Source organism: Populus alba, chromosome 17, assembly GCF_005239225.2.
Source record: "Populus alba chromosome 17, ASM523922v2, whole genome shotgun sequence".
NCBI lineage: Eukaryota > Viridiplantae > Streptophyta > Magnoliopsida > Malpighiales > Salicaceae > Populus > Populus alba.
In genome coordinates this window covers 5,567,357-5,681,631 of record NC_133300.1, presented here as the reverse complement: position 1 = coordinate 5,681,631, position 114,275 = coordinate 5,567,357, and the positions used below count along the sequence as shown (strand labels likewise).

At 34.3% G+C, this 114,275-nt stretch overlaps 13 protein-coding genes, 1 long non-coding RNA gene and 1 pseudogene across 19 annotated transcripts; 8 read left to right on the top strand and 7 right to left on the bottom strand.

Moving 5' to 3' along the window:
• The first annotated feature begins 21,186 nt into the window (after window positions 1–21,186).
• LOC118054991 (polyubiquitin) lies at window positions 21,187–21,945 on the top strand. The gene has a single exon (XM_035066770.1). It carries the CDS (start codon window positions 21,187–21,189, stop codon window positions 21,943–21,945), a length of 759 nt encoding a protein of 252 aa, XP_034922661.1.
• Window positions 21,946–25,090: 3,145 nt separating this feature from the next.
• Window positions 25,091–28,355, bottom strand: LOC118054992 (APO protein 4, mitochondrial). 4 transcript variants are annotated; one of them, XR_012168345.1, is made up of 4 exons: window positions 28,014–28,355; window positions 27,439–27,705; window positions 26,497–27,298; window positions 25,091–25,723 (listed from the first exon to the last, which is right to left on the bottom strand). XR_012168345.1 is itself a non-coding variant. In XM_073405654.1 (3 exons), exons 2-3 carry the CDS (start codon window positions 27,693–27,695, stop codon window positions 26,569–26,571), a joined length of 987 nt encoding a protein of 328 aa, XP_073261755.1. In that variant the 5' UTR covers window positions 27,696–27,705; window positions 27,918–27,938; the 3' UTR covers window positions 26,178–26,568. The 4 variants fall into 4 exon arrangements, 1 of the variants encoding a protein (XP_073261755.1); XR_004688585.2 differs by having other exon boundaries at window positions 27,439–27,702; window positions 28,014–28,354; XR_012168344.1 differs by lacking the exon at window positions 28,014–28,355 and adding an exon at window positions 27,918–27,937.
• Window positions 28,356–28,988: 633 nt separating this feature from the next.
• On the top strand, window positions 28,989–30,098 carry LOC118054948 (uncharacterized). Its single transcript, XR_012168337.1, has 3 exons — window positions 28,989–29,402; window positions 29,768–29,821; window positions 29,916–30,098. It is a non-coding gene; the product is annotated as an uncharacterized lncRNA (long non-coding RNA).
• Window positions 30,099–34,814: 4,716 nt separating this feature from the next.
• Window positions 34,815–35,910, top strand: LOC118054994 (transcription factor CPC). The gene is made up of 3 exons (XM_035066772.2): window positions 34,815–35,078; window positions 35,447–35,531; window positions 35,619–35,910. The coding sequence occupies exons 1-3, from the start codon at window positions 35,027–35,029 to the stop codon at window positions 35,704–35,706; spliced, it is 225 nt and encodes a 74-aa protein (XP_034922663.1). The 5' UTR covers window positions 34,815–35,026; the 3' UTR covers window positions 35,707–35,910.
• Window positions 35,911–39,134: 3,224 nt separating this feature from the next.
• Window positions 39,135–41,784, top strand: LOC118054995 (isocitrate lyase). The gene is made up of 3 exons (XM_035066773.2): window positions 39,135–39,295; window positions 39,734–41,336; window positions 41,425–41,784. The coding sequence occupies exons 1-3, from the start codon at window positions 39,266–39,268 to the stop codon at window positions 41,520–41,522; spliced, it is 1,731 nt and encodes a 576-aa protein (XP_034922664.1). The 5' UTR covers window positions 39,135–39,265; the 3' UTR covers window positions 41,523–41,784.
• Window positions 41,785–45,848: 4,064 nt separating this feature from the next.
• LOC118054996 (polyubiquitin) lies at window positions 45,849–48,047 on the top strand. The gene is made up of 2 exons (XM_035066775.2): window positions 45,849–46,007; window positions 46,712–48,047. Exon 2 carries the CDS (start codon window positions 46,712–46,714, stop codon window positions 47,855–47,857), a length of 1,146 nt encoding a protein of 381 aa, XP_034922666.1. The 5' UTR covers window positions 45,849–46,007; the 3' UTR covers window positions 47,858–48,047.
• Window positions 48,048–49,881: 1,834 nt separating this feature from the next.
• LOC118054997 (probable galactinol--sucrose galactosyltransferase 5) lies at window positions 49,882–54,808 on the bottom strand (annotated as a pseudogene).
• Window positions 54,809–60,265: 5,457 nt separating this feature from the next.
• On the bottom strand, window positions 60,266–64,380 carry LOC118054998 (plant UBX domain-containing protein 11). Its single transcript, XM_035066776.2, has 10 exons — window positions 64,288–64,380; window positions 64,046–64,145; window positions 63,622–63,674; window positions 63,445–63,526; window positions 63,282–63,347; window positions 63,110–63,177; window positions 62,580–62,801; window positions 62,001–62,493; window positions 61,462–61,731; window positions 60,266–60,717 (listed from the first exon to the last, which is right to left on the bottom strand). Exons 2-10 carry the CDS (start codon window positions 64,143–64,145, stop codon window positions 60,473–60,475), a joined length of 1,599 nt encoding a protein of 532 aa, XP_034922667.1. The 5' UTR covers window positions 64,288–64,380; the 3' UTR covers window positions 60,266–60,472.
• Window positions 64,381–67,672: 3,292 nt separating this feature from the next.
• On the bottom strand, window positions 67,673–73,172 carry LOC118054999 (pentatricopeptide repeat-containing protein At3g18110, chloroplastic). The gene is made up of 4 exons (XM_035066785.2): window positions 69,229–73,172; window positions 68,917–69,117; window positions 68,682–68,772; window positions 67,673–68,351 (listed from the first exon to the last, which is right to left on the bottom strand). Exons 1-4 carry the CDS (start codon window positions 72,837–72,839, stop codon window positions 67,806–67,808), a joined length of 4,449 nt encoding a protein of 1,482 aa, XP_034922676.1. The 5' UTR covers window positions 72,840–73,172; the 3' UTR covers window positions 67,673–67,805.
• An 814-nt stretch (window positions 73,173–73,986) lies between these two features.
• LOC118055001 (PTI1-like tyrosine-protein kinase 3) lies at window positions 73,987–78,150 on the bottom strand. Of its 2 annotated transcripts, none has more exons than XM_035066791.2 (8): window positions 77,956–78,150; window positions 77,163–77,358; window positions 76,125–76,378; window positions 75,868–75,994; window positions 75,517–75,790; window positions 74,803–74,935; window positions 74,599–74,685; window positions 73,987–74,438 (listed from the first exon to the last, which is right to left on the bottom strand). In XM_035066791.2, exons 2-8 carry the CDS (start codon window positions 77,254–77,256, stop codon window positions 74,316–74,318), a joined length of 1,092 nt encoding a protein of 363 aa, XP_034922682.1. In that variant the 5' UTR covers window positions 77,257–77,358; window positions 77,956–78,150; the 3' UTR covers window positions 73,987–74,315. The 2 variants fall into 2 exon arrangements, with proteins under 2 accessions (XP_034922682.1, XP_034922681.1); XM_035066790.2 differs by lacking the exon at window positions 77,956–78,150 and adding an exon at window positions 77,687–77,833.
• Window positions 78,151–85,562: 7,412 nt separating this feature from the next.
• On the top strand, window positions 85,563–90,559 carry LOC118055002 (uncharacterized). The gene is made up of 4 exons (XM_035066793.2): window positions 85,563–86,965; window positions 88,671–88,935; window positions 89,125–89,302; window positions 89,814–90,559. Exons 1-4 carry the CDS (start codon window positions 85,711–85,713, stop codon window positions 90,399–90,401), a joined length of 2,286 nt encoding a protein of 761 aa, XP_034922684.1. The 5' UTR covers window positions 85,563–85,710; the 3' UTR covers window positions 90,402–90,559.
• A 1,137-nt stretch (window positions 90,560–91,696) lies between these two features.
• LOC118055003 (uncharacterized) lies at window positions 91,697–94,117 on the top strand. The gene is made up of 4 exons (XM_035066794.2): window positions 91,697–91,975; window positions 92,113–92,186; window positions 92,487–92,631; window positions 92,913–94,117. The coding sequence occupies exons 1-4, from the start codon at window positions 91,829–91,831 to the stop codon at window positions 93,423–93,425; spliced, it is 879 nt and encodes a 292-aa protein (XP_034922685.1). The 5' UTR covers window positions 91,697–91,828; the 3' UTR covers window positions 93,426–94,117.
• Window positions 94,118–94,765: 648 nt separating this feature from the next.
• LOC118055004 (vesicle transport protein GOT1) lies at window positions 94,766–98,201 on the bottom strand. Of its 2 annotated transcripts, XM_035066795.2 has the most exons (8): window positions 98,104–98,201; window positions 97,835–97,895; window positions 97,625–97,698; window positions 96,869–96,960; window positions 96,686–96,766; window positions 96,489–96,586; window positions 96,324–96,405; window positions 94,766–95,071 (listed from the first exon to the last, which is right to left on the bottom strand). In XM_035066795.2, exons 3-8 carry the CDS (start codon window positions 97,653–97,655, stop codon window positions 95,033–95,035), a joined length of 423 nt encoding a protein of 140 aa, XP_034922686.1. In that variant the 5' UTR covers window positions 97,656–97,698; window positions 97,835–97,895; window positions 98,104–98,201; the 3' UTR covers window positions 94,766–95,032. The 2 variants fall into 2 exon arrangements, with proteins under 2 accessions (XP_034922686.1, XP_034922687.1); XM_035066796.2 differs by lacking the exon at window positions 98,104–98,201 and having other exon boundaries at window positions 97,835–98,093.
• A 3,352-nt stretch (window positions 98,202–101,553) lies between these two features.
• LOC118055006 (CMP-sialic acid transporter 3) lies at window positions 101,554–108,683 on the bottom strand. Its single transcript, XM_035066797.2, has 17 exons — window positions 108,523–108,683; window positions 108,283–108,439; window positions 107,600–107,814; window positions 107,115–107,231; window positions 106,541–106,597; window positions 106,364–106,441; window positions 105,316–105,360; window positions 104,551–104,610; window positions 104,340–104,462; window positions 104,093–104,170; window positions 103,687–103,756; window positions 103,067–103,174; window positions 102,770–102,903; window positions 102,587–102,666; window positions 102,259–102,304; window positions 102,103–102,184; window positions 101,554–102,016 (listed from the first exon to the last, which is right to left on the bottom strand). The coding sequence occupies exons 3-16, from the start codon at window positions 107,765–107,767 to the stop codon at window positions 102,134–102,136; spliced, it is 1,215 nt and encodes a 404-aa protein (XP_034922688.1). The 5' UTR covers window positions 107,768–107,814; window positions 108,283–108,439; window positions 108,523–108,683; the 3' UTR covers window positions 101,554–102,016; window positions 102,103–102,133.
• Window positions 108,684–111,307: 2,624 nt separating this feature from the next.
• On the top strand, window positions 111,308–113,874 carry LOC118055007 (uncharacterized). Its single transcript, XM_073405513.1, has 2 exons — window positions 111,308–111,493; window positions 111,756–113,874. The coding sequence occupies exon 2, from the start codon at window positions 111,801–111,803 to the stop codon at window positions 113,700–113,702; it is 1,902 nt and encodes a 633-aa protein (XP_073261614.1). The 5' UTR covers window positions 111,308–111,493; window positions 111,756–111,800; the 3' UTR covers window positions 113,703–113,874.
• Window positions 113,875–114,275: the final 401 nt, after the last annotated feature.

The window sequence follows — 114,275 nt, the reverse complement described above, 5'->3', positions numbered from 1 at the left end:
AGACTATCATGTAATCTCTTTAACTAGTACCCCTCGATTTCTACGACATTGGCATGTCCTAGGAGTTAGGTGACTCGAATCTACCAAATTAGCTTGTTGCCCCGAGAGTTAGGTCCCCTGATCCATTATACATCCATGGTACTTTCTGTAAGTAGGTTTTGCTCAATCGGTGGGCAACGCTGCTCTTTCGCTTTAAGAGATCTGTATCTATCCAGCGCCTGGGGAACAGCAAAGGATTGGTGTTTCATGTTCTTAGCACATATGGAACTCTGGCATCACTTTATGCTACGTAGGATTTACCCACAGAAGACATCCCAGGCAAATCTTGCACACAACAGACTCGCAATCCTTATTTACCATCCAAATCACAAAACTTACATACTAGGCAGAAGAATCAAAACGAAGAAGAGAATCATAGTCCTTGCAGAAGCTCCATGTAAAAAAAACTCCACGCAATTACAAATTTTGAGTGCTTTAGAAAGGAAGAATGGTTATTTATGTTGATTCTTCAATTCAGAAGGCTGAAGGCTTCATTTTGTGTTTCACAGTCTGACAATTGCTATGAACTGGCGAACTATTTAGACAAATTGACTGTGTTCCTCAGCATAGAAATGGGTACACACAAATTTGCTACATGAACTGGACTATATGACAATTCTACAGGATTGTAAAGACAAGGATTACGTGAATTTGCTTGGATGATTATATAGAAACGATCCTGTAATAAGGCGATAATGTTGCAATAAGTGGTCCTTGGATTCTCAAATAAACACAGACTACCATAATGCCTTTTCCTGGCAAAGTAGTTATGGACAAAAGAGGTATTTTCATAGCAGATGAACAAGTAGCCAAACTGGAATTTTTGTACCTCAATGGATGGATATTAGCTTATTTAAATCTATTTTTATTCTTGAACATGCCATCTCTTCGGCCATGCGGGACAGTGTGCTTTGTGATGTCTGTGAATTCACCCATCTCCAAGACTAATGAAGATGGAGCATGGTTGCATGCACCCAAACTGCAAAAATATGTTTACAATCAAAGATCCATCTAGTTCCTATCATTAATACACCAACTTAAACATATTTACTCGTTCCGCAGTTTTACGTTTCTTTGAGATTACAAGTCGTCAGATTTAGACCCTTGGGAGGGGCAGGTACCAACCAACTGAACATAAGGTAGTGGCATGTAATCCTTTCCCTGTCTTGATCAATGAAACTTTCATACGGCAAAACAGTACACAGATTGAGAAGAATGCAAATGCCAGCATCTGTTAATCATATAAATTTTGTATCAAAGTCAAAATACTATTGTTTTTCTTTTTGTAGCTAATCCATATGACAATTTCAAAGCCAGTGGATGACAAACAGAAAAGACGCAGGCAATTTCAGCTGAAGAAGATACTCAAAAGCATGAATTTTTTATGCTTGAACCACGGGTATGGCAGGGGGGCTAATTCAGGGACACCTAAACTATTATCAGGTCTTATTGGACGCTCAAGTCTAGGGCTGGGGATGAACTAATAATCAAGCCAAAGCCAGAGTCCCATTAAAACTGCCAAGATACCCATTCATCGGGTTGTTGCTCTGAGTTTAAGTCTGAGGGGTTGCCCTGATTGGTTTTCTGGAACATTCCCATTATCATTTGGCATCATCTTATAAATAACTGCCAAATCATGACCTTTGCTATACTAATTCAATAGACAGATAGTCTACATTTGAGTATGTAGAATTTACACGAGTACCAGACTGACCATTATTTTATTGAAAAATCAAGCTTGCTTGGATAATAAACTGATAAAGACTAGGAATAGTACGGAGAAAAACTTATTTTTCATAGTCATGTTGTTGCATAAAAGTTTATTTGTAAGAAGTGGAATGTTGCTGAGGACGACACCTAAGAAAGAGTCCAATTAAAACTGCAAGATAACCCCCCGCATCTCACTCGGGTTGTTAGCCTTACCTGAGTTTCAAGTCTGCAGGGGTTGCCCTGAATTGGTTTCTGGAACATCCATTCATCATTTGGCATCATCTTCATAAATAATGCCAAATACTGACCTTTTGCTATCTCACATTCATAGACGATAGTCTACATTTGAGTAGTAAGAATTTACACGCGAGTACCAGACTGACAGTTATTTATTGAACTCAGCTATGCTTGGAATATAATGAATAAGGACTAGAGAAATAGTAACGGAGAAACTTATTTCATAAAGTCAATGTTGTTGCATAAAGTTTCAAATTTGTAAAGAAGTGGAATGTGTGAGACCAACTAAGAAGAACTGAATATACATAGCACCTCAAACATTATAGCAACTCAAGGAAAGGGAAAACAAGCTACAGCCACATTCCACAGGGATAAGAAATTCCAATGCATGCAGTTGACTGCAAATTTAATAAGAAATCAAATAAGAGGGTCTTAAACTACCTAGCATGTAAAATGCAACCTAAAGTCAGGCTTCAGAACATTTTTTCCTTTCTTTGATACTGTGCTAAAGCATTGTACATCGGAACAGAAGGGACAAGTAATGAGATGATGCAGATACAATACAAAGCTTTAGCATTAAGGCTTGACAGAGAAACAATATTGATCCACTTATGCAAGAAATTACCATGAAAACGCAAAAGATTAAATGTTTTGGACAACACATGGAGTTTGCTAATATTGTTTAACTTACTAGTGGCGCTATTCATCCCAGGGAGTTTAACAATACGGCAGCAACCATCAAAGGCCATCCTACGCATATCCCACATGTTTCATCCTGAGCATCCCAAGTCTGAAGCAACAGCATGCACTAGTGAGTCAAAAAGATAGAAAATGTGCTTCTCACTAGATGAAAACAGAGAAAAAAAACAAGTGGCCAACATACAATTGAACTGTATTTGTATGATAATTAAGCTAACATGATTCAAACCAGCAGAAGTTTAGAATCCCTAAAACCATTTGAAAAACAAGAAAGAATAAAATAAACTTTTAAGTTACATAGCCTATATGATGAGTGATCATTATCAGCTTTAACAGAAAAAGATGGCAGGGAGATATAGAAAGCATACTCTTGTTAGAAAATCCAGTGCATTTCGAGAAAGACAAGGTCAAGAAATGCCATCTTCAAAAAATTTTTAAAGCACTAAATTTGCACAAACAATTTTCAACCAACAAAGATTAATTGCAGCAGAGCTTTTTTATCACCACATGTACCATGGAAGCATGAGGCTAGGAAACACAGTGAAATTGATTAATTATTGCAAAACCACAATCCCAATCTAAAGACCTCATTATCTAAAAGCCAGCCAGAAAAAAATCAGGGTAGGAAGTTATTCGTATGAATAAATTATTATTTTCCATCCCAATGCTAAGCAATAACACAGCAGATAAAACTACACCTTCACCAAAGATTTCTAAATTGATTCCCAAGATAACGTGTTTTTAGAATAATCAAGATTATTTTCAACGCATTAGAAACGCAATATTTCAGGCCGTTTACTGCTACAAATCCTTATAAGTTTTGGATTTGAGCGAAAGCTGCTATAAGATATAATAACGGGAATGGCAATTTCTGAGGCCATCAAACTTTGTCTTATAAATCTTAACACATAGTTTCACTAAACCCCAATAGCACCAAATCCCAAAGTTGTCATTCTAACAAACCCCATTAAAAAGTAGAACTCCAACTTCAAGATCTTAGTCAACATATTGACATATCAACCAAAAAAGAAGAAAGGATACGGTAGAGTTCACTTTCATGTCTTTCTCTGCAAAACCAAATTTTATGACATAAAAATTAACAAATTCCGGAAGAAGACAAATAATACTATGAAACGATAAATATTATTATCAAGAAAATAAACCAACAACAGCTATTCGAAATTCTTAAGAAAGAAAAACAAAACATTCTGAATCATGATATTATAGATCACAAGCTACTAACCATGTCCCAAAACATCAAAAGAGATGTAGATATGCTAAACCCAGTTGGAAACTGGAGACTGGCCCAAAAAGGTAACTGGGTTACCAAACTAGTTACTCATATAAGTTATTGCTAATAGATTCATACAAGAACAAAACTTTAAACATTTTTTTGTTAAAAAATTTGAATCTAAATCAACATGGAACCAAAAACAAAGAACTGAAAGACCGGTTTCCTGGATTACTGAAGTGGATATTGAGTGATAAAGGGAGAATTTGAAGATAATAAAGCACGCGTATTTTGGTTCAAATTTTGCAGGGTAAAGTGAGAGGGAGCGCAGAAACTCTGGTAGAGAGCGACTATGTGCTTATAAGTTTGTTTTTAAAATTAACGGCCAATTGTTGGGGCTTTCTTTACCACATATTCTTTTCAGTTTTAAAAAGCATGGCCTCATTATTTCATCAGGAGAAAAAAAAGAAAAAAGGAGAAAAAGTGGAATTATTAATGGTGAATTAACCTTTTTCTATATGTTTTAAATAGTTTTTTTTCCAGATTGAGAGGGGTAATGGAGTGAGAAATTGGAATTGTTATTCAAGAATTTGATAAGTTTATCGAATTAATTTTAGAAAAAAAAAGCATCACATGATATCTTTTACTGTCCTTTAAACTGTTAAATAAAATAAATGATGTGAAAATTCATAAAATAAATGATAAACTATAAGTAGTAAATTGAAACTTCTTAATCATAGTTAAGTGTTTGGAAGATTAATAATTTAGATTTAAAGGTGCATGATTTAATGGAAGTGGGTGCACGTTACATGCCAGGTTCTCTCTCTCTATTCAACAGTAAAACTTTTAACCAATTTGATCGAGTATATCGGTCAAGAAAAATTTCTAAAGGTGTCCGGCATATTATATTTGTTTGACTGCTAATCACTTTACTCATGCAACTTGCAGTTTTTAGAAATTTTGGAGATTTTTAGTTATTCGTTAAAAGCTTTAGTTTAATCCCTTTTAGATTATTAGAATTTTTCTCTCAATTTGGTTATAAAATATCACCCTAGAATTAGTGAAGCTCCAAAAGATTTTAACTTGTTTCTTTAATTAAAGACTTGAAAGATTGTTTAGTAGCGAAAAATCCAAAATTGAATTAATATATTTTTTTTTCCAACAAAAATGATTTCGTTGCTTATCTTTGATTCAAGGTAGAAGTATAAGTTTTTTACTTTTTTATTATTTCAGGATTTATGTTTTTTTTATTTTTTTTTTAAAAAGGTGAAGAGATAAAGGATAAAAAGTCTTTAAAAAGCCAAAAGAGAGAAAGCATCCGCGAATCAAAATAAGCATGCAATGCGTTATTAATTTAGTGGCCAACTTTGGCATATTGTCTGCTTGGTTCTAATTATTTTACTTCATTCTCTTTTTAATTTAGACTATTATTTCTAACGGATTCTATAATTTCTGGCATTAAATTAAAACTGGGAATCTCCAAATCTTTAGCTAAATGCTATTTGAGAAAATTGTTTGTCTTGAAAGACAACACATGCATGGTGCTCGCTATTAACCCAAAGGAAGAATGAGGAACATCTGTTTCAACCCAACATTTCCTACTATGATCAAAAACAAACATCAACACTGTATCATACATATATAATATAAAGAGAAAGCGAAGGATCCAATTGTAACAACAAATAATGATTTTCTTATTAACGTGATCAACAATATCGTTCTCAGATGTGAATAACCTGTGCAAGCTTTCCTAGATAATATTACAATCATTAATCGTAAACCTATCTAGATATACATGTACAGCCTTTTTCCAGCCGATGGAACAAAAAACAAATTAGAATAAACAAAGTTGCAGTTTCCATGCAAGCAAAGAACCTCATGGCTCAGTACCAGTGGAGGCTTTCTCTTCGCCCAACACCTGTTTGACTCTCGTCGCGGTCAGAGGCGCACTTTTGCAAATGCGCGATCTGGACTTTGTCGAGATCGCAAAGAGAGAGATAAAGTGCCGGGGTACGGGGCATTCCGATCTTATCAGCCAATAGAATCAAGGATAATGATCTTGGAGGATGGTTGAAAACGTGCAATTCAAATGATTCTGATATGATTATCTTCGTTAATGTGATAGTAGTATTGTAGATATGTGGAACGTCCGGCATCGAAGTTGCCTTCCTTGTGAGACATGCTGAAGGAAGCAATTCCATTCCCTGACTAAAACGTAGGCTTGACGGTACAAGAGTCCAATATCACCGCCTCAATCTGATTTCTTGGGTCGCACGGGTTAGTTGATTGCGAATTCTGTTGACCACGCTCTCCGAATCAGATTCCACGATAACCCTCTTGAGCCCCTTATCCCAAGCCAACTTCAATGCTTCTCGGACAGCCAGCACTCGGATTCAAAGGCAGATCCAGATTTGACTCTGGAAGAGAAACGAGCAGCCATATCCCATGTTCGTCTCTGCAGACCCAGCAACTGACGATCTTGAAACAGTTAATATTTATAACTTGCGTCAGTGTTGAGTTTGACAAACCTAGAGGGGGTTTTTTTTCCAGTGAATCCCAGTGTTTGTGACGGGAAAGAAGTGAGGAGGTGGATGGCAGTAGAGAGGAGGACGACGCACCAAGATAGGGTTTGGAGGGGGGGAATGGATGGATGAAATTGGCGACGGCGGGGGAAGAAAGAAGGGGTTCATACTCACGAACAAGATTGAAACAAGATGGGAGAAAGTCGCAGATTTACAAAGAAAAACTTAGGGTGAAGAAAGAAAATCAGAGTGGAGGTATTGTGGTAGTAATTAGAAACTGTAAGGATAGGAGTGAATATAGATATAAAGATTTTAGTTAATCCTTAACCAGTATGGATTAGGTTTGCATTTCAGAAAGCAAGATGGAGTTTTGTTTTTATATATATATATATATATATAACAAAAGGGAAGAGATATGTAAAGGAAAGTCCTTAAAAGCCAAAAGAGAGAAGCAGCCGCGACATCAAAATAAGCATGCAATGCGTTATTAATTAGTGGCCAACTTTGGCAATATTGCTGCTTGGTTCAATTATTTTACTTCATTCTCTTTTAAATTCTAACTATATTTGCTAACGAGATTCTATAATTTCTGGCATTAAATTAAACTGCGAATCTCCAAATCTTTAGCTAAACCTATTTGAGAAAAAATTGTTTGTCTTGAAGACAACACATGCATGGTGGCTCGCTATTAACCACAAGGAAGAATGAGGAACATCTGTTTCAACCCAACATTTCCCTACTATTCGATCAAACAAACATCAACACTGTATCATACATATATATATAAGAGAAAGCGAAGGAATCCATTGTAACAACAAATAATGATTTTCTTATTAACTGATCAACAATATTCGTCCAGATGTGAATAACCTGTGCAAGCTTCCTAGAATATCACAATCATAATCGTAAACCTATCTAGATATACATGTACAGCCGGCCCCGATGGAACAAAACACAAAATAAACAAAGTTGGCAGTTTCATGCAAGCACCAGAACCTCATGCTCAGTACCAGTGGAGCTTTCTCGCCAACAACTCTCGTCTGAGCACTTTCAAATGCGCGATCTGATTTCGATCCAAAGCACCATGCCGGGGCACGGCCATTCCGATCTTATCAAGCCAATAGAATCAAGGATAATGATCTTGGAGGATGGTTGAAAACGTGCAATTCAAATGATTCTGATATGATTATCTTCGTTAATGCGTCCGCATCGAAGTTGCCTTCCCTGTGAGCATGCTGAAGGAAGCAATTCCATTCCCGACTAACGTAGCTTTGACGTTCCAATATCACCGCCTCAATCTGATTCTTGGGTCGACGGGTTAGTTGATTGCGAATTCTGTTGACCACGCTCTCCGAATCAGATTCCACGATAACCCTCTTGAGCCCCTTATCCCAAGCCAACTTCAATGCTTCTCGGACAGCCAGCAACTCGGATTCAAAGGCAGATCCAGATTTGACTCTGGAAGAGAAACCGAGCAGCCATACTCCATGTTCGTCTCTGCAGACCCCAGCAACTGACGATCTTGAACAGTTATATTTATAACTTGCGTCAGTGTTGAGTTTGACAAACCCTAGAGGGGGTTTTTTTCCAGTGAATCCCAGTGTTTGTGACGGGAAAGAAGTGAGGAGGTGGATGGCAGTAAGAGAGGAGGACGACGCACCAAGATAGGGTTTGGAGGGGGGGAATGGATGAATGAAATTGGCGACGGCGGGGGAAGAAAGAAGGGGTTCATACTCACGAACAAGATTGAAACAAGATGGGAGAAAGTCGCAGATTTACAAAGAAAAACTTAGGGTGAAGAAAGAAAATCAGAGTGGAGGTATTGTGGTAGTAATTAGAAACTGTAAAGGATAGGAGTGAATATAGATATAAAGATTTTAGTTAATCCTTAACCAGTATGGATTAGGTTTGCATTTCAGAAAGCAAGATGGAGTTTTGTTTATATATATATATATATATATATAACAAAAGGGAAGAGATATGTAAAGGAAAGTTCCTTAAAAGCCAAAAGAGTAGAAGCAGCCGCGACATCAAAAATAAGCATGCAATGCGTTATTAATTAGTGGCCAACTTTGGCAATATTGCTGCTTGGTTCAATTATTTTACTTCATTCTCTTTTAATTCTAACTATATTTGCTAACGAGATTCTATAATTTCTGGCATTAAATTAAACTGCGAATCTCCAAATCTTTAGCTAAACCTATTTGAGAAAAATTGTTTGTCTTGAAGACAACACATGCATGGTGCTCCGCTATTAACCACAAGGAAGAATGAGGAACATCTGTTTCAACCCAACATTTCCCTACTATTCGATCAAACAAACATCAACACTGTATCATACATATATAATATAAGAGAAAGCGAAGGAATCCATTGTAACACAAATAATGATTTTCTTATTAACTGATCAACAATATTCGTCCAGATGTGAATAACCTGTGCAAGCTTCCTAGAATATCACAATCATAATCGTAAACCTATCTAGATATACATGTACAGCCGGCCCCGATGGAACAAAACACAAAATAAACAAAGTTGCAGTTTCATGCAAGCACCAGAACCTCATGCTCAGTACCAGTGGAGCTTTCTCGCCAACAACTCTCGTCTGAGCACTTTCAAATGCGCGATCTGATTTCGATCCAAAGCACCATGCCGGGGCACGGCCATTCCGATCTTATCAGCCAATAGAATCAAGGATAATGATCTTGGAGGATGGTTGAAAACGTGCAATTCAAATGATTCTGATATGATTATCTTCGTTAATGCGTCCGCATCGAAGTTGCCTTCCCTGTGAGCATGCTGAAGGAAGCAATTCCATTCCCGACTAACGTAGCTTTGACGTTCCAATATCACCGCCTCAATCTGATTCTTGGGTCGACGGGTTAGTTGATTGCGAATTCTGTTGACCACGCTCTCCGAATCAGATTCCACGATAACCCTCTTGAGCCCCTTATCCCAAGCCAACTTCAATGCTTCTCGGACAGCCAGCAACTCGGATTCAAAGGCAGATCCAGATTTGACTCTGGAAGAGAAACCGAGCAGCCATACTCCATGTTCGTCTCTGCAGACCCCAGCAACTGACGATCTTGAACAGTTATATTTATAACTTGCGTCAGTGTTGAGTTTGACAAACCCTAGAGGGGGTTTTTTTTCCAGTGAATCCCAGTGTTTGTGACGGGAAAGAAGTGAGGAGGTGGATGGCAGTAGAGAGGAGGACGACGCACCAAGATAGGGTTTGGAGGGGGGGAATGGAATGAATGAAATTGGCGACGGCGGGGGAAGAAAGAAGGGGTTCATACTCACGAACAAGATTGAAACAAGATGGGAGAAAGTCGCAGATTTACAAAGAAAAACTTAGGGTGAAGAAAGAAAAATCAGAGTGGAGGTATTGTGGTAGTAATTAGAAACTGTAAAGGATAGGAGTGAATATAGATATAAAGATTTTAGTTAATCCTTAACCAGTATGGATTAGGTTTGCATTTCAGAAAGCAAGATGGAGTTTTGTTTTTATATATATATATATATATATAACAAAAAGGGAAGAGATATGTAAAGGAAAGTCCTTAAAAGCCAAAAGAGAGAAGCAGCCGCGACATCAAAATAAGCATGCAATGCGTTATTAATTAGTGGCCAACTTTGGCAATATTGCTGCTTGGTTCAATTATTTTACTTCATTCTCTTTTAATTCTAACTATATTTGCTAACGAGATTCTATAATTTCTGGCATTAAATTAAACTGCGAATCTCCAAATCTTTAGCTAAACCTATTTGAGAAAAATTGTTTGTCTTGAAGACAACACATGCATGGTGCTCGCTATTAACCACAAGGAAGAATGAGGAACATCTGTTTCAACCCAACATTTCCTACTATTCGATCAAACAAACATCAACACTGTATCATACATATATAATATAAGAGAAAGCGAAGGAATCCATTGTAACAACAAATAATGATTTTCTTATTAACTGATCAACAATATTCGTCCAGATGTGAATAACCTGTGCAAGCTTCCTAGAATATCACAATCATAATCGTAAACCTATCTAGATATACATGTACAGCCGCCCCGATGGAACAAAACACAAAATAAACAAAGTTGCAGTTTCATGCAAGCACCAGAACCTCATGCTCAGTACCAGTGGAGCTTTCTCGCCAACAACTCTCGTCTGAGCACTTTCAAATGCGCGATCTGATTTCGATCCAAAGCACCATGCCGGGGCACGGCCATTCCGATCTTATCAGCCAATAGAATCAAGGATAATGATCTTGGAGGATGGTTGAAAACGTGCAATTCAAATGATTCTGATATGATTATCTTCGTTAATGCGTCCGCATCGAAGTTGCCTTCCCTGTGAGCATGCTGAAGGAAGCAATTCCATTCCCGACTAACGTAGCTTTGACGTTCCAATATCACCGCCTCAATCTGATTCTTGGGTCGACGGGTTAGTTGATTGCGAATTCTGTTGACCACGCTCTCCGAATCAGATTCCACGATAACCCTCTTGAGCCCCTTATCCCAAGCCAACTTCAATGCTTCTCGGACAGCCAGCAACTCGGATTCAAAGGCAGATCCAGATTTGACTCTGGAAGAGAAACCGAGCAGCCATACTCCATGTTCGTCTCTGCAGACCCCAGCAACTGACGATCTTGAACAGTTATATTTATAACTTGCGTCAGTGTTGAGTTTGACAAACCCTAGAGGGGGTTTTTTTCCAGTGAATCCCAGTGTTTGTGACGGGAAAGAAGTGAGGAGGTGGATGGCAGTAGAGAGGAGGACGACGCACCAAGATAGGGTTTGGAGGGGGGGAAATGGATGAATGAAATTGGCGACGGCGGGGGAAGAAAGAAGGGGTTCATACTCACGAACAAGATTGAAACAAGATGGGAGAAAGTCGCAGATTTACAAAGAAAAACTTAGGGTGAAGAAAGAAAATCAGAGTGGAGGTATTGTGGTAGTAATTAGAAACTGTAAAGGATAGGAGTGAATATAGATATAAAGATTTTTAGTTAATCCTTAACCAGTATGGATTAGGTTTGCATTTCAGAAAGCAAGATGGAGTTTTGTTTTTATATATATATATATATATATACAAAAGGGAAGAGATATGTAAAGGAAAGTCCTTAAAAGCCAAAAGAGAGAAGCAGCCGCGACATCAAAATAAGCATGCAATGCGTTATTAATTAGTGGCCAACTTTGGCAATATTGCTGCTTGGTTCAATTATTTTACTTCATTCTCTTTTAATTCTAACTATATTTGCTAACGAGATTCTATAATTTCTGGCATTAAATTAAACTGCGAATCTCCAAATCTTTAGCTAAACCTATTTGAGAAAAAATTGTTTGTCTTGAAGACAACACATGCATGGTGCTCGCTATTAACCACAAGGAAGAATGAGGAACATCTGTTTCAACCCAACATTTCCTACTATTCGATCAAACAAACATCAACACTGTATCATACATATATAATATAAGAGAAAGCGAAGGAATCCATTGTAACAACAAATAATGATTTTCTTATTAACTGATCAACAATATTCGTCCAGATGTGAATAACCTGTGCAAGCTTCCTAGAATAATCACAATCATAATCGTAAACCTATCTAGATATACATGTACAGCCGGCCCCGATGGAACAAACACAAAATAAACAAAGTTTGCAGTTTCATGCAAGCACCAGAACCTCATGCTCAGTACCAGTGGAGCTTTCTCGCCAACAACTCTCGTCTGAGCACTTTCAAATGCGCGATCTGATTTCGATCCAAAGCACCATGCCGGGGCACGGCCATTCCGATCTTATCAGCCAATAGAATCAAGGATAATGATCTTGGAGGATGGTTGAAAACGTGCAATTCAAATGATTCTGATATGATTATCTTCGTTAATGCGTCCGCATCGAAGTTGCCTTCCCTGTGAGCATGCTGAAGGAAGCAATTCCATTCCCGACTAACGTAGCTTTGACGTTCCAATATCACCGCCTCAATCTGATTCTTGGGTCGACGGGTTAGTTGATTGCGAATTCTGTTGACCACGCTCTCCGAATCAGATTCCACGATAACCCTCTTGAGCCCCTTATCCCAAGCCAACTTCAATGCTTCTCGGACAGCCAGCAACTCGGATTCAAAGGCAGATCCAGATTTGACTCTGGAAAAGAGAAACCGAGCAGCCATACTCCATGTTCGTCTCTGCAGACCCCAGCAACTGACGATCTTGAACAGTTATATTTATAACTTGCGTCAGTGTTGAGTTTGACAAACCCTAGAGGGGGTTTTTTTCCAGTGAATCCCAGTGTTTGTGACGGGAAAGAAGTGAGGAGGTGGATGGCAGTAGAGAGGAGGACGACGCACCAAGATAGGGTTTGGAGGGGGGGAATGGATGGATGAAATTGGCGACGGCGGGGGAAGAAAGAAGGGGTTCATACTCACGAACAAGATTGAAACAAGATGGGAGAAAGTCGCAGATTTACAAGAAAAAAACTTAGGGTGAAGAAAGAAAAATCAGAGTGGAGGTATTGTGGTAGTAATTAGAAACTGTAAAGGATAGGAGTGAATATAGATATAAAAGATTTTAGTTAATCCTTAACCAGTATGGATTAGGTTTGCATTTCAGAAAGCAAGATGGAGTTTTGTTTTATATATATATATATATATATAACAAAAGGGAAGAGATATGTAAAGGAAAGTCCTTAAAAGCCAAAAGAGAGAAGCAGCCGCGACATCAAAATAAGCATGCAATGCGTTATTAATTAGTGGCCAACTTTGCAATATTGCTGCTTGGTTCAATTATTTTACTTCATTCTCTTTTAATTTCTAACTATATTTGCTAACGAGATTCTATAATTTCTTGGCATTAAATTAAACTGCGAATCTCCAAATCTTTAGCTAAACCTATTTGAGAAAAAATTGTTTGTCTTGAAGACAACACATGCATGGTGCTCGCTATTAACCACAAGGAAGAATGAGGAACATCTGTTTCAACCCAACATTTCCTACTATTCGATCAAACAAACATCAACACTGTATCATACATATATAATATAAGAGAAAGCGAAGGAATCCATTGTAACAACAAATAATGATTTTCTTATTAACTGATCAAACAATATTCGTCCAGATGTGAATAACCTGTGCAAGCTTCCTAGAATATCACAATCATAATCGTAAACCTATCTAGATATACATGTACAGCCGGCCCCGATGGAACAAAACACAAATAAACAAAAGTTGCAGTTTCATGCAAGCACCAGAACCTCATGCTCAGTACCAGTGGAGCTTTCTCGCCAACAACTCTCGTCTGAGCACTTTCAAATGCGCGATCTGATTTCGATCCAAAGCACCATGCCGGGGCACGGCCATTCCGATCTTATCAGCCAATAGAATCAAGGATAATGATCTTGGAGGATGGTTGAAAACGTGCAATTCAAATGATTCTGATATGATTATCTTCGTTAATGCGTCCGCATCGAAGTTGCCTTCCCTGTGAGCATGCTGAAGGAAGCAATTCCATTCCCGACTAACGTAGCTTTGACGTTCCAATATCACCGCCTCAATCTGATTCTTGGGTCGACGGGTTAGTTGATTGCGAATTCTGTTGAACCACGCTCTCCGAATCAGATTCCACGATAACCCTCTTGAGCCCCTTATCCCAAGCCAACTTCAATGCTTCTCGGACAGCCAGCAACTCGGATTCAAAGGCAGATCCAGATTTGACTCTGGAAGAGAAACCGAGCAGCCATACTCCATGTTCGTCTCTGCAGACCCCAGCAACTGACGATCTTGAACAGTTATATTTATAACTTGCGTCAGTGTTGAGTTTGACAAACCCTAGAGGGGGTTTTTTTCCAGTGAATCCCAGTGTTTGTGACGGGAAAGAAGTGAGGAGGTGGATGGCAGTAGAGAGGAGGACGACGCACCAAGATAGGGTTTGGAGGGGGGGAATGGATGAATGAAATTGGCGACGGCGGGGGAAGAAAGAAGGGGTTCATACTCACGAACAAGATTGAAACAAGATGGGAGAAAGTCGCAGATTTACAAAGAAAAACTTAGGGTGAAGAAAGAAAATCAGAGTGGAGGTATTGTGGTAGTAATTAGAAACTGTAAAGGATAGGAGTGAATATAGATATAAAGATTTTAGTTAATCCTTAACCAGTATGGATTAGGTTTGCATTTCAGAAAGCAAGATGGAGTTTTGTTTTTATATATATATATATATATATATAACAAAAGGGAAGAGATATGTAAAGGAAAGTCCTTAAAAGCCAAAAGAGAGAAGCAGCCGCGACATCAAAATAAGCATGCAATGCGTTATTAATTAGTGGCCAACTTTGGCAATATTGCTGCTTGGTTCAATTATTTTACTTCATTCTCTTTTAATTCTAACTATATTTGCTAACGAGATTCTATAATTTCTGGCATTAAATTAAACTGCGAATCTCCAAATCTTTAGCTAAACCTATTTGAGAAAAATTGTTTGTCTTGAAGACAACACAATGCATGGTGCTCGCTATTAACCACAAGGAAGAATGAGGAACATCTGTTTCAACCCAACATTTCCTACTATTCGATCAAACAAACATCAACACTGTATCATACATATATAATATAAGAGAAAGCGAAGGAATCCATTGTAACAACAAATAATGATTTTCTTATTAACTGATCAACAATATTCGTCCAGATGTGAATAACCTGTGCAAGCTTCCTAGAATATCACAATCATAATCGTAAACCTATCTAGATATACATGTACAGCCGGCCCCGATGGAACAAAACACAAAATAAACAAAGTTGCAGTTTCATGCAAGCACCAGAACCTCATGCTCAGTACCAGTGGAGCTTTCTCGCCAACAACTCTCGTCTGAGCACTTTCAAATGCGCGATCTGATTTCGATCCAAAGCACCATGCCGGGGCACGGCCATTCCGATCTTATCAGCCAATAGAATCAAGGATAATGATCTTGGAGGATGGTTGAAAACGTGCAATTCAAATGATTCTGATATGATTATCTTCGTTAATGCGTCCGCATCGAAGTTGCCTTCCCTGTGAGCATGCTGAAGGAAGCAATTCCATTCCCGACTAACGTAGCTTTGACGTTCCAATATCACCGCCTCAATCTGATTCTTGGGTCGACGGGTTAGTTGATTGCGAATTCTGTTGACCACGCTCTCCCGAATCAGATTCCACGATAACCCTCTTGAGCCCCTTATCCCAAGCCAACTTCAATGCTTCTCGGACAGCCAGCAACTCGGATTCAAAGGCAGATCCAGATTTGACTCTGGAAGAGAAACCGAGCAGCCATACTCCATGTTCGTCTCTGCAGACACCCAGCAACTGACGATCTTGAACAGTTATATTTATAACTTGCGTCAGTGTTTGAGTTTGACAAACCCTAGAGGGGGTTTTTTTCCAGTGAATCCCAGTGTTTTGTGACGGGAAAGAAGTGAGGAGGTGGATGGCAGTAGAGAGGAGGACGACGCACCAAGATAGGGTTTGGAGGGGGGGAATGGATGAATGAAATTGGCGACGGCGGGGAAGAAAGAAGGGGTTCATACTCACGAACAAGATTGAAACAAGATGGGAGAAAGTCGCAGATTTACAAAGAAAAACTTAGGGTGAAGAAAGAAAATCAGAGTGGAGGTATTGTGGTAGTAATTAGAAACTGTAAAGGATAGGAGTGAATATAGATATAAAGATTTTAGTTAATCCTTAACCAGTATGGATTAGGTTTGCATTTCAGAAAGCAAGATGGAGTTTTGTTTTTATATATATATATATATATATAACAAAAGGGAAGAGATATGTAAAGGAAAGTCCTTAAAAGCCAAAAGAGAGAAGCAGCCGCGACATCAAAATAAGCATGCAATGCGTTATTAATTAGTGGCCAACTTTGGCAATATTGCTGCTTGGTTCAATTATTTTACTTCATTCTCTTTTAATTCTAACTATATTTGCTAACGAGATTCTATAATTTCTGGCATTAAATTAAACTGCGAATCTCCAAATCTTTAGCTAAACCTATTTGAGAAAAATTGTTTGTCTTGAAGACAACACATGCATGGTGCTCGCTATTAACCACAAGGAAGAATGAGGAACATCTGTTTCAACCCAACATTTCCTACTATTCGATCAAACAAACATCAACACTGTATCATACATATATAATATAAGAGAAAGCGAAGGAATCCATTGTAACAACAAATAATGATTTTCTTATTAACTGATCAACAATATTCGTCCAGATGTGAATAACCTGTGCAAGCTTCCTAGAATATCACAATCATAATCGTAAACCTATCTAGATATACATGTACAGCCGGCCCCGATGGAACAAAACACAAATAAACAAAGTTGCAGTTTCATGCAAGCACCAGAACCTCATGCTCAGTACCAGTGGAGCTTTCTCGCCAACAACTCTCGTCTGAGCACTTTCAAATGCGCGATCTGATTTCGATCCAAAGCACCATGCCGGGGCACGGCCATTCCGATCTTATCAGCCAATAGAATCAAGGATAATGATCTTGGAGGATGGTTGAAAAACGTGCAATTCAAATGATTCTGATATGATTATCTTCGTTAATGCGTCCGCATCGAAGTTGCCTTCCCTGTGAGCATGCTGAAGGAAGCAATTCCATTCCCGACTAACGTAGCTTTGACGTTCCAATATCACCGCCTCAATCTGATTCTTGGGTCGACGGGTTAGTTGATTGCGAATTCTGTTGACCACGCTCTCCGAATCAGATTCCACGATAACCCTCTTGAGCCCCTTATCCCAAGCCAACTTCAATGCTTCTCGGACAGCCAGCAACTCGGATTCAAAGGCAGATCCAGATTTGACTCTGGAAGAGAAACCGAGCAGCCATACTCCATGTTCGTCTCTGCAGACCCCAGCAACTGACGATCTTGAACAGTTATATTTATAAACTTGCGTCAGTGTTGAGTTTGACAAACCCTAGAGGGGGTTTTTTTCCAGTGAATCCCAGTGTTTGTGACGGGAAAGAAGTGAGGAGGTGGATGGCAGTAGAGAGGAGGACGACGCACCAAGATAGGGTTTGGAGGGGGGGAATGGATGAATGAAATTGGCGACGGCGGGGGAAGAAAGAAGGGGTTCATACTCACGAACAAGATTGAAACAAGATGGGAGAAAGTCGCAGATTTACAAAGAAAAACTTAGGGTGAAGAAAGAAAATCAGAGTGGAGGTATTGTGGTAGTAATTAGAAACTGTAAAGGATAGGAGTGAATATAGATATAAAGATTTTAGTTAATCCTTAACCAGTATGGATTAGGTTTGCATTTCAGAAAGCAAGATGGAGTTTTGTTTTTATATATATATATATATATAACAAAAGGGAAGAGATATGTAAAGGAAAGTCCTTAAAAAGCCAAAAGAGAGAAGCAGCCGCGACATCAAAATAAGCATGCAATGCGTTATTAATTAGTGGCCAACTTTGGCAATATTGCTGCTTGGTTCAATTATTTTACTTCATTCTCTTTTAATTCTAACTATATTTGCTAACGAGATTCTATAATTTCTGGCATTAAATTAAACTGCGTATCTCCAAATCTTTAGCTAAACCTATTTGAGAAAAATTGTTTGTCTTGAAGACAACACATGCATGGTGCTCGCTATTAACCACAAGGAAGAATGAGGAACATCTGTTTCAACCCAACATTTCCTACTATTCGATCAAACAAACATCAACACTGTATCATACATATATAATATAAGAGAAAGCGAAGGAATCCATTGTAACAACAAATAATGATTTTCTTATTAACTGATCAACAATATTCGTCCAGATGTGAATAACCTGTGCAAGCTTCCTAGAATATCACAATCATAATCGTAAACCTATCTAGATATACATGTACAGCCGGCCCCGATGGAACAAAACACAAAATAAACAAAGTTGCAGTTTCATGCAAGCACCAGAACCTCATGCTCAGTACCAGTGGAGCTTTCTCGCCAACAACTCTCGTCTGAGCACTTTCAAATGCGCGATCTGATTTCGATCCAAAGCACCATGCCGGGGCACGGCCATTCCGATCTTATCAGCCAATAGAATCAAGGATAATGATCTTGGAGGATGGTTGAAAACGTGCAATTCAAATGATTCTGATATGATTATCTTCGTTAATGCGTCCGCATCGAAGTTGCCTTCCCTGTGAGCATGCTGAAGGAAGCAATTCCATTCCTGACTAACGTAGCTTTGACGTTCCAATATCACCGCCTCAATCTGATTCTTGGGTCGACGGGTTAGTTTGTAGGGTTTAGGGTGACTTTCAGGCGCCAACTAATTATTGTTTCTTTACTACCTCTATAGAGACCACATTCTTGCAGTTCTTATTGTCTATGATCAAAGTGCATTCTTTGTCTTTAATGGTGCATGTAGAGCGGGAGATATTATTATGCCTCAAATCCTTATCTGAATCACCCTTGAAAGTTAACAAACTCTTTTTTATCATAAGGGTAATACTGTCATCTCCACGTAGAACACCCTTATCATTGTCTATATCATTTTCGTTGTAAATGAAATTTACGGGCTCTTCCTCTACTAGTAGATTCTTTCTTAAATGACTCTCTAGTTTGCTACATTTTCTAATATGAGAATACAGTGTCCCACTACACTAGTACATTTCAAACAACGAAGTATAAAGCTAGAACCTTGCCCTTTTGCCCATTGATTTTGTTGATTCGTCCTAGTCTGGTTGGTGGTATGTCTTGGATCACTATTGCATTCTTTATTATTATGTTCTCTCCTAAAATTTCTACTAACAGTCCTATCAACTTGCCTTTTCTCCACCGTTAGAGCTCTTTGATACGCTTATGAAAATATTCATAAGGCTTGAAGATGTAGTACATCCTAAATAGATTGACATAGACCACTAAGATATCTTGCCACTAGTTGCTCCTCTATTTCTGCCAGATTATTCATAAAAACTAGTTGGTAGAACTCATCAGTGTATAGTTGTTGATAGATTTACCTCTTTGTTTTAGTATGTGGAGCCTTTGCTATAGAGTTTGAGAGTAGCCAAAAGGAATAAATTTGCTCTCATGTTCTTCTTCTTCTTATCCTAATAATTGATTCTAGCTTTTCCTTGTCTCTCTCGTTTCTTCTTTAACTCCTTCCACCAAGAAGATGCCATGTCTTTTAATCTAACTGAAATCAATTTACATATGTTCAAGCACTTTCTTGTACTAAAAAATCCTCTCAATCTCGTTCAACTGATTTATGAATTATTTTGCCTATAAAGTTAATGAAAACTCAGGAGTTTTGACATGAAAGCCAAAATGCCAAGATTTGTTCTCTTCTCGCTCAAAGGGTTGTCTCCTCTAAATTCGCCTCTGATTTTTAGTATTGGCTAGGGACCTTCGGTCACTCTCCTATTCCTACTCATGCCGCTTATGAACTCATAGGTCCCTCTCCTCTAGCCTATGGGTTAATTTTGTGATCTGCTTTAGCATATCTTGGATGACGAGCTCCTAGACATTCCTCTCTCAAAGGGGGGCTCCTCATCCCCTTCTTGGCCACACCTTGTTCCATGACCTTTTCCCATGTTTTGTTAGTGCACATAATAGAAAACAAATTCTCTTCAATAGGATTACAACAATAGCAAGTAATAAATCTAGGATAGTTTGGGTTTGATACCAACTAATGTAGGTGAAAGTTAAATATAATAATTAAACAAAGAACACAATATTTTATTTTCTCTAAAATAATGATAATCAAATTTGTCTCTTTAGAAGGTTTACAAAGTCATAAATAAGCCAAAAACCCTACCTCAACTAGGAAACAAAAACAAATATTAGAACTTATAAATGAAAGAAGCATAAAATCTAAAATAAGAAGGAAATCTAAAAATAAGAAAGACCAAAAATAAAAAGAAAAATCACATAAACTACCAAAATCGAGGGGTCTCAACTAAATTTGTGATATCTAGAGATCTGATGGTCTATGTAATGATACAATAGCTACTATAGGGAAAACTGCTTTTTAAAACTCCTGTAAAAATATGAGCATGATCTAATAGTGGAATGAAAGGTTATGCTCCTTTTGAGTCGTTGTTTTGGTTTGGTGCAACAAGACCTCCTCTTAGGTTTTGATCTATCTCACTAGTCTATAAATATATCTTTTAAGTCATCCACATAATCTATTTAGGGTAGATTCTTATCTGATTATGACAAATTCATACTTAACTGCTTAGAACCACTTGTTTTCGCAAGCTTGACTACATGAGAAAGATTCTTTTCTTTTTTGATATTAAAGGCAGCTGTAATACGGCAGCAGGGGGATTTTTTTGTATATAAATATGGCCCATTAAGGACAACAGAAAAAATTTCAACCAGTACTTTTTGATGATCATCAGTTTGTTAATATGACAGTTAACATCTCTGAGGTCCTTTCAGGACCACCATTTAAAATCAACAAATAGTTTCAATCTGTTATTGGTTTGAGGCATGACTGAAAGACATGAAAAATACAACTAGAAGTTAAATTCTGTGTTTGTATGAGATAGGCATACATATTTGCCTGCTTGTTCTGTTTCAGGAATACATGTTGCATGAATTCTTGCTTGTGGACCATATACAAAATGCTTCCAGTGAGAATTTAACCATACAAATAGTTTTTCTCACTCTCTTAACATGAGTTTTATAGCTATTTACTCCTCATTTTTATGAACTTGAAACATCCAACGCTAATTATTGTCATTCTTATAATATCACTTCACATAAAAAGCTGGAACAAGATGAAGGTCATTATTGTTGCTGGTGCACGGGAATTTCTCTTAGAAATTGGCTTACAAGATCCTGTTCTTGATATCAAAAGAAGGATTCAACAACTCGTGGGTGTGCCTGTGGCTGCACAAATTCTTGCTGTATCAGGTTGGGAGTTGGTTGATGGACTAGACATGGAAGACTATCCCATTGTCAATGATGGGACAAGAATTGAACTCACCATCAAACCAATGATGCCAGCATTTAGCAGCTACTGTGGTAAGATTCAAATCATAGTGAAATTTTCAGCAAGACAGATCAATATAGAGGTTGACAGAACAGATACGGTGCGTAGCCTGAAGGAAAAAATCCACATTTTTGATGGCACGCCAATCAAAAGGATGTCTCTTTTCTTTTCTGGGGTGGAGCTCGATGAAGATTTTCGCAACCTCAGCGAGTATGGAATCCATGAATTCTCTGAGATCGTTGTGTTCCTCAAAACCATGACTCGTATAAGGGATGATCCTCCCTCAAGAAAGCTAAGTATAGTGGTGCAAACTTCATCTTGTTTGCTCAATGCAGCATGCATTCCTTTGGAAATGAAAGACTCAAGCACTGTTAATGATATGAGGCAACTTCTTTTGAGCAGAAAAATCCTCCCTCAAGACGATTATTTGTTTATACACAAGCAAAGGATCATGCGTGACAGTTGCAGCCTTAGGTGGCATGGTGTTGATAATGATGATTCTCTTTATGTGTTCAAGGGAACAGTTAGTGGTAGTGGATACTGAGTTGCTTGAAGTTCTGCAATTATGGTTGCAAAACTAAGTCCAAGTGGAGATTTTGTAGCTTCTTTTTTCTAATAAGTTTATTACAACATGAGGACTAGTGTCCCTTGCAATTGTCTCTTTATTAACATAAATCTTGACCATTGATAAGCATGTCAAGATTTGCTTGTGCTTTGATAACAATTGGATCATAGCCAATTAAGGATATTTAATATCAGGCCTGAGTAAAATAACAGCAAATTTTATGATATTCACGGAATAATTTCTCATAATTACTTCCAATAGAGAGATAAATACCAGATTTGATTTTCTTTGTCATCATTTATCTATATATTTTTAAAATGATACTATTCATATTTTATTATAAAATTTTCTGCAAAATAGCAGCAATTAAGGGGAGGGCGGGTTGGTGATTCTCAAGAACATCTCAGCTTATAAAATAAAATTAAGCACTGTAAATTTGAGATTGCTATCGGAAGTGAAACCCAAAGTGAAATTTTATTGCTTTATTGATAGAAATGGATAGCTATCATCTCAAATACAACATATTTTGGAAAGGAAAAAAAAGCTTATGATCCTACTAAGAACGTTTTGCTATCATTAGTTCATATAATAGTTTATCCTTCAACCTCTTATGCCATACTATTAAGTATTTTCTTCCATCTACTTGACCAAAAACATAAAGACTGTCAAATTCCTTCTCCTTTTATTCGCACCGATTCGAAAACTATGCCTGTTCTAAGTAAGAATTAATGAGGCTAGGAATGATCAGAAGAAGATTCATCCGTATCCAGCGGATCAAAGAAGAGGTAGATATGAGATCCATCTTGAACTCCACAATCAACTAAAGATGCCCCATCTCCTTCTTCATTTATCAAATGATTTTGTTTGTTATCGAGAAACAGGATCAAACGATCTTGAGGCAGCTTTTGCTGTGCTTCAATCTCTTTCTTGAGGTCAGCAACCGTAGCATCATCGTCCACTTGAATGTAGAAAAGGGTTCCTGTCAAAATCTCCACCGCCACTCTCATTTTAAAAGCCAAATCTTTTTGCTCATCTCTGACAACTACTTAATCTCATCCGAGAGGAGAGGATCGGGCAACCTTGTATGACATGAAGGTGTTCACGTTTGCTGCATTGTTCAAGTTAGTTTGTACTATGTAGCATGCTTATGCTATGAGTTAATTTGAATGAAATATCGCATGCCTACAAGTACGGGATTCTGCATATTGAATTAGGCATGCTACAAAGTGCAAGTTCAGTGAGTTTTATCACAAGGAAAATCTCGTGAAATCTATAATGGGATTTCTTATTAACTATGTATAGAAAACTATAAATGATAAATCTAAAAACTATGGGCATTCAATGCTCGGCATTGTATTCTATAAAAAGATGTGTGTTATTTATATATTTATTAACTTTAGAATCTGTAAAATTAGTTAAGATATATAAAAATTAGTCTAAATATCTATGTTAATAAAAAAAAAATAGTCTAGAGTTCAAATCTTACTTAATTACTGTTGTATCCAACAATTTATAAGCATGTTGTGGCAGGTGAGAGGCATGATGGCAGGTCATGAAAGCTGAACAAGGAAATATTATTACATTAATGCAGGTAAATAGGAGACATCGTATGATAATTAACAAAATCAAGCCTTCAATGGCAGTTATTGGTACCCAATCGATGTCTAGCGGTCTCTTAAGAGCTCTCAGGCTCTCAGCTCTGAGCCCTGGAGCTTCTCCAACGTCAAGATCGATGATAAGGATAGTTGGATTTGTTCAAGGGAACAGTGAGTCACATTTGGAGACTGGGTTGCTGGAAGTTCTAGGTCATTTTGTATTTTGTATTAGCCTTTGGTTTTTTTATTTTATTTTTGAATATGTGATTTTTAGTTCATGCACCTGGGCTTTATTATTATAGGCCCAGGATTCTTTTTAATTTTTTTTAATTTTATTTTTTAATATAAAATGTTTTTTAATTTTATCATTTAATATTAAATTTATAGTAAATCAGTTTTGTATTTTTTACCATATAATAAAATAAAAAATAATAATTAAATTCAGTAAAATTTATAATCCAGGTTGTGAGTTGATGAGGGTGGACATAGCTGGGTTTTTTTTTTTTTTTTTCTTTATTTGATTTTTTTAACCTACCCAATTGACAACGTTATAATAAAGAAATTTTCATGTAATTTAATTTTAAATCCAGGCTAATTATAAAGTCAGGTCAGAGTTTAATCCTAAAATGTTTTGGACAGTATAAATATTATTTTTTTACATTCCAAGAAATCTAGATCCAATCCGCAGCAAAAGCGCTGGCAATTCTAAACTAGTTTTCTTCTTCAGGGTATTCAGCTTTAACTTGTGGAGACCAATATTAACTTAAAAATCTTACTACTTCCTGAAGGTTAGGAGGACTATTAGCAGCTTTATCGTTCAAGAAAAGCTTTCATTTTCAATCTTCAATAGGCACATTTGTACGTGGTGAAGTATGAATCAAGGGGGAAATTATTAAAGAGCACATGTTTTCATTTATTTGATTTTCTGTCTATAAATATTCTTTCCTCTGTCATCATAATTTTGACATCATGAAATAATATTGTAAATGTGATGACTTGTATTGTTAAATCATTAGTAATAGTCAGGCATGAATATGATTAAAGACATTTAGAGTATAGCTTAAGTTATTTGATTGTTAGGAATGGAATTACAAGAATAGACAAATGAAAGGGGGAAACAGAATGATTCTGGAGAGATTTGTGTTCGCAGTTATGAAAAAAACAAGACAACGTGAAGCATTGCACCGTCCATGTTCGATCATAGTATCAAACTGGATTTGAAGACAAACTCGAGAAAAAACCAAAAGCATGGTCATTGGATCAACTAGGTTTTACTAAATCAGTATCTAATATGGTTCAATTAGAAACTCGACTCAAGTTAGACTCTAAGTCTCGAGATTTCAGGTTAACTCATACAGTCAAGCTGGGTTATATACGTACCTACCATGTATAAAAGGAATATCAAATTTTAATTTGTGAAATAATAATAATAAGAACAACAACAATAATTCATTTCTCTAATGATATATATATATAGCTACCCACACCCTTCATGTCTATTCTAAGTATTTTCTTTCATCCACTTAACCTAAAACATACAACAGTATGGCAAAGTTTAAACCTCTTTTCAACGTGGAATTTCGAAAAGAATGCCATGACTACTACAAGAGAGAATCAAGACATCACCGTAAAATTAATTGAGATACGTGCAAGTTAGTCTAAAAACTCATGTTAATAAAATAAAAAAAATAGAAGAAAATGATCAAGTGATGAGTCTCAAAAAAATAGAAGAAAATGATCAAGTGATGAGGAGACTCATCGTGAAGTGGATCGAAAGAAAAGGTAGATGTGAGATCCATCTTGAATCCCACAATCAACTAGGGACGTTCCATCTCCAATCCTGATAAATTATCAGATGGCTTTGATTGTTATCGAGAAACATGATCAATCGATCTTGAGGCAGCTCTTGCTGTGCCTCAATCTCTCGCTTGAGGTGCAGCACCTGTGGCATTATTATCCAGTTGAATGTAGAAGAGGATACCTGTCAAAATCTCCACCACCAACCTCATTGTATAAAGCATAAGGTTTTTGTTCATCCCTGATCAGTCCCATTCAGGAGAGAAAAAAGAAGAGAGAAAGACCCAGACAGCCATGTATTGCTTGAATTCTGTTCACCCAGACAGCCATGTTACGATTTTGAACTTTGACTGTATATGACATGCCTGTGTATATGTAAGCAAGCAAAAACAAAAACAAAAGAAATCAAATTTTAAGACATCGAAATCATATAGGAGATTCGGCATGCAGGCAAGATATTAATTAGTCAAGCAAGTAAATTTTATGATAGGGGAAATCTAGTATAATCCAAAGTGTAATTTAGTATTAATGATCATGAGTGGAACCAGTAATTTTCACCCATGGATGTTTCAACCAATGATACTCCATCGTAAAATGCAAAGAGGGATGATATGAGTTTGAGTCTTACCTTTTTCATATGCATTTTCTTAAGCATTAGATTAAAAAACAAAAAAATAAAAATAAAACGCAGATTCATATGCATTTTCTTAAGCAATTGATTTTAGACAAATTACTTGTGTGCTAGCATGATTTCCATTTACAAAATCTGAACATAGAAATATAACATCAATAATATAATAAAGAGAGAGCATGTATGTATAGTGTTGTTGTACATCTATTTGTATTTAAAAATGAATCTCTTGCATCTTTACACCAATCTTAAATTTCAGGGGATTGAATCAGCTAACTGCAAGCTAACTAGCCTCTTAACATATGTTCTAAGGACACGAGTTAGCCAAAGCCTTAATTTTAATAGAAAATCAAATGCTGTAACTGGTCCAGCAGCTATGTTCCTCACTCCATATTGTTTGTTATCCAATACTGAGATTTTTTAGTTACTAGCATTCCAATCCATTTTTGTATCACTCAAACCTATTTGTCACTACTATAAGCACAATATAAGCATCCAGATCCTTACATTTTTTAGGCTCATAAATCATCAGAACAAATATCTTGATGCCGGCTCAACTTTAGATTCAATCAAAAGACGTCATCTTGAAACGGGTGCTGATAAACCCTGAATTTTCATCATGCAAGAATACTTTGTTGGTACAATAATGCCAGTCTTCGTGCATAGATCCACCACTGCTGGTGCATGTCCGTAAAAATCTCGCCCTTCATTCACAAGAACAGGAGGATCTTGAGGCCGCCGCCGCCACACAATCTTTGGAGGCACTAAATCATCAACTTCTGCCTTCTTCCAGAAGTGCTTCCCATGCCAGCTCTCAAACTTAAATACCCCACAAAGCCGAGCCTTGTGTCCAGATGGCCCAATATGAACTTCAGAACAATGCTTGCAAACTTTGGATGGATAAACCAACAACAACCTTTGCACACCTGATCTAAGCTTCTCCCATGCATCGAGAATTTCTTTGGCTATATACATCAAATGGCTAGGTGAGAAAGGCTCACCTCCATCAATATGACCAATACCCCCGTCCAAATCCAACATGCCAGGGTGGAGATTCTCATCATCTATATTGGCACCTGCCTGCCTGCATAACTCCACAACTGCAGGAACACGATCAAAATCAAACCTTTGGTCATGTTCGATAACATCTTGGAACATGTTATCCAAGCGAAATGTCTCTACTGGCACCAGTATATCATTTAAACCCCCTGGGATCCATTCATGAACCCGCTTCCTACCACAACGCTTGTAACCATAGCAAGTCTGAATCAAATGACCCTTCTCACCAATATATACTTCAGGACAGAACCTACAAAACACAATTTTTTTCAATCATAATAACAAACCAATCAAACAAGAACATTTGGTGATTGAAAAAGACAACACTATCATTCTTTTTACCTTAAACACACTAAAATCCAAAATGTGCATCAAATGTTAGCAACTTACTTGCAGGCCAGGACCGGAAAAACTTCCATAAGAGTGGAAACACCTTGAATAAGAAGCTTTCTTTTTTCAAGAACCTCTCGGGCAACCGGGACCATTCCTTTCACCGGATAATCCTTGGCACGATTTTGAATCCTCTTTAATATCATGGGCCTTAGCTTCTTAAAGTCGACTCTTGAACTATAAAATCTCGAATGCATAAAATAGGTTTTACTGAATTCTTCCACAAGATTGTCCCATAGTTTCTTCCTCAAAGCCATTTCTAACCTGCTTCAGGAAAGGAAAAAAATGGAAAATAACATTTCATCAAACATTTGGTGAGCATAAACTAGAACCCACATAAAATCTACAAAACCTATCATACAGACATAACTGAAACACCCCAGATCACAAATCAATCCAAATAACCCAACAACAAAAAAAACCCAAAAAATCAATGAAAAGGAGAGAACTTTGATAAATAAATAAATAAACGGCAATACCCAGATGGACTTTTTGAATCGAATTTAGCATATTGTAATTGAAATTGTAAGAGAATATAACAAGACATATTGAAAGATGGGTTAGTGGGAACGCACCCTGGAGCAACAAAGGCAATGCTATGTTGATTACACCATGTGCCCTGCTAGTTCAAAAATCTGAAACGGCGTGTCATGCATTCTTTGCCCAGTTGTTTGAGGCCTATAGCCACTGAGGCTATAGCTTCTTGTTTTTCGTTTTGTTGGGGGTGCTATAGCCCCTGAAGGATTTCTAAAAAAAGTAACCTTTTATCATTTAAATTTATAAAAAAAAAATAAAAGAGTGAAAGGTATGTTATATTTTGAAATTTTATAATTATTTTAATCAATAGAATGCCAATAGAGAGTTAGAGACTTTTCTATTTGGAATCCTCTTATCTCTGATCGGGTTTAATAACAATCCTTTCTACTACTTACACTAGTTAAGAAATAATATATGTATGCTTGTCTTTTAAACCTTGATGTGATGTATACAAGTATATATGATAGTTCTCAAGGCAAGCTCTCTTTTCTTGATTTTTTTCTTTTGGCAGCATATGAATCTTTGTGTTCCATTTTTTAATTATTGAGAATTGTGGTGGTGATTAATAGCATGATTTTTTAGTAAATTTATGTGAAAACTCAACTATTTAAATGGTTTCTGTTAGAATTAAGATTGGATTTATGTCAAAATAGAATTTCTTTATATGTTTTTGCAAGGAAGAATAAACTGGTTATGTATGTATGAGTATCTTAATATAAAATGTATTTTTAGAAATATTAATATAATCATGTGCGTTGCATTTTCATAAGCTTGATGATAATGGCTGATGGCTCCGGCTCCACAATCTGAACCATAGAAAAAACCGACAACGACTAAAAGATAGAACGCCAACAAACGAGAGGTTGAACTCTTTAAACTGAAGACGTACGTACGGTATCAAGACAAGAAAGTCCCCCTGTAGTGTTTCCTTTTATACAGATACCGACCAAACTAGGTTTGTGTGGTCAACAAGTCTTGTCTCTCTCCTTTATATAATCACCAAACAAAGAAGAAGCTCAATGTTTATTTCTCCTGACGGGGTCTTCTTTTTATTGTTGTAGGGGTTGACTTTGGTCGATTTTTGAAGAGAAATGTATGATTTTTATTGTCTTTGGTAGATTTTTGTGCATGGTGTTGATTTATGATCTTCTTTCTTTCCTTTTCTTCATTGGATGGCATAGATCCCTTCGCTGTGGCAAATGCTGATGACTCTGGTGCTGGGCAAAGGATTATGTTCATGTGCGTGTACAGCAGCGAAATGGAAGGAAAAGCCTGACTACTGTTCTAGGGTTGAAGAAGGAATATAGCTACAGCAAGATACTAAAGGATCTCAAGAAAGAGTTCTGCTGCAATGGAACTGTTGTCCAGGACCCTGATTTAGGCCAGTTTTGTACTTATCCATGTGGTTTCAAGAATTTCCTTGAGAGGTATTATCATAAATTTGTGCATTTTCTGCTGTTGCAAACAAGAGTAGTTGGTTAGGTGCAGTCTTGAGCTGTTCTTTCGATTCTTAAAATGACTTGAAAAATTCAATCTTGGAATATCTTCTTTGAAAACGAAGCTCTTGTAAAGCTAGCTCGCTAGATATTGTGGATGAGTATTAAGACTCTCCTCTACTCCTTTCTTGCTTATAACCTCCATTCTTTTCCAAATCTTTCACTATTCCCTGTATTAATCTGTCTACTAGAGCATTCAGTGAGTATCTATGCAAGGATGTGTGCTCCTGTTAATGGGTTCCTCTTGTGCTTGCTCAATATCAGTGCATAAACACTGCTTTTGTCCATGGCTGCAGGTCATTCAACTTCTGGGTGATCAAAGGAAGAACGTTTCCACCTTCCTCGTTCAGGTAATAAACACACCCTGACCTTGTCTTTTACAGAGTTCTTGGTATATTTGGGAGCGCCATTAATGGAACATTTTCTCTCGCTCTCTGCGAACAGTCTGGCATTGCGAAGAAGGAAAACATCAAGATTCATGGTTTCTAAGTAGCAGCAAGCTAATTGCTAGACCTAGTCTACACGTCTCGCACAGTTGCGAGTTGGATATCATATAGAACTTGGCACTTTCATCCTGTGTTCTTTCCAGCTTTTTTTCAAGATGTTCTGTTCTCTGCATTTTAAAAAAATGGTCGATTCATTGCTTGGTGTGTGGTGTGGGTGTGATATGTTAATTCACTGCTAAAAGCACATTTTAAAAAAAAAATGCAAATCAGTCCTTCTAAAACATCCCATATCAATAAAACTTAAAAATTATATGATCCCTTCTTCCATATCTATAAATTCATGCTTCCATAGCCACGAAGCAGCAACCTTTTATTTTCTTCTCAGATTTCACCTTGGCTTCTTAATGGTGAGCAGGGCACGACTGTATCTGGACTGGCTCGAATTGAACTAGGGATGTGAAAGGGTTTGCTGAGGATTAAAAAAAGTGGACTGGCTTGAATTAAGCAGAGCACGAGTATGTCTGGTATTGTGATAGCTTTTATAGTTATAATTTTTTAAAAAAAAATTATTTTATAAAAAATCACTTTTAGTTGAGGTTGGTTTAATATTTATATCTGTTTGGTTGAAATTGAGGTTGAATAAAAAGTAATTTAATATGTTTTGGTTAAAAACTTTTTTTTAAATTGAGATTATAAAATAACTAAGAATGATATATATATATATATATATATATATTGATGGTTTTAAATTTAAATATTGAAGATTTAACTATTATATTACATCATGAAATAAATAATACTTTATATAAAATATTTCTTACTGTTTTATTAAACTATTTATAATTTCATCACGTACGAAATTCATCCGACAAGGATTACAGTTTTCATGATTTTTTTGAGCGTGCAACAAAATAAGGTAAAATATCATTAAGAATAAAATTGGGTTTACAATCAAATTCTATAAATGTTACGTTATCATGCGATCTTCTTCTAATTTATATATTATTATTAAATAATGTTAAAATTAATTTTTCAAATAAAACACAATTAAAAATTAAAAAATTGAATTTTTTACTGTTCATAAACAGTGTAGAATTGCACTATTCACTTTTATATATAGAGTAAACTAGTTACATGCCCCACGTGATGCCGCGGGTCAATTATTTTTTGCATTTTAAAAATAGCCAAGATCTAAAAAAGTTAGGTTTTTTTGTAAAGTTATACCCAAAAGTCTCAGTTTTAGTTGCATTGTTTGATCTAAGAGTAATGCTTATAATATTAATAATAACATTAAACTTGGGTTAACCCTTAGCATAAAAGTGTCTAGACTACAGTACCAGATCCAATAGCATTGGACGTGGGTCTGGCTGCAAGGTCGTGTCATAAAAGTGTGATAATTAAATAGATTAGTTAAAAAAAAAACCAACAGGAAGAAAAAAAACTAATGAAAAAAAGAAAAAAAATGAATTAATTGGGTTAACTCGTCATACCTTAAATTTCGCATCATGAAAGTTTGATAATTAAAAAAAAAAAAAATTAATGGGTTAACCCAGAATTAACTGGGCTAACTCGTCAAACCAGGTTCACCTGTCAAACCCGGAATCCGTGTAATGAAAGTTTGATAACTAAATAGAAAAAAAATTTAACATTAACAATTTAAATTAAACGAAAAAAATTAATTAAAAAAAAAAAAAAAAGGCATCAGCCTTTTCACTGTGGACTGCACTGTGCAGTCCACAGTCAAAGGCATAAAAAAAAAAAAACTAAAGGCATCAGCCAAAAACTACTTAGAAAAAAATTTAATATTAATAAACTAAATTAATTAAATAAAATTAATTAAAAATAAAAAATAAAAAAAAAAAAAACCTCTAAGAAGAAAAAAATACTAAATAGAAAGAAATTTAACATTAACAAACTAAACAAAACGAAAAAAAAAAATTAAAAAAAAAAATCCAGGTTAACTCGTCAAACCAAGTTAACCCGTTAAACCCGGGATCCGTGTCATGAATGTCTAGTAACTAAATAAAAAAAAAAGTGAACATTAACAAACTAAACTAAACAAAAAAAAATTAATTTAAAAAAATATATGGGTTAACTCATCAAACCATGCTAACCCGTTAAACCCAGGATTTGTGTCATTAAAGTCTGATAACTAAATAAAAAAAATTAACATTAACAAACTAAATTAAACAAAAACATTTATGAAAATAATAATAATAAAAAAATTGACGGGTCAACCCGGAATTAACTGGGTTCACCCGTAAAACCAGGTTAACCCGTGAAAACTCGAGATATGTGTCATGAAAGTCTAATAACTAAATAGAAAGAAATTTAACATTAACAAACTAAACTAAACGAAAAAAAATTAATTAAAAAGAATAAAAAGCAAAAAAAAAAAATTCTATTTTAACTTGTCGAACCAAGTTAACCCGTTAAATCTGGTAAACGTGTCATGAAAGTCCGACAACTAAATAAAAAAATTAAACATTAATAAACTAAATTAAACAAAAAAATTTTGTTAAAAAAAAACAAAGGAAGAAGCAAAAAAAAATCTCAAAAAACATAAAAAGAAACAGCTAAAAAAACTAAGACAACTTTTTAAAAAAAAAAAAACGCCTAAGGAATCAGTGTTTTACTGTGGAAATGAAAAAATTAATTAAAAAGAAAAACCAAAAAAAAAAATCTGAGTGAACCCATTAAACCTGGAATGCGTGTTATAAAAGTTTGAGATAGAAAAAAAAAATTAACATTAATAAAAAATTTTATTTTTAAAATATCCATTAAAAAAAACAAAGAAAAAATGAAGAAAAAGAAAAGCAAAATGTAAAAAAAAAAAAATCTGAATTAATTGGGTTAACCCTCAAACCAAGTTAACTCGTCAAACCAGGGATTCGCGTAATGAAAATTTGATAACTGCATAGAAAAAAAAATTGACAGGTTAACCCATAAATAATTTGGTTAACCTCTGAAACTAGAAAAAAAAAATTGGGTTAACCCGTTAAACCCGGAATGCGTGTTATAAAAGTTTGAGATACAAAAAAATTTAACATTAACAAATTTTTTTTTTAAAAAAATATCCATTAAACAAAAACAAAGAAAAAATAAAGAAAAAAAAGTAAAAAGTAAAAAAAAAAAAAAAAAAAAAAAAAAAAACAAACAAACAAACGTAGAACAGCAGGGATCAATGTGCAGTCCACAGTAAAACACTGATCCCTTTTAGCTATTTATAATAATTAATTAACTAATTATACACAGACAACATATAAAAAAAAGAAGAAGCTTGGAGCTACTTTTAATTAATCTATATTTTAAATGCAAAATATACTAAGTCCCACAAATAATAAATTATATTTTATATTTTATAAAATAGCTTTTTTATATATATAATTTGCTTTAAAAGCAACCACGAAAATAAACACCATCTACCAAATTGATTCAAATTAATGCTTTTCTTTCTGTCAAGGTGCTGTGAAAGTTACATCAAGATGACCGGTTTGGGCACAACAAGCTTTATTGGTTCATATGGGAGCATGAATAAAAATGCTCCACCCTATACAAAGGTGAGGGTGGAGTCAACTCGGTGATTTGTTCTTCTAAACCTGATTTGGGTTGGTTTTTATTTTAAATCAATGTTATTTTATTTTTTTTAAATCATAACTTGTGAGTTAACCCGTTCGATTCCAGACTGTGAACCATCGAGTTAAGTCTTGCAACTACAAATTTATAGGCAAGTAAAGATCTTAAAAACTATTGTATACTGGCTTGTCTTCTTCCTGAACTTGTCATTGTTGGGATCACTGCTGTGACATAACTTGTCTTTAGGGCTTCCATTAAAATTTCTACCAAACATTTTCCAATCATTCATGGCTTGTCTACACACGAGTCATGACCCAGTCCCACCAGGTCTGCTCCTGCTCTCAAACAAAGATTATTACAGAAGCAAGCTTATCCAGTTATACCTAACAATCCAACAAGCCCTCCAAACAGAGGATGCATATGCTTAATTGAAAAGTGTTCTTGTGTTGAAAATGTTATTGCTTCTATGCTGTACTTTCAACTGCAATTTCTAACGCATTTATACTTAGGTTTTCTCTGGAGCAAATCTTCTTAGACGGTTGGTGTTGGGTAATAAACACTCAAGTCATTGTCCCTAGTATTTGTATTAGCCTAAAAACGTACAAACACCTTTTAGACTTTTGTCCAAAGCTTAAGTAGCCTATAAATTAAAAAAAGATTCTGCTGCTAATCTTTTGACTTTTCTCACTGTGTTCTTGAAGTTAGTTCCCGTCCATGCCAACGATTTTCCACTTCAATTTCGGATCCCCGTTTCTCCGCTGCCATGTTTTTCTCTTGCATAAACAATGCTTGTTTAGTAATGCGCGACACGAGGAAAAAATAATTTGAAAAACTGGGTTGAACCACAATTCAAAACACATCATAAATCTTTAGGCTTGTTTCGAACCAAATTCTCTTTAAGTAGAATACCCTTTCTAACTTGAATGATTGCTGGAAAAAAAACCGTGAATCTTAGTTTTAGGCATGTTTTTGTAAGTGAAAATGACAACCTCAGATGGTAAAAAAAAACATGCAAAGTGACACCTAGTGGAGATATCTGATTGTGTTTTTGATAAACTCCCAGTAGACTCCAAGAAGTACAAGATACGGAACACTGATTTAGAAAACAACCCAGGCTTGATCAATGATTTCGAAGCCATGGGTTTAAGTTAATGGCTGGTCTGTTTATCATGGAATTTAAGAAAAAACCAAGGCAAGGGCACCATAAGAAAATATTATTCAAACTGTTTGTTATTTGAAAATCATTTAAGTTAAATAATTTAATATATTGCTTCAGGTACCAACCGACGGTTAAATGTTCAACTACCTATCAAAGTTGGACTAGGAACACATACTTCCCTTCAACTACCATTCTCCCACACCACCACCCATTCTTCTCCGTCCATTGATGACCACCTTTTGAGGTGAGGAATCTTTGTGGCCTCCCTCTATTAATACTCCACTTATCAAATCCCTTAAATTTCACACTCAGTCAGCTTCCATAGACTCAAGATTAGAAATATCTGTTCATCACAAGTTTCTTTCAACTTAATTATGGCTGACTTGGATCACTCCTCTAGTGATGACAACTCTGTTGATTCTAGAGGTATTTAGTTTTTAAAAACTCTTGCCTTGTTGACTGTTGGTTTTACCTCTTCTTTTTTTCTCAACTTGCTTGGAACATCTTTCCTCTGTTTTCTATGTTGATTTTGGAGGTACCCTTTTGACAGTAATGGTTTTTTTTTGTTTTGTTTTTTAATCATAGACCTATTAATATTTGAAAATTGGGCTCTTTTATGCTGCATTAATCTCTTGTTTGATGGCTAATTTCTGCTTTAATTGTGTTTTGCTTTCTGGGTTTTTTTGGTTGTCACTACAAGATTGAAAATTTCCAGTCCTTCTGCTTTATTCGGCATTTTTTTATTTGAAGCCACCAATTGAACACAAAAGATTGATTTTTCTTGTGTGTTGCAGAGGAAACCAGCCAAGATTCCAAGCTTGAATTCTCAGAAGATGAGGAAACTCTTATCACCAGGATGTACAATCTGGTTGGTGAGAGGTAGGCTTAAACTCTACTCCCCCTTGTCCTCTACTTGTCTAGTTACTACTGTTCTAGCTTTGATTGAGAAAGCCCTGATCGTTTTAGGTGGCCATTAATTGCTGGGAGGATTCCAGGAAGAACAGCAGAAGAAATTGAGAAGTACTGGACTTCAAGATACTCTACGAGTCAGTAAATCAGGGTTGTCCAAGATGATTGCCCTATCTAATGTACTAGAGTAGCAAAATTTTGGGTGGTTTTGCAGCGTTCTTCTAAGAGCCTGCAATATGGGTGGGTTTAGGTTGTGATCAAGATATTTGTACAATGGTTGCTTCTTCAATGTGTTAATGGTGAGTTAATTAATGCTTAAATTATATAATGAAGTTTGCTTATGGTAAAATTGGTGGGAAATTCTTACATCTATTAGATCAGACACGACACTGTACATGATTTCTGTGGCGGTGAAATGGAACATTCAATCTATGAGCTTGAGATTGTCTGCAGAACGATATTGCATCAAGAATTTCAAGAAACCTCTCATATGTTATCTATTCCTGGATCTATGAGATGGGATTGGCCATAAAGGTGTATTATGAGATCTTAAACTCTTAAATTTAGCCAACATTTTTGCCTTGGAACATCAATTTTGTTGCCACTTTAAACTCAGGGGATCTACTGCAACACAAAATATGAAAATGGAATGTGTTCTTGGTTAGAATGATTAAAAAAAGAAAAGAAAAAAAGAGCAGGGATGGCTCTGGCTCTGGCTCTGGCTCTGGCACAGGCACAGGGCAGAGCTGTAAGCCATTGATCCAGGAAGCAGATTTTATTATTCAATAATTGGTGTATTTGCTTTTTGTGGAAGTTTGGAGCTCAATGTTTCCTGTCAATTGTCAAATTCATTATTAACATTTGGCTTTATTATGCCTTGCAAAGAAATGAAGATCAATAAGCCCGAGAAATCACTTTATATTATATTATATTAAGCTCCAATTAAGGCTCCAATAGTTTAAAATAATGAAATATTGATTAGTTTGTGATTTGTATTGTGTTGCATAATATTTTTTAAAGTTTTTTTATTTTAAAATATTTTTTTCAAAATTTATTTATTTATTTTTTATATTAATATATTAAATTTATTAGAAAAGATTAAAAACATACCAAATTCATATTTTATTTAAACCTGACACACTTTTAAAATATTCTTGAATGGAATTCCAATAATAAAAACTTATGTTTGATAATAAGAGTCCACATATATGAAAAGCTGATTACTGGGCCAAGAAAAGCCCAATATATATCAAGTGGAAAAAACATTAACATATTTGTGCATTGACTTCTACAATTAAGTAATATTAATTTTTTTTATTTATTTACATGTCCAGTTAACTATCATGATAACTGAATTTTATATTTTCAAGTTCGATCAATATTGAATTAAGTTTAGTTTTGATTTGATTCTAATGTTTTTTTAATTTGATAACCGAATTTTATATTTTTAAGCTAGATTAATATCGGATTAAGTTTAGTTTTGAGTCGGTTCTAACTCCTCGTTTTTTTTTCTCTAATTTAATAATTGAATTTTATATTTTCGAGCTGGATTAATATCAAATTAAGTTTAGTTTTGAGTCAATTCTAACCTCCCTCTCTTGAACTAATTTGTGCTCTTCATAAAATTCTATGATCTCAATAAAACCTTACAAACCCTCTTCAAGTGAGTGATTAAGGGTGGGAAGACGAAGGCTGGTGTTTGTATCACAGAAGCAAAATTTGAAGGTCTGGCTTGCGAATGCAGCCCTAAAAGCCCAGCAATGTAGGAAGGAACGGAGTTTGGGCTATAATATTGGACTCTAGATGGAGGCGTGAATTGGGCTCGAATCAAGAGGCCCAAGAAGAATATTTCTTAATTACTAAGTATGGTTTTAGGTTGGACCAACCTGGGCCAGTTTGCATATAACCTAAAGAGAGTGTTTGGGATTTCTCAAAAGATAAATAAATAAATTCAAGATTTTCTGAAATGCAAATAATTTCTAAAATGAGAGGAATCGCAATAAGTAATATAATTTTTTTACTTGAAAACTAATATATATTTTTTTTATCGGATAGGCATATCCTTAATCTTACTAATAATAACTCTATTATTTTAAAATATCACTAGTTTGTTTATATGCAATATGCCGTAAATCGAATTAAAAATTAATTTTTTAATAAAAAAAGTGTAAATGTTGTCTAAACTACTAAAAGCAATGTCGACTTATAACCACTAAAAGCATACTTAGGGATGTGGTAAGGTTTATTTTTTAAAAATTTTTTTGCTTAAAAATATATCAAAATAATATTGTTTTTTAATTTTAAAATTTATTTTCAACACCAACCTAAAAAATGATAAAAATAATTTAAAAATAAAAACAAAAATTATTATCTTCAATCAATCTGGTAGCAATGGACAATTTCCTCCATTTCCCCCATGCCTACGTGACTCGTTGTCCCCCCCCTCCCCCAGATAATGTATAAATGCAAATATATAGATATGGATTACGTATGCAGCAATAATACTAGTGCCTTTACTATTCATAATATTCTAAAATGATTGCAACAAAATAATTTTTTAAAAAAATTATATATTTTTTTATATTAGTAAAAAATTGAAATAAATAATAAATAAATAAATTTTAATTTTTAAATGCTAGATGAGAATGAGAATTTATATCCAAGAAATGACAAAGATAAGAAGAATAAATTGTTTGCTTACCTGCCGTGTACGTAGCAAATAAAGCTTCAAGAAGATAAGATGAAAGTGGGTAATATCGGTTGTTTTTTAAATATATTTTATTTAAAAATATATTAAAATAATTTTTTATTTTAAAAAACATCAGCATATTAAAATAAAAAATTATTAAAAAAATTAATTATTTTTAAAAACAATTTTAAAATAACAAAATAAACTTTCTCCTGGCGGATAGAAGTCATGATTTTTGCATCTTGTGGAGAGCAGAGGGAGAGAGAAGGGTAAAGATAGGGTTATCTGAAGGTGTCCTCGGGACTCCCAATTCCAAACTCGTGGAAAAAAGTTCCTCAATCGTCACCTTTGAGGTCATTAGGCTTGTAAAATCCCAATGGATAAAGATTTGAAATTCAATGGCCTGGCCAATTATCTATGTACAAGTATACCAGAAAATTATTTTAATTCTTCAAAATAATGATATATTATTAAGAAAAATTATTCAGTATATGGAAAGTTGAGAGTTGTTGTTCTCTCTCGTGGATAAAAGTATAACTTATAAATAAAAACAATGATAATTTTAAATTTGATCATTGATTTTTTTTTTTCCAAGTGTAGTTTTGTTGTTCAAATGTGGAGGAGCATTGCAATGGATTGGCAACGACTAACGAGGATAAGACTCTTGTCATGTCCGAATACACATAATTAAGAGATTATCCAAATGCAGCTCCCAAGGGATAAGTTGCACCCATTTTCTCTGTCGATATAGCAACAGTGCAGAAGGGAGATAGATGAAGAGATAAGATTAAATGGGAAAAACTGATGCAAAGATAATAAATTTCATGATTTTGTTTTTGTTTTTTCCCTTATCTACAATGGAATAGTTTTTCTTTTTACTTCCTTTTGACGTAAGGATGCGAACCTCTTCTGCTATAAATTGAGGAGGTTATGGAGAAGCCCTTTGCAGTTGTTCTTACACACACAATACAAAGAAAAGAAATTGTTCTTGTTTTTTTAGGAGAAGAGTTCTGCCATGGCTGCATCTTTCTCAGTGCCTTCAATGGTGAGCTAGCCTTGACACCACCTTTTTCTTCGTTTCTCCTCCTGAAGCTGTATGCATAATATATGTATTGTTCTTTATCATTTGTCTTTGGATATGTTGTAATTTGAGCTAATTAAGTTACTGTCTCACTTCGTAGATGATGATTATATGCATGCATTTATCTCTTGCATGTTCTTGCTAGGCATCTTACAAGATCTTTAGAGTGTCTCGAATCCATTTTAGATGGACTATGTGCACCACACGGCAGTGAGAGGACACCCTCTGGAGAGGTGGAAAAATCGTCTATAAAAGCCATCTATGTAACTCAAGACCAAATGATGTCCTATCCTGGTGGCATTTTGTGATTAATAGATGATCATTTGCCTCTGTAATAATCCTAGTTATTGTGTGTGCATTTTCACGTGTCACAATGAGTGAGTATTTTCAACTTGTAAGCAGATAATGGAGGAAGAAAGGAGATTTGAAGCAGAAGTCGCAGAGGTGCGAGCATGGTGGAACTCAGAGAGGTTCAAGCTAACCCGCAGACCATACACAGAAAGAGATGTTGTGGCTTTACGAGGAAACTTGAAGCAAGGCTATGGCTCGAATGAGATGGCTAAGAAGCTGTGGAGAACTCTCAAGACTCACCAAGCCAATGGCACTGCCTCTAGGACTTTTGGTTCACTAGACCCTGTCCAAGTAGCCATGATGGCTAAGCACTTGGACAGCATCTATGTTTCTGGTTGGCAGTGCTCCTCAACACATACCAGCACCAATGAACCAGGTCCTGACCTTGCTGATTACCCCTATGACACAGTCCCTAACAAAGTAGAACACCTGTTCTTTGCGCAACAATATCATGACAGGAAGCAGAGAGAGGCAAGAATGAGCATGAGCCGCGAGGAGAGGGCTAGGACTCCATATGTTGATTACTTGAAGCCAATCATAGCTGATGGTGATACTGGTTTCGGTGGCACTACAGCAACTGTCAAGCTTTGCAAGCTCTTTGTGGAGCGTGGTGCTGCTGGTGTCCATATTGAGGACCAGTCCTCTATGACCAAAAAATGTGGTCATATGGCTGGTAAGGTGCTTGTTGCAATTAGTGAGCACATTAACAGGCTTGTAGCTGCAAGGCTGCAATTTGACGTCATGGGGGTGGAGACGGTGCTGGTGGCTAGGACTGATGCAGAAGCAGCAACTTTGATCCAAAGCAACGTGGACACTAGGGATCACCAGTTCATTTTGGGTGCCACTAATCCAAATCTCAGAGGGAAAAATTTAGCCAGTCTTTTGGCAGAAGCCATGGCCGCTGGTAAAACCGGAGCTGAACTTCAAGCCATTGAGGACAACTGGCTTGCCATGGCACAGCTAAAGACATTCTCTGAGTGCGTCATGGACACAGTCAAGAGTATGAAGATTGGAGAGTACGAGAAGAGGAGGAGATTGAACGAATGGACGAAGCATTCTAGCTATGACAAGTGCTTGTCCATTGAACAAGGCCGGGAGATTGCTGAAAGATTGGGTGTTAGCAATCTTTTCTGGGATTGGGACTTGCCTCGGACCAGAGAAGGGTTCTACAGGTTTAGAGGGTCTGTAGATGCGGCCATTGTTCGTGGCAGGGCGTTTGCTCCTCACGCTGATCTTATCTGGATGGAGACTGCTGGCCCAGACATGGCTGAGTGCACCAAGTTTGCAGAAGGTCTGAAATCAATCCACCCGGAGATCATGTTGGCCTATAATCTTTCCCCGTCTTTTAATTGGGATGCTTCCGGGATGACCGATGAACAGATGAGGGATTTCATCCCTGGGATTGCAAAGCTGGGGTTCTGCTGGCAGTTCATAACATTGGCAGGTTTCCATGCAGATGCTCTGGTCACTGACACTTTTGCAAGAGATTATGCTAAAAGGGGAATGCTGGCCTACGTGGAGAGGATCCAGAGGGAGGAAAGGAAAAATGGAGTCGACACCCTTGCTCATCAGAAATGGTCCGGTGCAAATTACTACGATCGCTATCTGAGGACTGTCCAGGGAGGCATTTCTTCCACTGCTGCCATGGGAAAAGGCAAGTCCCACAGGTTTTTTGTACACTAAAGAAGGAATTGAAGTGGCAACATCTTGACAATCTTGAATCATATGTTTCTGTTTTGCAGGAGTGACAGAGGAGCAATTCAAAGAGACATGGACGAGGTCAGGAGCTCTTGAAATGGGCGGTGCAGGATCTGAAGCGGTTGCTAAGTCAAGGATGTAAGAGCAGCTGGAGCTGCTTTTGAGCATGGTTTAAGGATCACTTAGAACATCGACCAGTTCCTATATATAGTGTGGAACTGGAAGTGAATAATTTCTGGGAATTACGCCATTCTTGGCTACTTCTTTTTACCAGCAACTTTGTGCTCGTCATCACTTATTCTAGCTCTCTCTGAAGCCATTGTAAGAACAGGAACTTGTTTATGGTTACTGTAATTCAGTTTCCTTCATATGTCTGCAATATATACTATATGATGTTTGTGCTCTACAGTTCTTGCATTTACCTTAGTTAAAATCACACTGCCCAGTTCCTGAGACTTACTAGCATGTCTCACACAGTTTTATTTTACTTATTCAATATTTGTCTGATTCAATCTGACAGAGTGTTGATTATTGTTTTAAAAGTTTAAAAAAAATATAACAAGGACAAAAACTTATCTGATCGAAAAACAAAAATATAAAATAAATTTATTTTTATAATAATTTTGGAGTAAATTTTTATATTTTTAAAACAAAAATATATGATAAACATGTCCCCTTTATCCATATATTTATGTTTCTTTTTGTTTCAAACTTTATCTTAGAATTTCATATTGAAACCTACTTTAAATCCAAAAAGAAAAGTATATAATTCAATTTTACCTTAGAGACTCTCACAACTTTGAACATTTTTTTTATTGGGAAGTTTCCATGACAATAAATATTTCAATAATTGAAGAAAATATATTAATTGTCTTAATTAATATAAATCCTTGGAACTTGACATTATATATGTGTATGGAATATTTCTCTTCATATACATAAGAAAGCAATAACAAAATTGATACAGAAGAAAATAGCTCAATTGGTGAGGTTAAAAGTTTGTTACCTAAAAATCACTTGTTCAAGTTTTATAAACTTCAGGGTTATTAAAAGCTTATATGGTCATTAACTTCAAGGCCTGTGGGATTAGTCGAGGTGCACATAAATTAACCTGCACACTCACATTAATAATAATAAATAATGGTAGTGAAGAAAATAAAAAACAAAAAGAACAAACTCTTTGTTTTCAAGAAGAAGATTATTTTTTTTAATGTGTTTTTGTTCTTTTTTCAACAAAATATAAGAGAAGATGAAATGTTAGATAAGTGGAAGAACATTACTATTACTATTACTATTATTATTATTATTAAATAATCTATATAGAAAATTAATGATGGCCGGTTCTCATGTAAGGTATAAAAAAAAATTGTATCCAATATATTTTCACTAAAACTTTTGTTGCTTAAGCTGATTTTCTTTAAAAAAAAAAAAACAATGACATTCCCTTCTTAGGGCACAGCCAATTCTAGTCATGCCCATGGTATTGTTAGAGATTAGGTTGCTATTTTTCTTTTCGTGGGCAATGTTAACACCTTATCTTGCTATATTTTCCCTTTTAATATTTTTTTTCTCAACAAAAAGGAAATTAAAGCTGTTTTTGGGAATAGGTTGTGTTGCTTTTCTTGAACTACTAAATAAACAGAGAAATTAATGTTTTATATGATGTGAAAAATAGGGAGAAAGGATTCCCATTAATGAAAGCTTTTATACACTCTAATATATGAGTTTCACACCCTTGATGCTAAGACCACACCAAAAACAAACCAAATTCACCCATTATAGGAAAGAAACAAATGAATTCTCAAAAGGAAAAGAGAAGATAGAGGGCAAGAAATATTGACACACACGAAATTGTGAACTCTTTCCAATAAGTTGTAGCTACCAACGCTATAACTGTTAAGTTTCCTGGATATTATATATGTAATAAAAAATAAAAATAAAAATTATTTAAGAATCTTTAAAATCTTGTTGAATAGATATAGAGTTATTTAAGAATTTATTACATGAAGATCTGATTTTTTTTCAACTTTGAATAATTCTTTCAATGTTGAGTTCACAAATCACAAGTCGTCTAATTGTCCAGCTTTCAACAATAATCCACATGAACTACCAATAAAAAATATTTTAAATTCCATATTTAGAAAAGGAGGGATTGTTATACCTAAAATGTTAACTCTCTATTCTATGATTTGTGTAGTGTTTCTGTTTAACAAACAACATCTTCTAAATAAGAAGCATAACTTGCTATTTATAGAAATATAATTTCTATATTAATTATATTCTAGTCTTTAATTTCTAAAATATATTTTAATCAAGTCATACTTAATTAAATAATCATATTTTAATTTCTGACTAATGGTTCTTAATGCGTGTTATATATTAGGTTCCTAACATGTGGCCCAAATATAAATTATATTTTTTGATTAAATAAATTAAATAATTTAATTTATCATTAATTCAATAATTGATTAATTTATATTTGAAAATCAGGTGCATTATCTAACAACGTCTCATAATCCCCCAATATATAAAAGTTATTAGTGGTTTTACTTAACTATTCAGTTACCAGTTCCAGTGTAATTAATATCATTTCATCAATAATGTTCTGACTTTACATTAAAACATAGAGTATATTTGCGCATGTTAAATCATGTTTATTTTCTACATAATAGTCATTGATTGTTTGAATAATATTTGAAATTTTTTTACACCCAAGTGTTTTGGGTTTAGTGTGGTTGCCAGACCCAAGGCCTATAGGGCTGGTAAGCTTGTCAGACTCAAAGCTCGTGGGTGCATACCCAAGTTTTTTTAGATTTGATAATCATGCGAGACCCAAGATGCATGGGTCTAGCAAGCTTGCCAGGCCCAAGGCTTGTGGGTGCAAACCCAAGTTTTTTGGGTCTAGCAAGCTTGCCATACCTATCGTGATTGGGTCGAGCAAATATGTCAAAGCCATATTTTTTTAGTCTAACAACCTAACATGTTTAGGATTAGTGTGTTTAAGATTAAAAAAAAAAAAAGCATGACTGCCCTAATCAATATCAGATGCAAAATTCATCCACGATCCCTTGAATCCATCAAAACCCAAAAGAAATAATTAAAATAAACAACTCATCGAAGTCCTAGAGTACTATACCAACCGATTGCAATAACAGGGTACTTATAGCTAACCAGAACAAAGAGAAACAACAAAGAAATCACTGTCATCCCGTGCAAAATCAACCAAAATCCCATCCAATTGCACAAGACTAGCACCATTTCAAGAACAATTATGCAATCAGATACATCGCTAGTAAGGCCTATATCTAACTTTCAGCCCCTTCACACTAAACAAATAAGAAGAATAATAACTCACCAAACACTCATTGACAACAAACAACCCAACAATCCACAACACGCCATAAAAAAATAGTAAAAAACAAATTACTCACAACTTATAACAAGAAGTAACTAACTTCTCCTTGATAAACACTGCTCCAATCCACAATAAAAACACTTATAATCTACAGTACATGACTGAGTTCTTTTAGTTTTGTTATAATAATTTACACTAGAGTTTTAATAAATTTTGAATTTTTTATAAAAATTATTTTTATATGTTTTTTAAATTAATTGATGTGTTTAACGTCAAAAATTATTTTTAAAAAATAAAAAAATATATATATATTTTAATGTATTTCCGAGAAAAAAAACATTAAAAAGAATCATTACCTTACTAAACCACAGAATTTGTCCAATTTTTGCAATGCTATTCCAGACCACAACACGTCAGGAAGGACCCACTCCATTTTCTTGAAGATAAGTATTCTTCTTCTTTAAGAAAATAAATAAAGAAAGAAAGATAAGGATGCCAATCATCAATGACAATGTAAATCATATGGCCACGAATTTGGCTTCTCGCCAACCACTTTAACTCATGTCACGGATGACGTCGGACAATGTAAATGCTAATATATATTTTTAGAATAAAGTCCTTCCTTCCCTTAAAATCAAAGTTTATATTCTTCTTAAAAAGCGACAAATTGATGCTTATAAAAATTAATAATCAACTAGATTACAGCATTATTCTAAGAAATTGTAAGAATTGTTGTAAGTTTATTGCCATTTTTTTTCTTTTTTATTTTAAAATGAAGATATTTTCAAATTAAATTGAGACTTAATTTTATTTTTTCATAATTTTAATGTATGTTTTTATATTAATTTGATGCGATTAAAAAAATTAAATAAATCACAATGTTTAAAATGAATTGAAATTTTACTATTTTAATTACTTTAATAATAACACTTTGGATTGTGATGTTTTTTAAATATATTAAAATAATTTTAATCTATATTTTTTTAATATAATACTTAAAATACTACCAATTTCCACATGAATTAGGGACCACTAGTTTTTTTCTTTAAAAAGATTCTCTGTGTCGGTAGGATGTGACGAGCGCGTGCAAACACACACGCCAGAAAAGAGCGCTTCACCTCTCTTTTTCTCCAGGGTATTCTCGTAACGTCCTCTATAATTTCTACTATAAAGTAGAACCTCCAGCCCCGAGTTCCTCACAATTCCGATTATAGCAATCAGCCAATACAAAAAATTCCCTAAAAAATCTCTTTCAATTCTCAATCACTCAATGTAAGTTTCATTCCTAAATTTCTTTTGAATATTGGTTGACTGCTTAATCTTTGGTGTGATTGGTTGATTGATTAATCTTTGGTGTGATTGATTGATTGATTGAATTGTGTTTTCGATTTGATTAGAAATCGTTTTCTTTTTGTTGATTTTGATATATTTTCAAGGGATCTGTCTTTTTTAAATAAATTTATATAACTATTCGGGATTTGTTTCTTTAGAGAGTTAATGATTGCTAACAATTTGGTTAAAACAAGATGACAGATAATTTTGTAGGTTATATCCTGTTCCTTGATTGAAAAAAAATTAATTATTATTTTGGAAGGCATGGTTTTTAGTGAATCTTATGATTTTGTGGGTTGGGTGTAGGCTTCCGTTTTGATTGATTTCTATTTTGAGGGTAGCTGAATTGATCGATATGTGAAAGATTTTATTAAGAACCTGAAAGTGTAACCCAACTAAAGCCTTAGTGTTGGTTATGTCTAGGGCTATTATTGATCTGTATCCTAGAGGGGTTGGTGGTGATGTTGTTGATTGATTTTATGAATTCTGCTTAATCTGCTTGGTGGATATGTTTATCTTTTTGATAATATTATAGGATCCATTGACGCATGATGAATTTGTGGGGCTGTGAAAAATAGCTTTTTATTTTTTTTCTGTAATTAAGGTTGGCTGATCTTGTCTTTGTGTGTGTTATATGTGACCAGATGCAGATTTTTGTGAAAACTCTCACTGGCAAGACCATCACCCTTGAGGTGGAAAGCTCGGACACAATCGACAATGTAAAAGCTAAGATCCAGGACAAGGAAGGGATTCCCCCAGATCAGCAAAGGTTGATCTTTGCTGGGAAGCAACTAGAGGATGGACGCACACTCGCTGACTACAACATCCAGAAGGAGTCCACCCTCCACTTGGTGCTTCGACTTAGAGGTGGTATGCAGATCTTTGTCAAGACTTTGACTGGGAAGACCATCACCTTGGAGGTGGAGAGCTCCGACACCATTGATAATGTCAAGGCCAAAATCCAGGATAAGGAGGGCATCCCTCCAGACCAACAGAGGCTCATCTTTGCTGGCAAGCAGCTCGAGGATGGACGTACTCTAGCTGACTACAACATCCAGAAGGAATCCACCCTTCACTTGGTGCTTCGCCTTCGTGGTGGTATGCAAATTTTTGTGAAGACTTTGACTGGGAAGACCATCACCTTGGAGGTGGAGAGCTCCGACACCATTGATAATGTCAAGGCCAAAATCCAGGATAAGGAGGGCATCCCTCCAGACCAACAGAGGCTCATCTTTGCTGGCAAGCAACTCGAGGATGGGCGCACTCTCGCTGATTACAACATCCAGAAGGAGTCCACCCTTCATTTGGTGCTTCGCCTCCGTGGTGGCATGCAGATCTTTGTCAAGACCCTCACTGGGAAGACTATAACCCTGGAAGTTGAGAGCTCGGACACCATTGACAATGTGAAGGCCAAAATCCAAGATAAGGAGGGGATCCCACCTGACCAGCAAAGGTTGATCTTCGCTGGAAAGCAGCTTGAAGATGGAAGGACCTTAGCTGATTACAACATTCAGAAGGAATCCACTCTTCACTTGGTGCTGCGCCTTAGGGGAGGAATGCAAATCTTTGTCAAGACCCTGACTGGAAAAACCATCACCCTGGAGGTTGAGAGTTCAGACACCATTGATAATGTGAAGGCTAAAATCCAGGACAAGGAGGGGATTCCACCAGACCAGCAGAGACTGATCTTTGCTGGGAAGCAGCTTGAAGATGGAAGGACCCTGGCAGATTACAACATACAGAAGGAGTCCACTCTACACCTAGTGCTTCGCCTCCGCGGTGGTTTCTAAGCTGGTGATGATCCTCCATGGTCAAGTGTTTGTGTCCCTGTCGGTGTAACCGGCTATTGTTGGATGGAATCTAAGAAGTTGCTGAATTGCCATGTACGTTTGCTGTTTTGCTATTGTTTTCCATGTCTGGTTTAAAAAAGTGGGAAACGTGTCTTTGATTCTCTGCAATAAATTTCATCTTTTGAACAAAGATATCCCTGATTGTCTTTGAATCTCAACAAAAAATCTACACTAGTAGTTTGTACCGGCTAATTTTTAGGCCCCTTCAAATATTTCTCGATTGCTGCTCAGTGGAGAACCTTTTTTAAAAAATTTTACAAATTTGCACGTATCCAAATTAGATTGCTTGAATCAATGTGCTTATGGGAAAAATCTTAGTTGTGCTTTAAAGTTCACTGGATGAAAGTCGAAACCATGATCTACTTTGTCCATCGCCTTAGATGAAGTTCTAACATTACTTCTGCATGCAAACAGTTGTATTTCTTGGCTGTGCTTTCTACAATTTCAAGTTGATTTTTAATGCAACAGAATAAAACATCTGCTTTAAAAAATATATTAAATGATAAATTAAAAAAGAAAAATAAAAAGAAAAAGTTGAGGTGCTTAATAAAAGAAAGCGATATAAATGTAAATATTTTATTTTGATTGTGTTTTTTTGTTTTATGTGGAGATTTACTTATTACTAACTATATATGATTTTTATTTATATTACAAGTAAACTGGGAAGAATTTAAAGATAAATTATAATGATTTTTTGAAGGTATTATGAAATTATCCAAATCATTAAAGCACTTAATAACTATTTTAAAAAAATAACTAAATTTAACAATAAACGGTTGTGATATTGATTAAAAATTAAACTAAGGAAACTATTCAAAAACCAAAATAAAGGCTAGAAGTTATAAGGATTGGAAGGCTACGCCGGTGCCCCTAGCTTAAGGAAAAGCACAAGTGCGCCGCTTGGACATTCCGCTTGGAAGTATAGGTCTCAATTTAATTTTTTTTTTAACATGATAACGATGATTGTTTAAAGTATTTATTTTATATTAAAATAAAAAAATTTTATTTTTTAAAATTATTTTATTTAAATAAATACATTAAAATGATCTGAAAAATATAAAAAAAACTATTTTAAAAAAAAACAATTAAATTTTTAAGAATGCGATACAAACACCCTTAATATAAGTCTCAACCTTAAGGATTTCTAACTACTTAAAAAAAAAATTAAATTTAGGTTGATTTTTATTAGGTGTTTTCAAATCCTTTGAAAATTTTCTAAGTATAAACATTAATATATTCTCTCTACTCCTTCTCTTTACTTCTTAAAATATTCTCTACATATGCATGTCTACATGGTTCCTCTCATCTATTTTTTTTTTAAAAAAAAAATTTAACTATAAGGCTCAACTCTTCTCAAGTTTCCTCAACGTTTTAGAAAATTTTTGAAATATATTTACCTTTCTTTCCTCTCAGTCTCTTAACAAATTTTATAAGTATGCTAGCTCTCTTTGGTTTCCCTTAGCCTATTAATCTAGAATTTCATCAACATGAGTTCATCCTTTTGATTTCTTAGAAATTTTTCTAAAATACAAGCTCTTTCCATGAGTTTCTCCACCTGCTAGAAAACTTTTCTCATTATGGATTCTTCCATGATTCCCCCTCTTATATGCATAAAAATTCTTTTTCAATCAAATATATGCCCCTATATATGAGTTCACTATAATATCATACCCCAGGATTTCCACATCTCTTTTCATACGAATAAGATTCAACAAAATCATTATACTGAAATATTTTTACAAGGTATTTATATATAAAATATTAGAAAACTTTGGGAGCTATTTATAAACCCAAAATTTAATAGAAAACCCCCTTAAAGCCCAAAAACCCATGGTTTCTCATGGGCTCAACATTGGGTAATGAAACTCAAAAGTAGAAAAAAAAAAACTTAGTTTTTATAGCTCATTTAACCTAAAAAAAAAGCCTCCAATCTCCTATCTCTTTAGGTACATAAATGATTGTAATTTCAAAAGCATCTCAACCTTAATCATGTTTATTGTAATACTTGGCCATTAGTAATAGCACTTGATTGGTTACATCTTTCTAATTAATTTGGGGGATAATAACAATAAGTCCCTCCTAAACTCTAAAACAAGTAGTCAACTGTAGACAGGCCAGATGGAGTAGACCACGGCACTTGAGTGACAACCATGTACCCTTCATACTCAAATGCAACTTCTCTTCCATCAATCTTGCAGGATCGTGGTTTCTCAGAAGCGAAGACCCTCATTTCTCCGCTTCCCTTGATGCCAATCTGAACTGAGCTATTGGAATCATTAGTATAGGCCAATGACTGGATAGCACCACCGGTGTTGAGCATGTTCACTAAACCTATAGGAGCAAAATTGGGCTCGTTTTCCAGCCAAGGTGGTGACCGGCGACACTGTGATGAGCTCAAAATTGAATGGTTCTAGCGCTATTTCAATGTTCTCGCGTGGCTCGGAGAGAACCAACTTCTTAGACTTGGACAAGTACATGGCAAAGATTTGCACTCCTTCAATGGAAATTGGGTTCTTCCCACTCTTCCATTCTATGTCTCCGGGGTTGGTCTTAGCGGTCACCGAGTGAGAAAATTGGGCTGCGCATTTGTTGCGTCTAGTCTCCCGACACCACCCTCCTCCTTGGCAGTTGAAGGTTCCAATAACTCCAGTAAACTGTTGCAATGAAAGCATAAAACAAAGAAAATCATTTTCGGTGTAGGACAAGATGAGCATGTGTTAATATTGTATCAAACTCGCTTACCTTGTTGAGGTTCCAAATCTTGAGCATGGTGTTGCCATCATGCAGAGGATCCTCAAAGAGGCAATCCCTGGTCGGAAGCGCATAGTAGCTGCACCGGAGAATTGAGCCGTCTGGCAGCACTAGCCTCCTGAGCAGTGGGAAATTGTGCTTCCCAACGGAGTCACTGACGTAAATCGGGCCACCGGAAATCGCCCTTGAAGCAGCGTGGAACTCAGCACAGGGATGAGTAGACTGGAACATATCCCAATCTGGGTGAATGAAGTTGCCCATCCACAAACTGTTGTAAGCACAGTGCACCATGTGACACCCTTGGAGCCAAAATGTGCCGTTTGGATCACCAGATGGATCGGTGCACCAGAAGTCATCACCTGTTGACACAATATGAACATCTTATAATATGAATTTAGCATGTTTTATTGTATATATAAAAGGAACTGTTGCCTAACACTGATCTTTATCTCTAAGAAGAACCTAAAGTTGCAGAAAGCTGACATGTTTCGAAGCAGGAGGCAATGGGAAAAGAAACAAAATTGATGCGTAAAAGACCTCATCATCACGCAAGCTTCGAATCAATGCTAGATAATGACTTGGTGATGATATGGGGTTGCAATTGACCGCTCTCTATAATTAAAATATAAAAAAAAAAAATAATCCGGGAATTTTATCCCTTGAAGATCACCAAATCTTAATACCACCAACAAGCTACCTTGCCAGGAAGACAGATACTCAACAACACGTATTAAACTCAATCTGATAAGTTAATATGACTAATCTGTAATTTAAAACTTAATCTGAGTTGATTTTTAGTTTTAATGGGTTTTAATATTTATCTAGTGATTTGATAAGAGAAAATTAGTCTAATTATTCTATAATTTAGTTGTTTTTATCTTTACTTTTCAAGTTTTGAAAAAATTACACTTTATATTATAAACTTTATTAATTTACATCCTAGACTATCCTATAGTTTAGTCTATTTTATATCTATAAAATAATATAAACTATAATTTTTTAAAACATGAAAAATAAATATAAAAATAATTAAACTATATAATAGTGAGAGTAATTTTTTCATTTGATATTTTTAGCGAATCAAATTCAATCTAATTTTAGTCAGGTTGAAACTAAGTTTTTTTTTTTGTTATAAAGCAATCAAATAATCTAAATGTTTTTCCATGTTATATTCTTAAATGATTGTTTGTTTTTGTATTTTAAAAATATTTTTTAAAAAAAATAAAAAAATTAATTTGTTTTAAATTATTTATTTTTTTGTTTTAAAATCATTTTAATTTATGATGTTATAAATAATTTTTAAATAAAAAAATATTTTAAAAAAATAACAATATAAATACTAGAATTAGATGCAATAACCATGATACCAGGCTACCAGCAATACATGACCCACACATCTCAGTCGAGCATCTCTAGCATCTGTCCTTGAATTTTATTAAAAAATAACTTTTTTTTTTCTTTTCGCAAATGAGAAGTTCTCTATGACAATTAAAATATATAAAAACTTAGAAAAAATAAATAAATAAGCCAGTGCCGTACGTGTCGTAAACACAGATTTTGGAGTGCCAAATCCATAATAAATAATTAAAAGACATACCGACACGACCAAGAGAGATGGCCTCTGTTCCGAGGAACATGAAATCGTTGCAGTGTTCCATACTAGCTATGACACCATTTCCTTTGAAGTGCTTCCTCACCGAAGCTGTCAGTGCCTTGTAATATGCCTTAGCCAGGTCAACTCTCCCGCCATAGTCTTCACACAGCATTTCCAGCAGCTGCGCAGCATGGCAGATTATGTATATAACTAATTAAAAATCATCTAATTAAGCCCTATAATTAACAAATAATTCATCAATTATGTTACCGAAAGTATATATATATATATATATATATATATATATATATATATATATAGTATTAATGCAAGATCTTGGGATGCATGATCCTTTCTTTTCCTGTTGATTTCTTGATTGAGGGAAATCAGAGTGAAAGAAAACGAGATGGTGGACTTTTTGTTGAGACAAAAACGAACGTATTTATTAAAAAAATAATTACTTCGTGCAATTAAGTGCCGACCAAAAGATGTCGAAGTCAAAGTATTGGAAACAATCCACACATCTGAGTTATATTTGGTCGAAAGTTCAACAAAAAAATAGCGCACCTAGCACGGAACTTTGTATTGTATTGGAATTTGAAATCTAATTTAATAATTTAATATTTTGGAGTTTGAATTAGTTTATTGATATAATAAGCATAAAAAATTTGACATATACAGTTTTAAATTTAAAAAGTTTCACTTGAAAAGGTATATTAGAAAATAATATAAATCATATTTTAAATTTCATATATAATAATTAAGTTATTGAATTAAAATAATTTTTTAATAAATTTTACATATAGTTGAAGTTACAATTAAAAATTTAAAATCTAAAACTTTATTTTGGCTGAAATTTTAGATAAATGAGGTAAAATAATATTGACTCACTTGTTGATTCAATTGAATTTTTAATATGATAGTTGACATGTCAAACTGATTAGGAGAATTATTTTTATAAAAAATAAAAATAAAAATATTATTATTTTAATTAAAATTAATTAGTAGCTGGCTAGGTTATCAGAAAACTTACATGAATAACGTCCACCTTGACGCCGTCGATCCCAACTTTCGCCAAGTGTGAGTGAATTCCGTCGTACATCTGATCTACAATCTCAGGCGGCACAAGCCCCACGCCATTGTTCACAATCTTATCGACGGCCAGATCTTCCATTGTCATCTCCAATCCCGGTGATAATTTTGGCTTAACAACTTGAGTTGGTGGCAAACCAGGGACATTAGGCCTTAGCCCACCCCAGTATCCACAGAGCGCATGCCACACGTAGACATAGTCCACGGTGTTAAACTCCTCCTTTAGGTCCTTTATAAAAGCCCCCATGCCTTTATTATCGGCACCGGCGGCGGCCAAGCTCTTGAGACTCTCGTAGTCCCTGAATTTGTAATTCTCTTGGAACCTCAATAGCCTGCATGGCATTTGTTCACCTGCACCAACAGCAGCATTCATGCCTTCTTCTGTGATGGAGTCCTCATCATGACTGATGGATTGCCAACCATCATCAATGAGCACAAGTCCAGGCGGGCACCCGCCGTCAACAAGACCCTTAACACCATCCCAGACACCTTGAGGATGCACGGTAAGATAGAATGCGTCCCAAGTACACCAGCCAAACTTGTCCACGATACCTGGAGGAGTTTTCTCCTCCAAAAGCTTGAAAGTGCCCAGATGCACCCTAACCGCCTCCATGGCTTCCTTCACCAAATTGAATGGATCGTCACCTGCATGCAAATAAACAACACTCCGGAATCCGGCAGCACAAACCTTTGTGGACCCACTTTCCACACAAACGTCAACGTTGTCGTCGTCGCCCGGCTGGAGAGAAGCCCGGAAAGGCCCCTCGATCAGAGGAAGAAGGAGAACGTAGGGTCTTCCTGAATCATCAGACTTATCAAGCATGACCATTTGAGTCTCGTGTTCAAGGTCTCCGCCGTTGGAGCCAACCCAGTGGGTTGTCCACCAGACCTTGAACCTGAATATGCTCATGAACTTTATGTTCTTCAATTTCCCAATATGGACAACGTGCCTGTCCTTGGATTCTTTCGAATCGAACCCCACAAAGGACCCGGCGTTGTCGCATATTGTTTTTTCAGTGAGTGTAGCAGGCGAGGGACTGAGGGTTATATTATCAGGGACATCGGAGAGAAAAATGTGGCCATTGACCACAAAGTTTGATCCCTCAAGAGAGATCAAAGACGGGTTATTTCCATCAACCAGTCCTGATGAAGCACCCGAACCAGATTTTCTTACGCTCGGAGCCATTGTTGATCAAGAACGGACTGCCTTCAAAGAAAGAGAGAGCAATACAGAGAGTAAGGAGTAGGGTTGTACAGGTTGTGGTGAGAAGCAGAGAGCCAAGTGTGGTTATATATATTGAAGACTGTGAGACTGAAAAGCGAAATGGAATTGAAAAGGAAGAAGAAAAGAATGGAGAAAGGAGATTCTATGTGATCTTTAAAGGAAGTAGTTAGCTTGTTTGCTTCGTGCTTGGTTGAATTTGAGCTTGCTTGATTTCTGTTATGCTCAACACAAATGGTAATTGCCTTATTTATAGGCAAGCTCTTGAATTAAAAAAAATTGATTGAGGAAGGTGAAGTGGTGTTTCCTATTAGGTGACTGGACCAACCAGATCACGAGTGCTTCCCATAAAATATAAGAATTCTTTATTTAAGATTATCAATAGTAATCTTTAAAATATACATCTGTAGATCTTTTTTTGTCCTCCTCGCGGGAAAATTATTCCATCTATCCCAAGATGAATATAAATTATATATATTACTTTTAATTATATTCGTAAAACTTAGATAAGTCTGACTAATTATTCAAGATTTGATCAATTTATCAGAACCTAAAATTGATTGAGATTAAAAAATAAAAAAAATAAACTTAATTAATCTTATTAAAAAACTTGTATTATCATAATCGAACAGAGTATAATCGACAGTTTGTTAATGTTTTTTTAAAAAATTACTCAAATAAAATTATTTTGAATTTATTTATTTATTTAAGAAAAAAAAAAGAGAATATTTTCCTTTTTTCGGGAGGAATTCATTTTTCTTCCTTTTTCTCTCTGATAATATTCTTCTCTTCTCTTCTTTTTTGTCCCTTACGGAAGCTTGGATTGGTATATATTCTAGCTTTTTGAATGATCTATGTAGCCAATTAAACCGATAATTACTTTATTGTAATTTTTTACATTATAGAAAAAAAAACAATAAAGTTGAATTCATGAATTTAATCAAGTAAGAGAAATCAAAGGTATCATTAATAATTTAACTTTAGATTAATTATGATTAAGAGATGATAAAAATGGTATTTTATTAAAGTGTTTAATTTATGGGCGTTGTCTCTTGTAAGAAACAGTTCGTTAAGCGCTAGTTCTGATGGTGGAAAACTTGCTAAAAGTACTTAGCCATATATAGAAATTGTTATTCAATTTTTTTTATTACTTATATTATTATTTGTTATTTAATTAATTTTCCGAGTGCTAATTTTAGTTGTATTCCTGTCATATCTATTAAAAAATACCTTTTCCTATAAAAAATTCATAGTTAATGAAATACAATATAAATATAAAATGAGTATACGTTTTGCTTTTCAAAAAGAGATTAAATAGTATCCGCATGGCCTTTAGAATTTTATTAATTAGTGTGCATGATATGTAATTTTAATGATTTAAGCAATACTTCTAATTTTGCTATTCTAAGATATTTCTTAAGGCTTTGAAAAATCCTCTCTTTTAACTCTGCTGCCTAACACTTTGTCACTCTTGTGGCTGACACAATGCACCGTTAGCCAGACTCGCTGTCAGCACATGTGATTTTCGAGTGTGTGTTTTAGTGTTTGCTGTTGTGTAAATTTATATAATAGCAGGATTTTTAAAAAATATTATCTTTATTTAAAAATATATTAAAATAAGATATAATTAATTTATTAAAATTTATTCTTTAATACAGCACATCAAAATCTAAAAAATATTAAAAAAAATAATTTTTAAATAAAAAACATTCAAAATTATTCCCAGACTTATCTATTTTATTGAGTGTCACAAGAATCATCTCAACCTAATATATGTTTAAGTTTTAGATGAAGTCTCAAGATATGATTTTATATATATTCTTAACACACCCCCTCAAATGAAAAAAGTTCTTTGGGACATTTTCAGGCTTGAAACTTGCACATGCTCATATTATCTTTATGTTTAATTTTTTTTTATGAAATAAATAGGAATGGTGAGATTCAAAACCTGTAACCACTTGGTCATAAAAACTCCGATATCAGATTTTTAAAAAAAAATATCAACCTAAAAGCATTAAGTTTTTAGATGATGTCCCAAAAAATGATTTATATTATTCCTAACATTTAAAAATGCAATACAGGGTGAGAGACTCAGAACTGATTTTATGTTTGTGGACTGTTTTGAAAAATGTAACTACTTGATTTAAAAATATTAAATATTAATTTTTTTCTTATGATTATTCTAATGGTATATATTAAAAAAAAAAACTTTAACAATTTTTTTATATTTTAAATAAAAAACATGAAATTAAAAATTACAGTACATAAATCGATGCATGGCCAGTGAAATCGAATAAACCACTATCCACGAAGGGAAAGGATAATATCTTATTAAAGCGTGTGGACCTCTAACAATGCCGTCTCTCTTCAATCGTTGAGCCTCCTCTTAATTATCATGCCATGTGCTAGTGTCCAAATACTTCTATTCTTCTTCTTTCTTTTTTTACTAACATTTCCTCGGTTTCTGGAATCCGTCGTAGGAGAGACTTTCAAGGTTGTTCTTACCAAGATGGAGTTTAGGGTTTGAGTTTCGCTCTGGGGTGGAGCACACCGCAATGCCAAATGCGAGTCTCCGAGGCCATTTATGCACGGACCCAAAGATCCAAATGCTTTTTTCCAACAATAATAACAAAAGATGAGTGAATGTGGGCATATGAGTCGGCCATCGAGTGTTGCTTACTCGGGGAGTTGTTGTTTAACTACCAAATACAAGTTTCAACTACCCTTTTCTATCACGTTGCGATCAAATAATGTTAACTCCTTTATCATACTCAAATGGCTTGCTTGCTCCTAATTTGTGATTTTCTATTAAAAATTGAGGGTTGAATTTATTTATGCTAAGTTGCTTGACTGGCTAAGATAATCCAAGAGTTGGAAAATTATTTTAAAAAAAGGGCTAATCTGGAATTAGAATAATCTCAAATTCAATATAAAAAATAAAACCCATATTATAGGGCTAATTTCTTAAAACTAAAATAATCTTAAATTCAATAAAAAACAAATAGAAGGCGTTTCCACTAAACTTGTTGTAACATTATTATTATTATTAATATGCATATCTAAATCAATTTTTATATACCTTTAATAATTTTACAAGCCCTGAAATTAATAATTATATAAATCTTCAATAATTCTAATGACTCTATATTTATAAAACTTGAACTATTAATTTTTTAAAAAAATAATTTTAAAACCTATTAGTTAAATTACAATTCGATTGTTTACGATGCCTATTCCTATAAATAATAATTTGGTTTAAGCAATTAACCTTTTATTGGTTTCCGAAGCAGGAATTACATCATTGGTTATATTTTAATTTAACATATCATATTTTCTTACAATTATTTTTGTTCGCTTTGAATAGGAAAATAAACCAAATTGTCATATGATCAGGCTGGGTAATTATGTACTCGCATGTTGCAAGGTAAAAAACTGTGAAAAACGATACAAGAACTGAAGCTCCTGATGCAAAGACCACAAGATCAAGGTGCGATTTGCACTTCCAAGTGACCCTATTTACCAGATCATTGTTCCGACCATACTCGGTTGTAATTTCCATTCAGAGGATCATTTCTATCGTTGAATCGCCATCCATCGGGGTCATCATGTTCCAGTGTGTGAAATGTTGCTCCCAATGCGTGATGTTGTCGTTGGCCTGCCTTGGCTGTCATTTCTGCCAGTTGCTGAAGAGTTTTGATTTGGGGAGTAACCGGAGTAAGGTAGGTCTGTTCTTGCAGTGCTATTCTTGAGGTGTTTGAATTCGGACCTGCGATGTTCGAAGCAAGGGTTAGAAAGCACCAGTTCCGCAGAAGCACTTGTGATCAGTTCCATTAATTCACAAACATGAGTGTACATATAAGAAGATGATATTTAACTGTAAAGTTAGAAGACAATATGTTCTTTAAACTGAGCGTCTTGCCACTCTAGTTTTCCAGCTATCACCAATTGCTTCAACAGAAATTACTTCCAAGGATTTCATGAACATGGGAAATGAATAGAGAGATTTATCTGTAAAAGCTAATTGCAGAGATCGACTACTATTTCAAACGTTGCATATTCTGAAGAACTTATCACTTTTATTTCCAAAATAAAACAAGAGCCCAAAGAAGAAAGCTTCCACTCTCTTTCAGGAAAGCATTAACCCCCTACCGACCCACATGCCTTCTCCATCACTAATAGTGAATGAAAAATTCATTCCACAGAAATAATACTGAAAAAATGAAGAGCCGATGAATCGATTGTGAACAGAGGACAATTACCAAATTCAGACCACAAAACCAAACATACCCACCATATATTTATATTTAGGAATATGTTTTAACAGTTACAGAAAATATGCAATTGTAAAGGTTCCAAGTTCCATAAGTGAGACAAAAAAAAAAAACAATTTTGTAAGAACGTAGGCATAATGACAATGAAAAAATAGCCTTCAAAGAGGCCATTTGCATTTCAGATGTTAGGCCCAAAGAAATATAATTGAATCATAGCAGGGTATGGAAACTCACTATATTCCCATATGCCAGATTGAGCTTGTCCAGAACTTGATGTGCTTGCACTACACCAAAGTAGGAGAAGAGGGGATTGACATAAGATAGAACGCTTTTGACATATGCAAAATATCCCCCGTCATTTGCATTTGTCCCAAAGTAGGAGAGAGGATTGACATATGATGTGGACCTCTAACAAAATGCCGTCTCTCTTCAACTTGAGCCTCCTCTTAATTATACCATGCCATGTTGCTGTGTCCCAAAAATACTTCTATTTCTTCTTTCTTTCTTTTTCTAACATTTTCCCTCGGTTTCTGGGTAGCTAAAGGAGAGAACTTTTCAAGGTTGTTCTTACCAAGATGGAGTTTAGGGTTTGAAGTTTCGACTCTTGGGGTGGAGCACCGACCAATGCCATGTGCGCGTCTCCGAGGCCATTATGCACCGACCCAAAGACCAAATGCTTTTTCCAACAATAATAACAAAAGATGAGGTGAAATGTGGAGACATATGAGTCGCCCCCGAGTGTTGCTTCTCGGACAGGGCATTCAACGTTGTTAACTACCAAATACTAGTTCAACTACCGTTTTTTCTATCACGCTAGTAAACGATCAAATTAATGAAAAACTCCCTTCTATCAGACTCAAATCGGCTTGGCTTGCTCCCTAATTTGTGATTTTCTATTAAAAAATGAGGTTGAATTTACTTATGCTAAAGTTGACTTGACTTGTTAAGATAATACAAGAAGCTTGGAAAATTTATTTTAAAAAAAGGGCTAAATCTTAGAATTAAAATAATCTCAAATTTAATATAAAAATAAAATCCATGTTAGAGGGCTAAATCTTGAAAACTAGAATAATCTCAAATTTAATATAAAAAATGAAGGCAGCTTCCACTAAACTTTGTTGTAATATTATTATTATTTTTATTATTAATATGAGTATCTAAATCAATTTATATATATCTTAATTAATCTCACGAGCCCTGAAATTAATAATTATATAAACCTTCAATGACTCTAATGTTTATAAAATTTAAGCTATTAATTTTTAAAAAATAAATTTTAAAACCTGATCAGTTAAGCTATAATTTTTATAACATTATTAATCAGAAGCAAAGTGACATCGATTGTTTTACCAATGCTATTCATATAAATAATTAATTTAGTTTACAATTAACCTTTCATTGGTTTCCGAAGCAGGAAATTACATCATTGGTTATATTTTATTAACATATCATATTTTATTACAATTATTTATTGTTCGCGAATAGGAAAATAAACCAAATTGTCATATGATCAGGCTGGTAATATGTACTCGCATGTTGCAAGGTAAAAAACTGTGAAAAACGATACAAGAACTGAAGCTCCTGATGCAACCACAAGATCAAGGTGCGTGCACTTCCAAGTGACCCTATTTACCATCATTGTTCCCACCATACTCGGTTGAATTTCCATTCCAGAAGGAATTTCTATCGTTGAATCGGCCATCATCGTCATCATGTTTCAGTGTGTGAATGTTACTCCCAATGCGTGATGTTGTCGTTGGCCTGCCTTGGCTGTCATTTCTGCCAGTTGCTGAAGAGTTTTGATTTGGGGAGTAACCGGAGTAAGGTCGGTCTGTTCTTGCAGTGTTATTCTGAGGTGTTGAATTCGGACCTGCAATGTTGAAGCCAAGGGTTAGAAAGCACATTCCGCAGAAGCACTTTGTGATCAGTTCCATTAATTCACAAAACATGAGTACATGTAAGAAGATGATATCTAACTGTAAAGTTAGAAGACAATATGTTCTTTAAACTGAGCATCTTGCCACTCTAGTTTTCCAGCAATCAACACTTGCTTCAACAGAAATTATTTCCAAGGATTTCATGAACATGGGAAATGAATAGAGAGATTTATCTGTAAAAGCTAATTGCAGAGATCGACTACTATTTCAAACGTTCAATATTCTGAAGAACTTATCACTTTTACTTCCAAAATAAAACAAGAGCCCAAAGAAGAAAGCCTCCACTTCTCTTTCAGGAAAGCATTAACCCCCACTCGACCCACATGCCTCTCCATCGCTCATAAGTGATATGAAAAAATTCATTCCACAGAAATAATACTGAAAAAATGAAGAGCCAATGAATCGATTGTGAACAGAGGACAATTACCAAATTAGACCACAAAACCAAACATACCCACCATATATTTATATTTAGGAATATGTTTTAAAAGTTACAGAAAATATGCAATTGTAAAGGTTCCAAGTTCCATAAGTGAAAAGAAAAAAAAAAAAAACAATTTTGTAAGATTGCAGGCATAATGACAATGAAAAAAAATAGCCTTCAAAGAGGCCATTTGCATTTCAGATGTTAGGCCCAAAGAAATATAATTGAATCATAGCAGGGTATGGAAACTCACTATATTCCCATACGCCAGATTGAGCTTGTCCAGAACTAGATGAGCTTGCACTACCACCAAAGTAGGAGAAAGGATTGACATAAGATAGAACCCTTTTGACATATGCAAAATATCCCCCGTCATTTGCATTTGTTGAACCACTGCTAGTTGTAGTAGTTGCTCTGTCCGAGGAAGAACCTCCTCTGTGGTAACTTGTGGCTTGCTGATGAGGAACCACCATCAGTGCTTGTCTATTAAGCAGAGCCAACTCTGATAATGATTTACTCAAATCTGAAACAGGTTAAATTAAACAAATTTATAATGGACATGAAAATGAACTAAATTAATAGCATTTTTCTGTAAAAATGTTAGTATTAAGAGATATTTGATACATAAATTGAAAAAAATATATATATGCAATACAGATAAACGGAAGAATATTCAGTGCGCTTCTTAATGAAATGAATTCTAGAACATGAAATAAAACAGCAAAAGAAAAATATCATCTCTATCCAACCAAAGCATCATGCCACTTGTCAAAGTGCATTTGATGTGCATACCTTGATCACTGAATGTCTTGCGAGGATAAGGAATGGCAAGATCATATGCACCAATACCACCAGCTTGGTTTCTGTCCACGTAGTCTTTGACCATTCTCAAAGTGCTTGTCACAGAAAACTTCTCCTGTAAGCTAACACCATCCGGCAGACGGATATTTAAATGAACATCACTCGATACAGTAACTGTTTTTTTATCATCCAATGTCCCAGGCCCCAAACCATCCGTACATTCAGCCTTTTTATCTCCTCCTGCTTCTTTTATCTCAGTAGTAGCACCTGAATGATTACCAATAATCTTTTCTTGGGCAAGAAGACCATCTTCAGCACCAGAAAATATATGATCAGCTATGGCATGGTCTGATTTGGTTATTGAACTGGGTAATTTATTGTCTTTGTCAGGGGGACATGTGGACCGCTCATCCCCAGTAGTCTGTGACTTCTGAACATTAAAAGATTTTGTAGATGTCTTGTCATCCAAATTGGTTATTGTTTCCTGTTCATGCAAGTGACAAACCACCCAAGTATGTAATACCATTATTAAACCATAAAAGAACCTCATGAGAGCTGTAGCTTAATTACCTCAGCTGTAGGTTGTTCATGACTTGCCTTTTCTTCTATCAACTCAGAAGCAGCCTGTGTTTCAAGCTCTGAAGGTTGGGCATGGCTGTCCACCAAAGGCAGTGAGACAACCGTACCTGAAGAACTTCCTTGCCCGGTGGAACCAATATCAGATGACCCAGAAGAAGGTGGTTCAGATTTCTTCAAAGCAAGTGCTGCAGTCAGGACAGTTGCTGTTGTTTCCTGCACTTCATCATTAGAATTTCAAGTTGAAAGGAGGAAAGAAACAAGTCACAAAATGAGAGTAGGGTACTAGAGCATGAAGTCCCTCAATAGCTGGAGTAGAAAATAAACAGAACAGTAACCACAAAGAATATCCCATTCTTGTGATCTCAAGTGATAATCTACTACTTGTAAGAACAAGGTCCAAACAATTAGCAAATGCTCAAAGTGGAATCACAAGTATGATAGTTGCCTTAGAAGTAAATAACAACACTAGGAGTTTTGAGATTTATGCACCTAACTAATAAGATAAACCAGCATTTACATACCTGGATATGAAGGTTCAACCATGCCTTCTCTAAACCAGAAGCCAAAACTTCAGCGCTAACAAACCCTTCTGTGTAATGACACAGAAATATAAATTATACATATTTCTACAATATCATTACACATCAGATTAAATGTGCACCAAAACCAAAGATTTCAAATAAAACACCATACCACTCTGCCAAAGTTGAACCCCATTGTAGCCAATGGCTGTTATACAAGGAGCAGATTTCTGTGGGTCTTTGATTTCAAGTTGATGCAAGGATACCATCTTCCTTTTAAAATGTGACCTTTTTTCTGAAAACTTAACGGATAAAAAGTTTGTACAAAAGGATACATATTGCAGACAAATTCATGGCATCAGTGCTTCCTTCTTTGATATGCAATAAAATGCAGTACTTTGGGAGCGACTCCACCACCTAAATGCAGCACAACAAGGTCAGAACCATAACAAGCTATATCATATAGCATTCAGAAAACGAATCCCAGATTAGAAAAAACAAAGAAACCCTACTTTAGAATCAGCCCAAGTGGATTTTTCCAATTCAGCGGACTCCACATTTTCACCTGCAAATCAAAACAAACACTCCACTGCGTATTAAAACAATTAATCAAGAAATATATTACATTACACCACTACACTATACGCAATCCCCGGTTCAATATGGTGCCTTTGGAAACTATCTGATCACACCCAATTCTAAACTGTAGTTCTAAAATTTGAACTCAACACCAATCAATCCAATCACATCATCACTTCCTTCCCTTCCGAGTAATGCAAACTTTTAAACAAAAATCTTTTAAAACAAATATCAACAATTCAATGAGCCATTAGTTGGTCTCCCAAAACCCAACGGTTGAGATTATTCCGGGAAAGATTCTCAGTAAAATTAGCATAATTCCGTAAAAACAGTGCACTAAAAGAAAAGGGAAAGTACCTGAAATGTAAACAACAAAAAGTTTCTTCTGTTTTTTGGATTCAAGAATTGCTTCAGTTATTGAACCTTTATAGGTAACTGCAGATATTGAACTCTCCATCTGTTTATAAAAAAAAAAAAAACCCTAAATTTCAATCAACAAATTATGATCAGAATTGATTCAAACAGTTGAAATATAATATAAATCATTAATTAACTAAATAAAGAACTAAGATCGAAGTAATTTAATTAATTAGTTTCACCTAGGGTTTTGAAACCAGAATATGAGAGTGGCACTAATGGTCCGGATTGGCAGGAAGAGTGTAAAGAGAGTCGATGGTTTTCTTTTATTTCGGTCAAACGTCAAAATATAACCCCAAATTATTGCAATAGTATCAATTTTACATTCAAAATATCTTTTGTATCAATTTTACCCCAAACTCTTTTGATTTCTCAGATCATATTTGGTTAATGTTCCGAGATAGAAAAGATGGAGGCGGTGGAGATATAAAGGACATGTCTCTTTATATTTTTTTATTTTAAAAATATAGAAATCCACTATATATATAAATATGTTTCTATTTATATCTCTTCAACCAAACACATTTTTTTTTAATTTTTTATATATGTTTTTTTTTATCTTAAAACTAGGAATGATCATTTTCAATTTGATTTGGTTTTTATTAAAAAAAAAATAATTACACCAAAATTTTAAAAAAAAAAACGAAACTGATTCAAACCGATCAGTTTCGGGTTTTTTTTATTTCAGGCTTATAAAACTAAAACCAAACCGGTCAGTTTTTTTAAAATTTTAATTAGTTTTTTCAATTATTTTTTTCTGATTTTCTCGGTTTTTTTTTTTTTTTCTCACCCCTACCTGAAACATTTATTAAGCGTGATATAATTATGACACGGGTCGGTTTTTTCGGTTTGGCTCGGTTTTTTCCGGTTTGACTCGATTTTTTCCTGTTTTTTTTATTTTGAATTTGGTTTAGTTTGATTTTTTAATTTCAAGCTTACAAAACTAAAACTGCACCTGTCAGTTTTTTAAAAATTTTAATCGGTTTTTTTTATTATTTTCTTGATTTTTTTGTTTTTTTACTTACCTCTACCTGAAACATTTATTAAGTGTGAAATAATTATGACTTTTATAGATACATATCAAAAGTTGTTAAATTGTCTACAAAATGATGTCTTTTATTACAAAATAAAAGTATAACTTGGAATTAAAATATGGATGGCATGCATTAGAAATGGATCCGAAATTTTTTAGTCTAAGTGTAAAATTGATTTTAAAAATTATTTGATAGTAAAATTGAGATTCATTATGTAGCTGGATGGTATTTTAAACCATCCATGATGAAGTAAAAGTCAATTTTTTAGATATCATTTACTTCTTATCTCATAAAAAATAGAGATATTTGGAATATAAAAAACATATATCCCTTCCAGTTCAGGCTCTCTATTCACCAGTCCATCGTCAGCTGTAAAAACCCTCTTTTCTTTGAAGTTTTTCTGCAGCTTCATCAGGTTTTAGAAGACAGTAAAAGACAATTGTTTGAAGACACCCTTTGGCAATATTCTATGTCCATAGGCTGCACAATAAAGCTATCTGAAAGTTCATCTGTATGTGTGAATTACAAGCAGTTTTGCATATAACAAAATCATAAAGCTCACATGTTATTTTCCCACGGTTAAAAAGAAAAAAAAAAAAAAAAGAAAAAAAAAAAAAAAAACAGCTAAGCTTCTTGTCCACTCTCATGTCGTCAACACTACGAGGAAAGAATGCAGGAAGCAATTGATTTAGCTCAAAACAATCCTCCTGCTGCACATGAATAGGTCTAATCCAAGTGCCTAAAAAAACCTTTGACACAAAGTTTTAGTAAATAATAAACACCACTTGTTAATGAGCACAAAACGATCCTTAGAAAACTAGAGCAATATGTCCAGTTATGTACTGCACCACCAATTCCATGGTCAATTAATCACTTCGAAAAATCAGCAGTCTGGTGCAACTACTAGCAAGCAAAAATGCCAATAAAGCATCAGGGGCACTAATAGGTTATGGTACAATCCAAAACTACATGTCCGAACTCATTATATGAACAATTAAAGAACATATAGAGTGACCAGGGAATCTGCATGCAATGACAAGTTGCAGCAATTCCCTCGCAAGAAACTAAGTTCTTTGCTTTGGGTCTCTAGAGCAGCAGATGCTACCTTCAGAAGTGATTTTAGTGCCTTACAACATCGCACATTTTTTACTGGAACTCAGCTTCGCACTGCACATTTAACACTGCAAAGCTTCCAACATTCATATGCCAATTCCTGAGCATATGCTCAGGGTGTCTCCTTGTGTAATTAAGTGTTCTTATTAGATTGTCGACATATCACCATAAAAATAAAATAAATAAAAAACACCATACCTTGTCAACTTGAGGTGGATATTCTCCCTTCAGCTTGGGATCTATACATAATTTAACCATGTCTTCTCTCAGTCTTAGGGTAGCCTGGCAAAATAAAATTTATGTTGATCTCCTCAATCATTTAAAAAAAAAAAGGCTAAACCGAAGAGATATGATAATATTGCAACAACCATGACAGAGAACTCATCCACGTAACAAGACTATTCTGCCCACATGGTCTGGTATGATCAACAGGAGAGCCACTCCAGAACTGTTAACATCATTCATGCTGATCATCTAGCGATTGCATACCTGCACAACAGGTATACAAGCCACAAATCAGATGGATAGCTCCATGACCACTAACAATAATTTAGAATTAGTTAAGAAGAAACATTTAAAACCCATTCAGAGGGAAAAGAAATGATTCTGATACAACATATTTATCCTCGTAAATTAACAATTATCTCAGCGTTATGAGGCAAAAACAGTGTACGGTCACAGATTTAAAAACATCTTAATATGACAGATTGAGAACAGAAGGATTACTCTCCATGTAAAACTGGGAGGAACTAGAGCTACAGCTCAACTTGTTAGTATCCTCTTAGAAAAATGCCAGCCTTGTTTGATATCCCTCTTCAATGGAGATCTTTGCCAAAATGAGGTTGAGCATCAGAAATAGCCCATAAACCATATTGTTTGCAATTAAGATGTGATGACAGCCTTTGAAACACCCGTCTTTGGTCAATGAAAAGATGCAAAACTGTCCTTTGCTTCCACAAAGAATATGACACGATCAGGAATGAATAAGAATACTGCTTGAAGTAATATAAAGCCAAATTGGATGAAAAGGCAAAGGGTCTTGTATGTTCTACAAGTAATGCTTCGTATACTAACAAAAATCTTACAAAAATTCTACAAATGCAAGGGACTGCGTCATTGTAATGTGTTATTGATTAATCTTGCATGTAATGAGGAAAAGAAGGTGACAGCAATCAAGAAATAGAAGAATATATATATATATATATATATATATATATATATAAAGAGAAATATTATGTGTAAGATAATGCATCACTGTGAAGAGATTCTTACATTAGGTGTTATTGTTTTGTGATGAGTTGTACGGAATGAGATATCCACATGTGAGCTCATAAGCCAGGAATGATGCAGGATATATCTATCAGTGTCTTGTGAGTTGGAACTCCTGCAGATTTTCTTGCTAATTTATGGAATCATCCAATAAGTATAATACACCACGATATTACTTCATCCTGACTTGAAAGCACAAGAATTCTGAAAGGTGCATAGCTTATTAAATTCCAACAAAACCAAAACATCTTTCCATATGGTGATTCTATTCCATTTTTTATGGTCTAATCTAATCTCCCCCTGTTTGACAGCATGGCTTGCCGAGTAAATATTTTCTTTCTGAGCATGACCTTGACTTTCCTTTTCCTACCAAGCTCGCCCCTCTTCTTCATCTTTTCCTTCTTTTCCTTCCCACCCTCTATAAACACTTGAATGGCTTTTTCTCTTCTGTCATCTGATAGTAAAGCAAACTTCGCAAATTTCTTCGGTCTCACAAATCCAAGCTTCTCATTTATCTCCTTAAATGCAGGAACAAGACCACGCCTTATGAAGCATCCTTCTATTAGTTGCATTGAGTTTGATTCTGGGAGAGATGACGCATTTTTTAACTCAAGGTCCAGGCAGAAAGGAGAGTCCTTCAACCACATTTTGAGGGAGTGGGCCTTGGCTATGAGGAGCCCACTCCGAGTTTTACAAGGAAGAAACGGGGAACCCATCTCCCAAAGGCATGCTTTCAATGTGCTGTCAAGGGAGACCATGTTGTATTCAGCTGTCCCTGTTATCAGAGCAACTGATTTTGGAGATTCTGGACATCCCTGCAAGGATGCATCCTGCCACATCCAAAGTATTATGTTTAGACTCACAATGTAAAACCAAAAGGTCCTTTTTCTTTTTCATTATCATCCTCGTGGTTCATGACATTAAGCATTTGTATAGGAGGCATGGATACTTGCCATATGTTAGATTTATTAGCATGCCAGCACATTGATACACACAAATACTTTTTACCTGAAAAACTAGAGGGATACATACAAGCATGCATGTGTACTCATAAAAATATTAATGTATTTGCATGTGCATATCACTATGTATGACTAAAGATCGATGGCAGCAAGTTTATCCCATGAAACGATCAGTCATAATTTAATGAGAGATCTCGCCTGCATGTGGTCAAGCCATAAAGTAAGACCAACAAGAGCTGCACCGCCTGACAACTTTCTAAAATCAGCTCCCCAGTCCTTGTCAGCAACCCTAAATTACAAAGACCACAAGATATAAATTTATCCAGGTGCAGCACAATAATTTTAAGAGAAAATGCTATAAGATCTTTCTGTATAGTTCGACAACATAAAGCCATTAAAGTTGATAAAATATTTCAAATCTATCAGCTTTTACCTGAATACATCATGGCGATATATTTTCCTCTTGATGGCCAACAGAAAAACCCATGAAGCAGTGGCTCGAAGTTCAAATGCCCACAACAAATCCTCTAATGCATTGACAAAGTTAAAGGCTGCATTGTCTTCCAAGGTTTCTAGCATCTCAAGGCACTGGTCCAGTGCTGAAACTAATGATTCAGGTTTTTCAGTTAAAAGCCTGCAAAAGAAAAATCACTCAGTGCTACTGATATGAGAAAATAGAGAAATAGTATGAATAAAATTAATCTTGTACATGATAGCCATAGTAACAGTTGTAGCTAATCACTACCTGATTGGAAGATCAAATCCAGTATCTCGGAGAGCATTTAAGAGGAGAATGGCCTCACTCGTGTGCTGGGACAAACTTGCAGCCCTAATAAAGCATGTCCATATTCTGTGATCTGGTTCCAGGCCCTCTTCCTTCACTTGTTTCAGTTTCTGAATTCCAGCATTGTAATCTCCATTTCTGAGATAAGCATCAATAACAGAACTATATGGTAGCGTACTGAGATTTGAATCTGTTTCTTTCAAATTTGAGAGCACCTTTTCGGCCTCCTGAGGCTGCCCAGAGCTGCCATAGGAAACCATAAGCAAATGCATTGTGGCAATAGTGGGTTCCACTCCTGCATCTTTCATCATGCTAAATAGCCTTTGAGCTTTAGAATGACTTCCAGAATTTCTATAAATTTTCATCATTATATGATAAAAAGAGCGATCTAATTTACATCCTTTTGACTGTAACTCCTCAAAAAGTTCCTCTGCTTGCTCCACCAACTGCTGCTTGCCAAATGATGCAACTAAGCTTTTGTAGGTATCCAATTTAGGCTCCAATCCCACCGTTCTCATTTCATCCATCAGTACCAAACCTTCCTTTGGTCTATGATCTCGGCAGTACATCACAATTAATGTATTGTGAGTGTCTTCATCCGGCTCCAGCCCATCTTCCTTGATCCTCTGGTAAATTTGAGTTGTCTTTCTAAAATCATCAATTGCTACAAACATCTTGAGCACAGAATTCCATATAGAAAGATCAGGCTTGAATCCTGCTTCTTCCATCTCAGAAAGCATGGCTTCAACATCCCTTACCTGTTTTCCCCTGCATAGCAGCTGAGCCATTACCCTGTAAAGATGCATGCTGGGAAAATAACCTGCAGCCTTCATTCCATGGTATATTTTCTTCACTTCAAATATGTTCCCAGCCCTTGCAAATGCATCAAGCATCAAAAGAATAGAACTTTTGCTTATTTTAAAACCTATATCTTGCAACTCCTGGACAACCACATAAAGTTCTTCCAATCTTCCATCAACAATCAGAGCTTGCAAGAGACCATTAATGGAAGCTACAGTTGGAGAAGGGCCATCTCTCATCATCGTATTAAAAACAGCCCTGGCTCGCTCATAACAGCCACTTGCAGCATAAGCTTCTATTAAAGCATTCCAGACTTTACGGTTCACAGTAATGCAACTTTGTCTCATATTCCCGGCTACACTCTCTGCTTTCTGACATAGCTTCAATCTTCCATATGCCTCGATCACATTGACATAAACAGATATATTATTCAAAACTGTGCCATCTGTTTCTGTGAGATCAATTAGATGATGGGCTGTTTCCGGGAACCCCATTTTACAATACAAAAGCATCATGCTTTGGTACAGACATTCAGATGCTTTGATACCGCAGAACCTCATGTCAGAAAAAACCTGAGAAGCTTCAGTAAAAAGTTCATTTTCTAAACAGCATTGAATCAAAGCTTCAAACATGGTAAAACTCCCAGTAAAACCAAGTTCTCTGCTATTACTGTATTCCTTTAAAGCAGTATCTAACTGCTGAGCCTTGCAAAGCATAACAACCAAAGCTTCAGTTATCATTTGACTGGGCCTGGGAGTATGTTCTTTCAATAATTCAAGCAAGTCAAGTGCCACAGAGTACCTCCCAGATGAACTATATGAACTCAAAATAGACAACAAATTCTCATGGTCGATTTCATAGCGATCACTGATTGCCCGTCGCAGCATTTTTGCAGCTTCATCATAGCAATCACCCTTGACAAGAATATAAGAAATAGCTTGCGGGTTCATGCCACATACTTCTTCCATATCTCTGACAACTCTTCCAATATCTTCCACTTTGTTTGCATTCCCAAGAGTTCGGAGCATCAACTCATAAAGGGAATGTTCCGGCATAATACCATCATGAACCATTTCCTTGTAAAAAGCCATTGCCCTCTTCGGCTCATTAAATCTTAGATGGATGTCCAGCATAACCGAGTATGCTAGTTGGTCAGGTCTAGTTCCAGACCTGAGCATGCAATCAAAAGTCTCTTCAGCCTCCACTGGTTTCCCGGCCTTGGCATACCCACAAATCAAAGCACTATACGTCCTTAAGGTAGGTTTAACTCCTGTGTTCAACATCTCTGACATCACACCAGCAGCCTCCTCTATTTTGTTTGTCTTCCCAAGCGAATCAATTAAAACAGTATATGTAATCACATCAGGATTCCGGCCTGATGACTTCATGTCCCTGTAAAGCTGTAAAGCTAGATCATTCTGACCTTGCTTCCCATACATGTGGATCATAGTGTTGTACGTCATCTCATCTTTGCCAAACCCTATTTTCACCATTTCCTCACATATCTCTTTCACTTTCTCCACATTCCCTTCTCTTGCGAAAGCGTACAGCAATGAATTATAACTCACGGCATCTGGAAAAAACCCTCTCGACTCCAAGTCATTAAAAAGCTGCTCTGCTTTGCCAGACAGTCCGCATCTTCCATAAACTGAAATCATGGCATTATAAGTCCACAAATCAGGTTCGCAATGATGTGCCACCATATCATCAAAAACATTAACAGCCTCATCCAAATTCGATGTCCGTGAACAAGCACTGATAAGAGTATTATAAGTAATTATATCTGGTCTAAGACCCGATCTTCTCACTTCAGTTAATAGCTCAATAGCCAAATTAGGCGTCATTTCAACTGCTTTCAATCGAGCATTTATCAATGTATTGAAACTAACGAGGTCTGGCTCACACCCTCTTTCACGCATCAAATCAAACAGTTCTTGGACCTTATTAAACTTGCCACTACGTGCATATACACCCATCATGGCATTATAAACTTGCACAGTATTCCCAACTGAAGGTTCTTCCCTAGTAAATACTTCCACAGCCAATGGCTCTTGATTGGCCTTTCCCAAAACAGCCAAAATAGTGGATAGCATCCGCGCATTGGGGGAATACCAATGGCGCAAATTCAACCAATCATAGACCTCCAATGCCCGGTGCCAACTTTCCTGGCCCACAGACTTCACCACAAAGCAAAAATCAGTAGGTGTCATCTGCGCTTTCCTACCATCGAGAACATCAGCCACAAACTGGTCTTGTTTCAATCCTAATATCCTGTCAGTAAAATATTTCACCCTCTTCCTCCAATCTTTAGCCTTCCTAAGTGCCAATTTATTCATTTTCTTAACTCTAGTCCTGCTTTGCCTCCACCCCAACTTTTCTTCTTCATTCGCATCATCATCAACATCATCATTCAATTCAGGAGAGCACACACCCAAGATTCCATCTTTAGACATTTCAGCCACTTGGGTATGTGAGGAATGGTTCAGGATTCCATCTTTAGACATTTCAGTTAATTGGGTTTGAGAGGAGGGGTAGTAAGTTTCGTTCAGTTTAAGTTGAGGCCATCTGACTGATGGTGAAGCTCTGCTATAGCTAAACTTTTGTGGGGCATCACTGCTACTATCATTATTGTTGCTGTTAAGTTCAGTAGTGGCAGTAGAGGGTGACGAATGATGTAAAGAGCAAGAAAGAGGTGTGCTTTTGCATACCTTTGAAGGTGGTGGTGGTGATATAAGAGCCAGGACGCCTCTGCACTCCATGCTTCCACTCATTACAGTCTCCCGATATTTTGTGGTGTTTCAGAGGGGATAGGAAATGGAGGGTTTAGGGGTTTGGACCGTTTTGTTCGTTTTTGTTTTGTTTGTTTTGGTCCTTTCTGAAGAGGGTTCACGTATTCATGGAATCTATCTTGGAGAATTACAAACTATATTCTAGTTCTTGTAGATTCTCAAATGTTCGATTTCGAATACTATAGTTTGAAATATCTTCATACAGACCTTAGAATCTCGGGAAATTCCAGTATGACACTTTCTGGTTAAATGGCTAATGGCAATTCAAAGCATAGTTGTTAGATCAAAATTAATTCAAAAAAAGCTTAGTTCACTGAATTATTGAGCCAACCTGTGTAAGTTATTAGCTCAATTATTTTAATCAAAACATTATTATTTTATTCTTGTTTATACGATTGTATCTAAATTAAAATTGATAGTATGAATTAAACTACTAAAAACTTGATTAAATCAATTTAAATTTTATCATATTAATATTTTTTGATATTCAAATTGAAACCTGACTCTATTCCTGTTTGTTAGCTTATGGATAAACTTATAATTTGAAACCTAACTTAAATCATGTTTTAATACAAAATATATTTGACATTAATCTAAAAAAATTTAATTAATCAAATATTAACCTAATTAGTCACAACCAAGAAATTATTTGAAAAATAAATAAAACCAAATCATTTTAATAAAATAAAAAATTGATATAAATTGACGCTATAACCAGGAAGTAACCTGACAGCTCAAGGACCGGCCCCTTTACCAACCTGACAACCATGCTAGTGATAATGAATATTCTTTCATAATAAAAAATGCAAGCACAAAGAAGATCAAGGCTAGTTGCTCCGACCACATTCTTGTCCTCCATTATTCTTCTTGTCTAGTATTATAGTTGGGGTGTTTTTAAAAGTTTTTTAAAAATTATATATATTAAAATAATTGTTTTCATTTTTTTATTTTTAAAATCAACATATAAATATCATAAAACAGAAATTAGAAAAACCATCAACTTAATTTGTTTTTTAATAAAAACAACTTTTAGAACGCACCCATTTAGTGTCCTCTCATGCTTGGAGGCTTGTTAAAATGAACGCAAAAATGAAGGAAATGAAAAGGGCCGGATTCCAGCAGAACAATATTGACATAAAGAGCATGTATAATTATGAACAACATTTGTTAATGATCACAAATGGATCCTTTGAAAGCAAACATCAATCCATAGATAAGACTCAAGGCCTCTTTAGGGTCAATTTATGACTGGAAAAAAAAAAATCAGCAGCCTGAAATACCAGCAAGAAATAGACAGAAAAGCAATGCCCCTAAAGAGGACAGCCCAAACCTACACACCAGATCTCATATATTAAAAATTAAAAAAATAAATAGAATTGTCCGCAGAAATCCACATGCAAATGAAACCAAACTGTGCAAGTTGCAGAAATTCCAACACGAGAAACTGACTTCATTGGTTTAGGTCTCTGGAGCAGCAGGAGCAACTGACTTCAAAAGTGGTTGGAGAGCCTTGACAACAATGCTCATATTTGGCCGGAACTCAGATTCGTACTGCACGCATAATGCTGCCACGGCTGCCAACTGCAAAAGGGAAAACAACCATAACATGAGCAGCTAACAAACTGCATACACATGGCCCCGCCTGTGGACATGTTTGGGACAAAAATAATGATTGCGTGCAGAATGTGCAAGCATAGAGCTCATATTCAATTGTTGACAACATCCATGAGAGAAATGATACCTTGGCAACTCCTTTAGGAGGGTATTCCCCCTTCAGCTTTGGATCTACACATTGTTTAACTTTGTCTTCACTCAGTCTTGGAGTAGCCTACAAAATACAAGTTAAATGTCAACTATTCAAATCCGGAAGAAAAATGATTAAAATAGAAAGGTGCTAAATGGAAAAGAATAGATATTACTTCCACAATTGAGGCAGAAAACTCACCCAAGTAACAAGACTCTGTTGCCCACGAGGCATGGTGTGATCAACAGGTTTCCTCCCAGTAAGAAGCTCTAGGAGAACTACTCCAAAACTGTAAACGTCGCTCTTCTGTGTCAATTGTCCAGTCATTGCATATCTGAAAAATAGTTATTTACAGATATTATATGAGATGAAGATACAATGAAATGGAAATTTCAGAATATGCAGATGCATATTTTAGAGAAAAGTTTTAGACATCCAGTAAACAGCACCCATCAAAAGAAAAAATCTTATGCTACAGTGCAGTAGAAGGTCCACATTGCGTTCATAAACCATCACTGCAGATAACATCAAATATCACATCTCAGCTATTATCCATAAAATTGGTAATGTCAAAAGGTAAAGTCAGAATTTCAAAAGGAAAAATAATTTCCAACATCCAGCAGGCAATACAATAGAGAAGTAACACAACTTGTCCAACTTCTCTGATCATTCAAAAACATTAAATCTAACCTATCTCGATAAACACGATGATGTTACTGAACCTATCCATATAGTTAAAAATTCTCCAAGCATGGAATGATTTGGCGGGCACATATTGGGATCACTCAACATCAAATTGTGCTTATAAACTGTACTTTATGAAAACACTTGTAGCAGTTTGCAATGAAGCATGCACAGAAATAGCTACAAGTGGAATAAACATGCAACATAAAAGAAGAGTTACAGAAGCCTTACTCAGGAGCATGATAACCAAACGTTCCTAAAACTCGAGTTGAATGAAGGCGAGCAGCCATGTCAGGAGCCTGATTTGAAAGGTTAAAATCTGCAATCTTCGCTTTGAAGTCTTCAAAGAGGAGCACATTGCTTGATCTGATATCTCTGTGTATTATAGCTGGCTGTAGCTTCTCATGCAAGTATTCCAATCCCCTTGCTGCATCAACTGCAATTTTCACTCGCTGAATCCAGTCAAGCACTGGTCCTGGCTGTGCACCTTGAACTCCCTTTCTACCTGCCATTGCAAGGATATAGAAAGTTAAATCGATTATATTAGAATGTAAATGATGAACAGACAAGATGAGCTCATACCATGCAATATGTCATGTAGGGATCCCATTGTTGCAAACTCATATGCAAGCACTCGGAGATTTCCTTCTACACAGTACCCAAGTAACTCCACAACATTTTCATTCTTCAACCTTGAGACCATGGAAACCTGGGTAAAAAATTTCAGATGTCTTAAGAGACCAAAAGGAACAAATTGCAGGGTGCAGAACAGAATAGAATCATATAAGAAACAGATAATTGGATACAAGCCCTTCCTTTCCCTTTAAAATGGAGCACACCTGAGTAAAAAATTCAAAATTTGTCTCCGGCTCGCTTGCAACATCAAGTTTTTTTACAGCCACAGCTTTTCCATTTTCTAAGCTTGCATAATAAACTCTTCCATAGGAACCTTCACCAATCAATGCTTTCGACCCGAAATTGTCAGTCTTCTCTTTCAGTTCTTCCAAAGACAATGCAGGCACTTCAATAGGTGGTGCTTCCTTCTGTAATTCAGCTTTGACAGGAGCTGCTACTTTTGAGCCTTTAGGATACCCTAAAGTTCCGCAAAAGGAAAGCAAAATAGAAAGTTCAAAAAGAGCAACCATGCACAATCAAATAAACCCCAGAAATGACTGAGCAGGACTTGGAAGCAGACGTAATGAATAAAACTTCTTGTAGATGCATGTGTAACATGTAATTGGCACCAAATTCAAAATTCATGATTGCTCAAAGATAGGATATGTCAGAGCCTTAGAGAACAAAAAAAATCAAGCAAATAAAAACTTGCTCTAATGAAAATATCAAAAAATAGCGTGATTAAGTACAGCATTCAATATGAAAACTGAAATCAATAATAAAAGTGATAATCTCTATGTGCTATGTACCCCCATTAACATTTTAGAGAAAGCTGCTATCTAGAGAGAGCATAACCAAATTGTATTCTGGAAGAGACAGAACCTAAGTTGTAGGATTAAAACCATCTTTAAGTCTCTCAATTCTAAGAATCAAATTTACATGCTGTTACCAAAGATGTGAACACATAGTCTGCACAAAACTACAAAGACCAGATTGGCAAACAACACAAAATTTTCCATGCAATAATATAGTTTCCGTCTATATCATTGAACTTAACCATTCAAAAATGTTAATCCAACCACTGCACTCCCTGACAATAAGAAATAAGAAGCCTTAAATAGACCAAACCCTCAACTTTCTTTAGAATCCCATCATAATTATCAAAATCAACATGGATGCAAATTCTTTTTTCCCTCCCCTTCGCTTCCCTTATCACCGGCAACTGTTAAACAGAAGATAATCTAATGTTCAGAGTAATTTACCATCTCCGTAGTTTCTCGGGCTTCTTAAGCGCTCGCTCTCATATGGTGGGTACGACTCCTCTACCTGACAGGTACAACAAAGCCACCGACGCATCTTGTCTCTTTTCCTCGGAAATAACTCGTCTCCACCCCCTTCACCACCACCACCTTGTGTTCTCTCCAATCGCACAAAGCGCCCAGGAGATGGCGCATGTGCCTATACATTCAACAACAACAACAATAACAGAAATTAAAAGGGAAAAAACAATAAAAACGGATAATTATTAAATCCCCAGAAACGATAAAAATTTCAAGAACGAAACAAGATTCACCTTATAAATTAACCAAAAAAATTCGAAATTAATCATTTTCTGCCATTAATTTACGTTAATTAACACACAATATAATAAGTAAAGCATCAATTATACCATTATGATGAAAAAACCCATTAACGCAATTAATGAAATTAAAGACAGTATTTAAATTTTACTGCAACAAATCTCTATCTCAAACTTGAATTAATTAATTAATTAATCAAACCCTACCACATATTTACGATGAATATAATCCTTGTCCATCAACAACAGAAAAAACTAACCCTAAAATTTGGGTAAAAAGAAAGAAAGTAGAGAGGGTGAAAAGGAAATGAAGAGAGAACAGCGAAATAACACCTAATTTTATTATGAACTAAACAGGATTTTGACAGTGAAGCATAGAAATTAAATAAACAAAAAAAGGGGACAGATCATGAGAGAAATTACAGAAACAGCCAACAAATTTAGAAAAAAAAACATATAAAGAAATAAATAAATACCTGTATTCGTGTGTTTTTAACGGTTTGGAAATTTGTTAGGTTTATATTCTTCGGAGTGAGACAGATAGAGAGATTTGCTGTTTGCTTATAAGAGAAGAGAGTGGCGGAGAGAGAGAAGGGGAGAGGGACAGATAGGCAGAGCAGAGAGGAAGAAAGCTAAGGAAGGCAGGGAATTTTTCTGCTTTTTTTTAGTTATTGTATTAATAGTCTTTTTTATTTCCGTTATCGTTTATGTCAGAGATTTAGTTAATTACAACTTAGTACATGTAGTTTGTAGAACGTTGTTGATTAGTCCTTGTAGTGTTAAGAGTATTATATAGGTCCTTTGACTAAGAGTTGACCATATCAATTATCTGGTAGCTTTTAGAATTGACTTCTATTTTATGTGCGTAATAAGAGTTCAAAAGGGGAATGAATTTGATGAAAGGATTAAGTTGTGAGTTAATTAAGAGTATGGGAATTGAAAATAAATTAAAAAAGGAATGGAATTGATGAAATGATTGGGTTATGAGTGGATTATTTAAGAGTACAGGGATTGGGAATAAACTTTTTGAGACAATGAGGATTAACAATTAATTTATTAAACTAGAAGGAGCAGATTATGATGAACTCGTATCTTTTTAAAATTAGACAATGTTAGGATTCTTCGGCGATTTTTTTAAATTATTTATTTAAAAATATATTAAAAAAATATTTTTAAAAAAAATTATTTTTGATATTAACTATTAAAATAATTTAAAAATATTAAAAATATATTAATTTAAAATAAATAAATAAAAAATTTAATTTTTTTTTAAAATACAAATATAAAGTAAATTAGATTAGGATGTGATTTTATTGAAAGAAAAATATTACTTTGATTTCTAAAGAAAAAGGTGGGGGCGGTGGACAGGGAGGATAGAGAGAGAAAGAGAATACTGATGGTTGGTGAATGATGATGGTGTAGCCAAGGTGTTTTCTTCTTCTTCGTTTTTTGTACGTTATGTGTTGGAGGCTTTTACTTTATTATTTTTTTATGTTTTTTAAAAATAATTTTTTTAAAAATATATTAAAATAATTTTTTTAATATAAGTTCATTAAAATCATTAAAAAATAAATTTAATGTTTTTAAGCCAAATATATTTTATTTTTTAATTTTTTGTTTTATAATTTAAGTATTTATATTCATAAAACCTTATTAATTATATACCTCTCTCTCGGAATAGATGTTAATCAACTCTTACTTCAAATGAATTTAAGTTGATATTATTTTAATATATGTTTGTTTTTTTAGAGATAATAACATGTAAAAGTACTTCTACTTTATAGATTCTTTCTATATTTGTGTACTTGTTCTGATTTTATTTTATTTTTTACTCAATTGCTTGGAAAATTCTCATTTCTTAAAATTTTAAAGATTAAGTAATTTTGAGATTTTTTTTATTTCTTAAATTATATTTTAGAAAATTTGAGTGATCTTTCTATGATAGCCTCGCATAATTCAATTTAAATGAAAAACAATAGATATAAGGATATATTAAAGAATTAAATATTATATATTAATATAATAAATGCAAATTAGAAACAAAAAGATATGTTAAAAGACAAGTCTATTTAGATATTGTTTGGGAATATAATACAAACTGTGTTTTTTAAAAAATTAAAAATAAAATTATTAAAAATTAATTTTTTTGTGTTTTAAATCGTTTTGATGCGCTGATCTCAAAAATAATTGTTTAAAAAAAATATATTATTTTGATATATTTAAATACATAAAATCACTTTAAAAAACAATCATAACCACAACTACACTCCTAAACAGATTTTTATATAAGGATAGATTGGCCATTGTTTTTTTTTTTTTTTTTCCTATTTAAGTTCATGTGCTGATTTTTTATATAAAAAATAACGAAAAAAAACTTAAAATGAAAACTAATAAATTTAACTACTTAATTAAGTGAGTTAATAATTATGTTATTCACTAGTTAGAGTTTTAAAAGTGTCTATCGTTACCTAAAATTAAAACCTAACGAATGAGAAAGAAAAATATAAAGTAATATTAATTGAGTTTACCTGACAGAGAGTTGATTGTCACGTTAATATTCTTATAACAAAATTAATTAAGGTATTGATTGATTAAATTTTATAAACACAAATATTTAAATAAAAAATAATAATACACGTATTCAAATAAAAAAAATCACAAGCTACATGGTGTCGGCATACTTGTAAACTGTTACAATTTATCTCATAATAACTGTGGAAAAGTTAGGTATGTAACCAGCTGCGTTGCGAATCTGACTTTTTTTTATTCTTTTTTTTTTCATAGTGTCTCAGACACGTTTTTTTTTTTAAAAAAAAAAGAGGATAAATTCATCACTGGATTATAAATTTAATTAAATCAAATAAATTAGTTTCATTTTAGTTAGATAATAATAAATAGACAATGACAGCAAATAAAATAAATAAAAAACAAATTATAATAACCTAGAAAAAAAATCTAGAAATGAACAACAAAGTAACTCAATTCTTAGCTTATTATATATGGAATGATGAAATTTATAAAAAAATATAAAAATATAAAAAAAAATCAACCTGAGTTATGATGACAAACATATAACCTTGATAATAAGGGTGTAGCTAACCAGGATTATCACACCAAACTTACAATATAGATTGATAAGATTGAAAAAACTCGATATAAAAAAAAATCACAAAGCCCATTTAAACAAAACAAAAATATATCAACTTATATTAACTTTTCAAAGTCATGATTCAAGTTATTAGATTAGAAGCACCATATCTAAAAAATCATGAAACTTTATTCTCAATCAATTAAATATTAAATGCTAAAATTGAAAAAGAATTTCAATAATACAAAAGGATTCAAAAAGAAATTATTAATTAAAATAATATGAATCAAAATTGAAACACAAAATAAGTTTATTTCTTATTAAATGGTGAAATTGAAAAGAAAAATCATTTCAACAAAATGATCCAAAAGAATAAAAAAAAGAAGGATCAAAATTGAAATAAAAAATATAAACAAGTCTTTTATTGAATGGTGAACTTGAAAATAAAAATCAATTTAACAAAAAAAACAAAAAAATAATAAAAAATAAGGATCAAATTAAAAAAAAAATCATATATCCCAAATTGAAAGTGGAGAATGAAATTAAAAACAAATCAAAGTTTTACAAAAGAATCAATAACAAAAAATAAAAATAATAAGGATTAAAATAGAAATCCCTGTAAATAAAAGGACAACTCTAAAAATTTTATTTATATTTAGTCGAAGATCAAATTGTCCTTAAGTTAACCTGATAATAGCATAAGAATCATTGTAAAAATACACAAAAAACCCCTTGAAATCATTTTTTTTTCCTATGAGGGCATTCATATTGTTTCACTATCTTTTGATTAAATACCAAATTTCTCGATATGGTAATAACAAAAAAAAAATCATTGTTAAAATACAAAAATACTCTTGAACACTTATTTATTCATTATGCTTTTGAAAAGAAAACACTTATTTATTCTCAATCAATTGAATAATAATTAATGAATTTTATAAAATTAGTTAATACATGTACTGATCCGGACATTCACGTTAATATAAAAAAATAATGCCACTTTTGTTTCATGAATAGAAAAGATTTAATTTTGCTCCATTGATGATATAAAATTCATTGCTATCACTGCACAACTTAAGTTTCAATCGCAAGCTTTTTCTTTTTCTTTTCCTTTTCTTATTTTCTTCAAAAGGGAGTACAGTTCTTCTCTTTTCGATACGAGAAGCAAATTGAGCCGTTGTGCTTTCCTTAATAAATGTACTATTCTCAATAGTGCAACCCTTGAAACAAGAAATTCTCAAAAGGAGCACCACTAGATGTAATTATGTAAGTAATAAAGCTAACAAAAAAGCAATTTTCGAGCTTAGTTTGAATGCCTTTCTTTCTAATCATAAGTTATGTCCTTTTTGTTAAATAGATCGTTTGGAGCTATCGGACTTCTTCTTAAATTTCAACTTAATTCAAAAATATATGTGATAAACTTTCCACAGAGTCCAAATACAATGAATTTGTATTTTAACTTTCGAGATGTTTTTTTAAGATTAATGTGGGTGCTCGGATTAATTTATACATACCTCGATTAATTTTAGAGACCCTAAAACTAATAATTATGTAAATTTTTAATGGCTCTAAGATTTGTAAAACTCAAACTGATAATTTTTTATGAAAAAACTCAGGATATAATCAGTTGAATTGCACCTTTCAAGATTATATGTTATGTTAAAATGTCAGCAACCTTCACTTGTATTGTAGATTTGTTAGATTCTAATAAGTTAAGGACAGGATCTCATCCAGGCTTAAACAATTTTCTATCTTCAAGCCATTTACGTGCTATTTGAACATTTTCTCCCTTTATTGCAAGACAATTAAAACAGGAATGGGAGTTTCTGCACAATATGGAGATTTCGTGCTCTTTTGCAGCACAAATGTCTATTCGGAAAGGTGAGACTGTCAGGGCAGGAATGCTTCGGAGAGCAGGTGACTTTCTCAAGTTTAGTTTAGTATCCTAACAGTTATTTTTTAAAATTTATTTTATTTATATATGTATTAATATTTTTTTAAAAAAAAGTATTTTTAACATTAACATATTAAAATAATTTAAAATTATTAAAATAAATAATTTAAAACAAGAAAAATTCAAAAAATTTAAATGATGATTTTCGAATGTTTTTTCAATAAAATCAGTATATTTATAAGAAAAATATTAAATAATTTAAAGAATTATTTGATTTTAATTTTTTTTAATTTGATATTTTTTTATGACTGCAATTCTTTTTATTTTAAGTTGTTTTTAATTAATTGTTTTGTGACAATTTCATCCCTCATTGTTTTGTTTCACTAAATTTTATATTATATTTGATATTTATTTTTTTATCATGCTTTTAAAATCCGACTTGGAAGTCAACCCTTATCATGTTCCAAGTCATGGGTTGGGTCAAATAATCGGAGTTATTGGAATTGATCATATTTTTTATTGTGCAGGAAGTCAAAATCAAGGGGTGTTGACATGATTTTCCTTAGCTAATCACCTAGTTTTCTATTAAATTAAGAAGCATGAAGGATATTATTTTAATAAAAAAACAATATAAAAAAATCAGTTATGATCCTCTTTTTTTTATTGGTTTTTTTCTGTTTCAATTTTTTTAGATTATATATATATAGTTCCATCCACTTTCTATTTTATTGGTTTTGACATTAAGTTATTGGATCTTAAGCTTTCTATTTTTTTCTCTTTTCTTCCTTTAGGGTTGTCCCGGATCGTGAGTTAATCAAGTTAACAATGATTCACTCAGGTTATCACCATTTGAATATCTTTTTTTTTTTTTTTTATGTTAGAAAAAATTGACCCACCCCTAGGCATAATACATGCAAAACAATTTAGGAAGAAATACTAAAAAACATGATGATCTATAGTGTTTTCTCATTTTACCCCTTTAAAAACAAACCAAGTACAAAGATATTAAAGGTATTTTGGTCTTTTCACATGGATTTACCAAACATTATCACATTGATGGGGTGTATCTGTCTTTTTATATTTGCTATGCATAGTAAAATAACTTAGTTACTCTTGGAATTAAAACTCTAAGGCTTATGTCTTGGGGCATTTTTTATTTTTTATGCATAGTAGAATGATTAAATTACCCCTTAAAAAGTAAAATCTCATTTATTATGGCTAAGGGTGTTTTGGTATTTTTATAGTGGTTTGTTTTGTAAAGATCGGGCTTGTGAGGGGTTTAAATCAATTTTTAATGCGTGGTAAAATTACTTAAAAGCACTCAGGATCAACAAATTCAAAGCTTTCTTGTTGGGCTGTTTTTGTCTTTTGATCTTGACTTTTTGGTTATTATTATGAAAGAAAATATGCACTATGGTCTTTTGATAAATATAAAATGTTAAGAAAAAGAAAAACATGTTTGTGCTAGCAAGTGAATGCCACCCGCATCCTTCACGAAACGTGTGTGGCGGCGTGCTGTAGTTAAACATCACCTTTAAAGGTGGCATTGAATTTTGATTTATTTTTATTTTGAATTTGGTCTCATTAAAAGGTGGCATCTTGCAGTTAAACATTGCCTTCAAAGTTTCTACAATACGTAACATGTATTGTGAAATTAAATATCTTAATCTTGGTTATTTCTTGATCAAATATCGATTTATTTAATTAGATGCATATATAAATATTTTGGTTTGTGATTGAGATTTTTTTATATCTAAAATTGCGTTGAAGAAGCTTGTATTTTCATTTTTTTATTGAAAAAAAATTGTCTGATTCGTGGGTTACATAACTAATTTACTTCTATACTAAAATGATGGAGAATCATTGTGGAACAGTGAAGCTGCTCTTTATTTTTATTCAATTCAGCCCTTTATGTTTTTCTCATTCCCTTATTTTATTTTAATTTTATAATTTTTTTTTTATTTTATCCTTAAAATCTTTTTAAATAATCATCAAGGTTGCCTTTAAACTAACCAAATCAACTAGATCATATATGAGCAACTCTCACACAATTTAATTTTAAATCCAGACTAAGTAAAAAGTCAAATTGAAATGTTTTTTTCTTCTTAATTTTTTTCTTATACTTTTTTACTAGTCAACCAGGTTATCTTTAGACCAACCATGGTAATTAAATCATATCAAAACAACTCACACATAATTTAATTTTAAACTCAGGTTAAGTAAGAAGTTGGGTCGAGAGGTTTTTTATATTAATTTCTTTCTCATATTTTTTTTATTGGTTTATCAGTATTTTTTAGACAAGCCAGATTAATTAAGTTATGTTGTGAGAACTCTTATATTATTATAATTTTGAATCCAAATTAAGCAAAATAATCAACAACAAATAATTCCATTGCGACACAGAAATGGAGCCTTGTATATGAGAGAAGTAGTTTATGTGCATATCAAACCTTCACAGTGAGATCAACAGCCTTCCCAAACAACAAACAATTCTCAATTTAGGGTTTTTTTCCCCTCTTAATTTAATATATTTTCAATTAAAAATTACTTAAAAAAAAACATCTCACACTAAATTATATTTTCAATTAACTCTTTTTTTTTCAAACATAGTCTTATAATTTACATCAAAATTATAAACTTAGATATGAGAATCTTTATTTAGTTATGTTGCACCATAAAAGCTAGTTATCAATTTGGGTCTTGAATTATTTTAAAAATCATGGATCTTCAATTTAAAATTTCCATACTATATAAAATTAAACCTATTTATTTTTCAAGATTATTATTTTCTTTCATATTGGCATTTAAGTAATTATGGAAATGGGTTTTTATGTAATCCTACAAAAAATGGAGGACTACAAAATTTGATGTCATCATCTACTCAATTAATTCAACTAAATTATGCATTATTTCTTCATATTCATTGTAAAATTATCTTGTTTTATTAAAAATAATATTTTTCATTTTATTAAATTATTAAAAAAAAATTAAAAATATACTATATTTGGCATGGATTTTCCAATTTTGAACTAAAAAAAGCTCATAAAAAAAATATTACTTTCTAAACTACTTGTCGTTGAAAACCCCTCGAGCACAAAACCCACTCTCCATAAACCCCACTCTCTTTTAAATCTCAATCACAAGACAAACTCTCAAAATTCCTCAGAAACTGAATTCTCTCCCTCTCGCTTTAAATCTTGAATGACTAAAGTTTTGTTCTTTTCTGGTTTGTAGAAAACAGAACTCAAGATGGCTGATGATACGTTGGCTGGGCCCGAAAGAATAATCACAGAGATTGAAGAAGAACCTCTCCTTCAACAGCCACAAGATGAAGAAAACCAATCTTGTTCTTCTCTCTCTACTATCTCTCCTAAAGGAGATTCAAATGAATCATCGTTGGTGATTCTTTCACCTATACAAGCAGACCAAGAAGAAACCAATAATCAAGACCAACCAAGTCCAACTTCTTTCAAGAAGGTAAAGTGCTCCTCTTTAACTGAATCTGATACTAGTTTTGGCGAGAAAGAAGAACTGGGCTTGGAAGGAAGTGAAGTAAAGTTTGACTCTTTGATTGAAAAGAAGGTTGCTTATTGTGAATTGGTTTCTGGGTCTATTGAAAGTGGAGATTCTGATGATAAGATTGAGAGTTCTAGTGTGAAAGTGCAAGAAACTGAGACGTCTGTGGATGGTGTATTGAATAAAGGAGAGATTGAATGGAGTGTTGATGGTGTGAAAGAAGTGAAAGACAAGGGGAAAGATTTTGTAGGAAGTGAATGCTTCGAGGCTGAGATGGGTTTAGGTTCCGATGAAAATAAAGAGTTTGTGATGGGGAAAGAGATTGGAGGAGAAAGTTCATTGGAAGCAAAGAAGAAGCAATTATTGGAAGAACTTCAAGATGGTTCGATCTTTAAAAACAAAACCAAAGTGGATAATAATGTTGATGGTTTTGACACTGGTGTGGGAATCTCGGGGATATTCAAAGGATCTGATGAATCTGTTAAACGTTCTTTGAAGATTGAAGTGATTGATCATACAGTGTTGATTGAACCAGCTTCTGTAACGAAAACTGGTAGTGGTGGTGGTAATGTTGCCGAGAGGAACGGAAAGAAGAACGGTAAACATGAAACTGATGAAAAGAAGGTAAAAAGGCCGCGGAGAAGGGGAAAGATTGCAACGAAGGGTGGTTTGGAGACAAGCGAAGGGCAAAAGAAAGTGACCCAAATTGGTGAAGCTCAAAAGAGAACAATTGATGTTGGTGAAGTTCGAAATGGCTGTGAAACAGACGGGGACCAGATGAAGAGGAAGTACTCAAGGGAGGAAATGAAGGTCCTGAGGTTTGCAAATATTGTAGAACAGCGAAAATTGTGGAGAGATATATACACTGGACTTGGAGATGATGCTGTGGAGGGCTATAAAGACTTGGCAAGTTCAAAGCATCATAAGAAAGTTTCCTTGAGCTTCAATCCTTGGGAGCATTTTGGAAGGAAGGAACCTGACATTCCTGGTAAGTGTTCTTGTTTTTTTCTCCTCCTGTGTTAATAATATTTTAATACCAAAATGTTTGAATTATTTAGGCATATTGGTTGCATTTGTGATTTGTTTAACATATTTGATTCATGCTTCATGTCATATTTGTTTTTTATTTTTTATTTTGAAGAGGCCTTAGCATCTCCTTGACCTATGTAATTGAATGTGCATACTGACATGTATCGGGTTATGGCATGCTATTTTGATGGAATAGGAATAATTTAATGGATCATTTTCATTGCAAGAGTGATGGAGTCTACCCAACCCTAAGATGGTGGTCCTTTTTTGGATGGGAAAGTGTTGGGCAAAAAAAAAAAAAAAAAATCATAGTTTAACAGAAAAGCTTGTAAAAAGTGTATACTTGCTGCGCTTGGCCCGGAATGGGTCTGCTTTGCCATTTTGATAACTTCATCTAGGATATAAGATGGTGAGTGTTATCATGACCATAACTTCGTATTTGGTTTGAGTCAACCTTAGTAGGTCTTGCAAACAGCGGATCATTTATTTAGTGCAGATGAACTGTCAAGCATCTGATTTGAAGAGCAGATGAACTGTCAAGCATCTGATTTGAAGAACAGATGCAGTTCCATTTGGTTATGCAGATGATACTATAACAAAATGCCTGAAAATTTGGCTTTTAAACAGCTGCCTTTTGTGCGGCTTCTGTTACTGAAACCTGATTTTTACCCTTTCTTGTTTGTTGGTCCCTATATCATTTTAACCCTATGGTTGCTTCAAACTTGTTCTCTTGTGTTTCCAGTTTGATTACTGAAATCAACAAATCTATTCTTGGTCACTTTTGTTTCTCTTTTTTCCTAATGATCCTGTCATCAAAACTCTCGGTGCTCATGCTTGTGTTTTATCTCTTGAATTCTGTTCCTTTTATTGTTTGATTTGAATTATGGGACTCCAATTTACAGTTCTTTTTTTTTCTTCCTAACATTTTCTTTTCTCATTTTTTTTTAAACTATTGTGTTTCTTCCAATTTTTGTGTTCTCCTCTTCTCAACTAGTTTGAGATTGAGGCTTTGTACTTGTTTTTGTTCCCAGTCTCCCCCCTTTCTACCTTTCTGGTTTTTAGCTCCTTTATTTTAAAAATAAAACAGGTAAATTCATCATAAAGATGTCAAAATCCTTTGAAATTCTTTCTTTTCTCCATCCCCTCCCTTCTGAATTCAGCTCTTATTTTGTCAATTTGATTGGTTCATTTTCTGTCTGGGCAGGTATGGCTGCAGCAAGGGGAAGATGGAACCATTTGAATGTATTTGCACATTGAAGACTAGCATGAAGGAATCTTGCTAAAGTCCTTATGTGCATTATATCCACACATATCTGTTGAACTGTTGCTCTGATTGCTGTGTTTATGCTACTTGCATATAGTCATTGTACATAGAAATTCTTTCTGCTGGCTTACCTAGATTGTAGTTTTTGGGAGCCTAGTGTCGTCATTCAACATGGCCTATTGCATTCTTTTGTAATTGAAAACTAATAAAGAGATGCTAACTGCTACTACCTGTGTGAATGAACAGAATGTTGTGTCTGTTACTGTTATTTCCACGTATCATTTTCTCATTTCTTTCTGGCTGAAATACCTGTGTTATCTATTTATTTATTTATTTTGGGATCAAGATTTCCATTGTTGTGAGAAATGTGAGGGGCTCTAAATTTTGAGATTAATCTCAGGGGAAGAATCTTCTGAAATTGTGGACGATGGATTAGAAAACATGGAAGTAGATGGGGTGCAAAATGCGGATCTCTTGGATCCTGCTTGCAGTAACAGTATTGAGGGTGAAGGTGCTGATACAGTTTTGGAAGAAGCGTATGGTGAAGAAGTTGACAGCGATGATGATTATGCTAGCATTCAGAGGCCCGCTTTTGCAGTAGAAGGAGAACCAGATTTTGATTCTGGACCTCCAGAGGATGGATTAGAATTCCTCAGGCGTGTCAGGTACCATTTTGTATCCTGCTTTTCTTTTCCTTTACCAATTATCGATGCTAGCATTAAAATCCAAAAAATGATTGCATTCTGTCAAATGGGAAGTTTGACTGCAACCCTAAAGTTCTAACATAGTTTATGATAGTGACATAAAATTGTAATCTTGTCATCAACTTCATATTTCTTTCTTCTTCTGTGTAGGTGGGAGGCTGCTCACATTCCAAAAGTTAAAGTAGCCAAGCTTGACAGGAGTAGAGTTAACAAAGAACAAACTGTTTATATGCCCCGGATTCCTAACATTGCCAAGTGTCCAGAGTATTTACTGCCATTGAAACAGTGGGAGGATGTATTTCTTGTTGATTTTTCTGAGCTGCGACAGGTATAGTTCTGGTGTTAATCTGCTTTGTGTTTATGTGGTAATTTCATTGGCAAAACAACCCTATTTTGTCTGTTTTAGCTGAAATGGGGAAAAGAAAATTCTTCATTGATCTGCTCACCTCTCTTTGAAATAAACCTGTATCTATATTTCTTGAAGAATTGTCGAAAAGATTCTCTGAAGTTGTGTAAAATGTTGCTTGTTTTATCAATGCAGAGATATACATTATTAGATCCTTTTGTCCCAAAAATCATTCTTTCAAAAGTGAAAGAGTGCCAACTTTTTGTTGAGGGAAGATTTATGATTTTAGAGAAACTGTATAGCATTCATTTGCAAGTACAATAGGAAAAAACCTGAGATTAGCTTCAAATTTTTTAACCCAATGATGATATTTAAGGTCTTTAAGAATCTTGCCTGTTAGGTCATAAACATATAACAAGAAAAATAGAGAATGCATAGCACTAATGTCGAAAACTGACTTCGTTTTCTTTGTTTTTCTTTCTCTGAATTCCAGTTTCTGTCTCAAGATGACGGTTCCAGCACTAGAATTTCCCAGAAGATGCAACCAGCAGCTATTGTTCTTGGGAATTCTTCCCCTCAGCATGCTGAAAGTATTGTTGTTGAGAAATCCAATATCCTTGGAACTGAAACTGATGACGTTCAATCCTACAAACCTCTCGATACTTCCAGTGCTGAGAACGCCATTGATCACCCATGCATGGCGAATGTTGAAGACTGTAGAAATTTAACATCTTCTCAGATTCCAACTCCTGAAGCTTCTTTCAGTGATGCTTTATGCAACTACCCTACCTTGTCTGTGATTTTAGCTATGGATTGTGTTGCTCGAGTTTCAATGCTGAGGAAACGCATAAAATTGGCAGAAACCATGGACGCACTGTCAAAGAACGATTGTGTGTGGCTATTTGCCTTATGTGCAGCAGTTGATGCTCCACTAGATGCTGACACGTGCGCTGCTCTTCGGGGTCTGCTCCGAAAATGCGCAAGCTTGCGAGCTAGCAAATCTGAGCATGATGATGAGGTTATCATGCTGAATATTCTCGCCACAATTTCAGGCAGGTATTTTGGACAGTCTGAAAGCTGAAGCTTCTCAGTTCAACTAAACCATGTCAACTTCAAGGAGTATATTTATATTTCTTGTAGCAAGTTGCTTATATTTTTTAATCTGCTTTGGAAATGGCTTCTGTTTGTTCAGACGCAAAATTAGAGTTATTTTGAATTTGGGGTGGTTTAATTATGAAATTTTATTTCTCTTATATGTGTTTTGTTTACGTGGCTGCACGACAACGTTTAAAGCAAACTGTAGATTTAGGCTAAATGGTAGTTATAAAACACAATTTATTTTTCATGTGGGATCCATGTAAATTTTGCTAAAACCGTAGGTTTGCGGAAAGCAGTTTTCGGTGAACAGTGGAGTCACTCTCCACTACTCCGGTCTAAAGTTAAATGCACTGAACCGGTCTAATCTAGTTTAAAAAAATTCAATTTTTAATTTTTATTTTAATTGTGTTGGATTCAAAAAATTAGAAGAAGATCGCTTGATGATATAACATTTGCAGAATTTGATTGCAATTTAAATTTTATTCCTGATTATATTTTACTTGATGTTGTTGCGCTCTTAAGAAACAAAGGAAACTGTAGTTTTTGTCGGATGGATTTCGTACATGATGAAATTATAGATAGTTTAATGAAACAATAAAAAATATTTGATATAAATATTATTTATTTCATGAAGTAATAACAGTAGTTAAATTTATAATATTTAAATTAAAAACCATCAATATATATATATATAATCTCAATTTGAAAAGCATTCTTTTAACCAAACACATTAAATTACTTTTCGTTCAACCTCAATTTCAATCACATTTTTAGTCAAACATATATAAATATCAAATCAACATTACCTAAAAGTATTTTTTGTAAAACATTTTTTTTCAAATCATAACACAAAAAATTATCACGATACTAGTAATAAAAACCATGATCTTACACAACAATAATTTTTTTTTTATGAATTAAGTTTTCATATATTATAAAATATATATTTTTCTGATATAGCACATTAAATCCATTAAAAATCACTAAAAATAATAATTAATTTAACATCTTCTCGTACTAAATACATTTTAAAACACAATATGCAAACCCAACTAAACACAATCCAAAATAACCTCTTCAACTTGAAATCAGTTTTTATGGACCAAAACATATTAATTAATCTTATCATTTCTGTTAAATTGAGATATTTCCATGTAATAATTTGAATTGAAATAAAGTGGTCATAATTATCATAATTTTTAAATCGGTTTTACAAAATTGAATAGTTTCTTGGCCAAATCATGTATTTAACAATTATGCTTCGATGATTATGCCACGTCATCTTGGTAGGGCAAAATCTCCCGCCCATTTTGGCCACGCGCACTCTCTTCTCTCTGCTCTAAAATGGCTGATGTACCGACCCACCTATCTATAAACGGGGCAAAAAAATAAAAGGCCCGACCCGGAAAAATGTCGAGTGAGGCGAAGAAAAGGAAAGGATTTAGCAGCAGCACAACCCCAGCTCCACTCACCAAAATCTTGATCCGTTCTCTGTCGCGTCTTAATTCAAGAACCCCATCCAACACCGTCCCTCTTTCTTCTTTGTCTCTTAATTCCGTACGTACAGTAACCTGTTCTTTTCTTTTTCCTCTTACAATAATTTTTTTTCAACGTGTAAATGCATGAATGGTGTTTTTGGTTAATGGGATTTTTTTTTTAGACATTTTTTATTTATCTGGGTGTGTGTTTTGCAGGTTTGGTTACATGACTGGTGGCTGGTTAAGGTAGAAGGGAATGGCTTAGCTGTTTCTGGGTTTACTTCAAGAGAGTAAGTCAATGGATTTATTTAATTTTCAGCCATTTTTCTTTTATTTATTGAAATTTTGTGATCATGTTACTGTAGAACATTACATGTTTTTTTTCTTCTGGTTAATATTTTGGTATAAACTATTCAATCAAGATCATTATGTTGGGCCTATTCTGTGACTTGCAGTATGTTTTTGACATCCATGTCTATGCTTGCCATTAAATAACTTCAAGAAAATTAGCTCCATTTTCTTTCTATGACTAGTGAGCAAGGAAGTTACTGCGTGTTCATCTGGTTTTTGTTTTGGATTTGATGCCATAGAGGAGTAGGGACAAGATTATTTTGTTCAGCAGCAATTGTCAAAAGACATTATACTACCATTCTTGAGGCGAGAGATGGCATCACTGTTACACTTAGTGGATTCATAAATCGAGATCGAGCTCATGAAAATGGGTTTTCATTTCAGGTATGTCATCATCTTTGTTCTGACTCTTGCTCTGATTCTGTGATTGAAATGATATGGTGTTGTGTGCTATTTGATTTCAGAAATTTTAAATGTTGTTCCCACTTGCTTGTGTAAGTGTTTTCTCGTGAGAAACTCTGTTTTCATTGATTGAGAACATCTATGTGCTCAGTATCTATGCAGTTTCTTAGATAGAGAGAGATGACTATGCCCCTATGCCCTAGTTGCATTCAAGTTCATTTGTTGATTTTCTAACACAAAACCAAGACTGTCGCTTTGAGCAGATTTGTGACCATTTCCAACTGGGGTTTCCATATTCCTGGGAAGAAATTGCTGCTAAATTGTGCGGTGAAGAGTCTGCTAATGGAGGCGGTCCTGGTGGAAAATCTGGATTTGTGGAGCTCAACACGTCTTCTGGCATCAGCACAAACACTGCTTCGGTGTCGTTTGATGATATCCCAGTCACAAGAATCCGTGATATTCTAATGCACCCTCTTGGAGATCCCAAAGATTGTGCACTTGAAGACATACTAGGATCATTCTGCAGCAACACCATGGAACACACTCCCATGTTAACTGATCCATTCTCAAATAGCGAGAGTCCAGTCACAGTGGCAAGGAAAAATAAGAGGACCAAGGCTGACCAGAAGCACAAAGATGGGGGTAAAATCACACATACAGATGATACATTAATGGGGGAGTGCATTACCACAAGAAGAGGAGCTGTCACAAGAAGAGGAGCTGTCACAAGAAGCATGTCTAGACTGAGGAATCTTGCAAAAAACAACCCAGAATAGATTTTGTTAAACTCTTCCATTAAGAATAAAGACAACGCTTTTCTTTCAACATCAGAGGCTGCTCCGAACCAGTCCAGAGGGATGAGTGCTAGGAAAGATAGTTGTGCAAACATATATAGATGGATGAATGATGAGAAAATGCAGGAAGAAAATCTCCCATCAAAATCCACTCTTGCAAAGAATTCAGAAACAGCCGAGAAAGATAATTGTGCTATCGTGTGTAGATTGGTGAATCCTAGAACATGGAAGGAAGAAAATCTGCCATCAAAGTCCACCGTCTCCTGCAAAGAATTCCAAGAACCCCAGAAAAGGCTCTTCCATCAAGTGTGAGGACAATGCTTTTCTTTCAATATTAGAAGCCACTGAAGTAGAACTGCTGGCAAAGATAGTCGAGGCGCCATCATCCAAGGAAGTCCCTGATGTATCTATAGTCAAATATCCAGAAGGATTACCGTGACATGACCTTTATGGAAAGCCAGAATTCCGAAACAGAATCTAGTACTGCTGGGATGTTCTTGCCTAATGGAGTTGTTCTTGCAGAAACTGATGATAACTCGTTTGGCAGTCAATGTGTGATATTTACAGGTTTTTGGATACGGCCATTACAAGCTAAGTTCTCATTCAGAATAGAACTCAACTAATTCCAGAGTTTGTTCATACGTCGGATGATAGATTGCCCATGACTTTCTTAATCCTTCCATTCTAACACAGGATATACCTTAAATTCTACCGCTATTTGCAGGTCATTAACACAGGTACTCACCTTGCATTCGTCATTGGACCTGGGGTTTGTTTATGCTTGGAATAGTCCTGTAGACGAATGCAAACATTGCCTTAAAAATATTTTTTAAAAAAATTAATATTTTTTAATTTTTTTATTGATTTTAAATTAATATGTTTTTAGTCAAAAATAATTTTTTAAAAATAAAAAAATATTATTTTAATTTATTTCAACATGAAAAATTATTGAAAAACAATAACAACAATATTCTCAAATCTATTTATATGGGCTTTATATGCAAGAGTACTTGATGCATCCATATATGCAAAGACAGTCTATTTTTTTTTCCTCGGCTTGGTGTGGAAAATTACCCCGGGAAGAATGACCAGCCACAGTCAGGATTCATGAACAGCTGACATTCATCATAAAAGGGATCATGGAATCATCAGGGTTGGTGGCAATTTAATTTCTGTGCTTATTAATCGTTCACTTTCTGGTGCAGCATTACATCACTATAAGATTGGTTCAACTACATGATTTGATTCATTTGTAAGGACTTGGGTTCTTTCTCTTTTGCACTAATTATGCAATGACAGATGAATGGGAAACAACCACAGAATACTAAAAGAATAAGCTATTATCAAATCAAATTGAATAGATGGTCACTCGTACAGAACCCCTGTATCTTACAGTGACTTACAAATCGTACTATTTGCCGCTTTGTTGCACTTCCCAATGATGCCGGAGTTAACAGTCACCCTTACAAGTGCCAAAAAGATTATGTCTGGAGCTGACTATTCCTTTTTTTTTTTTTCCCCTCACAAATGCTAGGATGTTGGCCTGTCTGGATTCTGGAGTTCAGTTGCACTTCCTTCTGATACTGCATTTACACGGGCACTCTTTTGCCCCGATTTCGATCAAAAAACTGCCCATAAATGAAATACAAAATTAGATCAGCTTCTAGTAGTGAAAGTGTTCGTGAACAATGAATGTATATAAATGAAATTGAGAATTTTATGTATCAATAAATTCAACTGATTCCAGCGCCAGCCAGCAGAAGCTACAATTGTGCGACTGCTCCAACCATTTTTTCTAATACAATTTGTCCATTCTGTGAGCCTCCCTACCTAATCAAATTTTTTTTTTCAAAGGAAAGCCTTTAATAGAAGTGGCAGGCTAAAAATCTAATTCATTGCACTTGTCATTCAAGTAAGCATGTCAATACTTCCTAACATCAATCCAAGCAACCTTTCATCATGTTTCCTCAATTATCAAATTCCACCCGTCCTAAAATCTTTCATCACGGTTCATCAAATTCCACACATCTCCCTCCACTTGCTATGATCTGAACCAGGGATTTACATGAATGCTATTTCAACCTTTTACAAATCTAGTTGATGCCCAAGAGATATTTTGCCAGGTACACTTATCCTTGGCCATTCAATGCAGACATAAATTCCAACCTTCTTAGCATATAAGATCAAGTCTCAATGAAAGTTATGTTACTAGCAAAGACATGCCAGAGCCAACAAAAACAATGAAAATTGTGCTAAATTCCATTCGTTAAGTATTTGCAAAATAAAAAGTTGGCAACAATAAATAAATAGTCCATCTTCCATTTTAGACAAAAGGGAAAATAATCAATAAAGATCAAAAGTACAAAAATAGAGGGTTAGAAACAAGCACGCAGCTAACCTAGCCACAAATGAAGGAAAGAGTAAAGGGTGTATCAGAAAAGCAAAGGTGTGACAAATGGACAAAAGTTGTTTAAGTGAATAATCATTCTTTTATGGAATCAATAATATAACCAATTCACCAGAAAACATGCCAAAAGAAAAAATTAGCAAAAATGAAATACATCAACTCCCTAGTGAGGTTCGCTGTTCTACCTTTAGAACTAACATGATTCGTTCCGCGTGATATTTTAGCATAATAAGGGATAATCGGGATTTTCTATCACAATTTTTCAAACTCATTCATTAGATGCACTAAATGACATCAATTCAGTTCTGTATGTTCCTAATGTCCATTGCAAACAGGCATGATGTCCAAGCCAAGTACAGACATAGAACAGTTTGAAGACTATCTCATACGATAAGATAAGAACGTACTATCTACAAGGATGGAAGTCTAAAAATATATATATTTTTTTTATTTCAGTTTCGAAGTAAACATACCGATCTCACAAAAGGCTGTTGGAACACCCATCCAAGAATTGGTATCTTCTGAATGAAAACTGCCAGTGTTGGCCAGAAACCACTGTACAAAATTCTAATCAGCATCTTCAACGGGATGAAGCAAGCAGATTAACTATAAACCAATTAGATAAATATTCAACAGACCTGAAGAGAACAATGAAACCATATGATTCCAAAATCATGCCAATAACTGGCCATCCTATGACCACAAAGAAGAAGCCAGCACCAAATGAAATAGTTCCCTGCATAACCAGCAAAGCAAACATGGAGTGAAGTGAGCATGAAATACAGCAGCTGATGCAGGGTTCACATATGCACACGGAAACAGATAGATTAACTACCTTAAAATTCTGGCGTTTCATGAAGAATTGCATGGTAGACTTTGGTCCAATAGTGAGACTGACTCCAGAGATGAAAAGGATCTGGTCAAGTACCGCAGAGAAAGAACCAGCGTTAAAATGATATCATAGCACAAGCAAAACAGAGCTGATGGTGAATACATGCATGCATGGCTTGGCACTTACATTTCCCATGGCAAGAAATCCCTTGTCAAAGAAGAAGACAATTCCCAAGAATGAGAAAAATATGCCAAATCCAGTCAAGCCTAACCCAATCTCTGTTTCATTCACAAAAAATAAGAGGTATAAGACTTTAGATAGAACAAAAAGCATACCAAATTAACACAACAAAAAAACTAATCTTTTTTCTGTTATTCTTTTTCCTATGGACAAGTAATTCATGCTCGAAATGACAAAAAAAAATGCCATTATTCACAGGAACACAGAGTCAACATAAGGCAATAGCTATGAGCATAAGATACACAGAGTAATCAACCGTATGAATTGACATTGCAAAGCTTCAGCATTGCTTAAGACTCCTCAAACAGTTCAAGCTTGCCAAATTTTCATCAACCCACACAGACACTAATATATAACATAAATTTCCCACATAAGGTTCCTCAGGTCCAATGTTCATCATCAAGACTACCAAGACAATTCTAAAAACGGCAACCGTAACAAGTTACTACAAGCCTAATACAATTTCTCAAACTCATTAGTAACAATAACACGCTAACGAAACTAATTAAACAGCTTTACCGCAGTACTAAACAGAATCATCTACGCTAATAATAGCTTTCTCTCTAACTTTCAACAAATTTCAAGTCAAAACAGGCACAAATTATCTTTTAAAAATAATAAAAAAAACTCCAAAAACAAAAACAAAAAAAACGCCGCCATGCAAATAGCATGTATAAAGAAAGAAGATCAAATTTTACTCACTTTTACGGTCATTCAATTCAAAGGAAACCATCGTTAAAGCTGTTGGTGGATTCTTCACGTACTAATCACTTTAACTGGAAAAAAAAACAAGAAGGAAAATCAGATCCAATTAAGATCAAATTATGCAGAGTTAGCTTCATTTAGGGATTTGATTGAAAAAAATGAATCACACGAGATCTGCATGCGCTAGAATCGTAAATTTTGTGTTACCCGGTAAATCAGGTACAGAGGAAGAGACAGAACACGAAAGAGATCTTCTAGACTGATCTATCTGCAATAGAAAGAGAAATCATATCGAAGCGATTATCTATTTCACCGATTAAAAGAAGATAAAACAGTGTGAGAGAGAGAATGAATCGAAAGAAGCTGTGTTTGGATGCTGATAAAAAAAAGAACGGCCTAAGTTTATCTTTCTGATTTTCCTCTTGTTTTTCTCGACAACCAAACAGAAACTAAATAGAGAGGGGGCGGGCGGTGACCTGAGATTTGAGAGAAGCGAAGAGGAGGAGCAGGGAAGGAAATGAAACGAGAGAGAGAGAGCGTCTCAGTTAGTTATTATTCTCTTCTTATATATAATATAGACAAAAGAAGATTATTTTCGTTTTATTTTGTTTTCTTATGAAAATATTTTTCAAGAATATTATCCATTTACATTTATTTTATTAGTTAGCTGCCCCGGCTAAGTATTTGATTATTCGTTGGTGAGTGATGTCGTTTGGCCAATAAAAATCGGAGCTTTCCTCTTTCTCTTTCCTTTTCCTTTCCTTTTTCTTTTTCAATTTTTAATTCCTTTCTTATTCAAGCTAACGAGTTAGATCATAATTTTAAGACTCAGATTAACCCAGCAAATCAGTTTAGGACTTGGTCAATCGAAGCTGGAACCAGACCAGATTTTAAAAAAAATAAAAAAAAAAAAATTAAGTGTGACGACAACCTGATTGACCCAACAAGACTAGGTAAAAAACATTGTTGCAATCCATTGGTTTTTTTTTTTTTTTTAAATGACATCGTTTTGATTTAAAAAAAATTAACTCTGACGACTCGGTAAAATTTTCAAAACCTGAGTGACCTGGTGACCTGATAAAAACTCAAAACCCAGGTCTTGAACCAAGCTGAGTTTAAAAACTATAATTCAGATATGCCAAGACAAGTTGAGTCGGTATGATAACTTGTGGATTAATATAATATTTGGTATAGTGATATTATTATTTTTTAAAATATTTTTTATTTAAAAATAAATTAAAATAATATATTTTTTATTTTAAAATTTTTGTTTACATTATCTAATCAAAATAATATTAAAAAAATTAATTCAAAACAAAAAAAATTAAATTTTATAAAAAAAAATACTGTCCAGCCATGTAACCAAACAGGCCATGATCAATATTTTAACCTTTAACATTTAATCAAGTCCTTGAATGTGTATTTTATTGCATAATGATTAACTCATATGCACGTCATTTAGGTGAAGCTAAACATTGAGATACCGTCAGTTGAAATAGATTAATGGATTTAAATGATGTCCCACAGATATGGGAGAATAAATATTACCTTATATAGATTTATATCTCCTGATTTGTGAAACTCGATTTAATTCGTTAGGTTAATTAATCTATATATAAAACCTGTGTGAATTATAGTTCATTTCATTTTAAATTTTTTAAAAAATATAATAAAATTTAAAAAATCATCAAAACAATATTATGTTTTCGAGTTCTTAACCATCGAAGAGCTAAATCATGAAATATTCACTTCAATCTATCTTTTGCTTGCTCTCTTAGCTTCTCGTCTTTTTCTTTCAAACCCTGTACATATGACAATATCCTACAAAGTTCTTTAAAGAAAAAAAAAAGAAATTCAAAAATTTGATTGGGAATTATCTTAACGTAAATATTGAGAATTTTTTTTTAAACTATACGAGGATGTTCGATAATAATAATAATTAATTAATTTTTATTTGAAAATATATTAAAATAATATATTTTTTAATTTTTTTAATATTAACACATCAAAACAATATAAAAATATAAAAAAAATTAATTTTTTTTAAATATCATTAATTATAATAGAATTTACTTGCTAGACTTTTGCTTCCCAATCTGATCCCGTCTTCGTGATGCAATGGTGAAAACCAAATCTGTTCATATAGCATAAAATCATTGGGTGGCCATGGTGGTTGTTGGTTGTGGTGCCATGCCACCATCCATGAAAATGCTAGTGATGATCAGTGCCATTGTTGTAGCAAATGGTGGTGCTTTGCGTAAAACAATTCGTGTATTTTGACGTTGATATTTACCTTCGAGTTCCTAACTGGACATGGTAATATAGAAACAAAAAAAAAATGATAATGGATTTGAATCCACATCAAAAGAAAAATAGTAAAACAATCTGTTCTTACTTCAACAGAATGGTATGCAGAGACCATCATGAGAACCAAGAAAATGGTGTGGCTAGCAGATTCAAGAATTACCCGTGCTTGCAAGAAACACGAACAATTGCGTGCAGAAACAACCGCAGCGCGTTATTCATATTAAAAGTTAAGTTTTTTTTTTTTTTTTGAAAAACCAATACAGTTAATTTGATTTCACTCATACTATTCACGTAAATATGAACAATAATTTTTTTAAAAAAAATTAGTTTAAGATAAATTAAATTTACTCGTACTGTAATCTCAATTTTATTCCTGATAATATTATACCTAATTTTATTGCACGCTTAAAAAAATCATGGAAACTATAGTTCTTATCGAATGAATTTTGTACGTAATGAAATTGTAAATTCACTCGTCATTAAACGATTTCTTTCTAATTTTTTGAATAAAACACAATTAAAATAAAAATAAAAACTTACTTTTTTTCTAACTAGGTTGGACCGGCAAGAACATAATTACGATCAAATTCCACAAATGCTACGTCATCATGCGATATCTTTCTAATTTATGTAGTGTTATTAAATAATATTAAATACTATTTTTTCGAGTAAAACTCAATTGTTTAAAAAATAGTCATTGTTGGATAGATTTCGTATGTGATGACATTGAATACAGTTTAATGGAATAAAAAAATATATTTGATATCAATATTATTTATTTCATGATATAATAACAGTAGTTAAATCTACAATATTTAAATTAAAAATCACATTAAACTACTTTTTGTTCAACCTCAATTTCAACCACAGTTTTATATATTTTTTTCAAACAAACCTCAACTAAAAATATTTTTTATAAAATAAAATTTTTTAAAATCTCAACTAGAAGAATAACCTCAATATCAAATATAAGTTCGGTGGAGCTAGAGCTAGTGGTGGCTATGGAGCTTGGCTGGTTTATATATCAGTCACATACTTTTATATGCTATAAACCATTTCTAATAAATAAATCATGGTTTACATATAGTCTAAACCTAAATTAGAAATCAAAATACTAACTCTCAATCTCGAAGGAGCCAATATTCCGAAAGAGGTAGCATCCGATTCGCAGTCTTTGTATCGCTTTGTGGCTTAGAAGAAAGTTAGGAAAGTGTTTGTGGAAGAAATTTCCTTGTTAGATAGTGACTCTAGGTCACTCACTCACTAGTAATTTATCTTTTGCTGGATATGAATACAAGTTGAAAATTTAACTAATCTGGACAGGTAACAGTTTCATATTATCAAGTTTTGCAGTATGGAAAAGCGATTCAAATTATTTATATTTTTTGAGTCATTCTAATGTGTTTGATATTAACAATAATTTTTAAAAAACAAAAAAATATATTTTAATTAATTTCTGAAAGAAAATCATTTTAGAAAACAATTTCTATTACATCTCAAACAGATATTGTGAAATGCCACTAAATTATCAAATATAAAAAAAAAATTGTAACTTGTCGATTTAAAATTCATATGCGAATAGCCAGGTCAATTATAATTGTTATCAATGAGGAACTACATTAAGAAGAAAAACAACTATTTTTTGATTTACTGTGACAAAATGGTACATTTAAATAGCATGATATATGTATAAGGAAAAGGGGAGATTTTTTTCTCATTACACCATATGGACTTCTAAAAGAGAGTAAGAAATGATATTTGGGCAAAGAGGGTAAAGAATATCTTTAAAGGAAAGAACAAAATTAACCCCACATTAGTTTTCAAAAGGCAGGAAAGACATCGGGAACCAGGTACCTGGTAACCCATGTTACTAATCTTTGTCAAGCCTCGAGCGGGGAAAACCCAGATAACCCGGGCATGATTGAAAGGCACACTGACCGGGTGAACGAAAGAAGCAGGAAAGGATTCTCAAATGTCTAAAACAATTCTTCCAAGTTGTATTTATTTTGTGATTCTGACAATGGACTTGTCTTCTCTTCAATCCAACAAGTCCTGCCAAAAGAATTCTTCCCACAAAAATTCCTGAATAACAAAGATTGTTGCAGCACGCCTTTAATATCTAACAGATAGGATTTTAAGAAACATTAACATCTTCACAATAGTTGTACCTCTCTAATGTAAGACAAATTCACTGAAGGTTTAGGTAGGGAGTAGAGGCCGTCTTTCATCCTCTCCTGCATGACGAGTTGTCTGGACAGAGCAAAAACGTGGTTAGTTTGAGAACAGTTAATACTATCTAAATTATGGTAACTACAGATACACACCTCTACATGAGCTGCTGCTGCCAAATCTAGGAACGAATCTTTTGACCTGAACAGTAATAATATATAATGTACTTCATTATCAGAACGGAGAAGATAAACTAAATCACAAGTATTTTCTCGGAACTCTTTTCCATCCTCATCAAAGAATAAAAAAAAATCGCATTAAGCAACTAAATCAGGTTCCCTTGAGGCATATCCAATTTAAAGCTGATCGCAGGTAATTTTTTCAAATTGCATGAAGAACAACTTAAATTATCCAAAGCTATTTCTTACACTTTGGCCACTTGGGAGTGTGTGTGTGTGTGTGAAAGAGAGAGAGAGAACATACTTGAGTTTCTCAGGAACATCCCTCAGTTCCGTTATTCCATTCTGCTGTTCATCCTTGACTTTTGCAAGTGGTGAAAAGAACTGGATGACAAATGAAGCCGAAGAAAAGAGGGTACTCAATTTTTTAAAAAAAGAAGTTTCACACAATCCAAAAAATTTCCTTTCAATTATCTTGATAAATCACCTGGTGCATTGAGATGAACACGATAGAAATTCCTAACATAAAGTTTATGGTCAAAGTATGACCAAACAACGCAGCAGATGCAATGCCAGTGAAGATTGTTGCGACTGTTGAAGAGTACTTCTTCAGGATTGTATCTGAAAATATCCAAATGACATCACTATCCATGTGTTGCTAATGATATTTTTATGCCATCGCTCACAGAAGCACATATAGGTAAGATGAAACTCCAAATATGAACTTAAGACATGTAGACATCGAAATCATTTCATGCAAAGGGGCATTAGGGGTGAAAAGAACCTGCATATTTGAAGAAAAAAGAAGACAAAATTCCTTGGGCTGCATTGTTAAATATTAGAAGCATGGTAGCTTTTGAATGTCCTTCCAGGATGTTAAAGCTACTGGGTCCTGAAAACATTGAATATTAAAATGTCAGGGGACACAACCATAAGTTTTGCATAAGCATCCCATGAAACAAAACTACCAAGATCATAGGCAATGGGCATTTGATCATCTCATGAAAATATTATTACTAGAAAATGTTTTGCATTACTTTTGAGCATGATAACAATTCAATCAAAGATTCTTAGAGGAGTGTAGGAGCCAACTGTAGATGCCATCATATTAGGATTTTATCAATCATTCCAATACCCTATTAACAGTAAAGAAATTTAAAACTTCACAGCAGTTCTTATGTTCCAAATATTCACTAATGAAAAATCCATCATAAAAACTTCTCATCAATGTCACAAGTAAAACTAGATAAAGGAGTAAAAAAAGCTGTCCAAAATAAATCAATAAAACGCAAACCCATTAATGGCATAACCTGCAAACACCTGATATTAGAACTCAAGCATTGCTCTCAATGTAATCATAACTTCCTTGTAAAATTAAATTTAAGTAATAGATTTCTTCCATACCTTTGACCACGACAGTTACCAGTATTGCTAAAAAGTTGAATATAGCACCATATCCATACAAAAATACATTCTGGAAGCAAAAGAATTGGAGTCAATGTTAGGATAACTTATTGAGATTTAATTCTTTCAAAATCCAAATATCAATCGGAGTCAATCGTTAAATAATGGATTCATGCACTACCAACTCAAAGTCCTTCAGAAGTCAAGAGCATGTGCTTGACACCTGCTAGGGAGGTCCTCCCTAGATTAAAGGTAACAAATACTATACTTCATATTGGAATCTATATAAACAATCATAATCACCATTTGATGGTCATCACAAGTGAAACTGTAAATAACATGACACTCTCAAAACTGTTTTAATGCTCAACATAAAAAACCAAATTCCTCAACCATGACATATCACCTGTAGGTAAATGCTTGTGTCATATTGGCTCTTCATAGCATATTCATTAAATACAGAGGCCATAGATGGAACAGTCACCTGTAAAATTCCAAAAATCAGCCTCTAACATGAAAATAAAAGAAGAGGAACATTACAAAATTTTACATACAGATAGTCAATTTTAACAGAATCTGCTTTCATAACCAGCACTTCATGCCATTGAACAAAAAGTAATTACTATCCTCAGCATTTTGATACTTGAACTTACAAAGATCAATGTGTAGATGTATGCACCCGTTGCAACTGGAAGGCCCATAGCGCTAGTACCTTCAGGTAAAGAGCGCAACTGATTTACACTTATTCCGATGAGCAACAAAGCAAGAGCTTCCCACTGTTAAGAGACCCACAAGTCAGTCCTATATTTCCCAAGAAAATGACATGGAAAAGCAGTCATAAGTGAACCTAAAACATGGAATAACCTGAATTATGGAAAACCGACGTCTCATTATGAATTTCAGTAAAACAGCAATTACCAAAACCTGCAAGTTCACAGAAAGAAACAAAATTTAACCCAAGTAGAAGTTCATGATCTAAAACATAAATGTGAGCTTGTATTCCCTTCTAAAAATAACATGAGCATTTCTCTATAAAAATTCTGGTAAAGAGAGAAGCAGTATCCCAGTTCAGCATATCTAGGCATAATGTATCCACAAATGAAGTTCTTATTACACCTCATCCAAGCCCTAGGTGAAAAGAATCAAATATGATTAATTTCATTAATTTTAGCATCCAACTAAAACTATTTCTGTGAGATGAAAATCCTTTGTTTTGGTTTACTAATTTATCAATGTGTTCTACTTCAATTTTCGAAGATGTTTTCGTAGAGCATGCTGTTTCAGTGGAAAGTGAGTGTCCAATACTGAGAGTACATGACCAGAAACTGCTCACAGTCATTTAAAAGCCACTGTATATATATTAGGAAACTTAAAATTTTTCAACTGGCACTCCGAACCAAAAGTTGATTTGTCAGTTAAATGTTGAACAGCTTCAAAGCATTTTATCTGTAGTTTGTGAGTCTTCTTCACCTATATTTAAATTCAAGATCCTTATTGGATAGTGGAAACTGAAAACATGTTACAAGTCCACCAAAGCTGGAAGCATTAGTGTTTATCAGGGGAAGATCATGAAGCTAACAACCAATATAACCTAGCTTCTAATAATCAGAAATATGCATCATAGAATACCTTCAAATTGCTCAGCATCTTCACAGTTGCAGGATTGAAATATAACTGCAAAACAAAGAATAAATTATAAGTTAAGGGGTGTATGAGAACACAAAATAATGCTTCATTCTACGTCTGAATAGATCTTAAGTAAAAAAAAAAAGTAATATCATTTCCACTCTTATTTTAGCAAAGTTCCTGAGTAATCTTGTGTGTAATCCCCACTGTTCATAGCTTCATGGATTTATAGTTTCTGATGCCCCTCAAGGCATCAAAATAGAAGCTGGAAGAACTCCTAAGCAGATAAGAAGTTTCTAGATTTACCTTCGGTATAAAATCATCAAAAGCAATTTATCCCGGTCAAAGGAAGCAAATGCATTGATTTTCGTAATTGAACACAAAAGTTTAGACTTTGCATTATTCTGGTGGGACAAATTCTTCTCTCAACTTAACCAAATTGAAAATTCTGGATCTTCTTTATCATTTTGATAGTTTACATGCATTCATTCCCTAGAGTAAGCAACTAGGACACTTAGCCTTTCACAAAGAAGAGCAAGCCAATGCTGGCACAATATTCTTTGGTCGTTTTTGGTAATACTGTTTCCGCAGAATCCATCATATTTGATAATTATGTGTCATAGGATCCAACTAACAATTGTGTTTGGTTGACAACCCATGAATCCAAACCCTACACATAATATCCCAGAGTCTTTGTGTTCTTTATGAGGTCGCATATGATGCAAATACACAACATGCATTGAGAAAATATACAAGGTAGGGCGTCTGCCAGACCCAGCCACAACCCAAATGCACATCATGTTTTCTCAAGGCCCTCCCAGTCCAATCAGCAACTTGTTTATCTCACCCATATATTTACCATGGTCAGGGAAGGCTGGGATAAGTTGCCCATTTACCTCCTCAATCACCATCCCTATAAGCAATTGCATCTCAGTAGTTGCCCCTATGCATGGGTATTGAGCCATTGACACAAATATGGTAGCAAATTGAAATACGGTAGAGTACAAAATGTGGACAGAATAGATAGGAAGAGATTACAAAAGAATTATACCTGCATGATGAATTTCAGATAGTTATTGATAGCATAAAGAAAAGCTGGAACTGCAAGAAGAACATTGTTACGGGCTGCCTGTAAAAAAGATAATGCATGGCCGGATTTAAGGCTGTCAAACATAGCATTGAAAATCTTTTGTTTAAATGTGCAACCCTTCTGAGAAAAAGATGATACCTGTACAAATGTGGAGATTGATAGAAGGGGCTTCTCTCCAACTTTCTGATGCCTCGCCTGCATAATTAACCAAAACTTTACATCATCAGCTAGAAAATGAATACACATAAGAGGCATAACAAGAATCTTTTGTTCAAGAGTTTCTAGTTTTCATGAAAACACTAACATTTAATGAAATGCTATAAGCAAACACAAAAACAAAAACAAATCGGGATAAAAACTAAAACGTGAAAAATAACTACAGAGTATAAATTATCAAAGTCGAGATCTCTCCTTATTTCCAAGCTCCATTCCACTTATGAAGATTGATTTACATATCAATACTCAGTTGGAGATCAAATATAACATGTATTAGGCATGACAATTGGAGAAAATCCAATTCTTTGGCAATGTTAGTTATATATAGTGACTACCTCAGCATTCAAACCCAAACACTTTGAAGCCACAAGCATAAAACTATAGCTACTGCACTATGCAATGTCCATTTGCTTTACATTAGGCCATGGTAGGATGACAAAGAAAAAAATGGAATCAGGCATACACTTAAATGACTAGAAAAGTACGTAAAATGTACCTGGAACAAAAGCATGACAATTGCAAACAGAACCTTCGCAGCCTCTATCAAGAAGTTAACGCTAAGCGGGCTAAAATTGAACTTCCCATCCACCTTGGACATATAAACCAAAATTGGCTGGCAATAAAAGCAAATCAAACATGTTAAGAAATCAAAGAAACAAGAAGACAAAAACATGTCAAGGAATCAGAGAAACAAGAAGACAGTTGAGGCAAAAATCAAATTAGTTATTATTGCACACCTAAACAAAACAATACCACAACAGATATTTGAATGAACTATATCAACAACGAAGTCACTGATATTCACTTAGTCAGTCAGCAAAGCACAATTCTAAATGTAAACATAGAAAAGTAGCAAACAGATCTATAAGATAGCTTACCCATCCCAATTTCCAACAAACTATATTCAAATGAACTCATATTAGAAGAGAGAGGGAGGGAGGGAGAGAGAGAGAGAGAGAGATCATGAAGGCAACTAATCACCTGTAAACCAACTAGGACACAATCGCCAACAACCAAAAGCACATTAAGGGCACGCTGCTTTGATGAAACCCTGATCTTATGCCGGTCATAAGCCTTCGAATATGTTCTAGAATTTGGAGAAACCAATTTCGAATGGCACACACTGCATTCTAACGTGCCGTTCTTCATTGGCTTCCTCCTCGCTGCTCACACTTCCACACTTCACAAAATTAAATCTACACAGAAAAAAAAAGGTTAAAAAAAGGTTAATAACCCACAAGGAACACTCATTAATTATTACTATCAATTACTAATTAAACATTTAACACTTGATTGTTGAAGTTACGGATTTAAAGCATATACAAGGAAATTAAAATTCTCTGTTCCATAAAGAAATTAACCAAATTTATTGACATAAACATAATTCACAGTTAATAGCTAATCTTTGTTCAAATCATGCGCAAATTTCAACTCTTGATACCTAATTTACTTGAAATTGTTAAAAATAATACATGGATTTATAGCTACAATTCTCCCTGGTCCAATAAATCATAAGAAAGTAATTAAATTTATTAAGATAACCAGAATCCAAACCAGATCCAAACAGTACATTAAGAATCATCAGATCCTGCACTTTCAAAGTCCAAAACTAACACTTCGTTATCTAAACAAAGAAAACAGCAAAAAAATCACTTTGATCTCACCTGAATCACAATCTCAACAATTCATCTGCCAATAGTACCTCGGCCGCCGGTGAGATCTCCGATCAGATCCACAGCTCCTCCAAAATTGAATCCAATTCTCTCGCCGGGGGAGATTCGAATTGAATTCGGCAGACAAAAATGAGAAATGGAATTCTCTCTTAAAAGAAACTCGAAACGGTTAGAGCATTAAAAGAGCTGATGCTTTAATAAAAGCAACGGAAATCAATACGTTAATCTCACCTAAATCAATCTCTTAAAAACTCATTCACCGACGGTGAAATCTCCGGTCAGATCCACTGCTACGCGGAATCCAATTTAATTCTCTCGGCGAGAGAGATTTGAATTCTCTCTAGAAAGAAAGTTACGGAGAATTATTGTAATTATGAGAGAGGGAGGTGCGATTCAGAAGAACATGCATGCACTTTATTATTATTATTATTATTGCTTCGGATTTACAACAAAACACACGGTGTTTGGTGTGTTTGGGTTTTGGTTAATGGAAAACGACTTCAATGAAAGGTGACAGACCAATCACGTGTCAGATTTGCGTGTGAAGAAGTGAAGTCAAAGTAAATGAATGCTTCTTTATGGTCGTGTGTTTGGCCAATTATATTCGAGTGTTAGATTGGTGATGGAAGTGTTGGGGTGGTGGTGTGTGACTTTAGCACAACCAATAGTCATTCTTATATGGGATTCACTACAGAACGTTGTATTTATGAAAATTTTATTTTAAATTTTAGTAACTATATAAATTAGTATCTAATAAAAATAGTAATTAAAAGATATACCTAAATTATGAATATATAAAAGCATCATTGGAGTGAAAAAAATTTTAACAAGCCATAAGTAAGAATATTCAAAATTTATAATGGTAGATGAATTAAATAATCTTTAAATTAATATTGATATATTTTATTAAATTTTTTATAAGGTAAGAAAGTTAATATATTGACGTCCACCTTGATTTTTATTAGGTTTTAAATCATATTGAAATTATTTTTAAATAAATCTTATTTAAGAGGAATAAATTATAAATTAATCCCTATATCCTTGCAACGTTAATTAAATAGTCCCTCTAGTTTCAAAAATATTTAATTAATCTTTATGATTTAAAATCTATTTGGAACATGATTATTTAAAATCTTTATGATTTCTTAATATTTTTTCATTTATTTTCATAAATAAAAAATAGATAATATGGAAACATGGATACAAAAACAAGATATTTTTAAAACAAAGAAATATTAAACTAAGCATGATCAACATTAATCAAACAATTAATTGATTAATTTTTAAATTACAAGAACCATTTATTTCATTTAATAAAACTAAAAACATTAATTTTTTAATTTTCTCATTTAAGAATGATATTTATTTAATACAACAAAATAAATAAAATTAAAATCCCAAACCCAATTCATGTCACGTTACAATTACAATCACATTTTAAAAAAAAAACTAAAAATGATGGTGATTTTACTTTAGATCCGCTTTGCAAGACCAATGTTTTACGGTTTTTTAAGTTCTTGAAGTCCTTTTCTTTTATTTTATTCACCAATTTTTTTTTTTAATTTTATCTTTGTATATTTTGATTTGTTGAGTATGAGGTTTTTGAGGTGTCAAAAAAATATTTTGACATTTAGTTGATGCTCAATCTTGTAAAATATATTTGATTTTGTTGCTTTAAAAAAATTTAAAATTGCAAGGATCTAATTTGATATTTGGGCTAAAATAAAGGTTTTCTTTTCTTGTTTCACTGTTCAAGTCATTGCATTTTTTTGCCTTCAAAATTGTTTTGATTTTCATTTTGGTCGTTTTGACCCATGTGATTCTAAACTTAAGTCATTATTCCAAATTCACAATATTTGTAATTGAAGATTTAGGTTCAATTAAGAATTTAATTGTTAACCTATTTAAATGATAAAATTAAAAAAAAAATTCAAATAAAAAAACTAACCGAAGCAAAAAAGAAAAGAAAAGGAATGAGCATTGAATATGAAAGGTGAGAAAAATGAAGGGATGAAATTGAAAAGAAAATAAATTAAAAAATTATCTTAAATAAAAAAAAATAAGAACCAAATTTGATTGACAAAAAATAATAATTAAAGCAGGATGCAATTGATAACAAAACAAATTTTAAGAAATGAATTAAAAAAATAAATAAAAAAAATAAGGGAAAAGATCAATATAAAAATAAAATTAAAGGGCTGATAGGGGCAAATATGATTTTCTAGAAGGAGAAAAAAAAAAATATTGGTAGTGTAACAGAGGTTCAACGACTACACATATTGCACAGGGAAAAAAAGAAGGTCAAGATGAATTGAATGATGCAACATGATAATATTTTTGACCACCATATTCAGCCATACATACTACTTGAAAGGGGTGGAGCAATTGATGTGTTGATGTGTGTAGTACACACATCAGTTGTTATTACATTTTTTTTATTTTGAAAAAATACTACTATATCCTTAGAATCCAAAAATTATTAAAAAAAAACGATTTGAAATTATGAATTAGCTTATCAAGTTAAGCTTTTAAAAATTTAAATCTAAATGTAATAGAGTAATTATATTGCAGTAAAAACTCTAAACCCTTACATGATTTTTTTTAGGAATAACAAAATTATTTTACTATGAAAAAAAATAATGAAAAGATTTAAAAATTAAAAAATAATAAATAAACCAAAGAAGAAGACCATTTTACCTTTTAAAAGTCAATTTATTGAGAGTTTTTTTAAAAGCAAAATTATTGATTCATTATTACAATCTGCAATAAACAAATATATATATATATATAATATATATATTTCCATATATTTTAGCGTTATCTTTAATTATCTCATATGATTATAGATTAGAAGCACTCCAAATTTTTATTTCACATTTAAAAATTTTCTTAGTTTAAAAAAAAAACATTAACCCGCGTATCTTTTTCTCGTTAAAATTACCTTTTGAATTTGATCCGGCCCAGTACGATCTCTTTAAGCTGAACACCAAAGAGAGAGAGCACGATATCGTTTTTAGTCAAAGTCCTATAATCTGTGCTTTTTTTTTTTTTTTAACTACTTCAAACCCTATAATACTTTTTTTTAGCCAGACTTCTCAATATTTGTTTTTTAATTTTTTTTTCTCTTCCAGATTTCTCTATCTTTCTCGGGAAAATCAATCAAGTCACATCGATCTCGTTGGATTTTCATTGGAAACAGAAGGTACATCTCTGAGATTCTTGCTTTATCTTTATCTGGGCTGCTCAATTTTAGTTTAGTGATGCAAATTTAGTTCTTAAACAAACTAGGATTTTCCTCTTTTCCCTTGTTTGGTTCCTGGTAAAAGGTGGGAAAAAGAAGAAAAATAGAAAAGGAGCTGACTTTCTTGATGCTGGAGTCCTCAATTGAAATGGTTTTTGTTTTTTTTTTTTTGTGGAAAATTTGGGTGAATGTATTGTTTGTTTTGGATGATCTTGTTGTCTAGATTGAGTTTCCCGGTAGAGAACAGAAGGGGTTTTTTGCTGATGTAATGGCACTTGCATTTATCTATAGTCTACAAAACGTGTGGCCTTTGTCAATATTGAAAGTTGATGATTTGAAAGCATCTAATGAAATAGTTAGGAAGCTTTCTATACCAGAAAACACGAAAAGATTTGTTTTTGCAGTTCGCGATCCGAAATCTCAATCTGTGATTTATATACTCTGTGCTCAGAATTTATCTGAGAGGTCGGCTGTAGACGTTGAGTGCCTTGTTAGGGAGGTTCGACCAGATGCTGTAGTGGCTCAGGTGGGTCATTCGGCGCTGGTTGATATTCAAACTGAAGAGAGTGAACTAGGAAATATTGTTGATGAGCTAGTTCCCACTTCGTCATTTGGAGTGATTAAAAGATGCTTTTTAGAAAAGATTAATAAGGAAAAGTATGAAGATGTGGCTGGCAACTTGGTTTTGAGAGAAATGTTTGGGACTAGTTTTCACGGGCATATCTTGGCTGCCAGGAGGGTGGCCAAGGAGGTCGGTTCATCTTTTTTGGTGCTGGAAACATCATCTATTGATACAGTTATCGGGGACATTAATTCGAGTGAAGCTGACACAGGGAGCAAATTTCATGCTTTTGTTAGTAGTTTAGTGCCACAGAAAGTGGGTTCGATTGCTTTGCAAAGTTCAAAGAGGTTTAGTCTTGATGATAATGTTCAGTCACGGATGGTGAAGTTGTTATCTTCTTATATGGATGTGTCATTGTGGAAGTTGAGTCCATCAAGTTCTGTTTCAGAGTCAGGATTAAAAGAAATTCAGCCAGGAAACACTTTCCAGGTGCCACCATTCGCCCAATCTGTTTATCCATTACTCCTGGATCTACATAATATATTTATTGATCTCCCATTCATTGGGAGGGCTTTAGCCTTTGCACAGAAAATGCTAGATGACGTAAACAGGGGGGAAGCTGTGGATACCCAAATTATATCTGAAGTGCACACCTTCCGAGTTGCTGTTGAGGGGCTGAGAATTGCCCTTAACAGTGCCGGTCGATTGCCCATTAAAGAAGTGGGGAAGCCCAACAAGACTAAAGTTGAGTTTTCAGAGCTTCAGGTTCAGGACAAGTCATATGCACTCACTGCACAGGCCCTTCAAAGCCAGACTAGGAAGTTCAAGACTATAGTAGCCGTGGTGGATGCTAGTGGCTTAGCAGGTATTAGGAAACATTGGAACACTCCTGTTCCTCCAGAAGTGAAGGATTTGGTTGGGAAGCTTGTCACTGATTGTGAAAGTGACGGAGAAGTTCCCAATCATGATGAAAAGAGACGGCTACTTTCAAACAAACCTATGGTGGCAGTTGGAGCTGGGGCAACAGCAATTTTTGGAGCTTCGTCTCTTTCCAAAGTTGTTCATGCATCGACATTCATGAAGGTTGTTACATTTAAATTTCCTACTGCCCTTAAGCTTTTGCTGATCCAAACTCAAAAGATAATGGCAATATCTATGGGCAAGACTCTTGGTCCAACAAAACTGCTGGCCCCTGGACTTGCCAATTCTGGAGCCAATGCAACATCTGCGTTGAAAGCAGCTGTTTCTGCTGAGAAAATCCGGACAGTGGTCCACAGTGTTATAGCCTCTGCTGAGAAAACCAGTTTTTCAACTATGAGAACAGCTTTCTATGAAATAATGAGAAAACGGCAGGTGCAACCTATTGGTGTCCTACCTTGGGCAGCATTTGGTTGCAGTGTTGCAACTTGCTCAGCATTGCTCATGTATGGAGATGGGATTGAATGTGCTGTTGAGTCTCTTCCTGCAGCCCCGTCAATTGCCAGTTTGGGTCGTGGGATTCAAAGTTTGCACCAGGCATCTCAAGTAGTTGGGCAGACAGATGGCACCAGAATACAAACATCTATAGAGTCTTTGATGAACAGGTTGAGGAAAGTAAAGATGCAATAAAGTAGGACTCGCATCTTTTATTTTGTTGTATACAAGCTGATACTGCTCAAAAGTTATTAGTACTGGAATTTAGAGAAATCTTCTGTATATAAATAGAAAGCAGGAGGGGTGATTTGTATTGTCATGGGTGTTGATCTTTATTTGAAGTCAATTTTCTAAAGGGTTCTTTACAGTGCTGCCTGGTAATCATTTTACAATTTATCTTTATGTTTAACACCATTTGACAATTTCGTATAGGTATTACTTGAGATTGCGTTGTTAATTCTGACGCAGTCGAGATTGGCTTTCTTTGCTCTCAAGCAATTGCTGCCATTGTTATGAATAGCAGGCTGCTTGCCAGAAGCTCTTCTTCGGTTTCACAGTCCTTGATTCCATCTTCTCTCCATTACTAAATTGTTTGTGTAATTTAAATCATAACTGAAAGTTTTCGAATCCTATGATGAAGCCAAGCACATTAACTATAAACCAAAATAGGAGATGGTTTCAGTGTATCCCTCCTCACACATCATTATTTATTAGAATATTATTTTGTTTTATTTTTCTTTTCTTTGATTTTTTTTCAATTAATTTGTT

What these genes read in the sequence shown, in the direction of transcription:
- LOC118055001 (XM_035066790.2), bottom strand. Translation starts at nt 77,719, where the DNA reads ATGGACAAGGATTATATTCATCGTAAATATGTG. An exon ending in ATATTCATCGTAAATATGTG is followed by an intron (nt 77,359 to 77,686) that starts GTAGGGTTTGAT and finishes TTGAATGTATAG; the next exon opens with GCACATGCGCCATCTCCTGG. An exon ending in AACAGAGTCTTGTTACTTGG is followed by an intron (nt 74,686 to 74,802) that starts GTGAGTTTTCTG and finishes TGTATTTTGTAG; the next exon opens with GCTACTCCAAGACTGAGTGA.
- LOC118054995 (XM_035066773.2), top strand. Translation starts at nt 39,266, where the DNA reads ATGGCTGCATCTTTCTCAGTGCCTTCAATG. An exon ending in CTTTCTCAGTGCCTTCAATG is followed by an intron (nt 39,296 to 39,733) that starts GTGAGCTAGCCT and finishes ACTTGTAAGCAG; the next exon opens with ATAATGGAGGAAGAAAGGAG. An exon ending in CACTGCTGCCATGGGAAAAG is followed by an intron (nt 41,337 to 41,424) that starts GCAAGTCCCACA and finishes TCTGTTTTGCAG; the next exon opens with GAGTGACAGAGGAGCAATTC.
- LOC118055003 (XM_035066794.2), top strand. Translation starts at nt 91,829, where the DNA reads ATGTCGAGTGAGGCGAAGAAAAGGAAAGGATTTAGCAGCAGCACAACC. An exon ending in CTTCTTTGTCTCTTAATTCC is followed by an intron (nt 91,976 to 92,112) that starts GTACGTACAGTA and finishes TGTGTTTTGCAG; the next exon opens with GTTTGGTTACATGACTGGTG. An exon ending in AAAATGGGTTTTCATTTCAG is followed by an intron (nt 92,632 to 92,912) that starts GTATGTCATCAT and finishes CGCTTTGAGCAG; the next exon opens with ATTTGTGACCATTTCCAACT.
- LOC118054994 (XM_035066772.2), top strand. Translation starts at nt 35,027, where the DNA reads ATGGCTGACTTGGATCACTCCTCTAGTGATGACAACTCTGTTGATTCT. An exon ending in CAACTCTGTTGATTCTAGAG is followed by an intron (nt 35,079 to 35,446) that starts GTATTTAGTTTT and finishes TGTGTGTTGCAG; the next exon opens with AGGAAACCAGCCAAGATTCC. An exon ending in TACAATCTGGTTGGTGAGAG is followed by an intron (nt 35,532 to 35,618) that starts GTAGGCTTAAAC and finishes TGATCGTTTTAG; the next exon opens with GTGGCCATTAATTGCTGGGA.
- LOC118054996 (XM_035066775.2), top strand. Translation starts at nt 46,712, where the DNA reads ATGCAGATTTTTGTGAAAACTCTCACTGGCAAGACCATCACCCTTGAG.
- LOC118054991 (XM_035066770.1), top strand. Translation starts at nt 21,187, where the DNA reads ATGAAGGTCATTATTGTTGCTGGTGCACGGGAATTTCTCTTAGAAATT.
- LOC118055007 (XM_073405513.1), top strand. Translation starts at nt 111,801, where the DNA reads ATGGCACTTGCATTTATCTATAGTCTACAAAACGTGTGGCCTTTGTCA.
- LOC118054992 (XM_073405654.1), bottom strand. Translation starts at nt 27,695, where the DNA reads ATGGCTTTGAGGAAGAAACTATGGGACAATCTTGTGGAAGAATTCAGT. An exon ending in TTTCCGGTCCTGGCCTGCAA is followed by an intron (nt 27,299 to 27,438) that starts GTAAGTTGCTAA and finishes TGTGTTTTGTAG; the next exon opens with GTTCTGTCCTGAAGTATATA.
- LOC118054999 (XM_035066785.2), bottom strand. Translation starts at nt 72,839, where the DNA reads ATGAGTGGAAGCATGGAGTGCAGAGGCGTCCTGGCTCTTATATCACCA. An exon ending in GGATTTGATCTTCCAATCAG is followed by an intron (nt 69,118 to 69,228) that starts GTAGTGATTAGC and finishes TTTCTTTTGCAG; the next exon opens with GCTTTTAACTGAAAAACCTG. An exon ending in TATGGCTTGACCACATGCAG is followed by an intron (nt 68,352 to 68,681) that starts GCGAGATCTCTC and finishes TGGATGTGGCAG; the next exon opens with GATGCATCCTTGCAGGGATG.
- LOC118054998 (XM_035066776.2), bottom strand. Translation starts at nt 64,145, where the DNA reads ATGGAGAGTTCAATATCTGCAGTTACCTATAAAGGTTCAATAACTGAA. An exon ending in CCACTTGGGCTGATTCTAAA is followed by an intron (nt 63,527 to 63,621) that starts GTAGGGTTTCTT and finishes TGCTGCATTTAG; the next exon opens with GTGGTGGAGTCGCTCCCAAA. An exon ending in ATGAACAACCTACAGCTGAG is followed by an intron (nt 62,494 to 62,579) that starts GTAATTAAGCTA and finishes TTGCATGAACAG; the next exon opens with GAAACAATAACCAATTTGGA.
- LOC118055004 (XM_035066795.2), bottom strand. Translation starts at nt 97,655, where the DNA reads ATGGTTTCCTTTGAATTGAATGACCGTAAAA. An exon ending in TGAATTGAATGACCGTAAAA is followed by an intron (nt 96,961 to 97,624) that starts GTGAGTAAAATT and finishes TGAATGAAACAG; the next exon opens with AGATTGGGTTAGGCTTGACT. An exon ending in AACAGCCTTTTGTGAGATCG is followed by an intron (nt 95,072 to 96,323) that starts GTATGTTTACTT and finishes ATTTATGGGCAG; the next exon opens with TTTTTTGATCGAAATCGGGG.
- LOC118055002 (XM_035066793.2), top strand. Translation starts at nt 85,711, where the DNA reads ATGGCTGATGATACGTTGGCTGGGCCCGAAAGAATAATCACAGAGATT. An exon ending in GAAGGAACCTGACATTCCTG is followed by an intron (nt 86,966 to 88,670) that starts GTAAGTGTTCTT and finishes GATTAATCTCAG; the next exon opens with GGGAAGAATCTTCTGAAATT. An exon ending in ATTTTTCTGAGCTGCGACAG is followed by an intron (nt 89,303 to 89,813) that starts GTATAGTTCTGG and finishes TCTGAATTCCAG; the next exon opens with TTTCTGTCTCAAGATGACGG.
- LOC118055006 (XM_035066797.2), bottom strand. Translation starts at nt 107,767, where the DNA reads ATGAAGAACGGCACGTTAGAATGCAGTGTGTGCCATTCGAAATTGGTT. An exon ending in TTGTCATGCTTTTGTTCCAG is followed by an intron (nt 106,598 to 107,114) that starts GTACATTTTACG and finishes TTAATTATGCAG; the next exon opens with GCGAGGCATCAGAAAGTTGG. An exon ending in AGATGCTGAGCAATTTGAAG is followed by an intron (nt 104,611 to 105,315) that starts GTATTCTATGAT and finishes GTGAACTTGCAG; the next exon opens with GTTTTGGTAATTGCTGTTTT.